Source organism: Ovis aries, chromosome 13 (assembly GCF_016772045.2).
Source record: "Ovis aries strain OAR_USU_Benz2616 breed Rambouillet chromosome 13, ARS-UI_Ramb_v3.0, whole genome shotgun sequence".
NCBI lineage: Eukaryota > Metazoa > Chordata > Mammalia > Artiodactyla > Bovidae > Ovis > Ovis aries.
Genome location: NC_056066.1, coordinates 60,738,421 through 60,878,987, shown reverse-complemented (window position 1 = coordinate 60,878,987; position 140,567 = coordinate 60,738,421). Strand labels below are relative to the sequence as shown.

Below are 140,567 nucleotides of genomic sequence, written 5' to 3'. Positions count from 1 at the left end.
CTCTTTACTCCTCTTCACTTTCTGCCATAAGGGTGGTGTCATTTGCATAGTAATTTATTAATCTAAGCAAAGTTTACCACCTGCGTAGTTCAACATCTTCAGTTATGTCCAAACCACTCCTGCTGCTAGCAAAAGGACAAAACAATGGATTCAAAACATTCCATCAGAAATTTCTATAGCTCTTATTCCCTTAGTCTCTGATTGGCCATGTTTATGCCAGTCCTGCCCACAGGCCAGGGCTCCTGTCTGCTCCATGTCTGTATCCCCAGCATCTTTCATGATAAGTGACTAAAAGATGAATCCCTCATGCCAGACAGAAACTGGTGCGAAGGCAGCTGCCTTTCTCAGATAAAAACTAAATGGATGAGGACTTCCCTGGTGGTTCCCTAGTCCGCTGAGGCTAGGACTTTTGTGCTCCCAATGTGGGGGTGGGGGGGCTGGGGAGAGCATTCAATCCCTGGTCAGGATCTAGATCCCACATGCTGCAGCTGAAGATCCCGCATGTTGCAGCAAAGACCGGGCACAGTCAATTAGAATAAATAAATAAAAATAAATATTTTAAAAAATCATATGGTAATTCCCTGGTGGTTCAGTGGCAAAGAATCTGCCTGCCAGTGCAGGAGACACAGGATCGAGCCCTGATCAGAAAGATCCCACATGCCGAGGAGCAACTAAGCCTGTGCACAACAACTCCTAAGCCTTGTGAGCCGAAACTCCTGAGCCCACACAGCCTAGAGTCTGTGCTCTGCAACAAGAGAAGCCACTGACACTAAGAAACCCACTCACTGCAACTAGAGAGTAGCCCCCGCTTGCCGCAAGTAGAGAAAAGCTCCCGTAGCAACTAAGACCCAACACAGTCCAAAATAAATAAATAAATAAATAAGATTATTTTAAAATGTAGATGTTCAAGGCTCCCCATACTCTGCCCCCTACATATTCCTTCAGCTCCATCCCTTCCTGCATTCCCCCAGATTTGTCTCTTCAGAAGAGGAAGCAGAGACTCCAGGGCTCCAGGTGAGTCTTCTCCTTCCCTGTCTCCCCTTGTCCATTTCTTCCTTCTCCTCTAACTGGCTTCTTTTATTCCTTCTTCCAAGCCATGGTGCTCAGTAGCACAGGGCATTTGCCCATGCTTTTCTCTGCCTAAAATGCTGATCCACCACCACTTCCACCTAGTTTACACCTAGTCATCTTTCATATTGTAACCAAACAGGATCCCATGAGGCCTTCCCAGAACAGACGCCTGCCTGTGTCCTCCACCTTCCTTTTTTCTGTGGAACGACTTTAGTCAAAGAGTAAATTTAATCAGAAAAGTGAGAAAATGCAGAAAGAAAAGTCAAGCAAGACAAAATAATAATACTTTATCCATTCAACAAAGTCAAGGACTCCAGATAATATTCTGATCCATGTCCTTCAAGCTGTTTTGTGGATACTGAAACACCCATCAAGTGGAAGAAGTTAACTCTGTGCTACCCATAAGCATGTAGACCCCAGACGGGCTGGCACTGGAAGGTTGATGACGCTTCCTCCCAATTACCTCACCACCAACCAATCAGAACAATGTCCACGAGTACTCCTCACTGTCCCCTTCAGGGCAGGTCAGTCTTGAGAGCAAAAAAAAATTTGCTCTCTCTCACTGTGGCCCCCCTTTGCCTAGAAAAGCAATAAAACTATTTCTTCCTAATTCTCCCAAAACTTTGTCTCTGAGGTTTAATCCGGCACCAGTATACAGGGGCTGAATTTTGGCAACAATATCTCAACATGAAGACATTTCTTCAGGGAAGCCCACCCTGACTTCTGTAGATTAGGCCAGTCCAAGTATCAATACCACCTACCTCCCCTTCTTAGCACTCATTTGTTCTGTAATTGACTAGGGTGACAATTACAGACTTTCAGATTCTTGAGGACTGGAACTCATAACACTGGAGTGAGGTCTCATTCACTCTGCCCCCGAGCCTGCATGTAGTGGACGCACAGTAAGTCTTTGCTGATTGAATGAATATTGTCCCAGCTGCCCTGCTGAGTCCCTCCGTCCGCATCCAGGGTGTCCGCGGAGGTGTGCTGCTCAGATGGCTCTCAAGAGAACCTGCTATGAGGAGGGTAGGTATATCATCTCTGGCTGCCACACTTTCAGAGCTCCTGAGTGTTCCTGCCACAGCCAGAGTCCCCCAGGCTGCTCCTAGCCAAGGACTGAGCACAGGGGGGCTCTAGGGATGGGTCCATTTTTCCCAATACAAGACTCCTCCTTTTTGGCTCTAAAACTCCCTATTGGCCTGGTCAAGACTTTCTCAAAGATGCTGTGCCAGTTATCAATGTATTGTCTCTCCACCTCAAACTCACCCCTCAGTGCCTGCTCTAAGACAATGAGCATTGTCCCCTGTACAGTGAGATGCTGGACTTTGCCAGCAGAGGGTGCTGAAGGGGACAAACCAAGAAGAAAGGAGGCTTCTCGTCTTGGTTCTGGAGTGTGTGTGTGTGTGTGTGCGTGTGTGTGTGTGTGTGTGTGTTCCTATATAATCTGCTTTGTGCCCCAAGACCAAGCCTCTCCCTCAGCACACACCTTCTTAGAATATTCCAGGTCATTCTGCTCCAGTCACTGTGGCCCCCTTGATGTTCCACAGACAAACTAAAATCCTGTCTCAAGATCTTTTCACTTGCTGTTTTGTTTTCTCATTTGCCACCTCGTCTAAGAAGCTCCACCTACCACCCTCCAAAGCCCTTTTAGCTCTGCCCCTTTATTCTGCTCTGTTTTATTCCCTCATAGCACTGACTACAGCGTAACATGCTGTGTACTGTACTGACTTATTGCCTTTTCTGTCTCCCCCACCACGTGCGCACACTCGCGCGCACACACACACACACACACACACACACACAAGAAACGCCTCCTTCAGGAGGCCAGAGACTATGTGTGGTTCACTGTTGCATCCCCAGGGCCTGGATTAGTCCCTGGCACACAGCAGATACCCAGTAAGTATTTGCTAATTGACAGAGCAAAGGAGTGTCTTTACCTCTGCTCAAGCCATTCCCTCCACCTGGAATGCCTTCCCTCTCCCTCCTGCCATTCCGAATCCCACCTATCACGAAAGGCTCAACCCCAACCCCTTCTCCTCTGGAAAGCCCTCCCTGATAAGTGAGGTCCTGGCAAGTGGCTTATTGCCCCTCACTTACTGTCCTGCCTAATCTTAGGTATAATGTAGGCTTTATGGCAGGTAGAGGCTGTGGTGGAGACTAAAGGCAGATGAGAGCCACCAGCTTTATTGGGGTTAAAGGAGGGGAGGGGCCTCCATAGGCTCTGGATGATGGTGGAGCTGCAGGGGGAGCCACCGGGATTCCATGTCACTTCTTCCACTCCTTCCTCTCATAGTCCCACCGGGAGGCCAGGCCTTGCACGGGGTTGCCCTTCATGTCCAGGGTGCGCTGGAGCTGCTGGGCCTTCCACTCATCCGTCAGGGTGATGGGTTTCTTAGGGAACACTGCAGGGAAGGAAACAGGTAGGAACGGGGGCATATGGGACCCTGCCAAGCCCACCCTCTCCCCCTGAGTCAGGGTGTCCAGGCATGGGGTGGAGATGCCCTGCACTGAGGACCCCTCTCCACTCTCTCCATTCCCTACTAGACTCCCCACTAAAGCTGCACTCCAGGTTCTGTCCCCAGCTTCGTCTTGGACTCACTGGGGGAACTGGGCGAGGTCCTTCCCCTTTCTCAGGCTCAGTTTCCTCATCTACTCTGGGACCTAAGGATAGGAGGAGCACTGGCTTAAAGTCTTTTTGGTTCCAAATCTCAGTTCCACCATTCCCTTACTGTGTTACCCTGAACAAGTCACTTCATCTCTGAGCCCCAGTTTCCTAACCTGTTGAAAACAGATCCTGTCCACTAGGCTTGTGAGACTGAATTTGTTAGTATTTATACTGCAATTAGCAGAATGCAGGACAGATATTAAACTCCTAATATATGATAGCTACCATAGCTTCCCTGGTAGCTCAGTTGGTAAAGAATCTGCCTGTAGTACAGGAGACCTAGATTCTATACCTGGGTCAGGAAGATCCCCTGGAGAAGGAAATGGCAACCCACTCCAGTATTCTTGCCTGGAGAATCCCACAGACAGAGGAACCTGGCAGGCCACAGTCCATGGGGTTGCAAGAATCTGACACAACATAGCAACTAAACCACCACCACCATAGTTATAATTACTGAGTTTGTTCCAACTTATTGGGAAGCTTCCAGGATGAGATAGTTTCTTTTGCTTCCTCTCAGGAAGAAGAAGATGAGAGCAGCTAGTTTTATTGGAGTTAAGTAAGGGGGAAGCATAAGAAACCATCTTCTATATTGTTTAAGCTCTTGAATATTGGAGACTCTTTGTTACAGCAGCTGAAGCAATATGTTGAAGAGTTCATGGCCAATAACAGCAATCAGTAACAACACCATTCATAACTGTGTGCCTGGCACTAGCCTACAGCTCTCTCATTAAATCTTCACAAGAACCCTGAGATGTAGGCACTATTATTCCCATTTTACAGATGAGGGAGTTAAGACCCAGAGAGGTAGAGTCTCTACATTCCAACCCAGGCAGCCATGGTCTGCCCTTCACCCTACATCAGTCTGGAGGACTTTTCAAAAACTCTTCAGATGAGTACTAGCTTAGTTCACTTATCAAAACTTGGCTGATGGTTGTGACCACAAGGGCATGGCTGAGGACACTGGCTGGGTGAGGCACTGCCACTCACCATAGACCCGCTGCCACCAAATCAGCAGACCTGTGAATCCACAGAAGAAAAAGACACAGCCCATCACTGTCTTCCACTCGTTGGAACGACGGTTCATCTCCGCGAAGGTCTCATGGAACTGGAGCCGGTACACTGGAGGCAGGTGGGCGGGGGGCAGGCGGGAGGCTTCAGATACATCCAATTCTTGGGCCAACTCTTGGCCTCAGGGACCTCCAGCCACCCCCTCCCTGCAGCAGAAGCTGTCCATTCAGCAAATTCCTACTGAGCATCTACTGTGTGCAAAGCACAGCTGATGATGAGGCTCGAGGCTCCTGGGGGCACTATTGGCAGGCAGCACTTGGTGTCACACATCCTTCCTGCTTCCCAGTGCCAGACTCCTGCTCTCCCATCCAACTCACCTGCCTCTTTCTGCTCCATCCCCCCAACACCACTCAGTGAAGCCCAGGACTCTCCATGCTCTCCAGCTCCTGTATCCTTCCCCATGCTGTTCCCACTGCCTGGCAGCCCCTGCCCCTCACCATCCAAGGCCAGCTGAAACAACTCTTCTTGGGAAAGCCTACCAGGATTGCATCTCACTCTCTCCTTTGGGTTCTCACAGCCCCATGAACACACTTCACCCAGCAGCATATCCTCTATTACAGCTTTCTGGGTTTGCATTGGTTCCCCCACTGGACTGGGAGCACCCTAAGGGCAGGAACCCGCCCCATGATTCACTTCTGTGTCCCCAGCATCACCTAGCATCAGGCTGTGCTCAAACAGTCGTGTGAATTAAAAACTGAATGAACAAAGGAATGAATTTCACCACTCAGGTATGCGTTTGAGTATTTGGGTGAGTGGGTTCTTGCTATCTTGGCCAGGGTTTCTCCCTACGGCTGATCCCTAACAGGCCAGGCCCTTCTTTGCAAAATCACCCCCATCCCCACCCTGAGACCTACGGGCCACCTTCTCGGCGTGGCTCAGCTGGGTCCAGCTGCCCTTCTCCTTCTCCTTGAGGGCCCGCTGCTCCGCGTTGAGTTCCATGCAGAAGGGCTCGTCGGGCATGGGGTAGGAGCGCTGGGCATGGTAGTTAGTGTAGGGGGGCATCTTCTCCTTGCCATGTGCTGTGGGCACAGGGAGGAGCTGAGATGAAGCTGCCCCTGAGACATCCCAGCACCAACCGAAAGATTAATAAAGAGGGTAGCACTTATTGCCAGAGAAGGCAATGGCAACCCACTCCAGTACTCTTGCCTGGAAAATCCATGGGCTGAGGAGCCTGGTAGGCTGCAGTCCATGGGGTCGCTAAGAGTCGGACAGGACTGAGCGACTTCACTTTCACTTTTCACTTTCATGCATTGGAGAAGGAAATGGCAACCCACTCCAGCGTTCTTGCCTGGAGATTCCCAGGGATGGCGGAACCTGATGGGCTGCCGTCTATGGGGTCACACAGAGTCGGACACGACTGAAGCGACTTAGCAGCAGCACTTATTGAGCACTTAAACTGTGTGCCAGGAACCATGCTAAGGCCTTTGGGGGAGTTGACTCATTGGCTTGGCATGGCTCTGAGAGAGTGATATTATTCTCCTCTTAGAGGAAGACTGAGTGACTTCCCTTCCCCTTTTCACTTTCATGCATTGGAGAAGGAAATGGCAACTCACTCCAGTGTTCTTGCCTGGAGAATCCCAGGGACGGGGGAGCCTGGGGGGCTGTGGTCTATGGGATCACACAGAGTCGGACATGACTGAAGCGACTTAGCAGCAGCAGCAGCAGCAGAGGAAGAAACTGAGTAGCTAAGGGACTTACTGAAGTTCACAGAGCAAGAGGGAGCTGGGCCAGGGCGGCAGTTCAGCCCCTCTGGCTCCAGCCCTGTGTCCTCTGGGAAGATCTGCAGTGGGGATGGCACATCAGGCCAGGCAGCGGGCGGGGGAAGACTCAGAGCGAGGAACCTGGGATGGCAGTTGGGAAACTGCTCCGCAAACTGGAAAGCACTAGGCCTGTGCCCGAAATGAGTGGTCACCGGCATGGCTTTGGAGTCATGAGACCCCAGGTCCACCCTGCCTCAGCTCCGACAAGCCCTCTTTACCTCACTGTGTTCCACGTCTTCACCTGGAAAGTGGGGATAGTAAGCGATCCTATCTCACACTGTTGTGGAAGCTTCAAGATAATGCCCGGGGCCTGACACACATAAGTTACACTGATAGAGGTTGGTTTCACGTCTCACTTCCATGCCTGGAAGCTCTCCCTGATCGCCTAGCCCTCAAGGGCTCCGTGTGAGTGTCCAAACAAGGCTAGGCCCTAGAAGAGTCTCAGTAAAGCTTCTTCTGTTTACTGTCACCTGGGATGCCCTCCAGGAGGGCATTGGTACCACCTTGCCCGGAGAGCGTGGGAACTGCTTTGGGAAAAAGAGTCCTGGCTCTGGGACCATTTGTTCATCTGAGAAAGGGAGATAATGCACAGTGTCCACTTCACGTGGCTGCTATGAAATCCGAATGTGTTAATCTGTGCAAAACATTGATCCCAGCTCAGGGCACACAGTAAGGGCTCAATAAATGTTATCTGTTATCATTCTCCAGAGGATCAAGAAGACCCGTCTATCTGGCTCAAGTCTCCCCTTATTTAGGCCTCTTTCTTCCAACTGGCTTGGACACAAAGGTCTGGAAGGTTCTGTCAGCACCCTCTGCCTCCGGACACAAAGGCCTTAGGAACCTGAGGTACAGGCATCAGGCCCTGAGAACACTTCGAGGGAAGGGGCTGCTGTCTATTTCCTGGATGAACACGGCCCCCCACCAAGGACCAGGATTATGTGAAATGGTTCAGGACAGGCCCAGAGCAGCATGGAAAGGACTGGGAGCAGCCTGCAGACAGGACCCCTGCCCCAAGCCTCGGAGCTAGGCAAGGGAGGGCATGTCCACGTCTTACCGGTACTTCCTGGGGTGTGGATCCCTCGAATTCCAAGGCCCCCTTTCCTCAGGGTCAAGCTCCAGGCAGCTCTGAAGGACATCTGGGGCGTGGTTTGGGGTGAGTCCTGCCCTCACATTGCCCTCTGCCCTTCCCCTCAGGACCCAGACAAGAGACACAGGGTTTACACAGGTGTGGTGACTGGGAAGGGCATGGTCTCCAGGATATCAAGGTCATCTCCAGCCCCTGCCCCCTTCTAAGTTTGTATGATGGGTAGATGGGGCTTCTAGACATTTGGAGCCCCCTCCTGGGGCCTCAGTTTGCCATCTGAGAAGTGGGACAAGGCCTAATTCTTAAGTCAGGGCCTGAACAGTTTGGATCTGGGAGCCTCAATTCTAGTCCCAGCCTCAGCTCACAGTGGGTGGCTAGCTTAGACAAGCTCTCTCAGCTGTTTGCCCCCCAGAGGAAACAGGGTGGGAGTCCAGGTCAGGAGGGAGCAGTTCCTGGGATAACTGTCTTGCTTACAGGGCCATCTGCCAAGGTCTCCTGCAGATGGTTTGCCCTCCCCCTCTCCCCTCCCGCCGCCGTAATTGGTTGCCTACGTGCCTGGAAAGACTGCTCTGCTGGACCTGGTGGGAGACAGGGACAGGCGAGCCCAACCCCCCCATCCCCAGGGAAAATCAGGATTTGGCAACCTGGGGCGGCGGGGGGGCAGGGGGCAAGGAGGCTGTGAGGAGGAGATTCAGAGGGGGATAAAGACCAAACTGGGTCAGAGGTAGGAAGAGGGGGCACACATCTGGGGAGCAGAAGAGAGTATCCCACTTCTGGAAACTGAAAGGACCCCTACATCTAGAGAGAGAAGGGCACCCAATAATTAGATAGAGGGTAGGGTGTACCATATGTGGAAAGTGGACAGACACCCCACATCTGGAAAGGAAAGGGTCCCCATCAGTGAAAAGTGGGTGACAGAGCCCCACCTGTGGGGAGAGAGAAGGAGTAATCTACCTTTGAGGAAAGAGGCAGTGTCCCATATGTGGACAGAGGAAAATTCCCCTCACCCTTGAGCTGCCAGTAGCCCCCAGCCCCCAGATCCTCCTCCAGAGCAGTGACCCCACAGGTCCTGACGGGGTTTTGAAAGCCAGAGTCCCAGCCGCATCCCCCACTGGCCCGTGTCTGGGCAGCTGGGGCTCCCCCCAGCCACTCACTCACCTTGAGGCTTGGAGGGAGCCAGAACACGACCCAGGTCTGCAGAGCAAGTAACAGAGAACAGGCTGCAGAGGGATTGGACTGCTGGCGCCTGCCTGGGGCCCGCCCTGCAGCCTTCCCCAGGGCCGCCCCTGCGTGGGAACGTCCTGCCTGTGAGCGCCCAGCCCGCGTCCCTGGGGGCTCCCACCCACAGCCTGGGGAGAGGGATTGCACAGTGATACTGACACCATGCATCAATTTCCCTGCCCATCGGGGTCTGGCCTCTGGAGACCACCAGCTGATAGAGCCCTGGGTCCAGGCAGCTGTGTGTCCTGGACTGGCCCAGCCCTCTGAGCCTGGTTGTCCCAGGAGCTGGATCTTCCTGCCTTCGCCCTTCTGCTCACCGCTGTTTCTTCTACCTGGAATATTCTCGGAGGGCTTTGGAAGACCCAAGTCTTGCCAGCTTTCCAGGGCAGACCCAATGCTCCCTGCTGCAGGAAGCTACAAGCATTTAGAATTTGGGGATGGCCTGTGGTATACCACCTGGCACTCATGCCCCCAATCACAATGATAGGTAAAAATGCCTCCCTCTGGGGTTCAGCTCTTAGCTGTGTGACCTTTAACAAATGGCTAAACCTCCCTGAGTCTCTTTGTATAAAGATTAAATACGTCAATAGAAAAGCATCAGGCACATTTATTCCAGGACTGTTTATTAAGACCTGTTAGAGCTGGCATTATTGTCTATTGTTTAAAAGCGTGAGGATTTAGAGATAAACAAAACTGAACACAGTCCTTGCCATTATAGGGCTTACGATCTAGTTCCAAGTAGAGAGAGGCCTGGGCAAAGACCCAAAGGCAGAAAAACACAGATGTGTTCATAGAATAGAGAGAGATCATCTTGGTCAGATTGTAATGGGCAAAGGAGAAAGTTGGAGAGAGACTGGAACACCAAGCAGGGCTTTGGAAGTCATGGTGTGGATCTCAAATTTTATTTTAAAGACAGGAGGCCAACAAAGATAAAAAGGGGAGGGAGTGATGTGGTTATTGGAGCAGAAAATGAGTTCAGTAAATGTGGCTTGGGATTGTTAGAATACTGATGCTGGACTGATGGGTGAAGGCTGTGAGTCCCTTCTGTGGCCTGGGACCAGAGCTTTCTAGGTGTCCAAGCTCTGGTCCAGTGAGGTGTGCAGAGGACCCACCCATCCATCAGGGTTCCTGTAGCCCAGTGAAAGCACAGAGACCCACTCTATCCACTGCCTGGAAGAAGGGGCTTACTGCTCCAGAGGCAGATGAGCCTTGAAGAGAGAGACCCTACAGTGGGCAGGGTGCAGGCCCCCTCCATTCTGGGAGGTGAGCAGGCAGTGTGGGAGTCTCCCGGATGTCTAACAGCCCCTGGCGCCCAGGATTGGCCCTGCTTACTCCTGGACACTGCTGCTCCCCCTTCCCCATGATCAAGGGGATTCCAGAGTTGAGAGAACCCCAAGAGGACCACCTCACCTCTTGGATGCTGTCCAGGATGTCCTGAAGAGTAAGCCTAAGGACAGAAGAAGAGGGAAGACCTGCCTTCAGGCAGCCTGGGGAGGATACAGTTGGAGTCTCATCAGAACTTTCCAGGCTGGTTGCACTGGAGTGAGTGGCTGCTGTGTGAGTGGCAGCTCTATTGCTGCCTCAATGGCGACCAAGCAGCGCCATTTCTGAGCCTCAGTTATCCCAGAGCTCACAAGCCTCCCAAGAGAAGTCATCTGGAGAACGTGACCCTCTGTTTTCCTCTACCATCTCCCACTCCTGCCTCTGTGGGAACTCCGGTCTCCAGATGTGGGATAACGTTGTGACAAAGAACATCTGTTTGGGAAGCTGGCCCCAGGGCTGAGGGTGATGGGGTGATGGCAGGCTCCAGGCGGCTCAAGGTTGACATAGGGCAGCAGGACCGTCTTGGGGGTGATGCCCAGCAGTGTCTCAAGGCCTGGAACCTGGGAATAGTCAGACTCTTCCATAAAACAGATCTCTCAGAGGTGTCAGGGCCAGGGAGTAGGAGTCTTCCCTGGGAACCTTGGTAGGCACAAGGCGGGCTCCAGGTAGAGTATTACAACCCACTCAAGGCAAGGGGTCCTCTATGTAAATACAGGCTGAGATTTCAGAAACAGCTGGAATGGGAGGTGAGAGGCCCTGCGACTACAACCCTCCCTGGGGGAGCCCATATTACAGAAAGAAACAGCTGTCACTCACTTGATCAGGTTCAGGGAGCCCCTGAGATTCTGCCCAGACACAAAGACCTGAGCCACGATCTCAGCATTCCCCTCGCCCAATTCAGACTTCATGCAGGACCACCTTCATTCTCCCAGCCCGGAGGAGATACCGAGAAAGCACCCGAAGGTGAAAATAAGAGCTGTTGTGTTGGACAAAGCGTCGCGGACTCGTATTCCCAGCCTCATAGTAGCTCCTGGAGCCGTTTGAACATAGGGAGCCTGAGACGGGAAAGGGCGTGGGACGAGGCCAAGGACTGAGCGGGAGATGGCGGGTAGCCGGAGCCTGAGAGTAGGAGTGGACAGCGTTTATCCTTAGGGGCGGGGACTGCGAAGGGGGCCACGGTGGGGCCGGGGAAGAGCAGGGGCGGAGGCACTAGGTGGGTGGGGCCAGCTGGGTGGAGGGAGGGGCCAGCGAACAGAGAGGCGTGGTCACGACAAAGAGCCTATCCCTAGCCTTCTCTCCAGCTGGAATGCCTGCTAACGCGCCAACTCCCAGCAGACACTGTAATTCAGGAACACTGAGGCCTTCAGGGCCCCGGGCGGCTCCAGGCAGCAGCTCAGGCCCGGAGATCGTCGATCGAAGACCTGGAGATACACCAGGAAGCAGTTCAGACAGACAGCGCTTCTGCAACTGTAGACAGACGGACCGGGTCAGAACCAACGCGGAACCAGGGCTACCACGGGGACAATCGCTAGTGGCGGGTTCCCTGGCCCTAGGAACGCCCTAGGCTGGATTTCATTGGGACCGGTGGCTTGGAAGATGGAAACCTCCTTCCGGCAGGTCTGATGTCTCTGCACCACACCTGGGGCATGAAATGCACGAAGCCCTATATGTTCAGCCGGAAGAGCAATTCCTCTCAGAGTTGCAGGGAAGATGTTTGAGGCAGACCCCAAGGGACCATGAGGTTGCCACTCATGGCCCCTTGGCCCCACCCACAAGCGGCCTTTATACCAGGTCCCGCCACCTGTCTTGTCACTCACACTACTCACCTACGCCCGTCGTCTCCTCCCTCATTCCCCGTCCTGGAGCTGCCAGTCATCCTTCCCTGGTCCCTCGGGCAGTCTTCGTGCCCGCTCTTCTGCACTCTACCTCGTAGGCTAGCATTCCACCATCTTCAGCCCCGTCCCAGCCGCGTCATTTATCCCTGGCGGTGCCCGGCTCGCCTAGCTTAGCCCGCCCGCCGACCCCGCCCCTACCCTGAGGCTCGTCCTCAGTCGCTCAGCCCGGGCCAGCCCCTTGCCCAGTCCGTCATTCTGGCACTGCCTTCCCAAGGCTCGATAAACCCTCGCCCTGGCTCCTGCCTTGTTCTTTCGGTCATTTGTGGCACCGCCCCCTCCCTAGCCCTGCCCTCACTGCAGTCTCCGCAGCACGCGAAAGTCACGCCCCTACCCTGTCAGTCACTAAAACCCCGCCCCTCGATGCCCCGCCTCCTCCCCCTAGATCCGCCCCAGAGGCCCTGCCTGCTCTGCCACTCCCCTCCGGTGCGCGCCCGCTCCCACCTCGCGCTGACTGTCCCGCAGGCCCGCTCCGTTGATCCCCGGGGCCCCGCCCCCTCCAGCCTGCTCAGGTCCTTCCCCCAACCAGGTGGTCCTTGAGGTGCAAGCTGGAGACTCCACGTTGCAGGCGATCGCAGAAGCAGAGTAGGCGAAGGCGTTCCCCTATCCGGGCACCAAGGCCCTCACACTCTGACCGCAGGAAGGGCACCCGAACTCGCCTTGGGCCAGGAGATGGGGCGCGGGGGTGGGGTTTGGTCAGAACTTGCTGCATTGGAATCCTGGGGCCTAGGGTCCTGAGTCCTTATCACCACCACCTGTGAGCTGAGCAGGTGTATACAAACGACATGCAAAGGGCCCCGTGGTTAATATTAGGGGCAGTGAAACTGAGTGCTTGGGAGGCCCACTTCTGGGCTTCTAGTCCCAGATCCATCCCCTGCTGGTTTCAGCCCCTCTTCTTGACTGTCTCATGGCCTTGGTTTCCACATTTCTGTAACGCCAATCACACCTAAGCTCTGCTTGGGGACCAGGAGGGTAAATGCGATGGTCTAAGTGCGAGCTTCTCTGAGAGGCACCCATGGCAGTGACAAATATAAACAGCATGCTAAAAAGCAGACATTACTTTGCCAACAAAGGTCCGTCTAGTCAAAGCTATGGTTTTTCCAGTGGTCGTGTATGGATGTGAGACTTGGACTGTGAAGAAAGCTGAGAGCCGAAGAATTGATGCTTTTGAACTGTGGTGTTGGAGAAGACTCTTGAGGGTCCCTTGGACTGCAAGGAGATCAAACCAGTCAATCCTAAAGGAAACCAGTCCTGAATATTCTTTGAAAGGACTGATGCTGAAGCTGAAATGCCAATAACTTAGGCCACTTGATGTGAAGAACTGACTCACTGGAAAAGATCCTGATGAAAGGATTGAAGGCAGGAAAGATTGAAGGCAGGAAGAGAAAGGGACGACAGAGGACGAGATGGTTGGATGGCGTCACCAACTCGATGGACATGATGAGTTTAAGCAAGCTCTGGGAGTTGGTGATAGACAGGGAAGCCTGGCAAGCTGCAGTCCATGGGGTCACAAAGAGTCAGACATGACTGAGTGACCGAACTGAACGGAAAGCGAGGCTTCTCTGAGAGGCACCATGGCTGTGACATATAAGCCAAGCTCTGGATGGAGCTATGGGCACTGTGGACATTGCCTTGAGGTCCAGCCCAGTGCTCTGCTCTGACCACCAGAGAACAGTCCAACTTGGCAAAGGGCTGCAGCAGTGGGATCCTGGTGGTGCAGGGCATCAAATCAACTCCAGGGTAGGCATTGGTCCCTTCAGATCCCAGTGGATATGGGATCCACACTAAAGTTAACGTGGGCTCCACACTAACATGGAATGGTCTTCAGCTTCTGTTCCTGATCTTCCAGGGCCAAACGGAGGGTGCACAGGGCAGGGCATAAGGGCCCCTGGCCATGTCCTGAACTCAAACTCACCAGTCTCATGGTCATGGGAATAGGCCCCCTTATGTGGCCTGGCCTTTGTGGGGACAGCCTCTTGGCATCCTTTAGCCTCCATTACCACCCACTGGCCTTCCAGTAATCTCCTTAACCTGATATTTAAGGTTCCCTCTGCCAACCTCCACAAATGGAGCCTCCTCACCAACTTCTCTTCCTCTCCCTTCACACTCCGGGCAGGCTGGCCTTCAGTTCTTGGAACGCACTCCACTCTGGCCCACGGCAGGGCTTTTGTAACTGCACCTCCCTCTGCCGAAATGCTCCTCTCAAGAACAAGACTCATTTATTCCCACTTGCATATTTCCACGCGAGAAGGCCTTACTGGAGCAACACATCCCACTTCTCACCTGCAGACTTAGGCTATGGTCTACAAACAAGCGTCTTGATTATTGTGGCTTTAACAGTATCGCCAATACCATATGCTCTCTTTACAGTGTGACCTGGACCCTCTTGTCATCAAATGGTGGCATCTGTGTCCCCATTCCCTGAAGCTGAATGCACCTTTTTGACAGCCTTAAACATAAGACATGGTAAAAGTGATGCTGTGTGACTTCCAAAGCTGGATCATAAGATGTCAGGGACTCTCTCAGGATACTCTGTCTTAAAACCTAGCCACCATGCCATGAGGAAGCCAAATTAACCCACGTGGAGAGAACACATGGAGAAGTCATATGTCGGTGGTCTGACTGCAGCCCAGCTGAGGTGCCAGCCTACAGCCTTCCAGCTATGTACATCTTCAGACAATCCCAGTCCCCAGCCACCAAAGTCCCCTTCAGCCATTGCGTCTTCCCAGCTAAGGTCCCAGACATTATGGGACACCTCTGCTGTGACCTTTCTGAATTCCTGACCCACAGAATCCATTAACATCAGACAGCTGTTTTGCACACTGTTTTCAGGTGGCTTGTCATGCAACAGTAGTAACTGGAACCGTAACCAAATGTTATTTGGAATCAATATTTGCTGTTCAGTCACTAAGTTGTGTCTGACTCTTTGGGACCCCATGGACTGTAGCGCACCAGGCTCCTCTGTCCATGAGATTTCCCAGGCAAGAATACTGGAGTAGATTGCCATTCCCTTCTCCAGGGGATCTTCCAGACCCAGGGATCGAACCCAGGTCTCCTGCATTGCAGGCAGATTCTTTAACTGTGTGAGCGACCATGGTTTCTTGAATCTGTAAATTTAAGTTTTTCACCAAATTTGAGAAATTTTAAGGCATCGTTACAATTTTTTTTGCATCTTTAAGGGTACAGAAATGACATGCATATTAAATCTTTTGATATTTCCCCACATGTCCGTAAGTCTGTTCAGTTTTTAAAATATTCTCTCCTCTTTAGATTGGACCACTTCTGTTGATCTAGCTTCAGGTTTACTGAGTCTTTCCTTTGTCACTTCCCTTTACTATTGAGACTATCTTGTGCATTTTTAAGATCTGAGATATTGTATTTCTTACGTTCTAAAATTGTCATTTGGTCATTTGACCCTTTGGGGTTTTTTTTAGTATAGTTCAATGACTGATTTGAAAATCATTTTGTTAGAGTATAATTGACATACAAAAAGTTACAGATATTTAATGTATACGATTTGATGAGTTTGAGTCAGGAAGATCCCCTGGAGAAGGAAATGGCAACCCACTCCATTACTCTTGCCTGGAGAATCCCATGGAGGGAGGAGCCTGGTAAGCTACAGTCCATGGGGTCACAAAGAGTCGGACACGACTGAGCGACTTCACTTTTCACTTTTATGCACCCTTGAAACCTTCACCACAGTATTCAAGGCCATAAATTTATCCATCACCTCCAAAAGTTTCCTCCTGCCCCCCCCCCCCCCCCATATTGATTTCCTCATTGTGGTAAGAGTGATTAACATAAGATCTACCCTTTCAGCAAGTTTTTAAGTATACAAAACAATACTAACTACAGGTCCTGGGCTGCACAGCTCTCCAGAACTTGCTGGTCTTGTGTTGTGGAGGCTTTGTACCTTTTGACCAACACTGTCTGTTTTTCGGTCTTTTAAGATGTTTTTTATTTCTCTGCTGAGACGGTCTGTTTTCCCGTTCATTCTAAAGTATCCATTTTCCCCTCACAGTGTACTCTTATAATAGCTGCTTTGAAGTCTCTGTCTGACAATCCCAACATCTGGGTCTTTTCATGGTTGGAATCTACTGATTGTCTTTTGCTTTGAGAATTGGTTGGATGTGCCTTACTTTGTATTGTATCCTGGACATTTTCAGTATTATCTTATGAGACTCTAGATACTGGTAAAAGCCTCTGGAATTTTTTTTTTTTTGTAGTATGCAAAATTGGATCGGTTCAGACTGCATGTTCTTTGTCACCTTCTACTGGCAGTGATTCTAATATGTTTTACTTTCAAAGCTTGCCTATGTGGTTTGGCTCTGCCTGATGTGAAGGTTAGCCTGGGACTTGGGCAGTGGTTTACATGGTGTCAATACTCAAAAGGTTTTCTCTCTCTTCTTCGGGTGTTTTGCACATAGGCTCAGCTTGGGGTTGAGCCCAGGACTTGTGCTGGTTCAACATAGAATTGGAGGATTTCCTTTATCCAGTCTCTCGTCACCAGGATTATATGTACATTCTCTGGCTCCACAGGCCTGTTTTTCTGGTCCTCTGGTCAGAAATAGGAAGTTCTCTCAGAATTCTAACCACCAGCACTGTCATACAATTCCTCACCACTGAGCTTACCCTTGGAGCAAAGCATCAAAACACCAAAAGACAAGAAAAAAAAAAAGAAGAAGAAGAAGAAGATTTGCCCCACACTAGTTACACTCAGGGGTTCTTTTCCAAGTTCTTTTCTCCCGAGGGTGGGTTTTCTCAGACTTTTCTCTCAAAGGCATTGGAACTGTAAGCAGACTGGGGCTGCCCTGCAGCAGGGCTAGTTGAGAGCAATGATTAAACAAAAACAATAACAAGGAGTTTCATTACACCCTCCAGCTTCCGGAGGTCCATTTTTCCTCTTCTCTGTGGGAGCGTGTGCTGCCTGTATCAGATGTGCGGTTTCCTGATTTAAATTATCCTGGGTCTAAGCAAGAAGATACAGGAAAAAAGTTCACGAGGAAGGTTATTCTTCGGATTGTGACTTTTCACTCCAGTCTGCTCTCTTTTATTTACTTTACCATGTTCTGCTAAGCAGTTGCTTTTTAAAAAATGTGTCCAGAGTTTTTAGTTGTAACCAGTGGGAGAGATGGGCTGTAGGAGGCGTATTTTAGCTTAGCCTTCATTCTCCCGCTTTATTTTAAGGTGTTTTTTTCCCCTTCCTTTTGAGGTGACTTTAGACTTAGAGAAGTTGCAAAAATAGTACAGAGTTCCCTTATGTCCTTCTCCCAGCTTTCCCTTTTGTCAGCGTCTTACACAATGACAGAACCTTATCAGAACGAAGAAACTAACCTCGGTTCATTACTATTAACTAAAGTTATAACAACAGAAGTCATGTAAGTTTCATCCGTTTGGCTATTAATACCCTTTTCCCGTCCTGGAGTTCAGTGCAGGAAGGATCCCATTCAGTTGTCATGTCCCCTTAGTCCCCTCCGTGATCTGTGACAGTTCCTTCTTCCTTCCATCTCTTCTCTGGTCTTAACACATCTGAAGAGTACTAGCCGGCTTGTCTGAGGTTTCCTCATGATCATATGGAGGTTATGCATTTTGAGGGGGAAACACCAGAGAACTGATGTATGCTTTCCTCTGTGCCCTGCCCTCCCCCAGGACTTCGTGAGGTTGATATGTTTAACTGGTAATGTTACCTTGATCACCTGTCTAGGGTAGTATCTGTTGGATTGATACTAAAATTCATATTTTACTCTTTGTAATGGTTAAATACATTAAGGGAGATACTCTGAAACTGTGAAAATATCCCGTTTCTGCTTAAAGTTTGACCCATTAAATTTAGCGTCCTTCAGTGGATCATTAGGGCTCCCTGGCGGCTCAGATGGTAAAGAATCTGCTTACCTTTACAGTCAGTACTTTAAGAAATTATAGTCATGGGACTTCCCTGATGGTACAGTGGTTTAAAATCTGCCTTGTAATGCAGGAGACATAGGTTCGATCCCTGGTCGGGGAACTAAGATCCCACATGCTGTGGGGCAACTAAGCCCATACGCCATCACAACTACTAAGCCGGTATGTCACAACTAAGACCTGACTCAGCTAAACAAATAAATATTTAAAACAAAAAAAGAAATTATAGTCATGATGATGACGGTGATGAATTGGATCCCAGAAGAGTACTTGCCAGTCATGTACCTGGAACCCGTTTTTCCTCTTGGAATCTCAGCTTTCTTCTTCATAAAGTGAGATGATTATGAATCTGACCTCACTGGATTGTGGAGGCGTTGAAATGAGATCCTGCCAGCAAAATACCCAGCTGAGGTATCTTGGGATGGGGCTGACATCAGAGGACTGAACTGTGGGAGAGAGGGCTGTGAGTGCTCCTTGGGAGACAACAATATGGAGCAAGGAGGTGCTCTGCAGGCACGGGGCGGGAATGATCCTAAGAGAAATTCCTGGAATTGTCTGTGGTCAATAAGCAGTTGAGGGTACTTGTTTCTGGAGGTCAGGTAGACAGCCTGAGGAGAGTTCCCAAACTGGACCAATTTCGGGAGGAGGTGACTTCAGATGAAAGAGGCTTGGAAGATATTTTGGAAGGAACTTATGCAAAGTCCAGAGGCTGGACCAGAGAAGAGAGGTCAAGGTGGGTGAGCACTTAATGGAGAGGCCCTGATGCCCTAGTGGGCTTTGGTGACCAAAGCAACTCTCAGTACCCGCTTCCAGAGCTAGGAAGTGGGCTGCCAGGGGATGGCAGGAGCTTGGGTACCCCCTTCCCAATGCCAAGATATCCGTAGGATTGTCCTCAAAACCCCAGCTGGCACGGTGAATGGAGCTCGAGCTGAGTGTACTGTGCATACATCTATTCGTCCATGCTGTCATTTATTCAACAAGTATTTATTGAGCCCCACTGTTCGCCAGGCTTTGTGCTGGATGATGGTCACACAGCAGAGAACAAAGCAGCCCTTGGAACACCCATCCTAGAGAAAGGAGACACAGTAAGCAAGGAAACAAGCACACAAGATTGCTTTGGTTTTATATTGTTTGGTAACAAATACTCCAAAACTTTGTGACTTAAAAACAATAGCCATTTGCTTACCTCTCACAGATTCTGTGGATCAGGAATTAAGCCAGGACTTGGCTGGGCAACTGGGCAATTCCTCTGCTCCCTGTGGCATCATCAGTAGTCACTCAGTGGGACTCAGCTGACCGACAGATTAGGCCAGAGGGTCCAAGACAGCTTCACACAGACCTGAAAGACTGGACAGCTGAGCTCAGCCAGAGGTGTCTTCAGGAGTACCTGTGCACGGCCTTGCCAGCTGGACAGTCTCACGGCAGGCTTACCTGGCAGCAGCTCCCTCCAGAGTGAGCGCGCCAGGAGAACCAGACAGAACCTGGCCTTTCATGATACAGCCGCTGAAGTCATGTAGCATGACTTCCTATAAAATGTTGGTCGAAACAGCCACAGAATCCCATCTGGAGTCACAGGGAGGGAACAGAGACCCACCTTTCGATGGAAGGAATAACAGTGACCATTAAAAAATATATATATGCCACAAGGATACGTTGTTCTCAGTGCAACGAGTCCAGAGAGGTTCAGCAACTTTCCCCAAGGACAGTTACGGATATGAACAGTGCTAAGAAGGAAACAAAAAACACGGTGAAAGGCAGAGAATGAAAGGAGACGGTGGGAAACCAGGACCTACTGTATAGCAGAGGGAACTATATTCAATATCCTGTGATAAACCATAATGGAAAAGAATATTTTAAAATGAATGTATATATGTGTGTGACTCAGCCACTTTGCTGTACAACTGATATTGGCACAACTTTGTAAATCGACTATACTTCAATTAAAAAAAAAAAAAAAGGAGATGGTGGAAATTCCCTGGCAGTCCGATGATTAGGATGCTGTACTTTCACTGCCAAGGGCCCGGCGGGTTCAATCTCTGGTCAGGGAACAAAGATCCTGTAAGTGGAGGGGCCAAAAAACAGAAAGAAAGGAAGGAGGTGGTATGGTCAGGGAAGAAACATCCTCTGAGGGGACGCTGGGCTGAGACCTGAGTAACAAGAAGGCTTACTTCCGGGGCACAGAATTGCAGGCAGCAGGCACAGCGCATGCAAAGGCCTCCTAGATGGGGAAGATAACTGGAAGCTTACCAAAGTGACAGGAAGACCGTGAGGCGAGTGCAGGTGAGTAGCAGGGTGGACGCAGACAGGAGCCAGGCCTCACTGTGCCTTACGAGCCGTGGTACAGGGTTAGGATCTTATTTTAAGAGCAACTGGAAGGCTCAGGAGACTTTAAAGCAGGGAAGTAATGTGTTCTGCCTGCATTTTAGAACGACGTCTCTGGCTGCCACGTGGAGAATGGGGCTGGAGTCCGGGGGACAATGCTAGAAACAGGGAAACCAATGAAGAGGTTACTGCAATGTCCAGGTGAGAGAGGATGGAAACCAGCGGGGTGGGCAGAAATGCAGGGACTGGAGATACATTCAGGGGTTAGAATTGGCAGTGCTTGGACACGGAGTAAATGCGTATGTGTGTGTGTGTATCTGTGGAACAGTTTTCAAGCAGTGTCCTTGTTTCTACTTTGTCCAGAATTCTAAAACCAGGCCAGAGGACAATTTTAAAGATAAACGAGTTTTGCTAATCCTCAAAATGGGAAGGAAATATGTTCTCCTCGCCCACGCCCCAAATTACTTCCTAAGTTGTGATCTTAGCCTGAGAGACCAAGGTTGGGGACTCTGGGCAAGTCATTTAAGGTCTCTGGGCTTTCCTTTTCTTATCTCTTACAGTAAGTGTGCTGGATTAAGGGATAAGTAAGGGACCTCCAGGTTTGGATTCCTCTATTTAATCAGAATAGACTCCAGTCCAACCTAGTAGCGTTTAAACTACGTGCCCTGTGATGCAGCCATCTCACTGCTTCACACACAGCTTCTCTGGGAGACGTGCACAAGGGCACTCAGAACAGTTCTGCTGATAACAGCAAAAACCATGAAACAACCCAAGGTCCCTCAGTAGGGGACTGGGTACATAAATCACATTACAGAATACTATATGTGGCGAGAAATGAGTGACCTAAGACCACACGTCAGTATGGATGGCTCTAATGAAATTTATGTTACATGCGAAAAGCAAGTGTAGAAAACTGCACCTAGTATGATTCCATGTATTTATTTTTTAGTGTGATTCTATTTATATAAAATGCAAATGATTAAATAACGCAAAGTTCTGAATAGTGATAACATCTTGCAAGGAGAGTGGGGATTCTAGTCAGAAGGGCACGGAAAGATTTAACATTCTATTTCTTAAGCAGGGTGGCTGGTACCTAAGTGTTTACTGTTGTCTTTAAACTGTATGCATTCGTGATATGTACCCTTTTGTGTGTAAAATACATTTTACAATTTTTTTTTAAGGACAAGAATTTGCCTAAAATCTCCTCCTCTTGTGGATGAGGTCATGAGGCTTGGAGGGGGCTGTCATACAGCAAACGAAGATGAGAGAATAGGGGAAAGAGTAGCTAAGCCCCCTATCAGAGCAAGAGCTAAGGGTGGTGACTTTTTTGATTCTCGCCTGCTGTATACACATATACAGACATACAGTCACATACCAGATACAGAAATAACTCTTCCAAGACACTCAGGGTCTTCCCTGGTGGCTCAGAAAGTAAAGAATCTGCCTGTGATACAGGAGAACCACGTTGGATCCCTGGGTCGGGAAGATTCCCTGAAGAAGGAAATGGCAACCCACTCCAGTATTCTTGCCCGGAGAATCCTATGGACAGAGGAGCCCGGTGGGCTACAGCCCATGGGGTCTCAAAGAGTCGGACACAGCTGAGAGAGACTTTTAAGACACTCACAGCCCTGGGTGCAGTTCCCAGACAATCCACTAGAGGTCGCAAAGGCACCAGCCTTCGCCGCCCTCAGGAATAAGGCCTGATTTCTCACGGGCACTAGCGTAGTTCCAAATCTCCCGGAAGGGAGCGCCAGTGGTCCGAGGAAGGCTGGAGATCGGCAGGGCGCCCAGGTTTGCTGTGCACAGAGTGAACTCAGCTGCACTGGAGCGCACTGATCCACAAAGCTCTTCCCTGCCGCTCAGAGCTGGGAGGGTCTCATGTTGAAAAAAACGAACAGCTGAGTAGATAAGATTCTGCACCCCTTCCAGCAGCCCTACCTTCAAGCTTGAATCCTATACAGGGGAGACTAAGTGTCACGGGGTCTAGATTTTTGCAATCTAGGCACATCTTGCACATTTTACAAAAGTAGTGGCTCAGACTGTAAAGAGTCTACCAGCTATGCAAGAGACCTGGGTTCAATCCCTGGGTCAGGAAGATCCCTGGAGAAGGGAGAATGGCTACCCACTCCAGTATTCTCACCTGGAAAACTCCATGAACAGAGAAGCCTGGACAGAGAAGTCCATAGGGTGTCAAGAGTCTGAAACAACTGAGCAACTAATACTTAAAACTTTTTCACACACACACACACACACACACACACACACACACACACCACCTCATTGCTAGAGCTCTTTGATTTGAAGTTTAAGCTTCAATTTTTTCAGGGTAAATCCACCTCTGATTATGCTTATGCATATTTATTTACTGTCTGTCTTCTTCTACTAGGAATGTATGTTTCAAGAGGGCACAGATTTTTATTTAAATTCTTAGCTTATGCAACCTGCTCGTAGCATATGTAGAAATTTTGTAACTACAGTTGACCCTTTGAACAATGCATAGGTTAGGGACACCGACCCTATGTAGTGAAAACTTGCATAAAATTTATAGTCAGGCCATCTTAGCCTGGGTTCTGTATCCATGCTTCTGCATCAGTAGTTTCAGCCAACCCCACATCCATGTGGTCCTATGTGTGTGTGTGTGTGTGTGTGTGTGCTCAGTTGGGTCCGACTCTTCACCACCCCATGCACTATAGCCCACCAGGCTCCTCTGTCCATAGGATTTCTCAGGCAAGAATGCTGAAGTGGGTTGCCATGCTCTCGTCCAGGGGATCTTCCCGACCCAGGGATCAAACCTTCTTCTCCTGCATTGGCAGGCATGATTATTTACCATTAGCGCCACCTGGGAAACCCAGTCCTATAGTATTTACTATTGAAAAACATCCGCTTATAAGTGAACCCCAGTGCAGTTCAAACCCATGTTGTTCAAGAGCCAACTGTGTTTGCTGAAAGAACTAGTTAGGGCTGGTACAGTTTTCCAGGTAGGGATGACTGAGGCCTGGCCTGGGTGGGGCTTAAGGAGCAGATGGGCCAAGGATGATGTCAGTGAAACCTCAGAACAGTGGCTGTGATGACCCATTTTAAAGCTAAGGATGCTGAGGTCCAGGGAGGTGGCAAGTGTCCGTGAGAGGTGGCACTGGGCCTAGAATCTGAGTCTGCCTTCCCTTGCCTGCTCTTGGCCTGCAGCCACCACCCTCCCCATCAGCTAGTCCTTGCACAAGGCTCTGATGCAACTCTGTAAGGCCCATGGTGCCTCTCTTGGGGGCATCACTGGGAAACCGATTTTGCAAGAGTTGGGTCAGGAAGCACCAGTCAGGGTGGGTCCCGGGGAGATAAGAACGGACCACCCCCTTGTGTGCCTCCAGGCCTTTTGATTTCCTCTCTTCCCTTCCCTTCCCTTTCCCGGAAAGCAGAGCCCGGACCCTGGCCGGGCCATGACTCACCTCCTTTCCCTCTGGCAGCCAGGCTGGGCTCCCAGGCCTGCCTGTCATTGGAAAGCCTTGCAGCCTGTGACCTGGACAGTGGGGAGCCCTCCCTGGGTGCAGTCCCTGGGCCTCAGTAAGTGTAGCTGGTATGAAGAAAGGTTTCACCCTTGAGTCTTAGTCTCAGGAGGGAATGGGGTGGGGGAAAGGGGCTCCAGGAGCACTCTGAGGTCTGGGTGACTCAGATTGGCAGGTGTAAGGTTGGTGTTTGCCCATGAAGTCCCCTTGCCCCTTGTGGAGAGGGGCTTGTGCACCCAGGGGTCAGAGCCTAGTGATCCCTCAGCCACAAGGCGTCCCTCAAGCAGATGTATCCACAGTTCAGTTGGTCTCTACCTGCTTCAAGACCCGCTGTGCCACCTGACCTCTCAGAGCCAGGTCACCTGGGACCTGGCCTAGGACCTCTTAGAGGACAATAGAGCCTGGGTGGGTTCTATCTTTCTAGGCTCTTGTTAAGATTTTTTAAAATTAAGAAAAATGTAAGTTACAAAAATTGGGATATACATCATGCCTTGCATTTTTCCAGTTTACGCATTTAAAACAAGCATACATAATGACCTGGTGTGATTTAAATTGGAAATAAGACGAAAAAGCTAAATTGGACCTCTTGTGGGAAAGTGTAGCCCCTCATAACGTTAGTTTCCAGAAAGTTTAAGTCAGAGTTCCCACGTGGCCTTGTGTGGGTTACTTCACCTCTCCAAGGTCTCCCTTTTCTTATCTGAAAAGTAGGACTACCAGTGGGTTTACACACCTAACGGGCTCATGAGCCAATCCCCTTGGTGAGGGCAAACCCTTTACACCAGTACATAACCTAGAGTCTACATGGAGCCAGTCTTGGTGCCAAGCTTCCCATTTGCAGCCCTTCAATGGATCTCTGAGGCTGAGGTTCTGGAGCCCATTTCCCAGATGAGAAAGTGGAGGCTAAGACAGGCAAAGCCTCCAGGGAAGGGCCTCCCTTCCCAGCCTGGGAAGCCTCCAGGCTGCTTCAGAGGCTGTGTTCTATCAGCCTACCTACTAAAACGTTTATCTTCCCATTATTGTGCTGCTGTCGTTGCTATTATTAAAATGAGCATATGATAGCACTGCCCCCATACAGCTGTGAGTAGGATTAACCAAATTAATTTTAAGAGTTTAGTATAGTACCCAGCACATAATAAGCGTTCTAGAAGTGTCTGTTAAAGAAAAAAAAAAATCCTTTAGGTCTTGGGGCCCACAGTCTTGGAGAGACAAGGTCCAGCGTGCAAGGAACTTTGTCCCGGTTTTTCTCTGCGGCTTTCCCCCCACCCAGCTCCTGCCGCGCCCGGTCCAACACAGTTAAGGAGTTAATGATTTCCCAAGCGGCGGCCCAAAAGGAGCAGGGTCTTGTGTGCAGCACACACGCACGCACACACGTGCACACACACCCTCTAGCTCTCACAACCCCCCACCCCGCGGCGGCCGCGTTCCCCCCTCGCCCCCTCCCCGCGCGGGGCCCGAGCCTCTTATGCAAGCCGCCGGCGCCCGCCCGTTCCCAGGCCCGGCTGCAGCTGCGGGCGGAGGGGCAGGGCGGGGGCGGCGCGCTGTTTGTCTAGCGCGGCCGTGCCAAAGGCGGCGGGCCCCAGACAGCCAGGCGCCTCCGTACACCTGGGGATGCTCAGGTTAAATAGCTCCGCATTCCTCGGGCCCAGCTGATGGAAACGCTCCCAGGCCGCCGCCGAGCCGGCCTCCAGATGGGCTGGGCCTGGGCCAAAGGGGAAAAGAGGGAAACGTGGAAGCCAGAGTGTGCCTGCACGGGGGAGGAGGTGGCCCGCCTACCCCCGGCTCGGCACAGCCCCTTCCTCCCCTGGAAAAGGGCCCTGCCGTGAGGGGGTACTCGTGGGGACACGCCCACGGCCCAGTGGGTGGGCGGCTGGGAGGGGGGCACGAGGGAGGGAGTGCACACGTGTGACTCTGAGGACACTCCAAGGACGTACAGGCGACAATTAATAATGATAATTTATAGCCATCAAACACTGCGTGCTAAATGCTCTATTTCATTTATTCTCTACAGCAGTTCTGTGAAGTTGATGCTGTCAAACAGCAGCCCGTGGTGAGCTGGGTGGGCAGTAGCAAAGCAAACGATTTGCCTCCAAATACTGTTCCCTTTGCTAAAGTCTAGAATGTGCTCGGGGAGGAGGTGGTACCTGGCTTAGTGTTAGTGCTCAGTCTCCATGGTTGTTGTTATTCTCAATCCTGCTGTTAACTCCACAAGGATCCACAAAATCCTTTCTGTAAACGGCTGAGCGTACAGTCAGGCTCATGGTGCTAGGTGCTATTTATTTTATTGGCAAAATATATTAACAGTCCTTGCCCTCTCTGGGGCAGGTTCTTTGCCCTTTCTGGGGCTCAGTTTCTCTGTGTAATACCTGGCAGCTGCCTGGTAGGGGTACTGACTGTTGGTGTTCCCACGGGTCTAACAATTGCCCTGAAACTTGGTGCTTAAACTTCTGAGGAAGCGTTTGCCTATGAAAAGCTACCCCTCACCGCTATCCCCAGATCAGCAGAGACCCAGGAATGCCAGCCAATCTACAGAACACATTTAGACACCCAGTGCGGTTCTCAGTCCCCAGACACTCACACCCAAGCCGGATCCAGGCAGAGGTGCCACCATGCATTTCAGCAGAGCCCACAAGCCCAAACAGCTGGAGTTGGCTCACTTATCTGCAGAACACATGCGCTCACATTTGCCCTTCTGCACACATCCCCACGTGTATCTTCATCCACACCCCCAGGTCCGCACACCAACAGATGACCCAGCCCCACAGGGTAACTACCAGTTCAATCATGTCACACAGGCCCAGACACTCGTGCACTCCCCCATGAGTACAAACCCACACACATGTCCAGGCAGATAGGTCCTTGCCAACGACACCATTTTCCGGCTCAGGAGCTGTGAACTTACTCGCCCACTCCTCCTCATAGCCCACACAGGAGCCCTGGGCTGCTGGCAAAGCCTGGCCAGGGTGAGGGGGCAGAGTCCAGACCCAAGAGCAGGTGGCCCAGCAGCTGTGACTGGTCTGGTCCTGCCAACTTGCTCACCCACTTGGACAAAGCTGAAGCCCTGGGGCAGCCTGCTGGGATCCAGGGTTTGGTGGCCCAGGGGGGAGGCGTCTCCTTCTGGGGAATGGGGCAAGTTGGAAGTCTTGTCCCCGACAAGCTGAGGTTCTCACTATCCCCATTTAAGCCAACATGCAGGTCCAGTGACCTGGTTCTCCCAAGTAACCGACTTGTTGATACTCTTCAACCCAAGAGGGGGCCTTGGCAGATTGATCTGCATTTGACAACCTCCCCAGGTGACCCAGATGGCCCCAGGACCACTTTGAGAAACCTTAAAAGTCTGAAGGATTTAATTTTATGACACTGGGGAGAGGGGGAAATGGCCAGGGATGGGGCGGGGTGGGGGGGGGGAATAGATTTTAAAGACACCGGAAACACTCATTTCAGGTCGGTAAAAGCGACCGTCCAGATGTGGCCTTCCCGTCCCCTCCCCCAGCAGCAGCTGTGAAAAGGGTCAGGGGTCACCGCCAGCCCAGGTCCCTCCCATCAATCCAAGAAGTCACTGCAGCTTTATCACCATCTAAAGTATTTGTTTAATAACAACAACCAAAAAAGAAAACAACACCCCACAGAACTATTGTAAAACAATATTCTCAGTCGGTGATCATTGTAATATACAATACAAAGCAATTAATTTCCTCAGAAATCTGAGAAGCACCAAACGTGACCATTTTTTAAATGTCCGCTTTTCAAAAAATAGAAACACACGAGGGGGGACTCCCCCAAGTCTCTGGTGGCTGGTGGGTGAGAGTCAGCCTGCCCTGTCAGTCCCCCAGACCCGGGCTGGATCCTGCAAGCGCCCCGGTGGCCGCCGATCGGTCTTGTTCCTCCCCAGCTCCGGCGAGGCGCCTGGAAGGACCGGAGAGCACTTATTCTTCTCGCCCCCTGGAGGGCTGGGGTCTGCCGGCTCCCAAGGGCGACGCTTCAGCGACACAAGATACGATCGTCCGCTGGAACACACGCCGCCTGTGAAAAGATAAGAGTTGTTTTTTTTAACGATCGCATCCTTGAGCACCTAGGTGCCCGAAAGGATGGGGCGCATATAGGGTCAAGCACTCCCTCCCGCTCTGAGCCTCAAGTGTCCCCTTCCGTAGAAGAAAAGTGATCTCCTACTCCAACTCGGACCTCACCTCTGCTGCCAGGGCGCCGATTTCGCCATTGAGAGTGCTGAGCGGAGCCCGGGCGGGGAGCCCCCGGCCCCCGGGGGTCCCGACGCGGGATTCCGAGTTGAGCTCCAACTCCAGATCCCAGATGTAGTCGATGACGTGCTGGAGGATCTCCACCCTGCTCACCTTGCGGTTCTGGGGCAGGGTGGGCACCAGCTCCTTGAGGCGCGAGTAGCAGCCGTTCATGTCGTAGAGTAGCACGTTGACCGGCTGCTCCTCCAGCAGGGACGGCAGGCGCGCCCCGGGGCCGCCCGCGCAGCGCGAGATGGCCACGCTCTGCTCGGACAGGCAGCGCACCACCTCGCCCGCGCCGCCCGCCGTCTTGCCGGCCTTCAGCGCGCAGCTGGGGCCCGCGGCGGCCGCGGCGCTGCCACTGGCGACCTTCATGATGCCGGCTTCGGGAGAAAACGAAGCGGACGGAGGAGGAAGAGGACGCCGGTAGTGGGGAAAAAGTCGCGGACGCAAAGAAGCCTGCAGTGCAAAAGCGCAACTCAAGCACCCCAACCCGACTTTTATAAAGATGCCGCGCGCCTCCCCGCCCCTTCCTTAGGGGGCGGGCTCAGATGTTCAAAAACAGCCAATGGAAGGCTTAAAGGCGTGGCCTGGAGGGCTTCTGGGTCCTGCCTCCTGCTCCCCTAGAGAGAGCACCCTCACCCGCGTGGAAAAGCAACTTGAGTCGCAGGAACAGAGAGAGTGGGAGGCGGGGGAATAAGATAGCTAGTGGAGGCGAGGGCTGCCCAGAAGGCGAAACCGGTTATTACTGATCACGAAAAGATTCCAAGAATCAGTTTTTTCAGGGATATGTTCTCATTTCTCCAGCCCCATTTTACAGATGAGCGAAACTGAGGTCCCGATGGAGAAGCAGCCTGGGCTTCTGGACCCTATTGGAAGATTACCTTTGAGACTCTGATCTTCCCAATATTTGAGCTGATATTTAAACTGGCCCTCTACACTCTGTCCACCCCCGGGAGGCGGGGGGCGTTCTCCTTTCCCAATTCCCAGAGAACGCTGCTGGTGACTATTCCTGGGACCGGGCAGGCTTACCCAGGCACCTCAGGATGGGAGCAATTAATTCTGGAAAAACTTCCTTCACTACTGGAGGCTTGGGCCCCTGGGACCTGAGCAAGAAAAAGGCACCCAGAGTGGGCTGTCTTCCCTGATTTCTCCCCTGAATTTGCAGCCCCAAATCTGCATCATTAAGTAATTAAATTTTTTTTTCTCCCTTTTTGGCTTTTTTCCCCCAAAGACCGCTGGGATCAGGGTCTCCCTCCCACGGCGCGGCAGCTGCGGAGCTCTCGTCGTCCCCCCCCCCCCCCCCCCCCCAACCCCCCACTCCCGGGGCTGCTCTGTGTCAGCGTCTGAACAAGCTGCTCAGACCGTTAGACGCCAGGCCCGTGACGTCACCCATTCATAAAACCCGGACGGGCTGTCAGGCTGGCGCCGTGAGGGCGGTCGCCATGGAGACGGCAAACCGGGCCTCAGCGCTCCCTAGCTACCCCCAGCCCGGCCAGTCACCTGCAGACCTCGAGTGGGAAACCTGGGGATACGCTCGTCGCGGGCGCGGTCGCTGAGCAAGGGTCACCTTACCTCCCGGCCCCACACGTGGGAATCTCTCCACCAGGCCCACAGCTCGGGCTGCTTGAGAGGTTTCTTCACCGCCCCCCTCCCCAACTCTCTAGTTCCCGGCTCCCGCCTGGGGAAAGACCTCGGATTCCAACTTTGCTGCTGGGTGAATTTAGCTGAGTAACCCTCTCGGCCTTCTCTGAGCCCTAATGTCTGCCTGGTATTTCGGTAATGATAAAGGTGATGAATTATTCCGTTCGTAAGTATAATATTCCCTTCCAGCCAGGCACTGTGTGAAGAGTTTGCTTTATCAAACTTACCCGATCCCGGCATCTTTATGTTGTTGTTGCTAAGTCGTGTCGGACTCTCTGTGACCCGACTCTCTGTCGGACTCTCTCATGAGCTGTAGCCCGCTAGGCTCCTCTGCCCATGGGGTTTCTCAGGCAAGAATACTGGAGTGGATTGCCATTTCCTTCTCCAGGGGATCTTCCCCATCCAGGGATGGAACTGGGGTCTCCTGCATAGCAGGCAGATTCTTTATGGCTGAGCTACCAGAGACAACTTTGGTTTCTTTATACAAAGAAGGAAACTGAGGCTCAAAAAGCTTCCCAGGAGCCTGAGCTGTTGTAATGGCTGCATTTTGATAACAAGGGCACTTGATTGCCATGCAGTGCCTTCCTGCCAGGGTAGGCAGTCAGCCTCAAGAACCCTGAGTAGGCTAGATGAGGGGAAACTGAGGCTTAGAATAGGCCCCCTAAGTCACACAGCGTTAGCCAGGCTAAAATTCTGTGCTCACAAAGTAGAGGATGATGTTATGGCCCCTTCTCCCCCTGCAATTAATTCACTAAGTATCAGCAAGTTTCCTCTTTCCACTGTTTTGGGGGGAGGGGCCGATAAACCGGCCCCCTGCCTCCACATCTGGAAACCGGGAAAACTGATCGCCGAGACCAGCTTCAAAGGAGAGAGATCACTAATTAATTAACCGGACTCCTCCATCCATCCCCTTAACACCCGACCACCACCACCACCACCACCAAACTCTCCCAACTCCCTGGGTCTTGTTTGTGTGTGTGTTCTCAGTGATTCAGTCCTATCCGACTGTTAGTGACCCCATGGACTGTAGCCCTCTGTCCATGGGGTTTTCCGGGCAAAAATACTGGACCTGGTTGCCATTCCTATTCCAGGGCATCTTCCTGACCCAGGGATCAAACTGTGTCTCCTGCATTGGCAGGCAGATTCTTTATCACTGTGCCACCTGGAACCCCCTCTAATGATTGGAGAGAACATTTTGCTGTGCAAAAGAATTGCTAAAGAATTGGAAGGACCAACCAGAGGAAATTAAAATATTTATTCATTCAGTTCAATTCAGTTCAGGTCAGTCGCTCAGTCGTGTCTGGCTCTTTGCGACCCTATGAATCGCAGCACACCAGACCTCCCCGTCCACCACCGAGTCCAGGAGTTTACCCAAACTCATGTGCATCGAGTCAGTGATGCCATCCAGCCATCTCATCCTCTATCATCCCCTTCTCCTCTGGCCCCTATCCCTCCCAGCATCAGAGTCTTTCCCAATGAATCAACTCTTCTAATGAGGTGGCCAAAGTATTGGAGTTTCAGCTTCAGCATTAGTCCTTCCAATGAACACCCAGGACTGATCTCCTTTAGGATGGACTGGTTGGATCTCCTTGCTGTCCAAGGGACTCTCAAGAGTTTTCTCCAACACCACAGTTCAAAACCATCAATTCTTCGGAGCTCAGCTTTCTTCACAGTCCAACTCTCACATCCATACCTGACCACTGGAAAAACCATAGCCTTGACTAGACGGACATTTGTTGGCAAAGTAATGTCTCTGCTTTTTAATATACTGTCTAGGTTGGTCACTCCTTTCCTTTCAAGGAGTAAGTGTCTTTTAATTTCATGGCTGCAATCACCATCTGCAGTGATTTTGGAGCCCCCAGAAATAAAGTCTGACACTGTTTCCACTATTTCCCTATCTATTTCCCATGAAGTGATGGGATCGGATGCCATGATCTTGGTTTTCTGAATGTTGAGCTTTAAGCCAGCTTTTTCACTCTCTCTTGCACTTTCATCAAGAGGCTTTTAGTTCCTCTTCACTTTATGCCATAAGAGTGGTGTCATCTGCATATCTGAGGTTATCCAGCTTGTGCTTCTTCCACCCCAGCATATCTCATGATATACTCTGTATATAAGTTAAATAAGCAGGGTGACAATATACAGACTTGACGTACTCCTTTTCCTATTTGGAACCAGTCAGTTGTTCCATGTCCAGTTCTAACTGTTGCTTCCTGACCTGCATATAGGTTTCTCAAGAGGCAGGTCAGGTGGTCTGGTATTCCCATCCCTTTCAGAATTTTCCACAGTTTATTGTGATCCACACAGTCAAAGGCTTTGGCATAGTCAATAAAGCAGAAATAGATATTTTTCTAGAACTCTCTCGCTTTTTCCATGATCCAGCGGATGTTGGCAATTTGATCTCTGGTTCCTCTGCCTTTTCTAAAACCAGCTTGAATATCAGGAAGTTCACGGTTCACATATTGCTGAAGCCTGGCTTGGAGAATTTTGAGCATTACTTTACTAGCATGTGAGATGAGTGCAATTGTGCAGTGGTTTGAGCATTCTTTGGCATTGCCTTTCTTTGGGATTGGAATGAAAACTGACCTTTTTCAGTCCTGTGGCCACTGCTGAGTTTTCCAAATTTGCTTGCATATTGAGCACAGCACTTTCACAGCATCATCTTTCAGGATCTGAAATAGCTCCACTAGAATTCCATCACCTCCACTAGCTTTGTTCTTAGTGATGCTTTCTAAGGCCCACTTGACTTCGCATTCCAGGATGTCTGGCTCTAGGTGAGTGATCATACCATCGTGATTATCTGGGTTGTGAAGATCTTTTTGTATAGTTCTTCTGTGTATTCTTGCCACCTCTTCTTAATATCTTCTGTTTTTGTTAGGTCCATACCATTTCTGTCCTTTATCGAGCCCATCTTTGCATGAAATGTTCCCTTGGTATCTCTAATTTTCTTGAAGAGGTCTCTAGTCTTTCCCATTCTGTTGTTTTCCTCTATTTCTTTGCATTGATCTCTGAGGAAGGCTTTCTTATCTCTCCTTGCTATTCTTTGGAACTCTGCATTCAGATGCTTATATCTTTCCTTTTCTCCTTTGCTTTTTGCTTCCCTTCTTTTCACAGCTATTTGTAAGGCCTCCTCAGAAAGCCATTTTGCTTTTTTTGCATTTCTTTTCCATGTCGGACTCTTGCGACCTCATGGACTGTAACTCACCAGGCTCCTCAGTCCATGGAATTTTCCAGGCAAGAATACTGGAGTGGGTTGCCATTTCCTTCTCCAGGAAATCTTCCTGACCCAGGGATTGAACCCAGGTCTCCTGCGTTGCAAGCAGATGCTTTACCATCTGAGCCACAGAGTATGGTCTTGATCCCTGTCTTCTGTACAATGTCACGAACCTCTGTCCATAGTTCATCTGGCACTCTGTCTATCAGATCTAGTCCCTTAAATCTATTTCTCACTTCCACTGTATAATCATAAGGGATTTGATTTAGGTCATACCTGAATGGTCTAGTGGTTTTCCCTATTTTCTTCAATTTAAGTCTGAATTTGGCAATAAGGTGTTCATGATCTGAGCCACAGTCAGCTCCCGGTCTTGCTTTTGCTGACTGTGTAGAGTTTCTCCATCTTTGGCTGCAAAGAATTTATTCATTATCTGCTGCTGCTGCTGCTGCTGCTGCTAAGTCGCTTCAGTCGTGTCTGACTCTGTGCAACCCCATAGACAGCAGCCCACCAGGCTCCTCTGTCCCTGGGATTCTCCAGGCAAGAACATTGGAGTGGGTTGCCGTTTCCTTCTCCAATGCATGAAAGTGAAAATTGAAGGTGAAGTTGCTCAGCCGTGTCAGACTAGTAGTGACCCCATGGACTGCAGCCTACCAGGCTCCTCTGTCCATGGGATTTTCCAGGCAAGAGTACTAGTGTTTATTAATTGATCCAGCAATTCCACTTGCTGGAATCAATTCCAAAGAAACCTACACACAGGGGCACAAAGGATGTCTGTTCAACATGTTTCACTGAGGTGCTACTTGCAAGGGGGGAAGTTGAAACAATGTAAATGTCCATCAACATGATATAAATTATGAATGAGACATGAACGCAGTGACCTGGCTGTGCAGCAGGTGGGAAGTGTGGCTCTGAGACATTTCTGGATCCTACTGTTGTTGGAAAAAGCTAGTTTTAGACCAGGGGTCAAGGCAAGACCTCTTACTGGTCTCAAGTGCGTGTGGATTTGGAAATGAATTTAAAACAAGAGAGAAAATTATGCTATAGAAAAAAAATTCAAACACAACATTGTGTGATTTCTTTTACATGAAGAATAGAATAGAATAGGCACAGTTAATCTAGAGGAAAGAAATCAGAATGATGGTTGCCTCTGGGAGTGGAAAGTGAGAGTTGCCAGGAATTTAGGGAATCTTTCTAGAGGAATGGAATTGGTCCATGTCATGCAGGTTACAGGTGTAGGTTACACAGTGTATGAGTTAGTCAAAATACTTTAAATTATATACTTTAGTGCATTTCATTGTATTTAAACTCCACCTCAATAAAAAAATATAAGAAAGTTAAAAAAATACTAAGACAGACACTAAAATTATTAAGATTACCTGAGAAGGGATGACCAACGTATATAGCATATTGAAAAGCAGAGACATTACTTTGCCAACTAAGGTCCATCTAGTCAAGGCTATGGTTTTTCCAGTGGTCATGTATAGAGGTGAGAGTTGTACTGTGAAGAAAGTTGAGCGCCGAAGAATTGATGGTTTTGAACTGTGGTGTTGGAGAAGACTCTTGAAAGTCCCTTGGACTGCAAGGAGATCCAACCAGTCCCTTCTGAAGGAGATCAGCCCTGGGATTTCTTTGGAAGGAATGATGCTAAAGCTGAAACTCCAGTAGTTTGGCCACCTAATGCAAAGAGTTGACTCATTGGGAAAGACTCTGATGCTGGGAGGGATTGAGGGTAGGAGGAAAAGGGGACGACAGAGGATGACATGGCTGGATGGCATCACTGACTCGATGGACGTGAGTCTGAGTGAACTCCGGGAGTTGGTGATGGACAGGGAGGCCTGGTGTGCTGCGATTCATGGGATCACAAAGAGTCGGAGACGACTGAGCGACTGAACTGAACTGAGCTGAGAAGGGAAGGGAGGCAATATGAAATCAAAATTTCACTGTAATCTTCACAGAGATATTTCATCCTTTTTTGATTAAAAAACAACAACAATGTTTTTTGCTTGTTGTTTGTTTGTGGTGTAGCACTCGGTTCGTGGGATCTTAGTTCCCCAGCCAGGGCTTGATCCTGCGCCCTTGGCAGTAAAAGTGCAAGTCTTGACCACTGGACCTTCAAGGAATTCCCTAAAACAGTGTTGTTGAAGTATAACTGACATACCCAAACTGCAAATATTTAAAGTGTCCAATCTGATAAGGTCTGACATACATATAAACCCATGCATCATCACCATGTTTAGGAAAATTATATGCTTCATCACCCCTAAAAGTTTTAATCTGCTGCTTGAAATCCCTCCCTCCTGCCTCTTCCACCCAGTGCCCAAGCACTCTACAGATCAGTTTGCATTTTCTAGAATTTTATATACCCAAGGACAGTATATAATGTACACAGTATATACTCTAATTTATTAAAGCGTTTTCAGCCTAGTTTTTTTAACTTGGCATAATTATTTTGAGGATGTTTATTACTTCTTATTGCTGAGTAGTAAGTAGGCTGTGGCTATACCAACTGTTCCCCTGTTGATGAGCATTTGAGTTGTTTACAGGTCTTTGGGTTTGGCTGCTTCTAGTCTTAGTTGCGGCAGACGGGAATCTTTGATGGGTTTTTGTTGTATCAATGCGGTTGTGGACTCTGTAGCTGTGCGAGGGTTCAGTCCTTGTGGCGAGCTGCTGGCCTAGTTGCTCTGAGGCATGTAGGATCTTAGTTCCCTAACCAGGGATCCAACCTGTGTCCCCTGCATTGCAAGGCGGATTCTTAACCACTGGACCATCAGGGAAGTCCCTGTTTACAGTTTTTGGTTAGTACAAATCAAGTGGCCATGAACTCTTATATACATGTATTTCTATGAATCTATGCTTTCATTTCTTCTAGGTAGACACTTAGTAGTGGAATGACTGGGTTACATAGTAGATATTTATTTAACTTCATAAGAAACTGCTGGGAATTCCTTGGCATTCCAGTGATTAGGACTCCGCAATTTTACTGCTGAGGGCATGAGTTCAGTCCCTGGTCACGGAACTAAGACCCCGCAAGCCTTGCAGCCAAAAAAAGAAAAGACACTGCTAAACTCTTTTCCACACTGGCTGCATCATTTTACATTCCCATCAGTATCCCATTCCATCCATTTTCCTCCACATCTTCTTTAACAGTTGTATGCTTGTCTATAAGAATGGCTAATAAAAGCTGAAAGCCATTCCAAAAAATGAGTTGTGGTGTCTCACTGTGGTATTAATTTGTATTTTCCTAATGACTAAAGATATTGAGCATCTTTTCATGTGCCTATATGCTATCCATATATCTCCTTTGATGAAGATATTCATTTATTTCGCTCATATAAATTATTTTTAGGTAATTGTAGATTTACATGCAATTGTGAGAAATAACAGAGACACCTTATATCCTTTACCCAGTTTCCCCAATGGGACACTTGCCTACCTACAGTACAATATCACAACAAGATTTTACCTGATTTCTGGTGAGATTCAGATTTTAACTGATTTACATGCACTGGCAGCCATGAAATTAAAAGATGTTTGCTCCTTGGAAGAAACACTATGACCAACCTAGATAGCATATTAAAAGCAGAGATATTACTTTGCCAACAAAAGTCCGTCTAGTCAAAGCTATGGTTTTTCCAGTAGTCATGTGTGGATGTGAGAGGTGGACCATAAAGAAAGCCTAGCACTGAAGAATTGATACTTTTGAACTGTGGTGCTAGAGAAGACTCTTGAGAGTCCCTTGGACTGCAAGGAGATCCAACCAGTCAGTCCTGAATATTCACTGGAAAGACTGATGCTGAAGCTGAAACTCCAATACTTTGTCCACCTGATGCGAAGAGCTGACTCTGAAAAGACCCTGATGCTGGGAAAGATTGAGGGAAGGAGGAGAAGGAGATAACAGAGGATGAGACTGTTGGATGACATCACTGACTCAATGGACATGAGTTTGAGTAAGCTCTGGGAGTTGCTGATGGACAGGCAAGCCTGGAGTACTGCAGTCCATGGGGTCACAAAGAGTTGAACACAGTGGAGCGACTGGACTGAACATGCACTAATGTATGTGTATTTAGTTCTGTGCATTTTTATTACACGTGTAGACTTGTGTGACCATCACCAGAGTGAATACACAGAGCAGTTCCATCATAAGGCTCCCTCATGCCACCCTTTCATCTTTTGTCCGTTTCTTTTAATTTGGTTGTTTGTTTTCATATTGTAGACTTTTGAGACTTCTTCATAAGTTTTGAACACAGATTGTTTGTCAGATAAATGATTTATGAATGCTTTCTCCAGTGTGTGTCTAGGTTTTTTATCCTCTTAATAATGTTTTTGGAAGAGCAGAAGTTTTAAATTTGATGTTCAATTTATCAATTTTTTATTTTATGAGTCATGCGTTTTTGTCATATTTTTAAAAAAATCTCTGCCTAACCCAAGATCACAAAGCCTTTCTCTTCTGTTTTCCCAGAAGTTTTATCGCTTTAGGTCTATGTATCCATTACAGTAGGCATTTCTTATATATGGTTTCCCTGGTGGCACAGATGGTAAAGAAACTGCCTGCAGTGTGAGAGACCTGGGTTGGATCCCTGGGTTGGGAAGATCCCCTGGAGAAGGTAATGTCAACCCACTTCAGTATTCTTGCCTGGAGAATTCCATGGACAGAGGAGCCTGTCAGCCTACAATCCATAGGGTCGCAAAGAGTTGGCCAAGGCAATGGTATCCCACTCCAGCACTCTTGCCTGGAAAATCCCATGGATGGAGGGGCCTGGTGGGTTGCAGTCCATGGGGTTGCTAAGAGTCGGGCTCGACTGAGCAACTTCACTTTCACTTTTCACTTTCATGCATTGGAGAAGGAAATGGCAACTCACTCCAGTGTTTTTGCCTGGAGAATCCCAGGGACGGCAGAGCCTGGTGGGTTGCCGTCTATGGGGTCGCACAGAGTCAGACACGACTGAAGCGACTTAGCAGCAGCAGCAAGTGATTATCACTTTCACATAAATGATTTTTTTTGGCTGGGGTGGGTCTTCCTTGTGGCATGTGGGCTTAGTTGCCTCATGGCATATAGGACCTTAGTTCCTTGACCAGGGATTGAACCCACATCCCCTGCATTGGAAGGTGGATTCTAAACCACTGGACCACTGGGGAAGTCCCCTTGAATATATTTTTAAACAGAAGTGTATTCATGTGCTACTTTATGTAAGGGAAAAAGCCAACTCCAAATGTTTAGTATATCTCCCTCTGACCTGACTGCTGATTAGGACGAGGTAGAATCTCAAAGATCCTTTGCAGACAAACAGAGGGGAGAGAGAAAGTCAAGAGACCGTTATGACTCCCAGTAGTTAAGTGTACCTCGCATTCACGAGCGTCCACCTCCTGCCAGGTCCTGTGTTAGCTGTATGGAGACTATATTATGCAAATTGCCTGCTATGTGCATTAGCCACTCAAAGAAAGGATGAGTCCTATTTTGGAGGAAATCAGGGAGGCTTCCTAAAGGAGGTGACTTATCCTCTAGACACTTTATGAGGGAAAAGCACAAGGAGATAAGGCCTGAATGAAGACGTGTAAGGGGCCTATAGAGGTCTGATCATTTGAGAAGAGACAGTTGGCTACAGAATAGTGTAAAGGGCCAGGGCTTGGGGTCCAACAGTTCAAGATTTAAATCCTTGTTATACTGTGTGACCCGGACCAAGACATTTCACCTCTCTGAGCCTTTGCTTCCTCATTGGAAAAATGATAGAAGTTCCTAACTCCTTAGGCTATTTCTAGGAGTCACTGAGATTAAGCTTTGCAAAGCTCCTACTGTGGTCTTGGCACAGAGCAGACGCTCACTATACAGTAGACAGTAATAGCATCTTTTCAAGTCTAGGCCTGGCTCTCGGAACCGTTTGGCTGCAATTATGCTCCCAATTTTTTTATTTTAATTTTTTAATGTTTTGGCCATGCTAAAGGGCATGTGGGATCTTAGTTCCCTGACCAGGGATTGAACCCATGCCTCCTGCATTAGAAGTGTGGAATCTTAACTGCTGGACCAGCAGGGAAGATCTAGCTCCCAGCGGTTTTTAGTGAACTCTGGAAGGTGGGCTTTCAGATCCCATGAAATGTTCCCTTCACTGTGCTCCCTTCAAAACTTGCCAATTGAAATAATGACACTCCCCTATACACACACCTAAGCCTGTGGGGGCAAGAAAATCTGGCTTCATTTCACTCCAGAAAATTTTCAGTACTTCCAGACTTTGGTTTTTATCTCCAGCATTTTTAAGGTCTGACAAGGAGTTGGAATAAAGACTGCTTGTTTATATCTTTGCCAAATGGGCATTTTTTTTTTTTTTGTCCTTCTCCTTGGTAGTGTCAATTAAGGGAGTATTTGCCTCCTAACCCCACTACCAAACCAGCTCAGGAAAACAGACCCAGACCACTCTTTTGGCCAGAAAGTTTGGAGGACTCATTAAATGACCCCCCAACAGTCCCACCCCAGGGTTCCACTACTAGTCTTTCAGTTCATTTCAGTTGCTCCCAATGTCTGACTCTTTGAGACTCCATGGACTGCAGCATGCCAGGCTTTCCTGTCCATCACCAATTCCTGAAGCTTGCTCAAACTCATGTCCATCAAGTCGGTGATGCCATCCAACCATCTCATCCTCTATTGTCCCCTTCTCTTCCTGACTTCAATCTTTCCCAGAACTGGGGTCTTTTCAAATAAGTCAGTTCTTAGCATCAAGTGGCCAAAGTATTGGAGGTTCAGCTTCAACAACAGTCCTTCCAATGAATATTTAGGACTGATTTCCTTTAAGATTGACTGGTTGGATCTCCTTGCAGTCCAAGAGACTCTCAAGAGTCTTCTCCAGCACCACAGTTCAAAAGCATCAATTCTTCAGTGCCCAGGGATGGTGGGCTGCCATCTGTGGGGTTGCACAGAGTCGTTCACGACTGAAGCGGTTATGGCCCAACTCTCACTTCCATACATGACTACTGGAAAAAACCATAGATTAGACTAGATGGACTTTTGTTAGCAAAGTAATGTCTCTGCTTTTTAATATGCTGTCTAGGTTGGTCATGGCTTTTCTTCCAAAGAGCAAGTGTCTTTTAATTTCATGGCTGCAGTCACGATCTGCAGTGCTTTTGGAGCCCCCCAAATATGATCTGTCACTAGTCCTTCAGAAAGCCTTTACACACACCTCTGAGTTTCACAGCTGCTCTCTGGGACTGGCAGCAGCTGTGTGGATATAGTACTCCATTTCACAGATGGGAATACTGGAGCCCAGAGAGGAGAAGAGCCCAGCCCTTCACACCTTCAAATCTTGGCTCTTCCATTGATAAACTGTGCCTCCAGTTTCCTCAAGTGTAAACTGGACCTAACCCTTATTTGTCTCTGGAGCGATTATGAGAATGAAACAAGCTAGTCCAGGAAGTGATGAATGACAAGGTCTTTCGTTATTGTCTCTGTCACCACGGCTCCTTTTGTGCCTTTACTATCCTTCCTCTGGCTTCCGGGGCTCAAGGCAACGGCTCCCATTTCTTAAGTGCTCACTCTGGGTCAGGCCTGGTTCCAAGTTTAACTTAAGATAGGGAGCTCAGGAGGGCAGGGACCACAGCTGTCAACATCACCGCTGTAACCCAAAGCAGAGTGCAGTGCCTGGCACACAGGAGGCACCCAATGAGTATTTGTTGACGAGAGAAAAACAACTCATGATTGAGGTGGTAATACTATGTCCCCTTTACAGCTGAGGTCACTGGGGCCCAGAGAAGTTGAGTGCTTTGGATCACACAGCTGGGATGTGGCATTGAAACTAAGTGGTTTGGTTCCTAAAAGAGTGGCTGTGAGGGACTGAGGGGCTTGTGTGCGTGTGTGTCTACACTGCATGCATGTCTACACTGCAGGGTAACTCCTTACGGATTTGTGTACATGTCCGGCACATTCCCCACTGCCCCTCCCAGGAGTCTTGGCCTTGTAGGCTCCGGGGCGGGCCTGCCTGGGCCACGTGACCCACTCTGGCCCTGGCCCGGCAGCTGTTCCCCAGATGTGCCCGCAGCGCAGTCTTCCAGCCGCCAGGCCGGCGCCTCTGGGCTGGGGCTGCCGGAGCTGCGGGGGAGAGACCTTTGGCTCTGGTTGTCCCTGCACCCCCCCCACCGCCCCCGTAATGGGAGACTGCAAGCGTCCCCTGCACACTCTACCCCCAGAACTGTGTGCTCAGCCAACACTCCTCTCTGCCCATCATGCTGAGAAGAGAATCCAAGCTCCTCCCGGCCCGCAGCCCCTGACAGCACCACCAGCCCCACCAACCGCATCTCTTGCCCTTCCCTTTGTCTCACCAGCCCCAGGGCCTCCTTTACTATCTAGTGTGGTCCTGCCTCAGGGCCTTTGCCTTTGCTGTTCCCTCTCACTTGAAGGCCCATCTAGATCTTTTAAGACTGCTCATTCGTCAAGTCTCAGGTCAGAAGTCTCGTCTTGAGAGACCTTAAAACCTTCCTGGGCTATTCACTCTCTTTCCTGTTCTGATCTTCATCATTCATAGAACTTAGTACCATCTGAAATGATCATTGTTTTCTTGGTAATTGTCCATCTTCTCCACACCCTTTCCAGGCTGTGAGCTCCTTCAGTCACTGCTGTGTCCCTAGAGCTGAGCACAGGGCCTGACCCAGAGAGGGCAAGCGACTTGCTCAAGGTCACACAGCATAGTGCTTAGAATAGAGTAATATTTAGAGTAATATCTGTCAAATGAATGGTTACCTTATGGTCCTCAGTTACCATGTGTGCAAAATGGAGACAAAAGTTGAACTTAGTCCACAAGGTTATGACATGTCAGTTGGAAAGCATTCAGAAATGGGAGCCAGAACAGTTTTGTGTCTTTCCAGGGTCCTCAAGTTTTCAACCCTGCAAACCAGCAAAAGGCTGTGGATGGGTGCATGAGGGTGTGAGGACTTCCAGCTATCTGTCCTTAATAGCTGCGGAAACCTCTGCCAGGTCCCTCTCCCATTCTGGACCTGTTTCCACATCTATAAATGAGGCCTGTTGCCACTCATCCATCCTAGAGGTGTTGTGCTGGACTCCTGGGTCATGTTGGAGAGTACAGGGGTCCAGGCTTGAGTCCACCTTTTGCTTTTCATCCTGTTTTCCAAAGAGGCCCCAGAACAATGAACAGGCAGCTGGAGCCTTCCAGTCTGGGCACCTCCCTGGGTCCCCTGCAGTTGAGGAGTGAGGTGGGGCCTTCCTGTGGCCTGACAAAGGATCACTGCTGCTCTGGAGTCTTAGGACCAAAGGGAGGGGCCGAGTCAAGTCCCAGAGACCTCCCATGTTAGGTCACTTAGCACAGGCCAAACCTGCAGAGCTGCACAAGTACACTGCTCCACACACACTGAAGGACATACTTATATGACAAACACAGCACATGTGTGCAAACTGACACCATGACTGACGAATTGACTGACAGCAACACCTCAACACACAACCAACAGAGCAACCTGCCAAATGCACAACACAGTACCACATGATAAGAACAACCAGCACGCTGGCCTCAGAGCACACAACCAAAACCCAAATTTGTACAACCAACACATCAGTAAGCACACAGAGACCGAGGAGGCAACACAGTGAAACACCCAACTGTCACACCTAACAGAACCACATCAAAGCAACATACTACAACAGCACCCTCAACAGCACAACCCAGACATACACCCTACACTGCAACACACATTCACCAAGCACAGCAGACACTTACACCCAGATCAGTATTGCTCACATCAAGATGCTGACACACAGCTCCCACAGTGCCCACATCTTACGAAACCAAGTGCAAATCCACAAGCCGGCTTCCCCAGGCACTGATTCCCCGCAGGGGTACATGCCCAAGCAGCACCACCTTCACCTGTTCGAAGACCCCATACTGCCTCCCACCACTCCTAAAGTCTTTTTTTTTATTTGGCTGCACCAGGTCTCAGTTGAGGCATGTGCGATCTTTAGCTGCAGCACGCAGGATCTTTTTAGTTGTGGCATGTGAACTCTCAGTTGTGGCGGCTCGTGGGACCTAGTTCCCTGATCGAAACTGGGCCCCCTGCCTTGGGAGCATGGAGTCTTAACCGCTGGACCACCAGGGAAGTCCCTCAAAGCCTTTTAAATTGTATTTATTTATTTATTTGGCTGCACCGGTTGGCTTGAGGGATCTTAATTCCCCAAACAGGGGTTGAACCTGCGTCCTTGGCAGTGAAAGCGTGGAGTCCTAAACACTGGAAAGAAGGTGTTAATCGCTCAGTCGTGTCCAACTCTTTGCAACCCCATGGACTGTAGTCTGCCAGACTGCTCTGTTCATGGACTTCTCCAGGCAAGAATACTGGAGTGGGTTGCCTTCCCTTCTCCAGAGGATCTTTCTGACCCAGGGATCGAACCCAGGTCTCCTGCATTGCAGGCAGATTCTTTACCATCTGAGCCACCAAGAAGTGAAGTGGACTGCCAGGGGAATTCCCCCATAGTCTTTTTAGATGTAGATACCTCCCCCAACAGGACTTGCCAGGTAGCTCAGCAATGCAGATTCAGTCTCTGGGTTGGGAAGATCTCTTGGAGCAAAGCATGGCAACCCACTCCAGTATTCTTGCCTGGAGAATCCCATTGACAGAGGAGCCTGAGGGGTTACAGTCCATTGGGTTGCAAAGAGTCAGACATGACTGAAGCCACTGAGCATGCAGGCATCTCCTGCAACACACACATATACACACAGACACTTCAGTATTGTGCATAAGCCCTGAGGACACACAAGCACTCAACCGTGCCCACCCAGTGCCCAGGAATTCATGCCTCAGAATGTAGAACTGGGCTCTGCCAAGGGCAGATGCATGAGAGCTGGTCTGATCCTGTCAGCCATAGAAGCTGATGCCACCAGCCAGGGATGCCCCAAGTCAGGGGCAGAACTTGCAGATACCACCACTCCTGCTGCAAGGCCCAGGCCCACCGAGGTGGAAGGAGGGAGACTGGGCAAGGGCCTTCTGGTGCCAGGCTTTATAAGTTCCCCCTGTGCTCACTGGGGCTGCACTGGTGGCCCCAGAGCTCCCCTTCCCGGAAGCAGAAATCCCCGCTCCTGCCTGGTGCCTAGCAGAGGGCCTTCCCTTGACTCACCTTCCCGGTACACCTGGTGCCCCCTCCTACCCTGGGGCCCGGAACCCGGAAACGGCTGAGGGTGTGTCTCTCAGGGCCTGCCCAGGTGCCTCCCCACCCCAAAAGCCTGAAGCAGTTCCACCCTCTCCACTCACCCCAACCCTAAGTACCCTCCAACTGCACCCTTGCCTCAGGTCATGGGTGGGGCTATACAGCTCAAATACTGTGACTCAGGTCAATCTCTCAGGTCTTTTAAAAAGTCTCATTAGCAAAAGCAGAACTGTTCTGGTTAAAAAGAAGTTGACATCTCAGAAACACTTAAGGGCGAAAGGGGCCCTTTTCCTAGGTGAAAAGAGGTCTGGATTCATATCTTTGTCTACTTCTTATAAGCTATGAGTCTGTAGGTCACTTCGTTTTTTTCTGTGTCTGTTTCCCCATCTGTGAAACTGGGTAAGGAGGAGTTCCCCTCTCTTGAGGATTCAGTGAGTTAAGTCACATAAAGAGCTTAAAACAGTGCCTAGCAAAGTTGGCATTCAGTAGACACTAGTTATCATTATTCTCACCGACTCAATGGACATGAATTTGAGCAAACTCCAGGAGATAGTGGAGGACAGAGGAGCTTGGTGTGCTGCAGTCCATGGAGTCGCATGAAATGCCAACCACTCATTCTGTAATTGGCACACACCAACTCTAGGCACAGCATTGAAAGAACAAGGTGCAAGTTGATGCCATCAGGGAGCCAGGTGATTGGTTCCTGGCTGCTGTGTCCACATGCTGGGGACCCAGATGCCACCAATAAGTTAACTACTGCCCTTTCAAAGGGGGCACTTTGGAGAGGAATGAACCTTCCAGGAGTGCTCTCGGTAGCACTTGCAGGGTTCTCGCAGCCTGCTTAATGGCCCTGCAAACCTGATCCCTGCCTGGGGATCAGGTAGACACCCCCCAGTTCCCAGGGCTGTGAAGGGGAAGCACAAAGTGCTGTAGAAGGCATGGCCTGGGAGATACCCCAGTCAACTAAGGGAGATCAGGGAGGACTTCTTGTAGGAAGAGGTAATATGCCAGCTGAGATGGAAAAAAGTGAGGAAGAGTGAGGCAGAAAGCTCCTGAGCCTGAATATCTGTACATCTGGGATGTACACAGGAGACAACTGCCACATCACATTGCAAAAACTTCAAAGTCTGATAATGTAAATTGGTGAGGGTGTGGGAAAACAAAAATCCTCAACCGCTGCTGGTATGTAAACTGGTACGATCACTTGAGAGCTCAGTTTGGCAATACTGAGTAAAAGTGAACATGGGAACTCCCTATGACCCAGCAGTTCACTCCCACGGACATACCCTGAAAATCCTGCCCTCGAGATGACAAAGGCATGGGGCAGGAACACAGCAGCTATGCCGACAACAGAGCAGATTGAAAACTACCCACCCGCTCAACAGGAGAACAGGGAAATGAAATAATGGTGGCATGGTGGTTGTTGTTCAATTGCTAAGTCGTGTCAGACTGTTTGCAACCCTATGGACTGCAGCACACCAGGCTTGTCTGTCCTCCACTATTTCCTGGAGTTTGCTCAAATTCATTCCCATTGAGTGCAGTGGTAGACATTCGTAAATAGGATTGAGCTAGACCTGTATGTATTCTGCTGGATACCTGCGAAAATATGATGCTGCTTAGGGGTAAATGCAGAAGGATTTGTTTTTTAACTGTAAATTTTAAAAGCCACAAACAACATTAATAGATTTCTGTGTATTAGAAGTATAAGAGGGCTCCCCTGGTGGTCGAGTGGTTAAGAATCCACCTGCCAGTGCAGGGGACCCGGATTTGATCCCTGGTTCAGGAAGATCCCACAGGCCTTGGAGTAACTAAACTCTGCACTGCAACTACCGAAGCCTCCACGTCTAAAGCCTGTGCTCCACGGCAAGAGAAGCCATTGTAATGGGAAGCCCAGCAGGGCAAGGAAAGAGTAGCCCCCGCTTGTGGCAACCAGAGAAAGCCCAGTTACAGGGCAGCCAGAAGACCCAGAGCAGCCAAAAATAATAAATCTTTAAAAAATCTACATGGCCTGGAAGAAACACCGCCACTTTGTGATGTTACCTGGGAAGTGGAGAGGGTGGCAAGTAGTCTCGGAGAAAAGGGCAGACGCACTGACTACAGGAGAAAGCTAGCAGCATCTGTAAAGTTTTATTCTTTAAAGACTATGGGAGGGGGAATTCCCTGGCGTCCAGTGGTTAGGACTCCAGGTTTTCACTGGAGGGGCCGCGGGTTGCATCCCAGGTCAGATCTTGCAAGCCGCGGAATGGAGGAGGGAAAAAAACCCCAGCAAACTGCTGGGTTGTTAGCTCCGGGTGGTGGGAATAAGGTACTGGGAACACAAATCGCTGTATTTCTCCGTCATTTCTACACCGCACTAAGTAAAACGTTAGGCAAGCAAGAAGGCAAAAAGGCATTTCCAGGCAGAAGGAACAGTCCAGTTAAAGGTTGGGGGCTGGAGGTGAAGAGTTGCGCGGGGGACCCCGGGCGTCCAGGGTTGGCGGGAGGTCAGCAAGGGAGCGCTTTGCAAAGAGGCAGAGCGCCGGAGCGCCCTTCATCTCCGCAGCCCCGGCAGTGACTTCGGGGTGAGCGTGAGGGGAGAGGCGCCGCACCCCAGCTTTTGTTGGGGCGCGCACCTGCCTGAAAGAGGGCGACCCGCCCCTCGGGGCCGCCTGAAGGCAGGACCCGCCGCGCCGGGCAGATGGGCCGCCCGCTTCCTGCGCTTGCCCCGTGGGAACCGACCCGGCGGGCGGGGGCGGGGGCGCCGGGAGCCGCGCACAGATGGGCGGGGGCCGCGGGCGGCGGCAGATGGGTGCGAGGCCGGCCTGGGCCCGGAGACAAAGGCTAAGGGCAGATGTTCGCGGCCAGATGTTCGCAGGAGAGGGGGGCTACTCTGGGAAAAACCGACTTGCCTTTCCGCCGCCCTCCCCCCAAGGTGGCTCCAGGCGGGCGGTGGGCGAAGTGAAGCTGGTGTAGCCACCGGCAAGGGCAGCTGGGAAGCGGGGAGCCCACGACAGGGTCTAAGGGGCTCTCTGGTGGAAGCATTTTACCCTAGCTTCCCCCCACCCCCACCCCTAAAGTTCCATCTTCTTTCTGCAAAGTACCGGTAAGACAGCTCAGGAATCTGGGCTGAACTTCTCTCCTCTATGTGACCTCCTTCCCCAGGCCTCCGGTATTAGGGGGCGAGGTGTCAGCACATACCCCTGTCTGCATCACCGCACCTCCACCGTCGTCATCATGAAGAAGGGAAGTGAAAGTCGCTCAGTCGCAGACGGATTCTTGACGAACTGAGCTATCAGGGAAGCTATCAGGCCTAACGAAAATACCCCATGGACTATACAGTCCATGGAATTCTCCAGGCCAGAATACTGGAGTGGGTAGTGGTTCCCTTCTTCAGGGGATCTTCCCAACCCAGGGATCGAACTCATATCTCCCGCATTGCAGGTGGATTCTTTCCCAGCTGAGCCACAAGGGAAGCCCAAGGATACTGGAGTGGGTAGCCTATCCCTTCTCCAGTGGATCTTCCCGACCCATGGATCCAACAGGGTCTCCTGCATTGCAGGCAGATTCGTTACCAACTGAGCTATCAGGGAAGCCTCGTCATCCTAGCGGCAGCAATGCTGGCTGACATTTATTAAACACATCATTCAGTTCAGTTCAGTTCAGTTGCTCAGTTATGTCCGACTCTTTGTGACTCCATAGACTGCAGCATGCCAGGCTTCTCTGTCCATCACCAACTCCTGGAGCTTGTTCAAACTCATGTCAATCGAGTAGGTGATGCCATCTAACCATCTCATCCTCTGTCGCCCCCTTCTCCTCCTGCCTTCAATCTTTCCCAGCATCAAGGCCTTTCCAAATGAGTCAGTTCTTCTCATCACGTGGCCAAAGTATTGAAATTTCAGCTTCAGCATCAGTCCTTCCAATGAATATTCAGGACTGATTTCATTTAGGATTGACTGGTTGGATCTCCTTGCAGTCCAAGGGACTCTCAAGAGTCTTCTCCAACACCACAGTTCAAAAGCATCAGTTCTTCAGTGCTCAGCTTTCTTATAGTCCAACTCTCACATCCATACATGACCACCGGAAAAACCATATCCTTGACTAGATGGACCTTTGTTGGTAGAGTAATGTCTCTGCTTTTTAATATGCTGTCTAGGTTAGTCATAGCTTTTCTTCCAAGGAGCAGGCATCTTTTAATTTCATAGCGTCAGTCACCATCTTCAGTGATTTTGGAACCCCCCAAAATAAAGTCTGTCACTGTTGTCATTGTTTCCCCATCTATTTGCCCTGAAGTGATGGGACTGGATGCCATGATCTTAGTTTTCTGAATGTTGAGTTTTAAGCCAACTTTTTCACTCTCCTCTTTCATTTTCATCAAGAGAGTCTTTAGTTCTTCACTTTCTGCCATAACGGTGGTGTCGTCTGTGTATTTAAGGTTGTTGATATTTGTCCCAGCAATCTTGATTCCAGCTTGTGCTTCATCCAGCCTGGCATTTTGCATGAAGTACTCTGTATATAAGTTTAATAAGCAGGGTGACAATATACAGCCTTGATGCACTCCTTTCCTGATTTGGAACCAATATGTTGTTCCATGTCCAGTTTTAACCGTTGCTTCTTGACCTGCATACAGATTTCTCAGGGGCTCATTAATTCTCACAGCCGCTCTGAGTAGAAATGCTCTAACCATCAACTCCGGTTGAGGGATGAAGAACACAGAGGTCCTGAATGGCTGGTGACTTAGTGAATGTCAAAGAAGAATTTAGCAAGGCTAGGGTTCAAGTCTGGGTTCCCCTAAGCCTATGGGTTCTCATGTATGCCTCCTTTACCCTCCTATGTGCTAAGTGCTTTACCAACCTCATTTCTTCATGTAATCAACAATATTTGTGAAGCGCCTACTGCACCTCTGGCTCTGGGCCCACACTGGGATATCAGAGTGAACAGAACAGAGGGAAGTCACTATCCTGTGGAGTTTATATTTAGGGGAGAAGGGCACACAGAGCAGGGTACGTGCAGTATCCATTATCTCTTCTGGTGATAAATATTATGGAGGAAATAAGTCAGGAAAGGGTAGGGGGGTTAGGGAGGGTCAGGGTTAGGATAGGTTGCAATCTCAGGGACTGGCAAAAGTCTTCTCTGGGAAGGTGGGTAGCTCAGTAAAGAACTTGTTCTCACACTTCCTTCAGCTACTAGGGACAAAACATTCCAGGCAGAAGTCAAAATCAGTGCAAAGGTCCCGAGGCAGAAAGGTGCCTGGTATATTCAAGAGGCTAATGTGACTCTGGCCGAGTGAACAAGGAGAAGGGTGCTAGAAGGTGAAGGTCATGGAGATATGGGGGCAGAGGCATGGCTGGATCTCAGAGGCCGCAGTGAAGAGTTTGGGGCAAGATCCTGGGATGGTTTTGAGCAGAGGAGGATGCTGGTCTGACTCCTTGAGCAGAATCTCAAGGACTCTGACCCAGCTGCTGTAAGGTTCCTATCCCTGTTCTACAGGGTGGACCCTGCTTGTCTCCAGCCTTGTGTTTCTCTGTTTGGATGACAGCAGTTGGTTTAGATCAGAGTGTCTTAATTTGAGGCGCCTAGATGGGTTTCATTGTTGGGTAAATTTACTGTACTTTTTTGTGGGGAAAAGATCCACAGCTTTTAACACATTGCCAAAGGGATCTGTGAGGAATATAAAGTGTTCATTGCTGTCTTGTTCATAAGATCACCCAACTGGAAACAATTTAAATATCCATCAAAAGGAGAATAGCTAAATGCATTGTGAAATACTATGAGGCTCTGGGAAATCATGAGACAGCACTTGCACTTTCAGGAATGTATACTAAGGACAAACTCAATGTGTCAAATGAGGTATGTCCACGAAGAAGAGTCAACTGGAGAAAAACCCATTTGTCCATCACTAGGGGATTGAATCGGAGAAGGCAATGGCAACCCATTCCAGTACTCTTGCCTGGAAAATCCCATGTGCGGAGGAGCCTGGTAAGCTGCAGTCCATGCGGTCGCTAAGAGTTGGACATGACTGAGCGACTTCACTTTCACTTTTCACTTTCATGCATTGGAGAAGGAAATGGCAACCCACTCCAGTGTTCTTGGCTGGAGAATCCCAGGGATGGGAGAGCCTGGTGGGCTTCCGTCTCTGGGGTCGCACAGAGTCAGACACGACTGAAGCGACTTAGCAGCAGCAGCAGCAGCAGCAGCAGAGGATTGAATAAAGACCCTTCTCTCCATGTAACAGAATACATACATGCAGCTGTGAAAGCTGCCTTTATCCTGGAATACTAAGGTCTCCTAGTACTTTGTTAAGTGGAAAAACAAAACAAGTTGTAAGGTAGTATGCAAAGACTGCCACTACTTTTGTTTAAAAAGAAAGAAAAACAAAATATTCATATTTGCATGTAACTCACTAGGAAACTGCCTCTGGGGTGAAAAGAGAGATGTTTCTACTTTTTAAATTGTGTACCATAAGGATGTATTACCTATTTAAAAATGAAATAAAATTAAAATGTAAAAGGGGAAGACTTTCCTGGCAGTCCAGTGGTTAAGACTGTGCTTCCACCGTAGGGGGCATGGGTTTGATCCCTAGTCAGGGAACTAAGATCCAACATTCTGAACAGTGTGGCAAAAAAAAAAAAAAAACAAAAACAAACAAACAAAAAAAACCACACAAAAAAACATGTAAAAGGGAAAGGTTTGGACCCATAAAAGATTAAGGGAGAGTGCTTTGTATCTGGGGCTTCCTCCCCATCTGAGATTGTGTGTTATATGGTTAGGAGACATCTGTGAACAACCTGAGAAACTCAGCTGGACCTGTGATGGGACCTGAGACTCACTCAGAGTCATGGCCACCTGGAGCTGGGACCCAGGGCTTGGAGGTGGGAAATACCCTGTCAGTGGGCTGAGGGCTCCAAGATAGGAGCATTTATAGAATTTACTTTTTTTTTTTAAAACAACTGTGAAAGTGTTGATCACTCAGTCATGGCTGACTCTTTGTGAGCCCATGGACTGTACTGGTAGCCCACCAGGCTCCTCTGTCCGTGGAATTCTCCAAGCAAGTATATTGGAGTGGATTGGCATTCCCTTCTCTAGGGGATCTTCCCAATTGGAGAAGGCACTGGCAACCCACTCCAGTACTCTTGCCTGGAAACTCCCATGGACGGAGGAGCCTGGTGGGCTGCAGTCCATGGGGTTGCTAAGAATCAGACACGACTGAGCGACTTCCCTTTCCCTTTCCCTCCAGGGGATCTTCCCAACCCAGGGATCGAACTGGGGTCTCCTGCATTACAGGCAGACTCTTCACTATTTGAGCCATCAAGAAAGCTTTATTTAACAGCTTTATTGAGATATAATTCACATATCATACAATTCACCCATTTATGGTATATAACTTGGGGCTTCCCTTGTGGCTCAGTGGTAAAGAATCTGCCTGCCAAGGCAGGAGACAAGGATTCGATCCCTGATCTGGGAAGATCCCACATGGTGTGGAGAAACTAAGCCCGTGTGCCACAACTATTGACTCCGTGCTTTAGAGTCTGGGAGCCACAATTACTGAGCCCGTGTGCCCCTACTACTGAAATCTGGGTGCCCCAGAGCCCATGCTCTGCAACAACAGAAGTCAAGGCATGAGAAGCCCAAGTGAGCACCACAGCTAGATAGTAGACCCCACTCTCCACAACTAGAGAAAAGCAATGAAGAATGCAGCAACAAAGACCCATCGCAGCCTAAAACAAATAAAGTAAAATTACAGTGTGTAACTCGATGGTTTTTAGTATATCATAGAGTTGTGCAGTGATCACCACAATTAATTTTATAACATCTTCATTATCCCCAAAGAAATCTATTGGCAAGTCACTTTCCATTCCCCCCACTACCTCTCAGACCCTGGCAGCCACTAATCCACCTTCTGTCTCTATAGATTTACCTGTCCTGGTTATTTCCTATCAATGGAATCATACATATGCGGTCTTCTGTGACTGGTCTCTTTTATGCAGCATAATGTTTTCAGGGTTTCCCTAGAATATACTTTTAAATGCCCAGAGAGGGACTTTCCTGATGGTCCAGTGGTGAAGACTCCAGGCTTCCACTGCACGGGCCATGGGTTCGATCCCTCATGTTGCTCAGCACAGCCAAAGATAAATAAATAAAATAAAATGCCCAGTTACTCCAGCAGACTGTATAGGGGATGTCTCTGGGGTTGGGATGTGGGATCAGGTCTCTGACTCAGGTTGAAAGTGGTCCTTCCTCTTTCTCTGACATGTACTTCTACATGATTTGTTTTTTCATAATAATGTATTTCTTGTATTAAGGCTGGTCAAAATGATAGTTCATTGGAAGGACTGATGCTGAAGCTGAAGCTTCAATACTTTGGTTGGGATGTGAAGAGTCAACTCATTGGATGCTGGTAAAGACTAAATGCAAAAAGAGAAGGGGTTGGCAGAGGATGAAATGGTTAGATAGCATCACTGACTTGAATGTGAACAAATTGTGGGAGAGTGGATGATGGGAGAGCCTGGCATACTGCAGTCTGTGAGGTCACAAAGAGTTGGACACAATGTAGGGGCTGAACAACAAAAATGATATTTAGGTGGTGCAAAAGTAATTGCAGTTATGGACAATGAATTTTAAATCATTATAACTAGGCTCGAACACATCTTTATTAATCAAAACAGGAAACTTTACAATCAACACATTTTTGCCAACTAGAAATAAGTTTGCTTATTCCCGTAGCATAAAAATCAATGTTTCAGAATTTTACGAACTCTTGGGAAGCATTTTCTGCATCCTGCTGGTTGTGGAGGTGTTTTTCCTGCAAAAAGTTGTCAAGATGCTTGAAGAAGTAGTAGTCGGTTGGCCAAGGTCAGGTGAATATGGTGGGTGACGCAAAACTTCATAGCCCAATTTCTTCAACTTTTGGTTGTGCAACCTTTGGTCGGATGTTGTCATGGAGAAGAACTGGGCCCTTTCTGTTGACAGATACCAGCTGCAGTTTTTGGTGATTTCATTGATTTGCTGAGCATACTTCTCAGATATAATGGTTTCACCAGGATTCAGGATTCAGAAAGCTGCAGTGGATCAGACCAGCAGCAGGCCACCAGTGACCATGACCTTTTTTTGGTGCAAGTTTGGCTTTGGGAAGTGCTTTGGAGCTTCTTCTCAGTCCAGCCACTGAGCTGGTCATTGCTGGTTGTTGTATGCAGTTCATTTTTCATTGCAGGTCACAATCCCAATTGAGAAATGGTTTGCTGTTGTTGCATAGAATAAGAAAAGATGATACTTCAAAATGATGATTATTTTGATTTGCAGTCAGCTCATGAGGCACCCACTTACCAAGCCTTTTCACCTTTCCAATTTACTTTAAATGCCGAACAACTGTAGAATGGTTGAGTTCTTTGGCAACTTTGGGTGTAGTTATAAGAGGATCAGCTTCAATGACTGTTCTCAATTGGTTGTTGTCACCTTTCGATGGCCAGCCACTGCACTCCTCACCTTCAAGCCTCTCATCTCCTTTGCAAAACTTCTTGAATCACCATTGCACTGTGCATTCCTGGGCCAGATGTATTGTTGATGTTGCCAATTGTCTCTGCTGCTTTTACGACCCATTTTGTACTCAAATAAGAAAATTGCTCGAATTTGCTTTTTGTCAAAAATAATTTCCATAGTCTAAAATAAATAAAAACAAACAGTAATTGTTAGCAAAAAACAAAGTGAGAAATGTGTATTAAGATGATGTATAACATAACCATGTTTACTGAAAATGTATTCCAATAGCAAATGGAAAATTTCAATAATGCAAAAACTGCAATTTTGTTTGCACCAATCTAAATAATAGAGAAGTTGGACAGACATACAGTTCAACTTAAGCAAAATAAAGTCATCTTTAATTCTGTCCTTCTACCTGTAAATACATAGAGACATTCCTTCTGAATGTTTAAGGAAGTGAGGACGGGATCTGGGCAGGGTACGGGAGAGGCAGTTTCTGCACTGGGGAGCAGTAACTGGGGGGTGGGAAGGAGGTGCTGTGGTCCAGGGATTTCTAAGATTCTGCTTACAGAGGCAGTGATTTTTATTTTCTGTTACTTGCTCTGAATACCCTCCTCCTCCTTGCCCCAGCCTCTATTACCACAAGGTGGAATTATGCATTTATTTGAGGAAATCATTTATTCATGAGCATTTTGTAGTAGATGCTCAAGAGAAAGTAAAAGAATGAAACTGACTCCATGACCCAGAATATAAAGCTGCGCGTTTTGTTTCTCAGTTATGTCACTCATGCAAGCCTCAGTTATTAAACACCTACTGTGTGCCAGGCTCTGACCAAGTCCTGGGGAGACATAGATGAATAATATTTAGGTCTCCCACCCTTCCTAGCTTCCCTAGGGACTTTCATGTGGCCTTTGCCAGGATTACTACCTAAGTCAATAATTGTGATGATAATGATGATGGTGATGATCTAAAGTAGTGGTTATGATTTTAGGCTCTGGGGTGAGGCAAACTCGATAGATGGCTCTGTGGCTTTGGGAACTGTGGTGCTCCTGGCATGAAGCCCATCCTCCTGGGCCTCAGTGTCCTCTTCTATAAATGGATCTTAGCTGTTCTACCCGCAGGATTGCGATGCACTGTGACAGTAGGGCAATATGCTTCATCTCGCCTGGTCCCATGTAAAGTGGTAGTGATCACTGAGCGTTTATCATTGACCCCACTCCCCACCTGCCTGCATTTCACTTCACACCATTCCCAATGGAATCCTTCCAGCCACACTGTGACTTGAGTAGCACCACCTCCATTTTGCAGATGAGGTAACTGAAGATGCAGTTAGCTCAGGGGGTGATGAGGATGTGAGTTCTCTCACTGTCTGACTCCCAGGTCCAGGGCCCAGCGGACTAGGGGCTGGGAGCAAGAGGCTGTTCTCCACTCTCTCCCACACTTCCCTGGGAAAATCCAACAGGTGGTGGGGCCTCTGCACTGGGGACCATTGTGCAGGGGCCTGGGAGGGTCGGAGGGCCCAGTGTGTGTCTGGGAGAAGATGGATGCCTTCATTACCATGTGAATCCTGGGAAACTGCCTCCCTGGCTGGGTGGTGGGTGGGCGTGGGCCGCGGGGGGTGGGTGGGGGGAGCTGGGTGTTCTCAGGCCTGGACCACACAGTGACTGGGAAGGGAGTCCTTATGGAATCCTGAGGGACCCATTAAGAAAACAGATAATGGGATTTCCCCTCTTGTTTAACTTCTTATTTTAGGACATCTCCATCCTGTGAGGCTTAAAAGAGACACAGATTGAACACAAAATGTTGTTTTTAAGGAAGGACGAAAACCTCCCCCCCTCCCAGTTGCAACTTTCCCACTGATTGTGCGGCATATTTGGGTCTCAACACTTAGAGTTGGAGCCTTTCACAAAGTGCACACAGGTCAGCATCTCCATGGGGGCATTTCCCAGCGCCGTTCCCTGAATAGTTCTTTCATTCATGGAAAATATGTCCTGGGGGAATCCAGGGTGATTAGCAAATATTAATAGTTGCTGAGCAAATTAGGAGAAGCAGGTTTTAGACTTAAAAATCAAGGTGTTGTCAATGTTTTTTAAAACATTTTAAATTGAAGGATAATTACAATATTGTGTTGGTCTCTGTCATGCATCAATATGGATCAGCCATAGGTGTACATATGTTCCCCAAAGTGTTGTCAGATTGATTGGAGCAGAAAAGACTGGTCAGCGTTTGGACAGAAGGTCAGTAGTAGAGAGGGAATAAGGTAATCAGAATCACAATGGTATCCAGTGACCTGGGTCCCCATTTTACAGATGAGGAAGCGAAGGCTTCAGAGGGACCCAGGCGGAGGGGTGCACAGACCATAGCAGGAAACCTGGAGCGCACGCGGACTCACACGCACGTGCAGAGCAAGTGGAGCGCACAGGCTCACCAGCTTGAAACAGCAGGGCCTCTCCCCGAGCCCTTCGCACTGCAAATGCTGCCGCAGTTGCATGGAATCGCTCTTTCTCTCACACACACACCAGTGCAGGCACAGGCTCACAAGTGTTCTCACAAACACACACTCTTGAAAACGGGCAAGATACATCCAGATGTGTAAGCACGACTTCACCACCGCCACGTAGAAATACATCTGCAACCCTGCCCCGCGTAAGGTTTCCGTGCCCTCACGCTTATACAAACCCCAAACTCATACAGATTCCACAAGAAAACACATTCTTTCTCTTTCTCACATGTGTAGTTGCACAGAGAACCTCTAAGGCAGGAAGGGGCCCGGACCCTCCCCTGGACTCTGCACCATGGCAGCTAGCTCTGCAGCCTTGAGCCCAGGCTTTTTCTACTCCCCCCACCCCCACCACCTACCACGTTTGACACATGTCTCCACCTCCTCTCCCCTCCCCACTCCAGGGTCCCCAGGGTACTGGGGGGCAACTCAGGTCTTAGCAGCAAGAGAGGTGTCTACTTTCGGGGCACAGACATGTGGAGAGGCCCTGAATGCAGCGCCCAGGGGCTCAGCCTTCTCTGTGTCCCCTCTGCCATCACCCTCCCCGAAGGCTTAGTCCCAGGAGGGCAAGGGGCCAGGCCCCACCACTGCTTTGCACAGGGCAGGGTGCCCTGGGGAGGAAGGGCCCATTACAGACCCCGGAGGGGCTCATCCGCCTCACAGGGATCTGCCTTCACATGCAGATGGCCTGTTTGTCTCACCTGGTCCGCCTTAAAATGACAAAGAGGTTGGAGGCTGTCTGGGTATTACAGGAGATGACACCTGACCAAAATGAGAAGAGGAAGGTTGTTAACTATGGTAACACAATAGATATCAAAATTGTTTGCACTGTAGATACGATTTGTGTTAAAAAATACATACTACAAAAAATCTCAAATTTACGTTTAGCTGTTAACAGTAATCTCTGGGTGGCAGGAAAATGCTGGTTTATTTTCTCATTTTTTAACATATATGCTAATTTTCTACAAAGCATGGAGGTAACTTCTGGATAATAAAAGTTTTTAAAATTAAATTAATGTTTTTGAATTGTGGCATTGGAGAAGACTCTTGAGGGTCCCTTGGACAGCAAGGAAATTCAACCAGTCCATCCTAAAGGAAATCAGTTCTAAATATTCATTGGAAGGAGTTATGCTGAAGCTGAAACTCCAATACTTCAGCCACATGATGCAAAGAACTGACTCATTAGAAAAGACCCTGATGTTAGGAAAGATTGAAGGTGGGAGGAGGAGGGGATGACAGAGGATGAGATGGTTGGATGGCATCACCGATTTGATGGACATGAGTTTGAGTAAACTCTGGGTGTTGGTGATGGACAGAGAAGCCTGGCGTGCTGCAGTCCATGGGGTCACAAAGAGTTGGATACGACTGAGCGACTGAATTGAACTGATCTATTTGTTTCCTTTATTTTTGGTCGTGCTGGATCTTCGTTGCTGCACGCTGGCTCTTCTCTAGCTGAGGTGAGTGGAGGCTCTTCTCCAGTTGCAGTGTGCGGGCTTCTCATTACAATGGCTTCCTTGTTGCCCAGCATAGGCTCCTGGGTGTGTGGGCTTCAGTAGTTGTGAGGCACAGCTTCAATAGTTGCGGCACACGGGCTTAGTTGCTCCACGGCATGTGGTAATGTCTCCTGCATTGGCAGGTGGATTCTTTATCATGGAGCCACCAGGGAAGCCCAATAAAAGGTTTTTAAAAATGAATACTGAATGACATGAAAAATGACAAGGGAGTGGTGTCCTCACATGAGTTCAAGGGTCTTTTTAAAAAAAAAAATTGTGTATTTATTTGTCTGTGCTGGGTCTTAGTTGCAGAATGTGGAATCTTTACTTGCAGTATGCAAACTCTTAGTTGCACCATATGGGATCTAGTTCCCTGACCAGGGATGGAACCCAGGCCCCTGCATTGGAAGCTTGGAGTCTTAGCCACTGGACCACCAGGGAAGTACTGAGTTCAAGGCTCTTGATTGCTGTGTGGGCAGCTTCCTTCTCTGTGCCTTTATTTCCTCATCCCTATGATGGAATGAGCACATGGAGGATGTGAACACTTGGGATGGTGCTTGGCACACAAGAAGTGCTCAATAATGGCAGCTGCTGTTCTTCTTCTTCCAGGAAGGTTTCTGTTAACACTTCCCAGTACAGATTTGATGCCACCTGGCTGTCTACAAGGGTGGGTGTGCACAAGTTCCCTAGGCTGGTTCACGTACAGGTTCACCAGCATGTAGGTTTGCCCATGCACTTACGTGTCCCTTGAGCACTGAAGTCCATACATTGCGGGAGGACACTGCTCACCTATGGGGCATCAGGGACAAGCACTGTGCTTGCAAACAAGATCACAGGTCCTTTGCTTCTGATTGCTGGGGTGGAGGAAATGCTGTTTCAGTTTTCTACCCCAGCACGCTCATCCCTTGGTTCCTTTCAGCTCAAAGCTGCTGGGAATTTAGGCTTCTTCCTGGCATTGGCCTAGACTCAGGGCTCTTTTAGGGGTCTTAGGACATTTGTAAGGTTGGGAGTACTATGGGCTGAACAACCTCCAAGGAAGAAGTTGGTAAGAAGTGTTGGGACATGTGGGTTCATGGTCCTGCCATGCTGATGAGGAATATCGGTATGATGTCCACCTTCTGGATTGCTTTGAGTTCTTAAATCTTTCTTATTCATCTGTCCCCATGGCCCTTGTCCTTTTATTACTCATAGCATTATCATTACTGTCCTAGAGCCCCACCCCTGGCTTCCACGCCTTCCCCGATCTAATGTTTAGAAAGGAATATGTCACCCCCCTGCTCAGAACACTTCCTTGGCTCCCACTGCCTCCATGGCCTTGTGGGATCTGCTAACCTTTCCTTATACCTCAGTCTTTCCCACTCTGCTGGCCTCTTCCCTCTCCTCGGACTAGGATCTCTCCTGGAAACAGCAATGAAAGCTAAATGAGCTTCCTTTCCTCCATTTTGTTTCTAATGTGGAGTCTAAGAGATTTGCGTTCAAATCTCATCTTGCCATTTCCCAGCTCCCTTGTGACTAAGAAAGGTTTCAGACCCTTTCTGAGTTTTAGGGGCTTCCTTTGCCAGATGGAAATAGCCGATATTTCTCTCTTTTTTTTTGCTGGGGATGGATTTAGTTTTACTTTCAGTTCTATTTAGTTTTGAAAAACTCTAAGATTTGGAAAAAGATTACAAGCCACCCAGATCTTCGTATCTTTCTTGCCCTCAAATTTCCTCAAATTACTATCTCTTTTTACACATCTTAAAGACTCTTCCATAAATATCATCTATTGAAGACCTGCTGTATGCTTTCCATGGATTATTTCACTTAAATCCTCACAGCCACTTGTGGGCAGACTGAGGCTCAGAGACCAGAGCCTCACGGTTGGTAAGCAGTAGATCCGAGGCAATGTGTGTCCATTTATGAAGTGCTTTCTATGTGCCCTAGGATTGTCCCAGAGCTGGGACATTCAACGAGTCATTCAAGAAATACTGAGTGCCACTCTTCAGGTCACTAGGCTGGGGGCTAGGTTACTCCGGTGGGGAGGAGGGCAGAGGCTCAGCCTTCCCAGTTTATCTCAATGGAGACAGCCTGTCGCTGTTGCCCCCTTTGTCTGAGTGAGAAAACCAAGGAACAGACGCGAAAGAAACAGACCTGAGGTCATACAGTGGTAAGAAAAGAGCTGGGATAAGCAGACTTTACTATTGGGGAAACTGGGGCACGCAGAGGGAAACAGACTTGCCTAAGGAAACACAGCAGGAAGCAGAGCCGGGATTCCCAGGCTCACAAGGTCTCGGCCTTCCCGGCACCTCCCCTCGGGGGCGGGGCCATCGTGGGCCACGCCCCGCCACTCGCGCCCGCCTTCCTGGCAGCCCTGGCGGCTGTTTCCTGCCCGCGTAGCTGGGCGGGCGGGCGGCCGGCCCATCTGGCGGCCCCCACGGGGAGGCGGCCCAGACTCGCTGGAGCCAGGCGCCGGCCTGGGCCCCCATGCCCGCCTGGAGAGCCCAGGTGTGGCCGCGGCGGGGGTGGGGGTGGTGCCTTCCTTCCCGCTCGGCCCTTCCTGACGCACCCGGGCAGGATGCTGCCTCCTCCCCAACCTCAGCCTCCCACGACCTGGCCTGGAACGGGGAGGGAACGCTAGCGGTGGGAGAGCGGGCTGGGCAGGGAGCAGCAGGCCCCGCCTCTGGTCTCCACTCCTTAGGAGACCTCGGGCAAGTCTGGCCCTTTTTTTTGGCGTGGGTGGGAGGGGAGTAGAGAGCACTCCGTTTTCCAATTTGTGCGAGAACGGCTCAACTCTGACCGGATCGCCCAGGATCCTACCTTACCACTCAGGGTCCGACCCCAGACAGCATTGTGGGAGCGGGAGGCACCTCTTCTGCCTGAGGATCGTGACATGATCATTGACTTGACATCCATTCGTTCAGCCATTTAAAGTCTGTCTGCCTGATCACGTCAGCTGGGAAGCCCGCGGTTGACCTGTGTTCCCTGCCGTGCCCAGCGGCTTGACCTGTGCCCAACTCATACCTGGTGCTGAAGCCCCAAAAGGGCATGTCAAGGCTTTACCCCCTCCCCCCCAAACTGGAGCCACCTCTCCAAATTGGAGCTTACTTTTTACAGCTGAGCAAACAGGACAGTGGGCAGCCAGCCCTGCTGTCGATGCTGACCCTCTTCTCCAGCGCCACTCCAATACAGGGAACCCAGAATTGAGCATCTTGATTTATGTCCGCAGCACCTGCAGTGAACATCCCCCAAACCAGGCATCCTCGGTTCAAATCCCTCTGGGGCCCTTAATGTCTCTCTGCTTCAATTTCCTTTATCTGTAAAAATGATGGCACCTCCCTCACAGGGGTGTTATAAACATTACATGAATATTTCTAAAATAGGTTATCATAATGCCAGACACGTTAAATACAGATGAAATAGTGTACTGGAGCTCTCCGCAGGCCTGGCCTCCCTCCTCCCCTACAGTAGCCCCCTCCCACTCAACCGTAGTCAGGGGAGAGGGAGGCCACTGAAAAGGACACTAACACATCAGGGGCGAACTTGGGGGTTTTGGAGCCGTTTCCCAAGAATCCACTCCCACCCCGGGGTGAGGCTGGCAGTAGGCCCACCCGGGGCCCTGCCCAGCCACCCACCCCCACCTCTCCAGCGTGCAGACCCGATCCGTGCCCGGCCTGGTGCCATTTTTCCATGGGACTCTGGCTGTGGTGGTTCACATCTGGAGTCTAGACTCGGAGGCTCTGCAGGCCGGGCCTACCGCCCGGGCTGGGCCACCACTGCCCGCTGTTTGCTCAGCTGAAGCTGGTTAATTGGAATTAGAGTGGCCTCTGCGGTGCCGGCTGGCCGGGCGGGCCCTGGATGGCCGCTGCCGAGGTCTGTGGAGCATCTGGCGGGGCCGGGATGGTCATTAGGTGGCAGGCGCCCGGCGCCACTGCCACCTCAGCCTCCGCCGGGGGCCGGCGGTGACTCACTGAGGGCTTTGTAGGCTACGGACCACAGAACCCACTGTGCTGTGCGCCTCGGCTGCCTGCCCCATCTGCCGCCCTCAGAGAGGCCTTGTTCCAGGACCACACGGCCTCCCCTCTGGGGGCGGCTGCAGGCAGCCGAGATCCGAGAAGCCCCTGAAAGGGACCCTCTTGGCTGGGGGAAGCTTTTGAAATTTCCCATCCTTCCTTTCCAGAAAGCCCAGAGAAGTTGGTAGTGACTCAGGCCCAGGGGTCTGCAGAGGAGTTGCAAAGTCCTTAGGAACTCTGGAATTTGATTCAGATTGCTCAAGGTCAAATCCCTGTCTAGGGGCAGGTAAGCTGCCTCAGTTCTCTCACTTGTACATGGGGCTAATATTACAGATGAAGAGTATGAGAATTTAGTAAATCCTGTATTGAGGTGCTTGGTACATGCAGCAGCTCCCATTACCTGCTCCCACTTGTTCTTTAGCTCCAAACTGGGAAGCACTGTCTTTCAGCCTTTAAACCTGGAAGCTTAGGCAGTGACTTCTGGGCTGTTGAAAGTCTGAGTCTCAGGCCAGTGGCCACCCTCCTCGACCTTAGTTTCTCCATCCAGTGACCCCATACCAGGCAGGTAAATGAAGGCTGTGCCTACCCCTTGCCTGGTCCACTGGGGGTTCTCCTTCAGGCCAGGGCTGCTGTCTTTGGCAAACTGGAGAAACCCTGGCTCTGGGATCTCTAGTTCTCAGGCCTGGATGGCCTCCCAGAAGCCCCCTCCCCAGCTTCTCCAGGGGTGCTGGGGATGGCTCCAAGAATCAGGATCCTTCTGGCTTTGCAGCAGTAGTTTTGGGAAGAACCCCAGGAACGGGCAGAAGAGGAGTGGTGGGTCCTCCATGTCTAGGGTGATCTAGAGTCCCAGTGCTCCGCAGCTGAAGCCATGTGAATGCTGAAACCATGCAGGATGGCTTCTGCCAGCCTGGGAATAAAATCCACTCTTTCCTGGGGCCCACGTGGCCCTGCTGCTTCCCTGGCTTCATAGATAATGGCCCTTTTGCTGAGTCAGGCCAGCCTTTTGGTACCACAGCCTCTTCCCCACAGACCTTTCCTCCAGAAGGTGATGCAGGCAGTACCTGTCTGACACCGTCGCTGCCCCCAAGTACTGGGAGGAGCGTGGCAGGAGAACTGGATGGCTGGGGACAGGGCTCGAGGGCCCCCTCTGCTGGTCAGAGGGCATCTGGGGGTGCTAAGCTGGCACACTAGCCACACACTGGGTGGGCATCCAGGAGTAGGCATCCAGGATGGAGGGGCCGGAAGGTCAGGGCCTCACTGCAGGTTGTGACAGTCCACCGTCCCCAGGAAGGGGCTTACATGAAAGTCTCTGGGTGGGAGGGTGAGAAGTAGTAAACCCACTCTAAGGTATTGGGTGAGAACTTTCTCGAAGTGCAGTGGCCTGCCCAGGCAATGGGATGAGTTTTTAATGTGAGGCAAAGTCAGTCCACAATACAAAAGTCTAAAAATCAGACCCACTTTTCCCACCTGGCACCCAGGGGTTGGGGGGGTGGGGACAGTTGGGGGCTTCCTTTACAGGCAGGAGATGGGGAGGAGCAGAGGAGGGCCGGAGAAGGGGGAGAGGGAACCAGGCCCCGGAGGCCCCACTGGAGGGAGCCTGCTGCCCCTGCCCCTCTCTGGGAGCTGGCTGCCCCAGCGGCAGGGCCGCGCTGTGCAGGCCAGTGTGCGGCCAGCCCGCCCGGGGGCCTGGCCCTTGCAGGGTCGACACCAGCTCCGTCACTTCTCCTTCTTCTCCAGCCCCTTTGATGCGGCGGCCTCTGTTCCCTCTCTGGTTTCTGTCACTGCTGCTGGGTCCTTAGGATTTGACTCCTCATAACTGGCCAGAAAAACAAGACAGAGCAAGGATGGCACACTTAGAGGAGGGAAGGGCAGAATCTTTGTGCCCACCTCCCACCATCGCAGGAAAACCCTGGGCACACATATCCTTGGCCCAGCACCTTCCAGGACTTGGCCTGGCCCCGCCGTGCGCCCTTCTCAGACTGGCTGCTGGTTCCACTTTCTCTGTGCCTGGTAGTGCCAAGAGGTGGCAAGGGCAGCGGCAAATGGAGGAGAGGTTGGGCTTGTGCAGACCCATTTTAAGCTTCTTGGACCTTCCACTGGGGAAAGAGTGGGGAAAATAGGGGCAGCCAGGATGAGGCTACAGGACGAATGGCTGCCTCCTAGGGCACATAACAGGAGTCAAAAAGCTCAGCCCCAGGGGCGCAGGCGGGCGGGCAGGGGGGCTGCTCTACTGAGAAGTGGCAAGGTGCCACTCTCGCAGGCAGACACCCTGGCTTAGCTGTTCCTTTGGGCTCCATTCACTGAGCAAGTGAGTTCATGCCAAAGATAATGCTCACATTTCCTCACCGCATCAACCCCGTGAGGCAGGTATGTGCCCACTTTTATTTGAACAAAGAGAGGTTCCGAAAGGGGAAAGTGAAGGTTATACGCTTGCCCCAGGTTATATATATACAGAGTGGTAACAGTGTCCACGGCTGTGTGACCAGGGCTGCTGACCCCCACTCTCAGGTGAGCCCCACAGGACTGGTGAGGCCGCTGGGGTTCTGGGGCCCTGCTCCCCCGCCCCTCGGCTGGGCACTGTGGCTGCCTGGTGGTGGTGGAGCTGCCTCTTGCTGCCTGCCCCAGCCATGCTCCCTGCCCCGTACACTGGAGCGGGGGTGTCTGCCCTACCTTGGGCCCCGGGGCAGTGGGGGGAAGTGGGCAGGTAGGCACCCGCTGGGTTTTACATGGCGCTGGGATTCTGCGGGCGCCGGCGGCGAGGGCCAGCTAGCTTCTGCTGCATGGAGTCCGCCAGGCTGGCTGGGGAGCCCGAGACTGTGGGGAAGTGGGTGAGCCTCGGGGTGTGAGGCAGGATTTCCGCTGAGGACTCGTAGCTGTGTGAGAGACAGACAGAGACAGAAAAAAAGAGATGGAGAGGAAAAGACTAAGGAGGACAGAGATTTCTCTTCCAGGGAGCAGGGGGCAGAAGTGGGTCTTACTTTATCTATCTCTGCACTTTCGAACTCTGTGGAAAGAAGCCGGTGTTACTTGGAGGATAAAAAAGAAAAGATGCACCTATATAGGAATACACTCTGCAAAAGAATAAGGATGCCCTAGATGTTTATGTATGTGTCCTAGGTGGCGCTAGTGGTAAGAACCTGCCTGCCAATGCAGGAGACGTGGGTTCCCGGTTGGGAAGATCCCTGGAGAAGGGAACGGCAACCCACTCCAGCATTCTTGCCTGGAGAGTCCCATGGTCAGAGAAGCCTGGAGGGCTACAGTCCACGGGGTCGCACAGTGTCGGACACGACTGAGCGACTGAGCACACACGCAGATGTTCTGCTGTTGTGGAAACATCTCTCAGACACACCCTTGTGCGAAAAATCAGGACGCAGAATGCTCCAAGAATGCCACCACCTGCGTGAGAATGTGTACACACATACGTGCTTTCAGGTGCAGAGATCTCTCTGCATGTCCAGGGACGGGGTTGGCTTCGTGGGTGGCTGGGGTATGAGGGGGTTGGTTGTCCCTCTCCTGATATGGAATTTTGAACCACGTGAATGTGTTATCATTTAAAAAGTAAATGACTAAAAAAAGGAAGAGTGCCACTAAAGGGAAAAGTAAAACCAAAGATAAGGTGGAGAATTAGGGAGAGAGATGGGCAGAAGAGAAGAGAGACTATTTGCTTTTTCACCTCAATCTAAAAACCTCCTGGGAGGTGGGGGGCAGAAAGGGGGGGCACCCATGTGGGCAAACTTTTACAGAAACCAAGCACCAAGTGGGTGAAGGCGGGCACCCTCTGTCCTGGCTAGGGAGGTCACCCCAAGTAGGCGCCGGGGGCTGAGACTAGCTGAGAGCTGAGGGTGAGGGTAGGGACTGAGCTCAGGGCTCAGGTCCCATTCCTGCCCCCAGATCTGCCCCCTGGCTCACCCCCGGCCTTTCCTCAGAGTCCACAGGGCTTTGCCAGGTCAGGAGCCCTGGGCAGGCAGGTTGGGAGCCTGGGGCTCTGAGGCAGGACAGGGAGGGCAAGAGCAGGTACGGGGGAGGGTTGAGTCACAGGCTCCCCTACAGGCAGCCAGGTGCACAGAAAGCTCTGGCAGGCACTCGAGGGACAACCTGGAGGCCAGGCAGGTGGAGCTGGTGGAAGGTCCCCGAGTGGGCAGCTTCAGCTGCAGCTGGCAGCTATTTCTGGGTCCCTGGCGGGTGGGGCTAGTGCTGCTGGGGTGTAGACACCTGTCGGAGTCACGCAGGCCTGGGGGTCAGGGTGGGGCTGATCACGGGTGTGGCAGGTGTGCGGACGGCCACAGAGAAGGGGTATGTGTGTGACTAAGACGGAGAGAAAGCAGCCGGCTCTGGGTTACAGCCACAGCGGCAACTGGACATAGACTGACGCTGGAGTTCTAACTGAGCATTTCCATCACACTAGAGTCCCCTGTATCACTCACGTGTGGACACTGAGGCCGGGGGCGGGAAAGACCTGCCTGAAGTCATATGGCGGCAGGGTTGAGATGGGAACCCAGGGCTCCTGACAGTGGGGCGGCCTGCGGTGGGGAGTCTACACCAGCCAGTCCCCTTTCATGACTCAGGTGGCATCTGGTGTGGGGGCTGCCTTGAAAGCCCCAAGGCTGTTCCCACCCCTGGCTACTGGCCCACGGAAGGGTTCTGCTGGTGCCCACGGGCACCCACGTGCTGGTGCAAAGGGCAAGGCTGGTTGCGTGAACAGTGTTCCCTGGAGGCACGTACCCACAGCCCCCACAGGCTCCGCCAACTGCCTGCAGTGCTAGGCAGACCCCTGCTCTGCGGCCCTCTTACCTGAACATTTCGGTCACTTCTCCCTTGGCCAGTGCCACCAGGACAGGAAAGCCGATACATGCAGGGACCAGGTACAGGAGGGCAGGCTGTGAGAGGACAAAGGCTGGTGAGGCAATGCTGGGCAGGGCACCTGCTCAGGGCCGGGCCCATCACCCCAACTCTCCTCTGGGTGTGACTGAGGGACAGGTTCACGAACCGAGTCCGTGGCTGTGCCTGCACTGGGGCTCCTGACTTCCCTGGGAGAAGCAGCAAGCCCAAAGAAACTCAAGTACGCAGGGCTTTCAGGGTGCCCTGGAGTCTGGCTGGCAGCATCCCAACTGCCCAGGACACCAGGTTCCTGGTGAGTTGGTCCTACTCCCAGAGATCCTGACTGCCTAGATCTGGGGTGGGAAGTCTGCACTTTTAACGACACTCTAGGAGATGCTGTTATAATGACAACGATGATGACATAGCTGCTATGGATGGAGCACCTGCTGTGTCCTGGGATCAAGGTCACCCAGCTGGTCAGGCCCAGAGCCTGTGAGGAGACTCCTGGTGAAGCTGGGTTTGGAGGACAGGACAATTACACCGGCCGGCACTGTTCCAGAGAACCTCCTCTGTGCCCTGAACACAGGCTCTGGCGAGTACTTCAGCCCACCTCCATACCATGACCGTCCTCCTTGTGTACAAATGGAAGGCTCATGCTTTGGGAGTGGGGAGTGGGCAGCTCAGGCCCTGGAGAGCCCAAGTGGTGAACTGGGGGTTGAACTTGGGTACCCCCAGACTCCAAGCCATTCTGCTGCTTACAGTGTCTGAAAGCTGGACCTCACCCCACTGCTCAGCCCTCCACGGCCCCTACTGCTCCCAGTGCTTGACGTCCCCAGGAGATGTGACCTGTCTCCCTCTCCAGCCTCACCCGCCCTGCCCTGCCCTGGCCACGTTGGTCTCGTTTCGGTCCTCTTTGTCACCTGCAGCCACAGGATCACGGCACGTGCCGTTTCTAGGATGTTCTTCCCGACTGTGCCTACTTTCCTTCTCCTTCAGACTTCAGCTCAGCAGTCACTTCTGTGGCCCGCATTGAGTCAGGCCCTCTTGCTGCACTCTCAGGACCCCCTGCAATTCTTCACGGCATTCTCCAGCAACTTGGAATGAAACATCCCTGGGCCGTTACAGGCTGGAGATTCTCTCCTGTTAGGCTGTTAACTCTGCGAGGGCAGGCCCCACAGCTGTCTTGTTCACTGCTGTCTTCCTAGTACTCAGAAGAGGGCCTGGTGAATACTAAGCCAATGGCTCCCTCACAAAATTCAGAGGGTGTCCTGGAGATGACTTGGGTGAGGGTGAAGGAGACATCGTTCCTAAAGCAAAGCCTCATTCCTAAAGCCAAGCCAGCCCCTGGCTAGAGGAGAGGGCTCCAAAGTCCCCAGAGGCTGGCCATCAGACCATTTTCAGACTCTTGCCATAGATGGGCTGTGAACTATCCCACTTCACACAGATTATCCTTGAACCTAATTACACCCTGAGCATTTGGATCTGAGTTTTACAGGTGATGCTACTGAGGTTCATCAGAGGGAAATGACCTGCCTGCAGTCACACAGGGTGTGTAAGTGGCTGAGTTGGGATTTAAACTCAGGCAGCTGAGCTTCCTCCCCTGCATCAAGTCTTTGCTATGAGATCGGCTTTGGGCCAGGAACGGCAGAAAGCACAAAAGCCTGCATCAGGACAAAAGAGGGGCAGCCAAAGCAGTACTCAGGGAAAAGTTTGTAACTCTAAATGCACTTATGAGAAAGACTAGAAATAAACAATGCAAGTTTTCAAACCAGGAATCCCCAAAGGAGGAGGAAAAGAATGAAGGCAAAGCAAAACTTAATGAAATAAAACAAACTTAATAAAATTTAATTTCTGAAAAGTAGAACACTTAAGAGATGATGAAATTGAGGATCAGAGGAGGAAAAAGGATCTGCCCTAAATCACACAGTTGGTCAGGATACAGACACGGATTCCCTGTCACCAAGTCTGTGTCTTTTCTTCATCAAGGCCAGGCTGGGCAAAATAGAGGGCTTCCTGGGCGGAAGCTGGGTAGATGTTTGGCCCCACCAAGGTCTGCCTCACCTAAGAGCCAACAGCAATTAAGGTGCTCCTTTGGGAAGAAGTGTTTGCTTAGTATCAGAGGGATACAAACCTAGTCTTTTCCTTCCTCTCAAGGCACCAGGGAACCTCTCCAAAGAAAGTCAGTGCTAAGGAGAGGATGGGATGTACAGCCTGGGACAGCGAGCTGGGGGTCAGGACTCCTGGGTCTCCATCGGGCCTCGGCTTCGCTCTGTGACCACAGATAGGCCGTTTTCCTGTCTGGGCTTCCCTCTCCGTCTGTACAGTGAGGGCACCTGATCATCATTAAGGACCTTTCTTGGAGGTTGCTAGTCCTGGCTTGGAGTACATTTTTGATAGAGGTTAAAAAACACATAGGCAGAGGTGACCCCCTCCCTAGGGAACTGCTGGCATAGGGACTGCCTATGTCTTGGTGAGGGAGGAGGAGCTCAAAGAACAGGTTCCCCTTGGGTCCAGATCTCACCTCAAAGATTTTCAGGGAGATACCCATGCGGATGATCAGGGAGAATAGGTGGGCTGCTGCTAGGCAGTAGGGTCAGCTTGTGGTCAGGAGTCTAGGGCTCCAGCCAAGGCCCAGCTTGACTTGCTGTGTCACGTAGGGAAGGCTCCTTTTTTCTCACGTAGAGGACCACCTCTCTCACCTCTGCCCCCAGCCTGTGTGAGAGCTCCCAATGGAGCCTTCTCTGAGTCTAAGGCAGAAGGCAAGCCTGCCATCTGGTGGCCACCTAGGGGATAGCTCTGGGCTTGGAATCTGCTGGGGCTGACAGCTGAAGACACCTCCCAAGAGGAGGCCCAAGTGCAAGGCCCTTCCTTGCCAAGTGCATGTCCCTCGCAGCTTGCACAGCTCCTGAGGTCATCTGGAGCAGATGTGAATGAGAAGGGCTTCCTCACTGGTTCTTGGTTTCGCTACTGATAAGGACTTTCTGTATAGTGTATACACTTTCTGTATAGTGTTAGTATCAATTTCAGTGTCTGTAAGGACTCAATGAGTTAATGAGCGAAAGGGTTTAGCACAGTGCCTGGCAAACTAACAGACTAACTGGGTCAGCAGCTTTTGTGATTAACTCAAAGGTGGCTTCTCTGTGGCCGGTGCCCAGGGAAGGGAGAAAGGGAGGAGGAGTGGGGGAGGATGGAGGGAGCACAGCAATACCAATTGGGTCAGACGTAGCTCTGAGCACTTCACTTACATTAACTCATTTCACCCTCAAACAACCCCAAGGTGGCTACTATTATTTATCCTCATTTTCTGCTTTCATGAATCAATGAGGAATCCTAAGTGTAACTTCAGACAGTAGAGCCTGAATTCCCACCAGGGCTCTCTTAGATTCCATTCCACACGGCCTTTCCCATGGCTAGGGGTTCATAATCTGGGCTTGTTCTTCATGTGACACAGGTTTGAATCCTGGCTCCCATCACACTTTCCACAGAGCACCTGAACTGCAGTTCCTCATCTGTTCACAGAACCCTCACGAAGCATACCAAGCAGAGCCTGGCACAAAGGAAGTGCTCTGATTTCCAGCAGAGAGCAGCCCTGTCTGCCGGCTTTCCCCTCCCCGACTCCTCTTCAAGCCACAGTGACAGCTCCCAGCCTGGTCCACTTGGCAGCTCAGCACCCATCTAGGAGAAGGCAGAGCCTGGCTGGCTTGGGGAGTGATGGAAGGGAGATCCTGACATCCTATCACTTGCCTGGGGGGCAGGCAATGGGCTGAGACCGCAACAAACACCCACCCGATTCCGTTCTTCTGTCTGCCACCACTACCGAGGCTGAGAAGCCACAGCTGGGGCCATGCAACACTGATCTGGCCCAGATGTGGGCAAAAATCTGCTGAGAGGGCTCTGAGAAAGGTTTTGCCTTCCTTGAAGGTCACAGGCTCGGCTGGCAGCCTTCCTCCTCCCCCTCCTCACCACTAGCGTGCATGTGCTACCTGAAGCCGGCTGTCATCTTGCACCAGCTATGGGTGAAAGCCCAAGAGAATCACAGACACGGCTGCTCTGCACCACTGGGTCGCCTGCACGTGTGACACGGGAGTCCTGGTCACCTGCAGTGAAAGCATGCCCTGAACACCGAGGACAGTCACGCTCACCTGGGCATGCTTGAAGATGTGCATGATGAAAATGGTGAGGCCCAGGCCGAAGATGTAGGCTGCAAAGCTGGTGTAGAAGTAGGTGTGGGTGTTCTTCTTCAAGCTTCAGCGACAGCATGGGGAGAGAGAGAGGAGGAAGGTGAGACACGAGCACTGCAGAGCCACATGCCCTCTTAGGAGAGGAGCTGGGGAGACCCCGGGATCCGTGTGGGGCTGAGGTGATGGGCTGGGGGGTGTCGAGATGGGCGTGCACTCTGGTTCTGCCCCATCTAAGCATCTCTGGACCAATCACTTTCCTTCTCTCAGCCTCAGCTTAATCATCTGCAAAACAGGAATGCCAAGCGCCATCTCCCTGATGGCTGCTGAAGTATCAAATGCTATAACCGAGAACAGTGGCTATAAAGCTCAGGTCAGCATAAAAATCACCTGGACAGCATGTTAAAAAATAAAGAGCTGTGTGGGAGTTTTGTGGCGGCCTAGCGGTTAGGATTCCAGGCTTTCAATGCCATGGCCTGGGTTTAACCCCTGGTCAAGGAACTGAGATCTCACAAGCTGAGCAGCATGGTCCAAAAAAAAAAAAAACCAAAAAAAAACCCAACACCAAAAAATCCCCCAAAACAGAACAGAGTGCTAGGCCTAGTTCCCAGGGAGTCTAATCTAATAGGTATGGGGATCTGCATTTTGGTATTTGTGTGTATGTGTGTGCTTTATATTTTATCTTTATTTTTGGCTTTTTAAAAATGTGTAGTTGATTTATAATATCATGTTAGTTTCAGGTGTGTAACACTGTGATTCAGATATACATATATTCTTTATTCTCTTATAAGTGATTACAAAGTATTAAGTACAGTTCCTTGTGCTAAAGAGTAGATCCTTGCTGGTTTGGGGCTCATGTTTTGAGGAACACAGATACAGAAACTGTAAAGCTAAGTTCTTACTTTTAAGTGCAGTGGAGCTAATAGTTCAGGAACCCATCATGGATACTAAAAAGATGCTGATTACAAGGATAAAATGCCAGTGGCTTCCTGGGCAATTCACCTAAGATCAGCTTCAGAAGAACTGACCCACAAGCATCCTGGCATTACCATCACTTGACGCCCTTTCACAATGCCAGCTCAGGACCTTTGTGTGTGTCTAGCAGCATCTGTGGAATGAAGGGGGACTGACTCCTTTCCCTTTGCCCTGGCGGCTTCTGAGCTGGGAGCCACAGTCCACTGAGAACAGTCCTGCTGTGCAGCCTGGAGTACAAGAGACTCCCTTTGGGAACGGTGCACAGATTCTGCAACAAGCTCCCAAGGACCTGTAGGACAAGGATTCTTCCTTGGAGGGTGCTGCCAGCTGAACCTGGTTCTCTAGCAAATGGCCTGGAGACTCCTATAGGTTTCTCTTTGTATCACCTCTGAAAACCTAGCCGTGGAGCAGCCAGCACAGATGTGTTTCTCCTTAGAGACCGGCCAGGTCTCTTCCAAAGGCTCCCCAGTGGCCCCACCCAAACCACCCCGAGCGATGTGAGCGGAGGAAAGCTCAGATCTGCATGAAGCCTGGATTTCCATGATGCTGGCAATGGGCTTCTCACTACCACTTTCAACATTATTACTGTTTTTGCAACTACTGGACTTAAGGAGATTAAGAAATAGTCCATAAACCAGCTCAAAATTAAGCATATACACACAGAAAGCCCTCCTCTAGGAAGACAGCGCCACCTGCTGGGGGCAGGCCCAGCTTTGCCCAGGTGCCGTCACCCACCTGAAAAGGTGCGACCTTTTCTGAGTTTCAAGTGGTGGCTCAGCTTGGCCCCCTTCCCTCTCCCTTGTGCTACAAGGGACTGAAGAATGTCTGAGTAAGGAGAGGGTGGGTAGCAGTGAGAGCAGCTGGGATACGGTGACCTGACCCGTGGCTGATGAGTCGGTGGCAATGAGGACTGCACCTGCTGCTGGATGTCCCAGGAGCCACCAAGGCCAGTTGGTCTCAGCATTCCCTCCACACTGTCCCCGTCAGCCCCAGGCAGGAGCGACCACCAACTTCAGGATGAGAACCTTGCCTGGAAAGGTCAGTTTCCTTGCCAAGACCACTCAGTGAGAAAGCACTATGGGTGCCACCAGGACCTTCTGGGATTCCATCTCAGCCTATGAGTCAAACCTTCCCCACCCTCTCCAGGCTCTCTGGGCACTTAGAACCTCAGAATGTACAATGCAGATAAAATCAGAACTGTTCTGGCTGCTGTTGGGTGGAGGGTCTGTGACCTGAGTTACCCTCTTTGGGCTCCTCCAAACTGAGGAACCCCACAGAACCTCCTGCCTGGGTGGGGGAGGGCCTCACTTGTGGAACTTGAGGACTAGGGTTCCTAAGTGGCTTACCTGATGTCGAAACGCAGCAACAAGGCAATGAAGATTCCTGTGGGGAGAAAACCAGGGTTAGATGGAGATAGGGAAGAAGCATACAACTGACAACTGGGTCCCCAGCCTGCTGTTCTCAGCCACAGAGCAATTATTGGGGACACAGTGTGGCTGAGACTGCCAACTCTCAGCAGAAATCCTGTTTCTCTACCTTCAGTCCACCTGGAACAATGGGGGACCCTCACTGGAAGAGGACTAAGTGGCAGAACTGTTCCAGGTAGACTGCTCTGGCCTGGGACCACACTGACGGGCACTTCACAGCACCATCTGTTGTACCACCCTGGGTGCAACCGAACATTTACAGGAGGCCTAAGCACTAGGTGCTGTAGGCAATACAGTGGGGAGCAAAACCTGGGGGCGGGGCATGCTGATCAAACATTAACAAAGACCAGTGCGAGACTGTAACTGTGAAAGGGTGCTCCTGTGTCATGGGAAGGTCTATCATGGGATGAGACCCAGGCTGGGGGTGGTGGCTGGGGAGGAAAGAGGGCCTTTTTGAGAAAGTGACACTTGCCAGGGAGAGGGAAGAGCATGTGCAAAGGTCTTGAGGAAACAGAGCTCAGGAGGTGTGGCAGGACAGGCTGCAGCCCAGAGTAGGAGATGCTGGGGGCTGGATCTGCAATGCAGGGCCCCGTGGGGGAGAGGAGTTGGGTCTTTATTCTAGGAGTAAGGGGACACTTCTGGAAGTGTTCCAAGTGGGAGAATAACATAAAAGATTTTGAAAAAGACCCCTGTGGCAGTTGATTGGTTGGTGGGAGAGCACAGAAGCAGACACTAGGAGGCTCTGCAGGAGCTCAGGTGGGGACAGTGAACTCTGTCCACCCACTGCACTCCTATTTGCATTCTGAAATCTGGCCTAGTCATCCCCAGAAACCTGAGTCCCTGAGACACAGCCACCCAGTCTAGCCTCTGTATGTTGCCCACACACGGCCATCCCTGTGTCTCTCCCTGACTTGTCTTTGGGCTCAGACACAGCAGGGCTGAACCTCATTTGGTTGAGAGCAAGCTCTTAGGAACCAAACATTCTATGTTGATGAGAAGCACTGACTGGCAACATGTGATTCATTTCAAAGAAAAAAATGATTTAGTCCCCAGCGAAGACTACAGCTGGGAGCTGGTGGGTGGTGAGAACAGACAAATGCTGCCTTTCTGGAAACAAAACTAGGAATTTGGTGGCCCCTGGCAGCTGAATTCTATAACTACTCTTCAACTAATCCATGGGTCAGAGCTCCCAAGAGCTTCTTCTACTCATAATACTGCATTTGATCCTTAAAATAACACCCCGCAACCTATTCTTCCTTCAAGATTATCCCTGAGGCTCTGAGAGGATGCAATAACTCATACCAACTGTGACTGTTGGAAGACTTCCGGTACACACAGGGATTTGTGGATATGCAGAGATGTCCTGTGCAGGCCTGGAGCCCAGAACCACCCAACAAGGACACTTGGGGAAGTCTGTGGGTGCCTGGGACAGACCACGCTCTGAAGGGCCAACCAAATGCATTTCTTCATCTCTGATGGGGCTTCTTCCCTGCCTCCCAGCACCACAAGCTATGGGAACACCTGGATTCAAGACCATGACCTCTTAGGCAAGTCTCTCTTAACCTCAGTTTCTTCATCAGCAAAATGGAAATACTCTCTACCTCATCGGGCTGCTAAAGGTAGCAAAGATAATATATGAAAAAACAATGAGCATACTGCTTGGCAAACAACAGGTGCTTGACAAATGATGGCTCTGGGATTATGATCTTACTATTGTTGTTACTGTCATAAAAGCAGTTTTGACAATGTCACCTTTCTTTGCAGTCAGATAGACCTGGTCTGTGGAGAAGGCAATGGCACCCCACTCCAGTACTCTTGCCTGGAAAATCCCATGGACAGGGGGAGCCTGGTGGGCTGCAGTCCATGGGGTCGCTAAGAGATGGACACGACTGAGCAACTTCATTTTCACTTTTCACTTTCATGCATTGGAGAAGGAAATGGCAACCCACTCCAGTATTCTTGCCTGGAGAATCCCAGGGACGGGGGAGCCTGGTGGCCCGCCATCGATGGGGTCGCAGAGAGTCGGACACGACTGAAGCGACTTAGCAGCAGCAGCAGCAGCAGCAGACTTGGTCTAAGTCCTGGCCCTCTTGCTGGCTAGTGTGTGAATTTATGTTAAGTCCCTTCACTTCTGAGCCTCAGGTTGCTCACTGCTATGAGAGAGAAAGCCTCTGCTTCACCACCACACGTACCACAAAAGGAAATTGTCACACAGAAGTGCCTGTACACTCCTGCTCACTAGCAGGATGGCTATTACTTCCTACACTGGAAAACAAACTGGCTTTTAATTTGTTCCAAGCTTTCTTCTTTTAAGCAAACACCAGGAGTGCTTCTAACCCTCTGACTCTGAGCCTCTGTGACTAGGGAGTAAGAAAGCCCTTTGGGTGTGCAGCACCCCTGTCACCGGGCCTAGGTCTTGTAGGCACACGGCATCCAAGTCTCAGCCATTTCAGCTGCCCTGAGAGAGGCAGCTCAACTTTGCCCAGAGTTTCCTGACCGGCAGTTTGGGCTGCAGGCCCGCAGGATGTGTGCCCATGCTCGGGCCCATACACAGGCGCACCTGTGCCCATATCCACAGGCGTCCTGACCAGCCCCCACACACACACAGTGGACTCAGAGGCCAGGCTGTGTGGTCAGGCAGGTGCAGGCCACTGGTCCCTCTGCTAAAACAGCAGACACAGGAGCACAGCTATGCAGCCCGTGTCCACACACAGGGCGTGCTCTCCCTGGTGTCCTCCCCGCACTGGGGAGAGGGGGGCCAAGGAGACTGGCAGTTCTAGCACACCTGTGTCGCCTGTAAACGCTGGGAAGGGTGTGTGTACGCGCAGTGTGAGGGGGTCAGTTTCCTTTAAGACTGCCATTGAATGTGCTTATATTTCAATCTGTCATATACATTTATTTCTACAGCTCTTGAGTAATGTCTGTTCACCCAGCCAAGCTCCATGAAGGCAGTCCTGCTCACCAGCATCCCTCCGAGGTCCAGCCCATATTGGTGCTCCGTGTGTGCTGAGGTGGACCCCCTTCACCAAACCCTGGGCAGGTGGTGATGGGGGAATCGCACAGCCTAACCCCTCCTTCTTCCCTCTCCTGGTGAGAAAGGCTGTGTTTCCTTCTCCATGGAATCCCTCTCCACCCCCTGCACTTTGGCCCCTGCCCTGGCCCCGTCACCTGGAATGACGATGTCTCCGAGTCCCAGCATGGCAAAGTTGTCCGCTTCCAGGCCCTTCTCCAGCAGGTCCTGGGGAAACACCACTGGAGGGGGAGGCAGGGATGTGAGGAGTTGGTGAGAGCCCAGCTCATGCACTCCTAGCCTCCACCTCTGGTGTATGGCACTTACACACCTGCATTGCTGGGTGGGAGGACGGGAATGGGGAGTCGAGAGGATGGTGACGGGCTCAAGGGCGGTGTGTCCATCTGGAATCACAGCTAGTTAGAGCAGGAAGAATCTAGAATTATCTAGGCTCAAGGTTTAATGCCTTTACTGAGCTGTAACTCACATGTCTTACAACTTCAATGCCTCTTAATAGCCAGAACTCTTTGGTTAAGTGGGACTGACCCCAAAGCCTAGCATATAAAAGATGAAAGAGCCCACATGGTGCTGGCATCTAACAGGCTTTCCATCTCACCACAGGAGGTGTGGACAGACCCTTGTTCTGAAGAAGGAAGAGCTTGGGCTACAGGCTTTCTGTATCTGTTGATGATGAGGAGGCTACCTACCTACAAATCCCTTACATACAGCCCCTTACTCAGAAATCCTGCTGGCCAACTTGTTTGGATAAATACAGATTGAGGAAAATGCCTCCCTGTATGTCCAGCTATGGCAAGGGGCAGCTGTAACTGGATTTCATCCAGACAGCCTTGGAGCAGAAGTTCACCAGTTATATGTGGGCTTCAGGGTCAGACTGTGTTGGTCTGAATTCTGGCTCTGCTGTGTGACTGTGCACAGTTCACTTAACTACTCTGGGCCTTAATTGTCTCACCTGTAAAATGGGTATAACCACCGAACTGACCCCATAGTGCTGTGGTGAAGATTAGGTTATTTGAACACACTGTTAACCTTAACTGTTACGTCTTTACTAACCGAGTCCTGCTTCTGTGTGAGGCTGCCCTCCCAGGTGATGAATCAAGCGTGGTATAAGGCTAAGACAGTCAGGACAATCTGGTCTCCGAATTCCTGACTTCCCTTCAGCCATAGGTGGTCATGTGACCCAGCTCTGGCCAATGGCATATAAACAGAGGTAAGATGGGTGGGTTCTGGCCAATATTGTGCTTCCCTAATGAATCGTACAGAGGTCCTTCCCTGTCCACTTTTTCCTGCCTTGAATACACAGTCATAGTGATTTACAGCTCTCCTTGTCTGACCCTCCTAAATCTGCTGTCATTCAATCCTGAGTGGCAGATCTGGAAACCAGGGCCCACAGAGGTGAAGTCTCCCCACTCAGGCCACAGAGCCAGTACATATCAGATCTGGGATTCAAATCCAGGCTTTCTGACTTCACTAACTGTCCACTTAACCACTCTGCTAGACTACTCCTAGCAGTAGAGGGCAACAAGCTTTCTCCCCAAGACAAAACCCCCAATTCCAAACACCAGAAACCAGAGGGGACTGTCATTTCCCTGTCCAGAGTCTTCCAATGGCGCATTCACTGCCCACTGGGCAGCAGCCGGGCTCCCTGCATGCCATCCTCAGCTTCTGGCCTCTTTTTTGCTGCTCCCCTAAAGTCATCATGCTCCCTCTCAGATTTTCTGCTCCCTCCATGCATTCTTCTGCTTGCAGCCCTGGCCTGAAGCTGTTCTCTCTTTCAAATGCCCCTACTGCCATTCATGCTTGCTAAATGCATATTCATTCTTTGGGACTCAGGAAAGCTTTCCTGACCTGCTGGCTGGGTTCATCCATCACAGCATGTGAAGCATAGTTGCTCTTCTGGCTTGGCCAGCATCTGTTCTCTTGGTCTGCACGACTGCCCTCACCTTACACCCTTGGTTCTGGGAGGCTGCCAACTCAAAACACTGCCCCCAAGCACTGGAGAAGGCGGTGACCCTGTCCTCTGTACCACCCCCAATGGGAGAGCCTAGTTCCTGGGCCCGGAGAGGCCCCATCCAAGCCAAAGCTGGGAGGAACTTTCCTCTGGGGTCACTGAGCCGTGACCCTGTGTAGCATCTAGGAGCAGCCGTGTGACTGTGAGCCTCTCTCTGGCTCACAGAGAGGACCCATGTGCAGCTGCGGAGTCAGACCACGAAGAGCGCAGCTGTTGCTCGGCTCTCGGGGCTGGCTCCACCCTGACTGCCCAACAGGATCCCCCTTCCTCCTTTCATCATGTCTGACGGATTCCATCCTCCTCTTTGGGTCTCGCGATGCCAGGGAGTGATTCTTGATTAGTCTAAGGCTTAAACCTCAAGCTCATCATGCTTTTTCTCATCCCCCTCTGATGAGGAACAATGAACTTGGGCCTGTGACCCAATTCTAGACTGTGAAATATGAGAGAGGCTGCAGGGAGATTCAGGGAAAAACATCCCTCTCTGATGAAACGGAGACATAAAGTTCCCCTTCTTTGCCCCTGAACATGCTGAGAATGGTGGGGTGGAGGGCTGACGTGACCCTGGCTCTTGGCGATGCCACTGATGATCATAAACCCAGCTCTAGGTGCTCCGCCACAGGGCTTGTTGCCATGTGAAATGACAACATTTCCAGAGGTCTGTAGGTGAGGTTTCTAATATTTATAACAATGGATACACTGAAATCACAACCAGGGAAGTGTGAGAGGAGTGGGGCAGACACCACCTGCTGGTTATGCGTTACAGGGATCCAGGGAGGGGGCTCCAGGTCTGGACGTGGGAGTGTCCTCCTCTGGAGGCCCCTGCCTGCCCTGCCATGGGCTGTTTTAGACACCGCTCTCTATGACCAGGTGGCCAGAGGATGGCTGTGTGGGAACACAGCCGACAAATCAAAGAGGAGAAGGAAAGCAGGCCCTAGACACCAGGGAACCTGGAGAAGGAACAGCTGAGGGAGGGTATTAACTGAATCAGGGACCACGCGGGAATGGCCGCCAGGGCGGGGCAGACGGGCTCCCGCGGGGGGCGGTCACTTACACTTTATTGGCGCCTCAAAGGACTTCGCCACTGTCACCATCACATTGGTGCCAAATACCTAGAAGGAGAAAAGAGGAGTCTGGAGGGAAGTGCGGGCAGGTGGGAAGCAGTGGCTGTGCTTGGCTTCTCAACGAGGGGCTGCCTGCGACGGGCGGGAGAGGGACAGGGAGCCAAGAAGGGTTCCAGAGCAGATGTAAAGTTGAGATGAGGCGGCCACCGACATGGCCAAATGGACACTTCCTGGAGCTGCTTGTCTGGGCAGCAGAGAGGGGCAATTCCAAGGAGTTAGGAGAGGATCCCTGAGGCCCTGGCTGGGCATCCTGTCAGGTCAGGGCTCTGTCCTTCCTGAGAGAGGAAGTCCTCCAGCACCACTCATTCAGGGGTGCCTCTCAGCACGAGGGTGGCAGGTCCCTTAGCCCAGCACAGTCTCTGTCCTCATGGTCAGTGTCTTGCTTGACAGTGTCCACTCATCTGCTTTAACCACCCCTGCCTCAGCTGTTCTGAGCCTCAACTCGCTTGCTGGAGAGACATGGGATAAGCAATCCCCTGCTGGGCTCACTGTGAGGGAGAGGATGGCTGGCAGGCACAGGGCAAAGAAAGGTGAGCTCTAGGCAAGCGGGGATGGGACTCTGCTCTGTCATCTACTTCACAGTTGAGGGCACTGCCCCAGAAAGGACCTGATCTGGGGCCTTACCTGCAGGTCAAGGTGGCTGCCCTCCACTGGACCTCCTGCACATCCCTGCCCAACTCACCCAGAAGATGTCGTAGATGAAGAGCCCGCCCAGCAGGATGCAGCCGGTGCTGACGTTGTTCAGGTGCAGGAGTTCTACCCCGTTAAGGGAGAAGGCCAGGCCGAAGAGGTTGTTGGCAATCCAGTGCTGGGGGAAGGGGAGAGTGAGGCCACCTCACTGGTCACCACCTTGCGCCTCCAGTGCTCCACCACCCCTCGCAATTGCATAGGCCCTGGCTACTCACCTTCCTCAGCAGGTACCAGACGCCAACGATGCTGCTCAGGCCCAGGCACACCAGGTCCTTGGTGTCAAACTCATAATTGATGATCTCTGGGCAGAGAGGCCGGGTAAGTCCACTCCCCGGGGCGGGGCTGCCCCTCCCACCTGTCAGCCCCTGGACGGAGGAGGGCATGGCTGTGGGCTCCATCAGAGACCCACAGGCTGGGGGTGCTCACTGGAGCCCTCCCCAACCCCAGACTCTCCAATTTCCTAGAGGAGGGAATGGAGGCCCAGAGGGAACCCAGACCTGATGCGGGGTCAGTGGGAGGTGGTCCATGGTGCTGGAAGCCCATGCTCTGCACTAGCAGCTGGGCAACCAGCTGGGGAGGCGGCTCCCTCTCTGAGTTTTAGTTTCCTCATCTGTAACAAGGGGATCACAGGGCTTCCCTGGTGGTCCAGGGGTTAAGACTCCACCCTTCCACTGCAGGGGGCATGGGCTTGATCCCTGGTTGGGGAAGTTCCACATGCCAAGAGGTGCAACCAAAAAAATAAACACAAAACAAAAAAATGGGGATCACAGCACCTCCCTGATAGAATGCCATGGGGAGCAAGTGAGGTGGTCCTTACAAAGCACTCAGCACAGAGCCTGCATACAGTGGGTGCTCAACCAATGCTGCCTGCACTGAGCCCAAGGCCCTTTGCAAGGTCCCAGTTCATTCAGGAATCTTTCTACTCTGCCACCAAAGGAGTCAAGAAGGTTGCTGGGAGCCCTGTGTCACCAGTAGAGGAGGGAGCAGGTGAGAGAGGGAGGCCCGGAGAAGCAGCAGGTGGGAGGCCCTGACTGAGGCTGCTCTGCTGGGGAGCCTGCGGCAGACATCCTGATGTTATCCTCATCCTAATGAGGAGGCTCAGAGAGGTGGTGGAGCCTGCCCAGGGTCACAGAGCGCAGGCTTTCCTTTCAGATTCCAGACTGTAGCAGACTGCCGGTTGGCCCCAATTGTTTGTTCTCCCCTCTGTGGTAACAATACCCTGATGATTTTCAACTGGAAACGAGGCCAACTAGCTCTCAGCCACATTTTCCAGCTTCCCCTGTAGCCAAACGGGCCTGTGGAAAGGCCTCTCTGTCCTTTGGGACAGCCTGCGAAGCGATGGTGTGCTACCCTGGACCCACTGACCTGAGCGTGGCAGAGCACAAGACAGGTGAAACCCCCACGGTCACTGACCGGGCACAGACACCTGCAGATGCACAAAGGAATCATATAAAACCGCTGCTCTGCAGGGACGAGGCAGAACGTGCTGGGCACATCCACAAGTGTGACATTCACAAGCTCAGACTTGTACACGAGAGAGAAATACCTTCCATCTGTCCAAGCTGTTGATAATCCTGTTACAGCAGTCGAACCCACACCCTAGCTAACTCACAGGACCCAGGCTTTCCCCAATTCCCTGTGGCTTTCATTTTTTTCAAAAGCCATGGAACCTCCTTTTCAAATCTTAGCTAGGGAAGTAATCACACTAAAAACAGACATGATAAAAATAGCTTCAGGAGCCAACTGTTTACCGTTTACTGAGCCAGGCGCTGTGCTGAATGCTTTCCACTCATCACTTACTCACAGTCCTAACAACAAGCTTATAAGGGAGGTACTACGTTATGATGCTCATTTTACAGATGAAAAAACAAAGCAAAACCAAAAAAGCCCAACAAACCACTCAAAGCTCACAGAGGTAACAGTGAGCACCCAGTGGCAGAGTGGGGATGTCATCCCAGAGCCCACCTTGCCCATCACTTGCTGTACCAGGGAGTCCCAGTATTGGAGAGACAAAGGGGAGGAGAGGGGAGTGGGAAGACACCCAAGGTACGGCCAAGGCAGGGGACGGCGGCAGCACTGACCTTCCTTGTTCTCCCCAGAGCCCTGTGTGAACAGCAGCTGGTATTGTCGGTTTGGGAAGTTGGCTGGAAAACACTTATTCATGAAAGGGCTGAAAGGAAAGACAAAGCAGGTTGGCAAACAGAGCCCCTGTGGGGGTCCCACAACCCCAGACATCTGTTTACAAGCTGTTACCTCCCAACAACGTCACAGCTGCTCTGAGAGGTAGGTGTTATTGTGCCCATTGTAGAGATGTGAAAACAGAGGCCCTCAGAGGGCAAGTGACTGCCCAGGGCTACATGGGAAGTCAGTATCTTGAGCTGAGACCTGAATCTAGGTCTTTATGATTCCGGCTTCCATGCAGCCTCTTAGTTATTATCCAAGAACCACAAAAGACGCAGACTTTCACCTAAAACAGTTTTTAGGAGAGCAATGGATTCCAAAATCTGGTTTATCCACAATCTATATGAGAGTCCCCTGTCAAGAATGCATATTCTGGCTTAAGCCCGCATAGGGTAAGTCCTCACTCTTCAAGGAGACCCTCTGAGTCTAGGCAGACAGCAGAGCTGAAGTAAGGGGCAGACTAGTAGCCCAGTGAGATCTGACTCTTTAGAGTGAGAATGCCTAGGTCCATATTGCTGAGGAAGCTGGAAGGCCAGCAGCTGAAAGGGGCCCATTAGCCGCAAACGGCCCCAGATAAACCACATCCTCCTTGCCAGCTCCCTGCCCAGCCAGAGGCAGTGGACCCAGACTGGTCCACAGTAAAGCCATGTGCACAAACTGTGGGCAGACTCATAAGGGAAATGAGATGCGCAGCCCCTTCTCCTGGCTCAAGGCAAAGAGGCAGATGGTGAGGTGGCGTGAGTTTTGCTGTTGACTCTAGAAGCAAAAAGGTAAACCCTCTATCCCAATTTCTCAGAATTGTTTATTTCAAGCGCAATCCAGGTGTGTGCAATGTGACAAATCAAAGCTGCAGTGTTCCTTTGCGTTCTGAGGCTACTGGAGACTTCCCATTAAAATGGCTATCTAATTACTCTTTCACAGGTAGCCTCTTGTGTGTGTGCTTGGAACTCAGTGACTCTTTGCGACCCTTTGGACTGTTGCCCCAGGCTCCTCTGTCCATGGGATTTTTCAGGCAAGAATACTGGAGTGGGTTGCCACTTCCTTCTCCAGGGGATCTTCCTGACTCAGGGGTCGAACCCCTCCCCCCCAAAAAACCCTTGTAAGTGTCTGAAACTACTTTAATATGTTTTTTAAACCCTGCAAAAATCTAGCACACTTTAGCAGTTAGCAGACCTGAAGCAAGCCTGAGTTGACTAGTATTCTTCTTGAGGGGATTGTTTTGACCATTTCCTTTAATTATTAGTTTTCCAGAACACTTAGAGATGCTGGCAAGCAGCAATTCCTTCTAGATGATTCCTTAACTATTATATAAACTGTGCCAACACAGATAAAATGGAAACAGTATAAGCTAAGTTACTGTCACCTCTAATTCGAGTAATAACCATGGTGTCAGCTTCGTAATACAAATAAAAGGAATTAAACATGGGAAGAAAAAAGAATGCATATTCCTTGATTCCCTTCCAGATCTATTAAGTCAGATGACCTGATGGTCACCCCACTCCATGATGTGACAGGCCTGGGATTTTTACAAACTCGGCTGGACTTGATGAGTGAGATGAATCACAGCCCCTTGGGCGAGAGCGGGCTCACATTCACTCCTTCCACGGGGCCTATTTGTGGCTCAGGATGGGCTTGGCCTCGTCTCTGGAAGCATTCTGATTACTCAGCATGGTCTACTTCCTGGCCTGGCAGGGAGCAGAGACTTTCTTTTCTGGATCGCCTTTGGAGCACGAACAGAAAACCAGGGCTTTTGGCTCAGCCTGGGTGTGGATACTAAGCAGTATCATGGAGCAGACACAAACCAGGGTGGCCCAGCCCTGACACCTGCTCTGCCACGTGAGGCCCTAGCCTTACTTTAGTGGATCAGTCTCTCTGCTGAATGTGGGGATAATACCACCTGATTCAAAGAGCTGCTGTGAAAGTAGGGGAGAAGGAGAGGGAGAAGTTTAGCCCAGCGCTAGATCCTCAACAGGGGTCATAAATACTCAATGTCTATCATCGCAGGTGGTTGAACTTGAAAGCATTCAGCAATACCAGATCAGACTGATGACTGATGAAGCAGGCAAATTCACAATGGTGCTCCCAGCTAAAGGAAAATGTACCCAGGCCAAGGGGTACCCAGGGCACAGGGTACCCAGGGCACAGAGGTAAAGGCAGGGAAAAGGGAGCTCTCTAAGGTCCCGGAGCGTGGAGGAAGAAAATGTGGATTAAGAACTATCTCTGGGCCTTAGTTTCCACTCGACACACAGCCAATCCCTCCCCGTCTACAGAGCTATGGGATGAATGACGACAAGGCTTTGTGATTATGTAGAGATGACTGATACAAGATGCAACTGGGAGTGGGTTTCCACAAACAGGCTCTGAGCAGGTGGGAGGCAGCAGCTGGGAGGGATGAGGCTGGAAGCCACTCTCAGCTCAGTTTGCTGAATCACGTCTCAGGACCATGAAGCCAGAGGGTGTGTGCAGAGGTAGAGAGAAGGCCTGAGGTGCTAAGCCCTTCACTCCAGCCTGGTGTGCACCTTAGGAGCCCGACAAGCAGAGGGCAAGGGGTTGACAGCATGGACTCTGGAGCCAGGTTTCCTGGATTCAAATCCTGGCCCTGCCATTGAGCTGTGTGACCTTGGCAAAGTTACTTAACTGTTCCCTGCAACTGTCTCCTCATTTGGAACACTGTAACAATACCTTTCTCACTGGATCATTAAGAGGATTAGATGAACGCCTGGCACCCTATAAGCTTAACTGCAGCTTCAACTCCAAGTATGAAGTCTCTAGACAAATGTCTTTGTTATCCCAAGAAGAGGGGCTGCTGGATAATACGGGGCAAGAGACAAGCAACCTGGCTGGTGTGAGCCTGCCTTATGGGCAGGGGTCGTGAGAGGCAGCTGGTAAATGCTTGCTGAACACCTCTGAATGCAGGTTTTTGTAGCAGGCGGAGACTCACTCCTTCCAGCCCTTGATGGCTCACTTCAAGCCTAAAGGTCACTGCTTTCTGCTGGGAAACCACATCCTGCTGCCCTTCTCCCCTGGGGGTGAAAGCAAAGGGCAAATTGGTGTGTGGCCTCTCCCTCCTGGGGTTGCACATCGTGGTCTTAGGGACCTTATCCTCTAAAGGTCAGCTAGGTGGGATATGAGCTCAGAGGTGGTAAAAATAAGCTGCCCGGTTCCCTTGGCAGGAAGGGTACTGGCACAGGCTTGAGTCTTGGTGGCTATAGAGAGTGAAGGCAGGCTGTGGGCCCTCACTTTGCTGTAACACTTCAGGCTGTGGTTTCTTCCCTGGGAGGCTCACGGCAGCTGGGGAAGTGGAAGGAATCCCATAAACGCCGCAGCCTGGACTCCCTGGCTTGGGGCTCAGCCCCCACAGCCTCTCAGCAGACAAACCCCTTCTCTGCCTGTCCTCAGGAAACCACAGACCCATCGGAGAGCGCGTGCCCAGGCCCCATCTTTAAGCTCTCTCTTCTCCTTCATTTTTCCCCAAACTACAAAAAATACCTGGCTGCACAGTTAGACCTGTGCTCAAAACCACTCTGCTCCTGAAGGCTGTGACGCTCTCTGAGCCTCAGTTTTCCTGCCTTGATCCTGCAGTTCTTGTTTGGATCCTGAGGAAGGTCTGACTACGTTTGGGGATACATACAAACAACTAACCAAAATTTTAACAATACTGTAGACTTCTAGGAGAAAATACTTAAGAAAATTCCATTTGATCAAAGGAAGGTAAATTTAATTCTTAGATCAATTATCTAAATAGCACAATTAAATTATGCTCTCCCCCTTTTCTGCTAAAATTATTTTTATCTGATTCAGTTCTTTTCCCTGTACATTTTATAGTAAGGCTTTCTTTCATCCCATTCATCCCAGTTTTTCAGTCCGTATCAATTTCTTTTTCAGAGGATAGCTTGGACCCCAAATGGTGAGTATCCCTTATGCCCATGGCCAATCATCATTTTCACAAGGTCTCATCTTCCCAAGTCACACTGTGTGCTCTAAACCGTCTCAAGATAATGACAGTCACTGACAATTTTACCACGTGCAGTTTTAGTGGCTTCGGTTCTATTTTCTGCTGATAATTTCTATCAATAAAAATTATGAACTGGTTCAAAGATAGACAATTCTTTCTTGGTTAAGCCATGAGAAATTTTGGACAATGTTTCTCAGTTACTGTCCTAAAAGGAAAAAAGAAAGATCTCGGGTGTCAAAATGACAAAGGTTCAAAATATCCTGCTGGGCAGGTGGCTGGTGATCTCTCTTGCAGGACTGTTGAGATACAGTGAAATAATCAACTCCTTAGCACCTGGTCAAACAAAATATATTTGGTTCTTTCATGCTAAGGCAGTGGTTGGGCTGTGGTAAGGACTCTTGCAGATGCTGAGGGGGGTGGGATGCGCTAGAACTGGGGGGCTCCTAACCAGCATGGGATTCCCTGGTAGGTCAGCTGGTAAAGAATCCGCCTGCAATCCAGCAGACCCTGGTCCGATTCCTGGGTTGGGAAGATCTCCTGAAGAAGGGATAGGCTACCCACTCCAGTATTCTTAGGCTTCCCTGGTACTCAGACAGTAAAGAATCCACCTGCAACACGGGATCAAACCCAGGTCAGTCAGATCCCCTGGAGGAAGGCATAGCAACCCACTCCAGCATTCTGTCCTGGAGAATCCCCATGGACAGAGAAGCCTGGTGGGCTACAGTCCAGGGGTCGCAGAGTTGGACACAACTGAGTTACTGGCACAACCAGCATGGGAAATGACCTCTCTCACCTGGCCCACCAGGAGAGGAGAGGTCTGTCCACTGGGGAAGGGTGACGAGGTCTGCCACTATCTTGCTGGGCTCGTCAGCCAGGATCTCCAGGACTGGGGGGCTGGGGTGTGGCCCTAGAGCATGGCCTTGTGGGTGAAGCTGGGTGAAGTGGAAGACAACACTGACTTGGCCCCATGTGGCTGTGTGAACTCGAGCCAGCTGCTCTCACTCTCGGTGGGCTCTGGACACACCCCTCGCTCTGGGCATGGCACAGACATGCTCACTTGAACCTTCCCACGCCCCTCCAAGGAGGTACTCCCTGTATCTCCATTTTACAGGTGAAGAAACTGATGCTCAGAGAGCTTGGGTAACTTGAGCCTTGGTTCCAGGTCTGACTGCCTCTTGGGCCCACATTCTTGACTCCCAGGTCCTGCCTCGAGGAACCAGGCCAAACTCCGCCCACTCCCAGGGCTTCCCTGAGGATCCCGCTCTTCCTCTCTGACTGCACCTACAATGCGCACAGACCTTCTGGCTCCTGGCCCGGCCTCTCCCTCATACACCCTCTTCCAGGTTCCGACCTTTCGGAGCTGAGTTCAAGTTGCGTTCCCGCCTTCCGGGAACTTCTCCTGGTCTGCTGACCACCTCAGGCTGAAACCTCAGCCTGAGGATGTACCTCTTCAAGGGGCCAGATGAAGCAGGTTGGGGTCCTTTGCAGTCACAGCCAGGGGATGGGCTGGGGACCCCACTCCCATTGGGTACGCAGCCCCACCTGAGGCCTCCTGGTTTAGTTCCTTCATCCCCACTGAACTGACACAGCACGTGACGATCTGAACAGGGTGGCAGTGAAACGAGGATGGGCTCTGTGGCCACAGAAACTTAGATTTGAATCTTTGCTCTGCTGCTTATCAGCTGTGTCATCCTAGCAAATTTCTTAACCTCTCTGAGCTTCAGTTTCTGAATGTGTCATAGGATTAAAAGCAACAGATTACAATGATAACAACAATGGCTAACAGCTACTGAACACTCGAAAAGCTACTGAAAAGTTTCTACGTGACCAGTGAGAAAGGTATGATCATTTTCCTTCACATTCAGGTGAGGAAATTGAGGACAGAGAGATTAAGTAACCTGCCCAAAGTCACAGGGCTATTAAGTGGCAGAGTCTGGATTCCAAGTCAGGTAGTCAAATTCCGGAGCCTGTGCTCCTAACTTCTCTCAATACTCCCTTGCTCTTACGAGCTGAGACCACAAGTAAGAAGCCAGCTTAGCGCGCAGCAGCCACGACACCCAGCAGGTGGCACCGGCATAACTCATCTCAGTACTGTGACAACTACCACGACATTACTGTTCACAGATAATTTCCCTAACAACCGTGGTGACAAACACCCACCAGACAGTCTTATCCTTCCTTGGAAAGAAACCGTGGCCCAGAGAGGCTCCGGTTCTCGTGCAGGGTTACCCATGCTATAACACGGGGAAAAATTTCCTTGGGTTTTTACAGCCAGGATTCAAACCTGGCTCTGAATGATGCCAAAGGTCATGTTCTCATCCGAGACCCTGTACTGGCTCTTGAGAAAGCTGCTTCATAGGTCGCAGAGATGCCTTCTGACCTGATGGTGTGGGACAGGGCCAGGATTCCCAGCACGAAGAAATACATGGACAGCAAGAGGTTGATGTACTCCTGGGAGAATATCTGAGGCAGAGATACAAAGAGAAACAGGACATCAGGGTTGTTGGAGGCTTTGAGGAAACCAGACTCCCCGCTTTTCTTCTGGAGATGGCCTCCCCACTCTGGAGTTGGGGAACAGTGTTAGGAAGAATCTCAGATGGTACTGGGATGGGGGGCTTTCAGTTTCTATGGCAACAGGAAAAAGGGAAGGACCCTCAAGCCCTCAGATATGCCTCCCCAAGTGGTCACCAAGAGTTGGACACAACTGAGTGACTGAACTGAACTGACTATAGGAGCCTGCAGGTGTGCCCTTGGTGGCTCTACTTGGAGACAGGCAATGGGGTGTGTGTGTGTGTGGCAGTCACAGGGGAGGGGAGCCTGATGTTCGAAGTCCCAAGAGCCATCTGAACCCCAGAACAAACTCTTCCCAGCTTCCTCTCTCTGCTCAAAAGCTGAGGGAGCCTGTGGGTGGCCACCCAGTTACGAGTCACCTGCGCCCTGCTCACTGTGCACCCTCCTGGGCCACCTCTCCCACAGTGATGCCTGAAGCTCTGATGGCAGGCCCTGACAGCTGCTCCGGGGTCTTATTTTGGGTGAACCTGAGGAACGTTCTCTCTCACAGGGCTCCAGAGGCAGTGGCCACATGTTAACTCTGGACTTTGGAAAGGCTCCACAGTCACAGAATCGTATTGTCTTTTGTTATTGTGAGGCCCTCTTACTGGGGGGAAAATAATGTGCTGTGGGGTGGGACACGGGGCCACTGATGACTCTCAAACAAGGCTGTTCTTGGATCTGTCTAAACGCCTGTCTGATCACCTTGCTCCCCTGCTTAACACCTCTCAGCAGGTTCCCTGCTTGAGCTTCCCTACTCAAGTCCGCATCCTCTCCTTGGCTCCTCGTGTCCTCGTAGTGGCCACCGCAGGCCTCTTTGGCTGCAGCTCGTGCCGTGTTTATCTACTGACTGCTAGACTGGTGTCTGTCTCTACCACTTAACAAGCTTGGTGTGCTACGTTCCCACCCGTGGGCGGCCCGCACACATGCCCCTCTGTCTGGGAAGCTCTCTTCTCCTCACTTGGGCTTCTGAGCAGCTTTCCTTGACATGATCTTCATTAATTCAGCTCATGTTTACCGTCTGCTACGTGCCATACGCCGTGCTCAGCATTGGAAGAGGCAGAAAAGTCCCTGCTCTCACGGAGTTCAGGCACCAGAGAGGGAGAATCTCAAGAGATGAACGTGCAACACACCGTCAGCTGGAGATGGGTGCTGAGAAAAGCACCGCAGTGTAAGCAGAGTGGGGGGGAATGTCATTCATGGCCCAGGAAAGCCTCCGACACTTCACCTAGGAGTAGACCCGAAGGCAGTACGGGAGTGGCTGTGAGGATGTCTGGGGGAAGAGCCCTGGAGGCGGTGGGAAGCGTCCTGAAGGGGCTCGTGTTCCCGTGTGCAGGGAACAGTGAGGGTCTGCAGGCCTGGAGCTGAGGGAGGAAGCAGAGCGTCCGGAGACGAGGCTGGGACGGCAGGAGGGAGACGGAAGCTGCAGAGCCATGAAAAAGGCTTTAGATTCGTCTGGGTAAGACACGCTGGTGTTGCAGGGCTGAGGGCAAGGCTGTGACCTGGTCTGATGGCCTGAGAGGATCCCTCTGCAGCTGTGGGGAAGGCACACCCCACAGGGCAGAAGTCCCAGGTGACAGCCCAGCGAAGCGGGCACTGCACGTGGGAGGATGGAGGACGTGACGAGAGGGGGGTCAGACTCCAGCTGTCTGAGCCAGAGAAGCAGGACGCGCCCAGGGCTGCAGGCTGCGGGGGGGAGGGCGTGTCTAGGGTTCTCGGCTGAGCAGCAAGGCAGGTAAGGGGCTGCTGTCTGAGGTGGGGGCTTGGGCAGGGGCAGGTCCTTCCGTGCTGTTCTGGTGCTACAGGCCTCGACTCCACAGCGCTGCCTAGGACTCTCACTGCATGTTTATCTACTGACTGCCAGACTGGTGTCTGTCTGCACCACTTAACAAGCTCCTGGAGGGCAGGGGTGGGCCCGCTGTTTTCCCCACTGCAGTGCCCAGCACCCAGCACAGCACCCGGCGTGTGAGTTCTCAACAGAAACTCGTAGACTGACATCAGTGGCCACAGGGTGAGCGCTCCCACCCGCACAGGCGTGTGGACCGAGTTAACTCGCAAGGATGTGCTCCCCCACCACAGTTCTCTTTCAACACAGGCCTCGGGGAAAAATTTCCCTCTGGCCATGTCTTTGAGCTTCTGGTCAGCTTGACTGTGTGGCCTACGAATTGTGCGCCAATTCTGAACTTGTGCTTCAGCTGCTAGAAGTCAGGGCTATACCCATGTCAGGGGCACTTCTGGCATGAGTATAAGTCTGCAGAGTCTAGAGCACAGGGTCGGGGTAGGGTCCTCGCCCAAAGCTTCCTCGCTTTCTACTATTTTATTCTTTTTTCTCCTTTACCCCAATTTCTTCCTTTATTTTCCTTATACTATTGGATTTAAGCTGCCTCAAAACAATCAGGTTTAAATGAGGTATGATAAGGTAAATTTTATGATCCTGAGAAGTGCAACAAACTCTGGTGCCCTAAGCAGGAGAGGAGGAAAGGGGCCGAGTGAGAAAGTGAGAGCCACTGCTACACAAGCCACATCCAGTGGTCAGTCTGGAGTTTGGGAAGAAACTGGTGCCTGTGATATCCAGGCAGCTGCCTTTCAGAAATCACAACATGACACTCTGGTGACGTGGTGGGGATGGACACTGTGTCCTCTGGCACAAGGCAGGCTGGGGCTTACCTGCCTGGAGAGGAGGACAAGCTGAGCAATAGGTGTTCGGAGCCTTAAATAAAAATGTTCACACCCTCTGCTGCCAGAAATTCCTTTCTGGGGAATCTAGCCTAAGGAGAGAATCCAAAATACTGAACATATTGGGATGGTCCTGAGGCAAAGGCCTGGGTGTGTATTCCTAGCACTTAGTACAGTAGAGACTTGAGAATTTTGCCAAAAGCCAAGTTGGATGCACCGCGCTCACGTACACAGAGCCACGGAGAGATCGCAAGAGTAGAGGGGAGAGGGAAAGGGATCCAGTGCTACGTATGGGGACGAGACTCTCACCAAAGACACACAGACACACTCAGACCATATGCTTTAGAAAAAGACACACATCCAACGACACAAATGCATGAGGGCAGGTGCGTCTGGTGAAGGGAAATGAAGGTGGAAAATGGAGATGGGTGTCAGGGGTGAAGAAAACAAGGAGGGCAGCCTGGTGTGGCTGATGGCGGTGTGCTGTGCACCAAAGCAAGTGAGAAATCCACCTCTTCTCCTGAGGTCCAGGAAAAAAGGAAAAGAAAAAATAGTGAACACCTAATGTTACCTGATGCCTTCTTACTGACAAGAGTAAAAATCAGAACTACGTTATCTGTGTGAAGTGAGGGCGATGCTGTCAGTCAGCCGTGGTGTTATCTGCTTGGAAGGGATATTCTGAAATCATTAAAAGGGGTGGTTCTGATCCAGTAATGAGGAAGCGATGGAACTGGAAACAGGCATTGTTTTTGACTCATCCACAGACTGGGAAAAGTAAAGGATTTTGATGCTGCTCGATGTAGGTGGGAGTACAGGGAAGTCAGCACACTTGTAACTGCTGGAGGGCACATAAACTGGTAAAATCAGAAGGATGTGGCACAATCTGTTCTGATTACCACGTGGAGATGCTGTCTGAGCTGGTAGCCCTACTGCAGATACACCTGACAACACGTGACTGTGCTGAGAGGTGCCCACGACGATGCCCACAGACGGCTACAGTGCTGGGACTTCCCACCGCCGGATGCCCCTCAGGGTGCATCCGTGAAACAGAACCATAAGCAGCTGTTACAGAGAACGAGGCAGAGCTGACGGTGCTCATACAAAAATATCTCCCTGATAAGAACTGTATGTTTGATATATATATTTTATATATATATATATATAGCTGTTTGAAAATTTTTACATAAATGTGGACCTATGCATAACAGAATAACTCACAAGAAACTACGCTGGGGAGAGTATTATGGTTTATTTACATCTCCTCTTAGATTGAAAAGAAAATATTTTTAAACTACATACATGTATTTTTATTTTATTTTTTTGCGTACATGTATTTTTAAAATGTAAATGAAGAGTGACCCTTAAGGAAGGACTTTCGTCGTGGTCCAGTGGTTAGGACTTTGCACTTCCACTGCAGGGAGCACAGGTTCAATCCCTGGTCAGGGAACTAAGACCATGCACAGGCCATGAAGGGTGGCAAAGAAAAAAGAAGTCCTTGAAAATGTTTCAATGACCAGGAAAAAAGTGCTTGTACTGTGTTATTTTTAAAAAAAAGTTATAAAATGACTATAATTACGTTGAAAACATGCTTATGAAAAGTCTGAAAGGAGATGCCAAGGTGTTAATGGTGATGACCTGTGTGTTTTTCTCCTCTGTTTTCTGCATAAATTACTTTCGTCATCAGAAAACAGTACATGTTAGACTAAGATAAAAAGTTTGCGAGTCTGCAGTACATGAGAAAATGCTTATGATGCTTTCAATGTGAAGTGAGGGAAGCAGCTACAGGACTGAACACGCCACGTGGTCACAGCTACAGAGGAACCATGCACGGGAGCAGCAGAGGAAGGACACACCTCCAAAGGGGCTCTGTGACTGTCTCTGGCAGGGGGGTTTTGGATGGCTGCTGTTTTCCCCTTTTTACTTTTCTGTGTTTTCCAGGTTTTCAACACTGAGCCTGTATAACTTTTATTGGGAAAATAAACCTCGATAAATTAAAAAAAAAAGAAAAGCAATTAGTATGATAGAGGTATGTCTGAGACACAGCTATACCCCACCCCAACATGGAGAGTACAAAAACAGAAACCAAAACAGAACAGAACAGAAAGCTCCACGGAGAAGGGAAATAAAGTCTGGTGGGAAGGAGCCCCCCGACATCACAGCAGGGAAGTGGGTCGAGGGGTGAATTGTTATTACTTTTCTGCTCTTTATTTTCTATAAATGAACATGCATGTCTCCTGTGATGGGAAAAACAGAACAAAATAAAATAAAGTTATTTAAACCAAATGACACACCAGGTGACAAAGGACTTACTTTGAAAAACAGGTAGAGTCCCAAGAGCGTGCAGCTGGCGATGATGGGGAACCGGGCGGCGTCCCGGCTGGTGATGGTCTCGGGCATGTCCGAGGCGTTCTAGATGAAAGGAAGGCCGTGCTGAGAGAAGGGAGTGGTTCTGGCCTGCAAGGGTTGGACGCTGGTGGGAACTTGGTGCCACGACAGCTCATTCATCTCCCTGCTTTCTGCCTGGTCACTGAGGTGCCTCAGGGGTCCCCATGTTTTCCTGACTCAAGGCTTTGCTAGTGCTGTTCCCTCTGCCAGGGCTACCGTCTATCCACCCTGGGGCAGGATGCTCTGATCCCACCACTGACTTGCCATTGAAGAGACTGGGACCCCGACAGGGACAGTCCTGGGAGGACCCAGTGCATGTGTGGCAGAGGCAGCGGGCACCTAACAACTGGAAGAGAACACACTGGACCCTGGCGACAGGACAGCAGCCCTCAGCCGCATGAGGGCTGCTTCCAGTCTCCCTACAGATTAGCTGAGGCATAAAGACAGCCAGTCTTTTATCCAGCAGGTAGTGAATATTCTAAGTGGAAACAGACCAACCACAAAACAAAACTAACAATGGCTAAAACTGAGCATTGGGAAGACAACAACTGCAAGGAGAAGCAAATCTTGACAAAACTCAAACTCAAGAAGCGTGACTGGGAAAATGAATCTGGTCAGAGTACAAGCCACAGTTAAACTCACAATGGCAGACACAATAGCTAGCAGCAATGGGATCTGGGTATAGAGCTGACAAAGGATAAATACTTACATGAAACAACTGAATGCAAGCAAAATCAGTTCAGTACTATTAAAATGGGAAAAAATGGAACTAACAGTACTGCACAGAAAGTTAAATTAGCTCCATGGAATTCATGGCAAAAAGACTTCCTAATGAAAATCCATATTGGTGTAATTCTGGTTGTTGTTTAGTCATTAAGGCGTGTTTGACTCTTTGCAGCCCCATGAACTGTAGCCCACCAGGCTCCTCTGACATGGGATTTTCCAGGCAAGAATACTGGAGTAGGTTGCCATTTCCTTCTCCAATAATTCTGTTTAAATTTATATTAAAAACCATTTAAAATATAAATCTAAAAGTCAAAAGCTTTCAGGACCACTTCTATGCTCACAGTCCACAAGGACCCAGCGACCGTCACGGCACGACGATGCACCTAGAGTGACTGCTCTAACAATGGCTTGCTGGGTGACTCAGGCAGATCGTGTGCTCTCTGAGCCTCAGTTCACTTATCTGTCAAACCGAACGGCAATATCTATAGCTTTCCCTGGTGGCTCAGACCGTAAAGCATCTGCCTGCAATGTGAGACATCCAGGTTCGATCCCTAGGTTGGGAAGATCCCCTGGAGAAGGAAATGGCAACCCACTCCAGTACTCTTGCCTTGGAAATTCCATGGATGGAGGAGCCTGGTGGGCTACAGTCCATGGGGTCACAAAGAGTCAGACATGACTGAGCAACTTCACTTAAAAGGGCCAAGAGGCTTAAATCAAATGAGATGTCAAAGAGCCTGGCAAACTGTAAAGTACTGTGGCTGTCTAAGGAGCTGTGATTATCAGGGAGGGGCAAGTGGGGAGGCCCTAAGCCAAACCCCAAAATAGGCATGGCTGCATTATAGCCCTGTAGCCTAGGCAGGGCTGAGGGAGATCCTTCCCTCTGGAAGGACCAGGTAGCTGTGTGAGTCACTCTCTGGCAGCTCCACTAGGAGCAGATGAGCAATTATGACATAGAGAGGCAGGCCCATCTTCCTTCCTTCCTCCCAGTCCTTGATTTCTGCATTTGGCAGCACTGTGTGGTACTGCTAAATTGCTTCAGTCGTGTCTGACTCTGTGCGACCCCACAGATGGCAGCCCACCAGGCTCCCCCGTCCCTGGGATTCTCCAGGCAAGAATACTGGAGTGGGTTGCCATTTCCTTCTCCAATGCATGAAAGAGAAAAGTGAAAGTGAAGTCGCTCAGTCGTGTCCAACTCTTTAGTGACCCCATGGACTGCAGCCTACCAGGCTTCTCCATCCATGGATTTTCCAGGCAATAGTACTGGAGTGGGGTGCCACTGCCTTCTCCGACTGTGTGGTAGGGAGTGGGCAAATTCATGGCCCTCTCAGTGGACCTCCATAGAGTGACTGTATTTCCTGTGTAGCAGCAGGGTGGGCACAAAACTAAATGAGCTCCCGACCTTAAAGTGTTCACAGGCAGGTAGGCCAAGACCTTGACGTGTAAACAGAATATCCCCGAGTAGCGTGACCCGTGGTAGAACTGCCGCGATACGTGGCACGAGTACCCCGTGGTGGAGGGAGGGCTCTGACGTCAGCGGGCCCAGCCCCACTGCCAGCTCTGCTTCTTCCCAGCGGCGGGACCTTGGGCAAGTCATTTTCTTTCTCAGATCCTCAATTTCCTCAGCTGTAAAATGGGTTGCCAGGATTCAGTGATTTTTGCATTGGAAGTACTTAGTGTTGTGGCTTGCGTTTCCCACAAGTTGTACAAACTATCATGATTATGTACAAGGGAGTCAAGTGAAAGTGGACAGGATACTACTTCGAGGAAGCAGGGAGTGTCAGAGGTGGTTAGAGCAGATATTACTTAAGCAAAGCTGTGAAGGCCAAGCACAGGGTCTGGTATGCAGCAGGAGCCAGATAAATGCTGACTGAGTTGAGGAGTCTGCTTTGCGTACAAGGAAGGGAAGCATTTACAGGCAGAGGGACCTGCAGATGCAGGGCACGTGGTGTGAAAGGACCCACAGCCTCTGGCATCACCTGCAAACCAGCATCCCTGCTCATTTCCACACATTCACTTCAATTCAGCCCAGGATTCTGGGTGGGAATAGGCTCAGTATCATTTGATGGCAAACCAGGCTGGACAGATGCTCCACCACACAGTCAAATCTGGTCTTCTGTGTGTGACTGTTAGAAACACCCCATGTGCAATGTTGAGTCAGCACAGAAGACTTGAAATCTGACTGACCAGGACAGTAACACGGACAACATTTACTGAGGGCTTTCTAGGTGCCACGCATTCTAGGTGCTTTACATGATTTCATCCTCACAATAACCCCAGGCAGCAGGGACTTTTATACCTCCATTTTACAGATAAGGAAACCGAGGCTCAGAGAGATGATGTAACTCGCTTTAAGGTCACACAGCTGGCCAAGAGGCAGAGCCAGAAGGTATGCTGAGGCAGTCTGGTTCCACAGTCCAAATTCTTGGCTATCACCCCCTAGAAGTCCTCTGCCTTTCCTATCTGGAAATTTCTGCTGGAAAGTTATGTCAAAATGCTCAGGGGGCCTGTGACCTTTCTGAGGAACAGAATCCTGGCAGCAACAGAATCTCTGTAGTTACAAAAATACTAGAAGTTGGCCAGATTCTCCACAGATTCAATTTAGATTTTTAAACTAGATGTTCGTATGCAAATGCAATGGCTCCTGGGGTGGGTTTGAGTGGCTGGGAGCTGACACAAACAGCAGAAATAAATTCAGCTTCCAGTGACACTCTGGATGCTTGGTTATCAGGGCGGAAGCAAGAGCAGCAAAGGAAGAAGGATGCCAACTTCGCTGAAGTCGTTGGCTCTGCTGGAGCTCTGGGAGTTCTGCTTCCCGGCCATGCCCTACAAAGGATCTGGGACTCATGGGCCATTCTGGCGCCCCCGGTCTCCTCTCCTCACTGTGTGTGCCTTTCCCAAACTACACCCACCCCAGGCCTTCACCCTCCACTGCAGGCTCCATGAGCACCACCTCACCAGCCCCCTTCCCGCCTGCCCCCTCCTCTATCAGGAGCTCTTTCTGAAGGACCTGATCGCATCGCACAACAGCTCAGAAACCTCTGGTAATGGGCTACCAAGCAACCATTAAATGAGAGTCAAGGTCACTGCTGGCGGGAGTATCAACTGGTACCACCTCTGCCCTAGACAATTTGATGAAAGCCATCTAAATTAAACATGCACAGAGCCTCTGACCCAGCTAATCGATTTCAAGGAATTTATCCTACAAATACACAGAGCAACGTGAAGTAACAAATGTATAATGAGATTAATTTCAGCATGGCTTATGACAGCAGAAGACTGACACAAACTGACTGACCAGTGGAGGACTCCAAATCAGGCGTCCTCACACTTGAGCACGTCAGAACTGGCAGTAGGGCCTGTGAACAGACATGTGTTTCTAACAAGTTTCCAGGTGATGCTGATGCTGCTGGTACAGGGATCACACTTTGAGAATCACGGCTGTGGGTACAGGGGGACACCATACAGCTATCAAAGAACAGAGCTTCTCCATGCGTACTGCTGTGTTAGATCTGAAGCATGTAAGTGGTGGAGACAGCAAGGTGCAAACAAGAGTGTGTCTACAACGAAATGCGGGCTTCCCCAGTAACAAATCTGCGTGGAACGTAGGAGACGCACCAGGAGCCATGGGTTCGATCCCCAGGTTGGGAAGATTCCCTGGAAAAGGAAATGGCAACCCACTCCAATATTCTTGCCTGGAAAATCCAATGGACAGAGAAGCCTGGTGGGCCACAGTCCACTGGGCCTCAAAGAGTCAGACACCACTGAGCGACTAAACTACAGAACGAACAAAGTGCAACAGTTATAGAGCAAAGGTGGGGGAAGCGTGTGCTTATTTACTTGCAAAGGCACATACACCTCTTGATGGATACCCAAGAAAGAGGCAGTAGAGGATGCCCCTGGGGAGGGAAACTGGGCAGCTGGGCTGGGAGGGAGACTTTGCTCAGTCCTTCTGGAATTCTATACCATGGGTGTGTGTAACCTACCCTCCCCACCATAAAACAAGATAGGTCTACATGTACTGACACAGGAGAATGACCAAGACATACTGCTGCATTGGAAAAAAAAAAAAAAAAGAAGAATCAGGTTTCAGAGCAGTATGTACTGCAAAATCCCATTTTTATAAAAATAAACTTACATACGTATACACACACGGGCACGTACATGTCTGTATACACGCAGAAAAAGGTGGGAAAGGATGAGCACCAAACAGCTACCAGGGTCACTTCCAAGGAAGTGGTATGGGGCGGGGATTTCCTTCATGCTTCTGTGTTGCCTGAACTTTTACAAACACAAAACATGTAGTGGCTATGAAGATTGGCTGCTGCGCTGCCTTCGGGATTCCGTACCTCAGAAAGGCTGCAGGTTCCTGGAGCATCTTGTTACCTCACCCCAGCACCTGTGCTGGACTCGCATCAAACTGCTCACCGCCTCCCAGAACACACCTGTGGTCCCACATCTCCCTCTCCTGCCCCGCCTGCTGAGTTCTTGCCCACCCTGGCAAAGATCACGGCAGCCTCCTTGAGCATGCGGCTGGTCACACAGCTATCTCTCGTTGGGGACTGAGTTCTGTGAGGGCAAGGCTTGGCCTCTTCATCTGGCACTCCTGGTAGCCAGCCAGGGCCTGGCACAAACCAGGAGACCAGTCCAGCTGGCTGGGGGGCTCCTCTGAGTTACCAGCCAAAGGCCTTTGAATCGATCTGACGAGTAGCTGTCCCTTTTGGCAACACAGGTCTCAGACAGGGACAGGCATTGCTCTCGCATGGCTCCGCCCACGGCTACTTCCTCCCAGCACACTCCTGGACGCTTCACCTTCTCCTCCCATGATTTCACAACTCACTCTGTCTGTCACGGACAACTTGGCTCCAGGGAGAATTTTGTCCTCACATGCCCTCTCTCAGCTGGCTGTGGGGGTCCAACACTAGTGGGAAATCAAAATTCCTCGGCCCCCAAGCTAACTTTTCTCCCCTTGCCAAATGATCACAGAAACATGACTCAGGGCAGAAAATGGGAGTCATTTAGCCTCTCCTCTCCCCAGGCCAAAATGCCACTTGTATGATGCAGGCAACTGCATCCAGGAGAGAGCCCAGGAGTAGGAACAGCTGGTTCTGCCCCTAACTGGCAGAGAAATCATTTCTTTGCTTCCCAGTTTCTCTATACAATGGTGATAATAAAACTGGCTCTGCCTGCCTCAGTCAGTACCTGGGAGAACCAGAGTGAAGGCTTGTAAGCTTTAGGATACCCTGGTGGTTGGAGGCTACTAATGGTCAAGCTGTTTGCAACTCCATACAGTTTTCCAGTCCCCTTGTCTCTCAGGAGATGCTGGGGAGAGGTATTTAGATCTAAAGCTCTCTCCCATTCTTACCCTCTGCTCCAGCCACTCCAGACCTCCCACCAACTCCTAAACTGCCGTGTGCAGCTACTTCCCTAGTTTCCTTTGCTTCGAATGTCTTCTGGCTGAAATTCAACCTCTACATGAAGGCTCGAGTCCACCTCCAGCACAAAGCTGCCCTGCCCAGCCCCAGGCGTGCTCAATCTTCTCCCTAAACCCTGCAGCACTACTTGTATTACAGTCTCAGATCTAGTTATTCCCCGCTCATCCAGACACCTAAACTCCTTGGTGATAGGGCTCTGACCCACTCATCTTTGCAGCATCCCTCTGTCCTGGACAACAGTGGAGGTTCAGGAAATTCTGTTGTTTGGAAGATGTTTTCTAAAGAGATTAGTAATCCATGTGTAGAAGGTGCTATGGAGAATTACTCAAGTTTGGGGAGCCCCTCACATCAAGTGCCTAGCTCATTCCATGCTGCCCTTCAGTTCCTTTGTCCTGATCTATTTCAGAACTTCTCCCTGCACCAAGTGTTTGCGTGTATGGCACAACAGGGAGGCTACCTGAACACTGCTTAAAAGAGGCAGAACAGTAAGGCAGATGGGGCCATCTAAGCCATGCCTGACCAATCCCCTCTGCATCTGAGCTAGAGGGAACCAGCAGAAAGTTCTCCGATCTTGGGAAAGAAAGGTGGCAGGCCCCAGCCACTGCTCAAGTTGGGTAATGTTTCGAGAACCTGGGTTTGAGCAGTTTCAAAAGCGGCAGCTGTTTTGTGGATCTGCCCTCCTTGGGTAAGAGAGCTTCCGCTAAGGTTCAACTTCAGGTTTGGGTGGGGGAGGAGCAGCAGGGAGCGGCAGATCAGGAACTGGTGGAGGACGACTGACAGGCCTACAGGAAGCGAGAAGCCATTGGTGCAAAAGGCTAGAGAGAGCTTCCTATAGAGAGGGAGGGTGGGAGGAAGGAAGTCTGGAGGTGGAAAGCCCTGGGATCCTCTTAGGTATACAACAGGACAGATGTTGAAGACCAGGGATGGAGCCTGGCCCAGTCTTACAAGAGAGGCCAACGGCAGCTCACTAACTCAGCTGAGTTACTCCAATTTGGTGGAAGGACTGTCTTAAGGGGCATGAAGAGAGGAGCTACTCTGAGGTAGGGTCAGGGTCTGGGGTGGGAACAGGGTTAGGAATAGGGTCTGGGCTCAGGCTAGGATAGGTCCAAGCTTGAGTGTTATGCAAGGAAGAGGAAACCAGCAGACTTGGGGTCTATGGTTAAAATAGAGAGGCACCAAAGTGCCAAGTTTTGAGGAGCTGGCTGGCTGACTGGAACTGGTTCCAGAAAGTGATACAAAAAAACTGGGGCCTGAGCTAGCGGTTCTAGGAGTTAATATTTCTGTGTTACTTTTTTTGTTTTTGAGGTGGGGCAAGGGCCTGATCTGTACTCTGTGGGTCACAGATCCCAGCCAGACAGGTGTGAGAGCCTAGGGATGAAACTGGGTTCCAGAACTTACCCGGGGAGGGGGGTACGGTGAGGAAGAAGAGACTGTACCATTCAGATGTGAGGACCAGCGCCCCAGCAGGTGCAGAGGGATGCTGACCCAGAGCCTGGGATGCGGCGAGTGTCCCAGGTGGAATGTGCAGCGACAGCCGAGGGTGAAGGTGGTCTGGCCGGGACCAGCAGGCTCAAAACAGTGCTCGAATTATAGTGTGAGGGTCTGCTAACAGTGCTTCCAGCACGACGCACAGAGGGAGGGACGCGTCAAGGTGCGAACGGGGATGGAAGCCAGTCCCTATTTGAGGAAGGGGTCAGTTCGGGCACCTGGTTCGCGGATGGGTGCCCACATCCTAAGGCACCTAAGGTCAGCCCCGGGATGTGGACCTGGGGTGGGGAAGCAGTGGTGGGCGATATTGGCAAGGGTCAGTGTCCTGACAGAGGAGGTGTCTGTCCCGTCTAGGGCGGGGGTAGGGGGAGGGTCCGTGTCAGCCGTGTCAGGGTGGGAGGTGGACAGCGGCCGGTTTTGCCGCGGACCCTACCTTGCCGCGGGCACAGCGCACGGAACGCAGGGCGCCGAAGAAGATGGGCAGTAGCGCCATGAGCAAGAGGCTGCCGTAGGCCAGCGCGATGCCTTCTGGCGTGGAAGGGGGTCGCGTCGTGCCGTTGGTTGAGCCGCCTGCCTCGGCGCTGCCGTTATGCGGGTCGCTGACGGCCGAGTCCATGGCGAAGCTGCGCTCGGAGTCCGACTCCAGCTCCGGCCGCTGCAGCGGAGACGCAGAGAGAAAGATCCGGCGCTGTGGGGAAAGCCACGTTCTCCTAAAGAAACAGGAAGTGACGTGCCTCCCTCGCCGGCCCGCGCCGCGCACGCGTGCGCGTTCATGTCTCCACGCCCGCGCGCCCTCTAGCGGAGGCGGAGGGCCAGGAGGCCTGTTGCTAAGCAACATGCTGGTGGTAGGGAAAGGAGCTCTGGACCACTGCAGGGGGCATCCACTCCGAGGGAGACCTGAGGACCCTATTCCCCATTCCCACTCAATCTCCTTAATCCCGGGATGTCCAAGTCCCCGAAATTCCTAATAAGAAAGTGAAGAGGAACTAAAAAGCCTCTTGATAAAAGTGAAAGAGGAGAGTGAAAAAGTTGGCTTAAAGCTCAGCATTCAGAAAACGAAGATCATGGTATCTGGTCCCATCACTTCATGGGAAATAGATGGGGAAACAGTGGAAACAGTGTCAGACTTTATTTGTTTGGGCTCCAAAATCACTGCAGATGGTGACTGCAGCCATGAAATTAAAAGATGCTCACTCCTTGGAAGAAAAGTTATGACCAACCTAGATTGCATATTCAAAAGCAGAGACATTACTTTGCCAACAAAGGTCCGTCTAGTCAAAGGCTATGGTTTTTGCAGTGGTCATGTATGGACGTGAGAGTTGGACTGTGAAGAAAGTTGAGCGCCGAAGAATTGATGGTTTTGAACTGTGGTGTTGGAGAAGACTCTTGAGAGTCCCTTGGACAGCAAGGAGATCCAACCAGTCCATTCTGAAGGAGATCAGCCCTGGGATTTCTTTGGAGGGAATGATGCTAAAGCTGAAACTCCAGTACTTTGGCCACCTCATGCAGAGCTGACTCATTGGAAAAGACTCTCATGCTGGGAGGGATTGGGGGTAGGAGGAGAAGGGGGCGACAGAGGATGAGATGGCTGGATGGCATTACGGACTTGATGGACGTGAGTCTGAGTGAACTCTGGGAGTTGGTGATGGACAGGGAGGCCTGGTGTGCTGCGATTCATGGGGTCGCAAAGAGTTGGACACGACTGAGCGACTGAACTGAACTGAACAATTTGTTTACACATGCATGCATTCATCCAATATTTAATCATCCCCTCATTCCTTAAACACTGAGTATCCCATTATATTACAGGCACTGTCCTAGGCTCTGGAGACACAGAAGGGAACAAAATAGGCAAAAGTCAGTCCCTGCTCTCATGAAGCTTGCATTTTTAGTGTGATGGGAGGGGGTGTTGGGAGGACAAGAAATAAAATGAATAAAAATAAAACAAAATCGATATAACTGTGTAGTTATATGTTACATAGCATGTTAAGATGGAGAAGGAAATGGCAACCCACTCTAGTGTTCTTGCCTGGAGAATCCCAGGGACGGTGGAGCCTGATGAGCTGCCGTCTATGGGGTCGCACAGAGTCGGACACGACAGAAGCGACTTAGCAGCAGCAGCATGTTAAGAGCGATTGATAATTTAGAGAGACCTCTCTCTTTAGGAATCTAGTGAATATTTGTATATGGCTTGGGCCAGAGTGGTTCTAGCCGGTTCCAGGGGACAAAGGTCAGGAGGCTGGCTTTGCTGATGGCCAGGCCTGTGGGGGTCCCAGTGTCAAGTGTGTTCAGGGGTGAGGAGAGGGTGTGGGGAGGAGTGACTTGGGCTTGGGTGCATGCCTGGACTGTCTGGGGTTCCTGGCTCTGCTTCTGATGCCCTAGTTAAGCACTGGAGAAAGTAGATAAACTGAAGAAAACTGAAGAAATAAACTGAAGAAATCTGTACCCTGCAGGCACCAAGCACTGGAGAAACTCTGGACCAAGCAGTGGGAAAAGAGCATGCTCTCCAGGAACCCAGGAAGTGAGCCAACCTCGAGCCAGGAAGGGAAGATCTATTCTCCTCCAGTATTCCTCTAGTACATTCTACTGAAAAGACTTAACATATGTCAGCTGGGAAGGGAGAAATATCGACAGGGTCCAGCTCCATTATCACAGAGCTGGCAAAAATAGTAGATTTAGAGCAGTAAGTTGATTAGTGATACAGATAGCGTAAAAATCACACAGCCTGGGTCAAAGCTGGACAGGTGGTGAGGTGGGGTTGGAGTATAGGGTTCATAGTGAGAGGAGACAAAGGCAAGGAGTCAGATTTAAAAAACTGAATAATAGAGTTGTTTGCCTAATTAGTGCCTAACTAGTACAGTACACTGTACTAGTAACTTTAAGAGTGTTTTGTTTGATCTCAGTAACACTGCTGAGATACTATTAGTCCTATTTTGCAGATGATAAAGCAGGCTCACAGAGGTAAACTAGCCAGCCAGGTCACACAGTTCAGCAGAGGAAGAGGAGAGACTTGAAGTCTGGTCTGTAGGGCCCCAAAGTCTCTGATTTTTCTAATATTTCAGCTACAAAGAAGGCTAAGGAGTTTTTCCCAGAGTGACTTAGTTCTGGGCAGATGGTGTACAGTTTCAGGCTCTGTTTTTCAGAAGCTGGACATGACCTGAGTGGATGGGTGAAGGCAGTGTGCCTGATGAATTCATCCATTAATAATTCAGGCCACAGGATTTGCCTAGCAGCTGGGCCTCATGGCTCCAGGCTCTTCATCTGAGAGCGTACAATTGGAAATCAGAGACACTCTCGCTTCGTGCTAGGCTGAGCACTTGATTTAGTTTGGCCCGGGGCAGATCTGGCCATCTACCTTTACGCTCGTGGGAGACTGTGAATATGACCCAGGGAACTGAGGGGTCAACTCAAGTTCAGAAAGCTCCTGTCAAGGCTTCTGAAGGGTTGGATTTCTGGCTTGGAGCTAGCCTGTCTTGATAGTCTCTGGAGACAGGGATAAGACAATCTTGAGGAGAGGGGTGGTGCCCTGAGGCTTTATCTGCTGGAACCTCCTGTATGGTGTTACTTTCCCAGAGGAGATCTGAGCCAAGGTCAAGAACAGAGCCTGTCTAGTTACCCTGGAATAGGTAAATTACCAAACACTTGCTCCAAAGAAAGATGTAGATCCTACTCCCTTCCCTTTCACTTATTACTGTGTTTGGTCACTGTGAACGGATTTCAGGTTTTCCAGGTTTTTTCTCATACATGCTCTCTCTCTCTCACACACACACACTTGCACACACTATTATATGCTTAAATAATTTTGAAAATACTAAGCAAGGATCATTATTGGATGCTAAGCTGTGGGAGAAAGGTTTTTAAGGCATAAGATAGTCACACAATAACAGATGACTTGTTATTTATAAAAGGAAAAACTTGCCTTTATAGTGGAGTGATCTGCTGGACACTCCCTTATCCAAATGATCAAACTTAGCCATTACCGGATGGGATGGGACAAAAGGACTTAGATGTGATGCAATGTGGGGGACACATCACCCGAGCAGTCTTCTTGCCAAACACGTTTTATCTGTAGCTACTGATGAGGAAACATCAGGAAAAATCTGAAGATGTCAGACTGTGGCACATTCAGAAGTCTTTAAAAATGCCAGTACTGTAAAAGAAAAAAGAATCACAGTGTAGATGAACAGAGGCCGAAGAGAGGTAAAAAGCAAATGTGATGTATCCTCCTTGATTGGACCTGGGATCACAGCATTTTCAAGAAGGCTGTAAAGATAATTTTCAGACGCTTGGGGAAACTGGAATGTGGATTGTTTGGGTGTGATAATGGTATTGTGGTTCAGTCGGACCTTGCTGATCAGGGTGTGATTCCTGGACTAGCAGCATCGGCTGGAAGCTATAAGAAATGCAGACTCTCAGGCTCCACCAGATCTACTAGATCTCCAGGTGAGCCAAACGCACATTTTGTGTGACAAACGCTGGTGTAGGAGATCTCTTGTATTTGTAGGAGGTATATTCCTGCATCAGGAGTCCAGGTGATCCGGTCCTCTTGATCCTGGAGAGAACAGGCAGGAAAACAGTGTAACTCTGTGTAAATGTTTACTGTTATATTATCTGCTGAGGTCACAGGACCTTTAAATATATGTGCTCAATAAATATTTGTACGCGAATGAATGAGTATATTGTTCCCTCCACCTAACCTACTTTATCTTTCCCCTCAACCCTGCTTAACCCCTGTGCATCCCTCAAAGCTTGAGTCACATGTGATTTCCTCAGAGAACCTCAGGGAACTCCTGTTACTTCTAGCAGCACAGAGCCAGCAGTAAGTGCCACCGGAGTTTTACTAAGATAACAGAAACAGGGAGAAGCATTTTCTGTGCCCCTATACCTCCTTACAGTAAGGCCGGAATCCTCATTTGCGAAGATCTTCTTGGAGGCCCAAACTGCTCATGTGGCTGTTTTCAGTTCTATTATCCTAGAGAAGTTCTCACCTAGCTCTATTAGGGAACTTGTCTGAGAATTTTCCTGCAGTGTTTTTTTTTTTTTTTTTTCATTTGTTTGTTTTTCTTTTTTCCCCTGGCAGTAGCAGGAAGTTAGAGTGAGCCCAGGTATGCGCCCCTGGGGAACAAATAGACAAAATGTGCTGGGCGTATACCATGGGATACTAGACAGCAACAAGAAGCAAGGAACCAGGTACCTGCTCGGTTAGCTCATGTCCTGGTTTGGGCAGGACAGGCATGGTTTCTGCCCTTTGCCATTGCTTATTATTATTATTTTAAAAATTCTTATTTATTTGGCCTCACCCGGTGTTAGTTATGGCACACAGGATCTTTGATCTTCGTTGTGGCATGCTCTTAGTGGAATCCAGTTCCCTCACCAGGGATCGAACCTAGGCCAGTGCATTGGAAGCATCGAGTCTTAGCCACTGGACCACAAGGAATTCCCTGATTGTTATTATTATTATTAATTTATTTTTAATTGAAGGATAATTGCTTTACAGAATTTTGTTGTCTTCTGTCAAACCTCAACATGAATCAGCCATAGGTGTACATATGTCCCCTCCTTCTTGAACCTCCCTGATTATTATCATTTAAAGAAAATATTTACTTATTCGGCTGTGCCAGGTCTTAATTGCGGCATATAGACTCTTCAGTTGTAGCATGCTGACTCTTAGTTGCAGCATGTGGGATCTAGTTCCGCAACCAGGGGTTGAACCCAGACCTCCTGCATGGGGGGCCCAGAGTCTTAGCCACTGGACCATCAGCGAAGTACCTGGCTGATTATTAATATAAATAGAACCCCTTGCATTCTCAAGTGTATACTAGTTTGGATGATAATGTGCGGTCACTCTCATAGGTCAGAGGGCCTAAGATGAGAATTCTTGTTTTAGTGCCTTTGGTGGGGAGTGTCCTTAGGAGGAAGGGAAGAAAGGAAGGCAGGAGAGAAGGCAGGAGGCTGGGTTTGCCAAGGGAAAGACAGTGCTGTTCCGACAGCAGCGAGGCAGGGTGATGTGGTTGGTGAGGGCTAGAAGACCAGCCAGATGCACTTTAGGCAAAGGTAGGAATGTATGGGTTCTAGAACTCCTAGAAAGAGGTGAAAAACCAACCCCTGGCTGGGACAGGCAGGGGCAGAACTGGGCTTCAGTTACCCACTTAATACTGGGATGTCTGTATTGTCAGGATCTTTTCTTGGCTTTTCGCTGCACAGTGTCTTGATTTGCTTCCCTAGCAAACCTGTGCATGACAATGGCTTGAGTTAAAATGCTGTGTTTGCCTCAGGAACCTGGAGGCTCTCTTGACTCAGTGTGGTCAGGGTGTCCAGCTGTACTGACACAAGTCCTCTTTTTTGGGGGGTGGGTGGATGAAGCTTCTATTACATGGTCTGAGTCTGGGGTCAGTGAGGATTTACATAATCTCAGGCCATACCATAGGATGTTGGAATGATGGAATGTTAGTTATAGAATGTTAGCACTGCACTGTACTCAGGTAAAAATGTTATCATCTTGGTATTGGTATTTTTCCTGGGGAGGGAACTGTATGGGAAGAAAAGGCTTCCCAGGTGATGCCAGCAGTAAAGAACCCGACTGCCAATGCAGGAGACATAAAGACGTGGGTTCAATCCCTGGGTCAGGAAGATCCCCTGGAGGAGGGCATGGCAACCCGCTCCAGCATTCTTGCCTGGAGAATCCCATGGACAGAGGAGCCTGGCAGGCTGCAGTCCATGGAGTTGCAGACAGACAGACATGACTGAAGCGACTTAGCATGCATACACGCATGGGAAGAGAACCTTGACAATCTGCTTGAGAGAATGTGAGACCCCAAGAACCCCCTCTGGCAGGTGCCAAAGAAACAGAGATGGCAAATATGCTTTGCATTAGAAATGATCAGGTTTTTGTGGGAAGAAAACAAGACAGACAGAAATGAAAGGGAGGGTGGATGAAGGAGAGGGGCCAGTGAGATGGCGAGGCTGGGACACCATGTGGAGAGAGGGGATACATGCCAGTTGTGGGCGTGCACGTGCATTTGTAAGGCTTTGATGTGAGCATCTCTTTTCTCCTGAATCTTCATACAGTTTTCCATGCCTGCAGTATGCCCTGGGTGGATGGGGCTGTGTGTACATCGGGGATTTCCCTATTGGTTCAACATTGAATGGCATGGGGGGCTGGTGGCTCAGCTGGTAAAGAATCTGCCTGCAGTGCGGGAGACCTGGATTTGATCCCTGGGTTGGGAAGATTCCCTGGTGAAGTGAACGTCCACCCACTCTAGTAGTTTGGCCTGGAGAATGCCATGGACTCTATAGTCCATAGGGTTACATAGAGTCAGACATGGCTTTCACTTTACTTGAATGGCATGGGGAAATATACACTGAGGAGAAAGGATTTTGGAGTCATAATACACCATGAGCACTCTGCCTGCTGAGTAGGAAATGGATTGGCCAGGACAAGAATGAAAGTGAACAAAGAGACCAAAGAAGAGATGGTGGTGGATTTGGCTAGGGTGTGGCTGATGGAGATGGAGAGAAGTGGACGTGATTAGATATAAGGACATTCCTGATCTAGGACTTTATTTAGAAAATAGGATCAACAGGACTCCCTGGTGGGGATTGAGGGCGAGCTACTGGATGATAGAGATTCTGTTAACTCAAAGGGGGAAGATTGGATGCCAGCCAGATACCCTCTCTTTTACTTGAGAACTGTGCTGCTTCAGGAGGCAGCTGCTCCCCTTGTGGTAGTCCACTCCTCTGCCAGCAGAGGGCAGCCGAGGCCAGTTTACAGATTGGGCCCCGGGTGAAAAGGGGATGTCCAAAGCAGGCCTGGCTATGGGAAGGCCATTGCCTGGCTGATGTAAAAACAGCAGGTCTGCTCTGAGGCTTAAATCCAAACTTTGATTTTGAGGCCGATTCAGATGCAGAAATCTGGGCTGTCCATGTCCAAGGCAGCTGGCCAATCCAGGACACATCACCTCTTCCAGGCTATTTTAACAACTTCCTTATTTGTCTCCTGAAGTCACCTGTACATCACGCCTCTTTGCTTGAGACCCTTCAGTGTCTCCCAAATGCCCTTGAAATGACCTTATGCTCCTCACTTTCTCTGAGGCCCTGCTTGTACTGCCCCTGCCAGCTTGTCCAACTCGTCTGTGACTGCTCTCCTCTTTTGCATTAAGCTCTTTTCTGCCTCAGGCTATTTGCTTAAGCTTCTCCCCTTGCCAGATCTTCTCTCTCCCTGATTCCTTCTCATGGATTTCAGCTTACATCACCTTCCCTGACCACTTTCCTATTCTTTCTCAGCTATTTAAAAGAAAAAAAATCCACACAGCACATCGCCCTTCCATGTGTACTGTGCTATCTACCAGGATAACCTGATGTGTTAATCTCTTGGAGGCTTCCTTGGTGGCTCAAATGGTAAAGAATCTGCCTGCAATGTAGGAGACCCGGTTTTGATCCCTGGGTCAGGACGATCCCCTGGAGAAGGGAATGGCAACCCACTCCAGCCTGAAGTGGGTTGCCTGAAGAATCCCATAAACAGAAGAGCTTGGTGAGCTGCAGTCCATGGCATTGCACAGAGTCGGACATGACTGAGTGACTAGCACTCTCAAGGGAGGCTGGGTCATAGGAGTCACAGCAGAAGTTGCCTCCAAGACTCTTTCCTTTCTGGCTTCATTTTCCACGTGTTTAAACACCATAGAGCAGATACTGCGAACTGCATTTCAGTGGAAACAGTGTCAGACTTTATTTGTTTGGGCTCCAAAATCACTGCAGATGGTGACTGCAGCCATGAAATTAAAAGACACTTACTCCTTGGAAGAAAAGTTATGACCAACCTAGATTGCATATTCAAAAGCAGAGATATTACTTTGCCAACTAAGGTCCATCTAGCCAAGGCTATGGTTTTTCCAGTGGTCATATATGGATGTGAGAGTTGGACTGTGAAGAAAACTGAGCATGGAAGAATTGATGGTTTTGAACTGTGGTGTTGGAGAAGACTCTTGTGAGTCCCTTAAACTGCAAGGAGATCCAACCAGTCCATTCTGAAGGAGATCAGCCCTGGGATTTCTTTGGAAGGAATGATGCTAAAGCTGAAACTCCAGTACTTTGGCCACCTCATGCGAAGAGTTGACTCACTGGAAAAGACTCTGATGCTGGGAGGGATTGGAGGCAGGAGGAGAAGGGGACGACAGAGGATGAGATGGCTGGATGGCATCACTGACTCGATGGATGTGAGTCTGAGTGAACTCTGGGAGTTGGTGATGGACAGGGAGGCCTGGTGTGCTGTGATTCATGGGGTCGCAAAGAGTCGGACACGACTGAGCAACTAAACTGAACTGAACCCTGCTCCCAGATGTGTTCTGTATGACCTTCACCAAGGTCTAACAACTGTGTTCATTCAGTTGCCAAAGTGAAAAAATAGAGCAATTTCAAAATAAAAATTTGGGTATTTGGCTTTTCTTGAGTATTTAGAAGATCTGGCAGGCTCAGCCCTGCATTTTCATGCGATGGGCACTAATAGTTACTGAGTACCTACTAATGTCACTGTTCAAAGTGCTTTCTCATTTGAGATTGCTGTACAGGAGGTATGAGTAGTATTCTTTCTCCTGGTTAGGAAAACAGGCACAGAGTGGTTAAGTGACTTGCCTAAAAACCCACAGACAGCAGCAGCAGAATTTGAACCTAGGCGACACAGCTCTAGAATGTGGACTCCTAACCACCAGGCAACACTGCCTTTTGGCAGTTTGGTGAGCTGAACTGTGTTGCCTTCTTTAGGTGGGACATGTGCTCTCTGATCACCAAGTCTCACACTTTTTTTTTGGTTGCCTGTTTGGTCCCTGGAGTCTTAAAGACTTTATAAACCTTTGGTGTAGAGAGGGTGCTCATTTCTTTGGAGGTCAAGGATGGGGGAGAGCAAGGAGCTCTCGGAGGTTGTGAAGTGAAGGAAGGTCAGTGGAGGCTGGGATCAGGGGATCCTCCCCATTCTTGGCAGGGCCACAAGAGGTGGCCAGACTGTGGGGATTAATGGACAGTGTGCTGCTGAGAGGCTGGACCAAGCCCTAGTGATCCCAGCCTCCATCAAGACTCCCAGTCCCTCCTTGGCTTGGAAGCAGGGGCTGCTGGACCTCAGGTGCTTGGGTACTGTACTTAGAAGTGATCCAGTGCCAGGGAGAGACACCTCGCTTCCCTCCTTGTCCCCTGGCAGGAAGCAGCCTCTGGTAAAGATGAAGATTGAATTTCCTTTCAATCCAGAGGATTAGGGAATAGGAGTAGAATTTAATTTGGTTTTTGAGAAAACAGGGAAATGAATATTTCTTACCCACTTGAGTTTGGGGGTTAAGATTGACATCTGATGCAGTGATTTATAATTATTATTATTTTTTGGTGGAGCACAGCACGCAGGGTCTTAGCTCCCCAACTAGGGATTGAACATGTGCCTCCTAAAGTGGAAGCCTGGAGTCTTAACCACAGGATCACCAGGGAGGTCCTTGCAATTATTTTTAAAGTTTCCATTTTGTGAAGTTTTTGGCTTTCAGCCTGTTTCCCCCATTAGACTGTGAGCCCCTTGAGGGCAGAATAATATACTGTGCTTACCGGGGTTCACACTGTACATCTACTGTCTAGAGGGTGCCAGGCACGTAGTAAAAGAAAAAGTGTTAGCACACAGTGGAAAGTGTCAGTTGCTCAGCTGTGTTGTACTCCTTGCAACCCCATGTACTGTAGCCCATCAGGCTCCTCTGTCCATAGAATCCTCTATGCAAGAATACTGAAGTCGGTTGCCATTTCCTTCTCCAGGGGATTTTCCTGACCCAGGGATTGAACCTGGGTCTCCTGCATTGCAGGCATATTCTTTACCATCTGAGGCACCAGGGAAGCCTAGCACAAAGCAGATGGTCAGTAATCTTAACATGCATTTACGGAGCACTTGTTTTCATTCATTGTGGTTAACACTTACATGTATGTATTAACTGACTTGTTTGAGCTTCACACCACCTATCTATGCGCAGGCATCTTCACACAAGTGGAATCTGAAATACAGAGAAGCCAAAGAATTCACCCAGGGTCACACAGCTTGGCTGGGTCTAACAGACATTCATTGAATCATTGGATGAGTGACTCCCTGGCATGCACCTTGCTCTCTTTGCCTCCAGGCTGTCCCTCATCTCACATAGTAGTATCCACAATATTGGAATTAAGTGGGTCAGACCCTGGAAGGGGACTGTCTCAGAGCCTTCAGTGAGTGCCTGAGGCCCACGGGCCAATGTCTTCACCCCTGGGGCTAATGAGACTGATCCTTTTTAATCACCTTTGACCCCTCCCGTAGTCTCCTCTCTTCATTCCCAGCTTTACACCCTGCACTTCCACAAGTGAACTACTCAGGTTCCTAGATTCTTTCCAGCTCCCTGCTTTTGCTCAAGCTCTTCCCTATATGGGGACCATCCTTCCAAACCAGAGGTTGGAAGAGATAAATAATGAGATTCCATTATTCTGGAAGATGCTAACAGGAAGGTGGGCCAGTTCTTTAAACCACACCACCCCGTTTCTGGGGATACTCCAATGCCAGCTTGTATCTGGTCTCCAGCCACCTTATGATGGTGATGGTGATGGAGGTGCTTATAGCACACTACCTGCTCATCCCCATCTCTCTGGCGGGATACAAAGTCCCAGAGAAGAGAAGGAGCCTGATAAAAGCAAAACAGGAGAGCAGATTCAGAGTGGGGCTAGAATGCAGGTTGCTGGCCTCTCAGGCCAGAGTTCTTTCCACAATGAGGCAGCTCTGTCTGGCATCACAGACGGTCTGACCACCCAGAGAGAGCACCTCGATTGATTCTGAGCTAACAGTGCCTGAAGTTCCGCCACTGGAGATCTTTTCCGCTGGGGTGCTTAGGGTGTTGAAGGCTTTTCAGCCTTCAGGGAGCCCCAGCTAATGATGAAAGCCCCTGCGAGGAGTCCTCCACTAAGCTCATGTCAGCCAGTTCCCAGGAAGATGAGTAGCTGACAGGCAGCCAAGGGTGAGATGCCGTGGGAAGGAGATCTTGACTGAGAGCAGGAGGAATATGGGAAGCACGATGGCAGACATAAAAACGGGGGCGGGGTGGGGGTGTCAGCCACAGAAAGGGCGGGGCAGCTGTGACCTTGGGCTCCGGACTCAGGAAACTTGGCTTCACCAGTAACTTGCTCTGTGATGCTGGACAAGTTTCGTTCCTACGCGGAGCTCTGATCTAGGTCAGTGCTGTGGAACAAACTTGCTTCAGGGTTTATCTTAGGGCTCTTGGTGTCAGGAAGCTGGGGCTCTGGGTGGTGATTGCCATGACAACTATCTCTGAGGCGATGGTGACCAAGGAGACTGTTGCCAAGTCTATGATTACCAGGTACAAGAACCAAGTGATTGGCTCTCAGTTCCGTCTTGTGACAGGTTGCTCCCTGTCACCTCCTACCATCACCTGCTAAAGTTTAGTGTTTGTGGGGCCAGACAAGTAGACCCAGGGATTTGTCAGGAGTCACCCATTGTGTTCTAGCGCCCTTGCTTATGCTGACAGGCTGTGTGACCTTGGGCAAGTCTCTGCTTTTCTCTTGGCCTTAGTTTCCTCATCTGGAAAATGAAGGATTTGCATAAGGCCCTTTCATCTCTAAATTTCTATCAGTTTGCTTTTAAACAAGAGAAAAAGTGCAAGTGAAAGTCGCTCAGTCACGTCTGACTCTTTGAAACCCCATGGACTTAACAGTCCATAGGATTCTCCAGGTCAGAATACTGGAGTGGGTAGCCTTTCCCTCCTCCAGGGGATCTTTCCAACCCAGGGATCAAACCCAGGTCTCCTGCATTGCAGGAGGATCCTTTACCAGCTGAGCCGCAAGGGAAGCCCAAGCAAGGGGGTCATTTCCAGGAATGATATGAAAAGTGTTAACTGTGATGACTGCCACTCACTAATGTATCCACACATTATGGGTAGGTACTAAGTCTTCAGTGGCTGTAAGTGGGGAGGTCTGTGTGGTTCCAGGGGAGGGTCTGGGGTGGCCATTACTTGGGGGGTATCTGGGGGCATTCGAGGCACGGGTTCTTAACAGCTAATAGCAATGTATCTAATTTTTTTTGACAACCAATATGACCATACTTTGCATCCTGGCTGAACACCAGCCCCAGTCATATCTATAATGGTGGAATTGCAGGCGTTGTGAGCAGCAAAGAGAGATTTTCCAGGCAAAGAGGCCACACTGGTGAAACCAATGACTCTCAAGCCCAGCCCTGGTCAACATCTCTGAGAATAGGATCAGTCCCTCTTCCTGGCCATGGCACCTCCCTGAGTCAGCTGTGCACAGTCCCCAGAGACTCGGGTTTGCCAGTGTCTCAGTTTCAGGATGGCTGATGCCCAAATAGGCGGGCAGGGCACAGCAGGAGCTGGCAGAGCAGGAGAGCCCAAGGAGGAAGCAGGGAGCTCGGGGGACGCCTGCTCCTCCTCTCCCGAGAGACCAAGCCTTGGGCCGATGCCAGACCCTTGGCCTCCTGGATCTGGTCCCCTCCCCTCTGCTTTCACCTCCTTGCCTCTCCCAGCAGGACTTTGCAAACAGCCTCTCCGGATGGGGGTGGACACGGCTGCTGCCTCCTCCCTGCGCACTTTCCATTCCCAGCCCTGAGCCTCGGCCAGGGTTCCTCAGGAAAATTGGCTGAAAGAGACATTTTCCATGCTCTTGACTCCTCTGCTGGGTGGCTGTCCCTGCCTCCACTCTCTTGTCTCTTCTGCAGCTGGTCACCCAGACCCAGCAGGAGGGGAAATACTTGGTCAACGGGTCGCTGCTCACTCACAATTTAATTTTATATGTTATTTTATCTCCCTGGACCTCAGTTTCCTATTCAGTGAGATGAGCTTGCTACCCTGGGAAGCAGGTTTGGGAGTCGGACATTGTTGATTTAATCTTCAGCTCTGCAGGTTCCTAACTGGGTGACTTCAGACAAGATACTTGGTCTCTTGGAGCCTCGGTTTTCCTCACCTGTAAGATGGTATTGTCTCTTACTGTTGTGAAGATGAATGAAACAGCTCTGGTAACTAGAAGAAAGAACACCCTCTCTACTCCAGGCAGAAAAGTATGAAGCGTGGAGTAGCCCTGGCTAAGATTTCACTCCAGGACTTGGAAGCTGCAGTTTCAAAGCTTTACTGGGATTTTGGGCAGTGAATAGGCACAATTGTTGAAATATTGCTCAACTTTGGAAGAATCAGAGAAATGCAAGTAAACAGTGAGACACCTTTTCTCCCAAACTTCTTTCACCCTGTGCCTGAGAGAATATGTGTGTGTGTGTGTGTGTGTGTGTGTGTGTGTGTGTGTGTGTGGTGTGTAGTGTCTTTGTTTGTGTGTGCTTCCTCATACCAACAAGCAATTCTTGGACACCTTGCTGGTATCAATTCTGACACCATCTACCCAGAGATAGCATCCAATCATGCAGGCAAAAGGGCTCAGTGCCAACAGACCGTCCTCCATTCTGGATGCCAATTGCCAGTCTGGGTTGTTACCTGTACTTCTGGCTGACTGGCTATAAATCAGAGGTTCCCACGATCCCCTTGGGTTTGGTGAATGGCTCACAGAACTCAGGAAACCCTTTTACTCACTAGATTACTGATATATTACAAAAGATATTAAAGGACATGGAATCAACATAGGGTGAGGTCCTTGGAGTGTGCCATGGAGACACGTGGAAATGGTCTGGTTTCCCCAAACTGGAAGCTCGCTGAATGCCCTCTGTTGGGTTTTCACCTGGGCATGATAGATTAACCCATTGGCCATTGGTGACTGATTCAACCTTCAACCCCTTACCCCTCCCTGGAAATCATAGGGTGGAAACAAAAGTTCCATCCCTTTATTCAGGGTTGGTTCCCCTGGCAACCAAGCCCCATCCTTAGATGCTTTCCAAAAGTCATCTTCATGAACATGTTGTGGTGACATAGGGTTTATGAATAACAAGAAACTCACTTCATCTTTATAGTTCTGAAGCTAGTTTTCAAGAAACGAGGACAAGAGACCAAATATTATAACAAAACATTTTCCCATTGCTCTTATCACTTATCCCAAGAGTTTTGGGATCTGTGAGGCAAGAACAGTGGATGAAGACCCAATATATATGAAGAATATATTTTGGTTGTCTGAATGACTAAATATATATTTTCTATAAATTACATTGTAGCAACTGGCAAAATTTAAGTGTGGGGAATTGAGCACTGTTGATATGAATATAAATAAAAAGACCTCTCTTGGAGGGCAAGCTGGCAGTCAGTCAAAATGTAAATGTACATGCCCTCTGACTTAGTGAATGTGGATTGGGTAATTTCTCCTCTAAGTGCAAGAATATTTACTGCCACACTATCAGTTACATTAACCTAAATTCACTCACTTTTGATTGGTAAGATACGTACTTCCATATGGTAGAATATTTTGCAGCAATGAAAGAGAATAAGTGAAAGAAAAATGGACGGACCAAAAGGAGAAAAAGGCCCATCACAATCATACTAGACGATTTCAACACTACTTTCTCACAAATTGATAAAACAAGTAGACATAAAATCACTGAGTATATAGAAGACTTGAACAGCATGTTCAATCACTTAGACCGAATTGACATTTTAAGAAGACTACACCCAACAATGGCAGAGTGCATATTATTTTCACGTACACATGGAACATGAATCATGATAGACCCTATATATAAAACAAATCTAACATTCTCAGTTGGATTAAATTAGAAATCAACAACCAAAAGGCATATAAAAACCTTTCAAATACTTAGAAATTAATATATTTCTGCATAACCTATGGGAAGAAGAAATCACAGAGAAAAGGGACAATATTTTGAACTGAATGATAATAAAAACACAACATACTACAATTTGTAGGATGCATCTAGAGCACTGCTTAGAGGAAAATTTATAGTTGATAGCTTTTTTTTTTCAATATAGCTTTATGTGGTTATATTATAAAAGAAGAAAGGTCCCCCCAAATAATCTAAGTTCCTATGTTAAGAAGCTAGAAAAAGAAGAACTAAATAAATCTCCAGATAATAGGGTTCACCTATATGTACTGGCATGGCTAGGAGGGCAGGATAAATTAAGTGAAAAAAGCAAATTATAAGCACTTCCCTGGTGGTCCAGTGGCTAAAACTCTGCACTTCCAATGCCAGGGGCCTGGATTCGATCCCTGGTCAGGGAACTAGATCCCACAAGCCATAACCAAGTTCCCATACTGCAACTCACGCCACAGCTAAAGATCCTGCACTAAAGATCCCGAGCGCTGCAACTAAGACCTGGTGCAGCCAAACAAATAAATATGAAAAATAGAAGCAGACTAAACATAATATGTATAGTATCAGGGGAGAAATATCAATAACCTCATACATCCCTGGAGAAGGAAATGGCAACCCACTCCAGTATTCTTGCCTGGAGAACCCCATGGATAGAGGAGCCTGGTGGGCAAAGAGTCAGACACGACCGTGTGACTAAACATATGCTGATGACTCCACCCTTACAGCAGAAACTGAAGAGGAACTAAAGAGCCTCTTGATGAAGGTGAAAGAAGAGAGTGCAAAAGCTGGCTTAAGACTCAACATTCACAAAACTAAGATCATGGCATCCGGTCCCATCACTTCATGGCAAACAGATGGGGAAACAATGGAAACAGTGACAGACTTTATTTTCTTGGGCTCCAAAATCATAGCAGATGGTGATTGCGATCACGAAATTAAAAGACACTTGTTCCTTGGAAGAAAAGCTATGACAAACCTAGACAGTGTATTAAAAGCAGAGACATTACTTTGCTGACAAAGGTCCGTATAGTCAAAGCTATGATTTTTTCAGCAGTCATGTATGGATGTGAGAGTTAGACCGTAAAGAACGCTGAATGCCGAAGAATGGATTTTGAACTGTGGTGTTGGAGAAGATTCTTGAGAGTCCCTTGGACTGCAAGGAGATCAAACACGTCAATCCTAAAGGAAATCAATCCTGAATATTCACTGGAAGGACTGATGCTGAAGCTGAAGCTCCAATACTTTGGCCACCTGATGTGAATAGCTGACTCATTAGAAAAGATGCTGGGACAGATTGAAGGGAGGAGAAGGGGATGACAGAGGACAAGATGGTTAAATGGCATCGCTGACTAAATGGACATGAGTTTGAGCAAGCTCTGGGAGATGGAGAAGGACAGGGAAGCCTGGCGTGCTACAGTCCATGGGGTCGCAAAGAGTCAGACACAACTGAGCGACTGAACAACGACAATAATATCAAGGCAGCAATAGCTTGCTGCTCCTTGCTGTCCCTTCTTTCTTTAAAACTAGAATCCCTGATATTCCTTGATTCTGAGCTGGTATATGGCTATTCAGAAATAAAGTATCCTAGACTTCTTTGCAATTAAGTATGGTGATGTGACTAAGCTCTGGTCAATGGGATATAAGCAAAAGTGATATGAACATTTTCTGAGAGGTAGTGTTTTTTTTTTGAGCTCCTAACTACTTCTTGTTGGCTGAAACGTGGATGTGACTACTGCAGCTTGGGCAGTATAATGGATCGAAGATGGTGGAGTCCCAAGATAGAAGGAGCCATGCCAGCCTTAGACTGTCTGCTTCTGGATTTCTTTTCCATGAGAGAGACACATACTTCTATCTTGTTTCCATCACTGCTATTTTGGATTTCATCTCTTCCAACTTTTCAGTTCCTTGTAGCTTTCATCCCTATGCAACTAAACACATATAACTATGGGCCCATTAATGTGGGGAAAAACAGCAAACAAACCTATATATGTGTGCTAGATGGTTGATTTTTGACTTCGACACAGAAATCCCCAAGGTAATCTGCTTCAACACTGAAGATGTATTACCTTATGTAACAGTAAGTCCAGAGGTGGGACAGCTTTATAGTTGGCTCATTCAGTGGCTCAACTTCATCACCAAGGACTCAGGGGCTTTCTATCTTTCAGCTTTGCCACCTTCTGACTAGATCCCATCATAACTGCAAGATGGGATCAAGTTCTGGGAAACATGTTCATACACTTCAATGACCAGAAGAAATAGGACTTCCCTTTTTTGCTGCAACTCTTTTGTTTGCTTGCTTGCTTTTCCATCTCTTTTTCAAAGGCAAAGAAACTTCTTCTAGAACCCTCCAAGTTTGTAGGTCCATCTTTAATTTAAACTAATTAATTAATTAAGCTGTGTTGTGGGGCTATTAGTTCCCTGACCAGGGATTGAACCTGGGCCCTTGGCAATGTGAATGCTGAGTCCTAAACACTGGACCACTAGGGAATTACCAGGATTTGTTCTTGATTCCAAGGTGGAAAAGGAGAACAGAGCAAAATGTGACTCTTGACAGTGTGGAAGAAAAGAAATATGGCCAAATGTCTGCTACAATGTATATCTAAGTGGGCTGAAAAATCAGGATGGATACACCTCAAACTGCTAACAGTGGGTACTTTTGGAAAGAGGAGTGGGATGGGGGGAGAACGAAAGGAGTTATGTTGAAAGTACTAAAATTGTTATCCAACAAACCTGACCCACTTCTCTGTTGCTTGCAAAAGGGATGACTCACTGGCTCAAGCCGGGTGTGGTGATCTCATGCCTTTTTGACTGATAGTTGCTTTCTCAAAGTCCCTTGCCGTTAGTGATAGCCATGAGACTCAGTCTTGTGAGTGAAGATACAAAAGGAAACTGTCAAGGGAATAATTTCCTCCTTAATAAAAAGAAAACCTCTTTCTGTCCTTTCCCCTTCCATTCTTGCTTGAAATACTGGTGTGAGGATGTGATGCTTGGAGTTGTGGCAGCCACGTTGCAACCATGAAGGAAATGCCTAGAGGTTTATGGAGATGCAGACCCAGTGTCCTGATATGATAAGGTGGATGAATCAACCTTGGAATTGCTTATTTCTGGACATCCTATAAGAAAATATCCTTATAAGGATTTGTATCATGTGCAATTGAGGGCAGCTTAACAGATAAATGCATTTTTACATTTACCATATCTTTTATGTGGTTCTGATTTATCTTTATAATTAAAACGTATTATTTACGTAATTCAAAGTTCAGTTTAAAAAATGTACCACTTGGCATTGGGCACCTTTGGAATCCCAATAAGTCTGAAGAGGCACTCTTGAACAAAAAGAACAAACTGTTCTTTATAATTAAGTACTAGCTTCATGGTATGAGGGGTGACCTTGCAGACTGGGGGGTGGCTTAAAATACATTTCTCTATCACTATTTGGGTTTAGACCAGAGGTTGCAAACTCTCAGCCTCTGGTCAGAATCCTACTGGGGGACATGTTTTACTTTTCCTGTCTAGGGTCTAAAAAAAATTGGAATTAGCAGTAATTATTTAGGAATTGGGATACTTCACATAAATATCTGGCTTGCTGCCTTTGTTAGAAAAATTGAATTATCTGGCAACATTGGGTTCACATCCTAATAGGACTAATAGGAATCTTAGTTCTGTCTCTGTCTTTAGGCAAGGCAGGACTTCAGTTTGCCACAGAACTTGATGTTTCCTAACGCTGTTACCCAATTGACTTCACTGATTTATATTCTCTGCTTCTGTGAACACTTGCATTAGTGACCCTTTTAGGTTTTGGAGTCACTGTGCACATGTGTGTACATACACATGTGTATATAAGATTCAACTGTTTCCTAGACAACAGACTGTGAGAAAAGGCATGGAAACTTATTCACATAGGTGGGCAGACCTTAAACAGGCCTAAGTTTGGAGTGGTCACATTTACTGCGGACTGTTTTGTAAGACTAGAAGCAGTAAAAAAGAGCCAAGAGCACCCTTGACTGCCCTGCTGGGACACCTGGGGTCTTAAGTGAAAGTTGCTCAGTCATATCGGACTCTTTGCAACCCCATGGGCTGTAGCCCACAAGGCTCCTCTGTCCATAGGGATTCTCCAGGCAAGAGTACTGGAGTAGTTTGCCATGCCCTCCTCTAGGAGATCTTCCAAACCCAGGTCTCCCACATTGCAGGCAGATTCTTTACTGTCTGAGCCATCAGGGAAGCCCAAGAATACTTGTATGGGTAGCCTATCCTTTCGCCAAGGGATCTTCCAGACCCAGGACTCGAACCCAGGTCTCCAGCATTGCAAGCAGATTCTTTACCGTCTGAGCTACCAGGGAAGCCCAATAACTGGGATCTTAATCCAACCCCAATAACTCAGACTTCTGAAGATTACTGCTGAGGGAGGGGGATAATTCTGAGGCAAGGCTTACATCTGTCAGTAGGGAGTAGGGTTTTCAGAAAGGTGAATGGAGATTTCCTCAGGGTAGGCTTGAAATAGCTGGTGCTTTTGGAGAGAAGCATGGGCTTGAAAACGGAAGGCAGGCTCAGACTCTGGGGACAGTGTCCTGTGCCCCTGATATCCCACTAGGAAGGAACCCTTTTACCTTAGGGCCTTCTCTGTGTATTCATTAGAACAAGACTGAGTTTGTGTGCTGGGGGAGAGTAAAAACCTAGCCAGTCTTCCTACAGCCTCCACTTTATCCTGCCATGGGTTGGCTGCCCCCTCCCCTCAAATGTCCATGTCCTAGTCTTTGGAACCTGTGAATATGTTACACAGCAGAAGGAAATTGAGATCACAGATAGAATTTCAGGTTGCTTATCATCTGACTTTAAACTAGGAAGATTATTCAGGATTGTCGGGGTGGGCTCGGGGTAATCACAAAGGTGGAAGTGTGAGGCAGAAGAGAGAACCAGAGAGATGGCAGCATGAGATGGACTTGGCTCCACGATGCTGGCTTTGAAGATGGAGCAAGGGGTCACGAGCCAAAGAAAGCGGATGACTTCTAGCGCTGAGAAAGGCAAGGAAACAAAGTCTTCTCTAGAACCTCCAGAAAGTAATGCAGCACTGCAGACACCTTGGTTTTAGCCCAGCAAGGCTCAAGTTGGACTTTGATTCCATGGAACTATAATAGGGCTTCCCAGTTAGCTCAGCTGGTAAAGAATCCTTCGGCAATGCAGAATGGGTTCGATCCCTAGGTTGGGAAAATCCCTTAGAGGAGGGGATGGCAACCCACTTCAGTATTCTTGCCTGGAGAATCCCCATGGACAGAGGAGTCTGGCCGGCTATAGTCCATGGGATCACCGAGTTGGACATGGCTGAGCAACTAAACATCCACATAAGATAATAAGTTTGTGCTGTTTTAAACCATTAAGTTTGTGGTAATCTGTTACAGCACCAACAGATAACAGAAGCACCAGGCCACCGGGAGAGGCCACGTATAGGTGAGACTCCACTTTACTGCCAGGATCAACCTCCTCCAACGTGAATGATTCCAGCTCCAGACGTGTGAGATCATTCTAGTCACTCCGGTCTTTGTGAGTTTCCCAGCTGAGGTCTCAGAGAAGAGCTGTACCCACTTTGCTCTGCCCAAATTCCTGACTCACAAAATCTATGAGTATAATAAAACGATTGTTTTTATGCCACTAACATTTGGCTGGTTTGTTATGCAGCATAGAAGCTAGAAGAGCGATCCATCTTAGCCTTGAACTTGAATCAGGTGGAACTGGGGAAAATGACACACACTGCTGAACCCAGAGCTCCCATCCCATCGTTAATATTATTTTTCACTAAATCCTGAGCTGAACAGAAGGAAACAGGGCCGAAATTGAAACTGAACTTGTATATTTCTTCAAGCTGTTCCACTAGAATATTCAAATATTCTTGAGACAGAATTCTGAGAAAGAATTCTATCCTAACCCCTTCACTCCATATATTTTGATTTGCCTAAGGTTACCCAGTCATGGCACAGCTGAGAGATTCTTAATCTTTAAAAAGAATTGAAAAAAACACAACAACACAGCAGCCAGTTGTGTCTTAACCCTCCTTAACTTCCTTCAGAGCACACACTCTTGTCAAAGTTTGAATAAAGAAAGGATTGAACTGTGCCTGTGAGATCCCACCATCCAAAAATGAGGGAGTTCCAGCCTGAACCTGATTCCTTCCTTGGGGGTCCCTGAGTGGAAGCTCCATGCCCTTGGCTGAGAAGCTGGAACTTTCCATCCAGGCCAGGATCAAATACGGATCCTCAGTATTTGAGCAGCCAGGCTGGGGTGTGTTGGGATCCAGGTGGCCTTCATCTCATCTGAATCAGGCCAGCGCAGTTTGTGGCCCTCCCTAAAGCAAAGGAGGGGTGGAGACTCTGAGGAGACTTGGGGCCCCTGGGGAGACATTCATCTTTCCAGAGCTTTATCACTTTTTCCATAACAGTACCCTCCCTTCAAGGTGGAAAGTCCCAGCTGGCGGCTAAGGATACTCTCAATGTGCTTTTGTTCTTCACCCTGCTCCCAGCCAAGGCAGCAGGGTGCTGGGCAGACACCAGCTGCGCTGAACCTTCTGCACCATCGAACAGCACCATACAGATGGCCCCTCACAGCAAGGGACTAGACGGCCTTGATTCCATCTTGGCTCTGCTATTTGCTAACTGTTCAACCCTGGCAGGGTTTGAACCTCTCTGCTATAGTTTCTCCATCTGAAAACTGGAGAAACTATGATATGACCCGTTTTGAGGATTTAATATATGAAAAGCACTTAGCACAGTACCTGATACATGATAAGAGTGAAGAAACTGTTTTCTGTTATTATTACGTAACCTTGGGCAATTCTCCTTTCTCTGGGCCTCCGTTTCCCCATATGTACAATGAAGATGGCAGTTCCTACCTGCCTCTTGACAACTTATCTGGTTGTGAATCCTGACTACCCTTTCTTGCCGTGTGGCTTTGGACAAATTTCTTCGGTTCTCTTAGCCTCAGTGTGCTCATCTGTTATGTTACTTAATGATAACTATTAAGTAGATGGTGATGATGAAATGAGAAAATGTGTACCAAATATGGAACATGGGGCCTACTACATAGAAAGAGCTAAAACAAAGTTAGCTTTGGGGTTTTTTTTTTTTTTGGTTTGTTTTTATGTCTGAGAAAGAACTCTCTAAACTGTCATAGGCCATGTCCCTGGGAGGAATATTGTGGCTTTCTGGCATGCTTTCCCAGCCATGCCTTATTCACAGACTCTTAGAATCCGAGAGATTGGGATTGGAAGGGCCCCTTTACAGATTGGTTAATAAATCGATTCAGCAAATATTTACTACTATGAGTAGTAATCTCCTGTGATGACACAGGTTTTTTCCCGAAGGTTTTAAGATATGATAGCAAGAACCAGCTTTTGCTGAATCTTCCTAGACACAGGAACTGTTATAAATCCTTCACACATCGTAAGTCATTTAATCCTCCAATCAATCCTGAGGGAAGGAACTGGCACGGATCTCATTTTTGGATGGGAAAACTAAGGCACAGAGAGATGGAGGGGGCAGGGGCTGAACACCAAACCCCTGGTTTAGGGTCCATGCCCTCCACCACTGTGTTGTCTTGCTGTGTTGGCTGCATACCCAACCTTGTATGCAGTCTGCAACTGTTTCTTTCATTTTCCCTCCACTTCCTCCCCCTAATCCTGGTCTCAACAATTTTCTCCACAATCTAAGTAGCTTCCTCTTGCTTTCTGGCCCTCAAATGTCCCCATCTGTGAACTGAGAGAATGGGATTATTTTCATGACCACCCTGATTTTTAGTGCCTTATCAGTTTGTAATTATTTTAAACGTATACTTGCTTTCTAGTGCGTTCCAGGGAGTAACACCCTAGTCCTTCTGTTCACCACTGTCTCCCTAGAATCTGGCACTCTGCCCTGTACTTAGTAGGCCCTCAATTAATAACTGTTGATGAAGAAAAGAAGGAATCGTGGTGACTGTGCCCAGGTTTTCCCAAACCAGCTCCTGTGCTCTCTCCCGGCCCTCTTCTTTTCTCAGTCTGTGGGGCCTCCTCCTTCCCTCCCTCCTTCCCACCTCCCAGGGCCGGCTTGGGCCCTCCATCCGGCCTGCATTTTCCGGGTTTGATATCATTTTTCCACTCTCCCGCCTGCTGCCGGCTGTCTCTGCCAACTTTCCACAAGGATAGCCCCTCCCCCATGACCACAGGCCTCCAGAGACCGCTTGGGGTGGGGAAGACCCTCCTCCTTTTCGCTTCCCCAGGCTGAGGTTGGGACAGGAAAGTTTGCCATCACTGCCCACCAGCAAGATTGGGGTGGGGGCAGGTCATAGCTGGAGGACATGGTGGCTCGCCTCCCTGTGCTTTGGTGTCCTGGCAGCAGGGACTTGGCCCACGTGTGGGGCTGAGGCATCTGAGCAGGCAGCTGGACGGGGGCAGGGGTGTCAGGCATCAGGGACACAATGGTCCAAACCGTTTGCATCTTGTTCTTCTCTCAAAGTAGTGTGACACCACTTCCCCTTAGGCTGGAAACTCCTGACCTGACCCCAAAGGCCCATCCCCAGCCAGACTGGATGCCTCATTCCCTCCTACTTCTCACACAGACGTAGGAGAAGGCTGGGCTCTGGGGTCTGGTCCTTACTCTCACTGGCTGGGTGGCTCTGGGGCACTCACTTCCCTCTCTGGGCTTCAATTGCCACAGCTGCAAAAATGAGTGAGTTGGATTACATTGCAGGTCCATCCTGCGGATTAACGGATTGAATTTCATGGAGTCCACTCACCCCCTTTATACTGTATGCAAAACTGTGTTTGAAAGTCTATTTCCTGAGAGTCTATAGTTTTTTTGTCACATTCTCCAAGAGAATGGTGGGAGATATGAGGGACAAGGAAGCCTGGCATGCTGCAGTCTATGGCGGTCACAAAGAGTTGAACGTGATTTAGTGACTGAACACCATCACCATCAAGAGAACTATGGATAAGCTGGGCCCAGCCTTATAGTCTCACAAGCCTGGACTGAATTCTGGCAACTTCACTTAGAGCAGCTGTGTGATCTGCAGCATAAGCCTCCACTGTTTGTTCCTCTGTTTTCTAACTAAACATGGGTTGTGAAGATTAATTGTTGTGACAGCTTAGAATCCAGTCAGCTCCCAACAAACACCAGCTATTATATTGCTAGGGTGCAGGCTAAAATTCCTTTCAGAGAATATTTTGTGGATTTAAACTAAAAAATAGATTAATGAGAAAATAGGTTATTACACTGAACTGTGGGTGTTTGTGCTCTCCTAGGTCTCCCTCAGAGTTGTGGGGCAGGGGCTGTGCCCAGCAGTTCCGGGAGCAGCCTGAATATACAATTTCTCCAGTGATCTTACTGACTAACCCTGACACCCAGAAAGTGAAAGTTAGTCGCTCAGTCCTGTCCAACTTGTTGGGTTACCATGGGTGGAAATCTCCAGGCAAGAAAACTGGAGTGAGTTGCCATTCCCCTCTCCAGGGGATCTTCCTGACCCAAGGATCGAACCCGAGTCTCCTGCATTGCAAGCAGATTCTGGGCCACCAGGGAAGCCCCTACCCTGACACCCAGGTCAGCAGGCTAACCCAATCTGCAGCCCTGTGTACATGGGCAAGCAGGACATGGAGACACCTGGACGAGCCCCCAAAGAAGAGGTCTGGGCACTCAGACAGGAGATCCTTTTCGTCTGGTTTATTGTGGGGGCATTTCTGAGGGTTGGCCAGAGCCCAAGGACAAAAGAGTTTTTGCCTTTTTTTTTTTTTTTTTTTACAAAAAGAAACCACTGCATAAAAAAACCAATTTAGGCTTTGGCCCCGTAGTCTGTCCATCACTTCCCTAGAGCAGAGAGGTCTGTGAAGCTGCGGCTGGGGTGATGCTCTGTCCCTTGGGGCAGCGGGCGGCCAAGACCCACGATACACACTCTAACCACCAAGACTCTGCCCCTCGGTGGTGCTAGTGGAGCCTAGGACGCACCCCAATGTCTCGTCACCCCTTGGAGGGCGGGTGGGCGGCCTCAGAGCACGGCCAGGTTGTGGCAGGACTTGGAGCGGGCCTTGAGAGCCCGGCGGCGTGCGCTACGGGCTGTCAAGCGAGCCAGGAAGCGTCGAGCACGCTGCCCTAGGCTCGCCCTTCGTCTGGGTGCGGGTGGCTCCCCGGCTGCGCAGTCCCGGCGGCGCAAGCGCAGTTGGCGCACCACGCCTTCGAAGAGCTCCGCTACGTTGTGCTGCAGCGTGGCTGACGTCTCGATGAACTTGCAGTCGAACACCACAGCGCAGGCGCGGCCCTCTGAGGGGCGGGGTCAGATAAGCCGGGATAGAGCCACAACCGGAAAAAGGAGATAAAGGTAGCAGAAGGTGTGGTCAGTTTCTACTGGGAAGCACAGTTTTCCTTTCCCCATACCTCGTGCTCCCTGCCAGGGGACTCAGACGTAAATCTGGCTTTGAGGAGTTAGTTCACAGGCTAGTGATTGATACTAGTGGCAGAAATGAGGCTGGGAAGACAGGGAGGTTGGGAGCAGTTAGGTCCCAAAGAAGAGTCTTGAATGCCAGGGAAGGAGTCTAATCTGTGCATCAGAATTATCTGGGGGAGCTTGTTAAAATGCAAGATTGCTGAACCCAGCCACGGAGATTCTGATTCTGTAGGTGAGGCTTGGAACCTGCAATTTAACACAATCTCCCAGGGGGCATGTTGCAGAAGTTTGGGATGTCTGGTTATAAAGCATATGGTCTTCCAACTGCAGGATGCCACTGGACTGGATGTAGGGCCCTGGGGTCTAGTCCTCAGTGGCTAGTGACCTTGTGGAACTGGCTTCCCTGCTCAGGTCTCAGTTTCCATAGTTTTTAGATTTTGTCCTATGAGTAGGGCCATTTTAAGATCTGTATCTTGGGATTTTTCCAAGGTGACACAGGGAATTATGGCAGCATTTGCCCCCCGATCTGTCTAAAGTATAAACCTCATTCCCATCCTACTAGTTAGATCATCCCAGCCCTTCCTCAGCCAGAGTCTCAGCACCTTGAGAAAGACCTGTATCTGTCTCACCTGATACATCAGTCATATTAAAATATTCTCCATTCCACTTTAAATACAATTTAAATATAACTTTAAACATTTTGGTTTGCAGTTGCTGGCTACCAAATATTATGTTTTATAGACAAAGCTCTGTGAAATTTGAATTTATAATTTTCTAACTATTTTGGAGCCAATAATTGTCTTTTTCAGGTCTCAGATATAAGTCCCTGAAAAGCTTATAGGCAATGGGCCTGTCATGCCTGGTAAATTGTGTCTTTGACTAAGGGCACTGGGGCACATAGGGGAATTTTTAGGCAGAGAAGCGACAAAGTCTGCTCTAGTTCTGGAGAACTCTGGCAGCTGGTGAGGAGAACCCATGGAATGGGGACAGAGAAGTGTAAGGGTTGGCCCAGGCTAAAGTGGAGATGCCAGGATGGGGCAGAGGCTGTGGGCATGGCAGGGGGAGGAAATGTGGGGTTAAGGGAAGTGGACTTGACAGGATTTGGGGACTGGTTAGAAGGAGTGAGAGAGGAGGCAAAAATGGTTTGTAGCTTTCAGGTTTAGGCAAATAGATGTAGGATGGAGGTGGCTAGGGGGGTGGGATGGAGGTGTGGGGTGGAGCACGAGTTACTGAGAGGAAGAGCAACTGGAGGAGACACAGTGACAGTGGGGCTGAGAGAAAGGCGGAGAAGGAGGGTGGAGGGCTCACCTTCCACGGAGACTTCTCGGCAGCGTGCCAGATCTGCCTTGTTGCCCACCAGGATGATGGGCACGTGGTTTGCCTGATGTGTGCGCCGCAGCTGGATGCGGAGCTCAGAGGCACTCTCAAAGCTGCCCCTGTCTGCGATGGAGTACACGATGACGTAGGCACTGCCCACCTGTAGGCACGACTCCTGGCTCCAGGTTTCATCCTGCAGGGCAGGGAATCAGAGGGTACTGAGGCCCTAGCTGAGAAAGGTCTAATGGGTGGGATGGGGCTAAGGTTTATACTTGGGACAGATTGGGGGGCAAATTCTGCCATAATTTCCTGAGTCACCTGGGGAAACCACCAATCCTTTCTGAGCTGCAGTTTCTCTGCTTGAAAAATCTGGCTAATGGCACTACTTTGCTCCATTCTCTCATTCATTGATTCCTTCTACAGGCGGGACAGAGGGGCTTCCCTGGTAGCTCAGCTGGTAAAGAATCTGCCTGAAATGCAGGAGACCCCGGTTTGATTCCTGGGTCAGGAAGATCTGCTGGAGAAGGGATAGGCTACCCACTCCAGTATTCTTGGGATTCCCTGGTGGCTCAGATGGTAAAGAATCTGCCTGCAATGCGGGAGACCTGGGCTCGATCTCTCAGTTGAGAAGATCCCCTGGAGAAGGGAAAGGCTACCCACTCCAGTATTCTGGCCTGGAGAATTCCATGGACAGAGGAGCCTGGCTACAGTCCATGGGGTCACAAAGAGTAGGACACAACTGAGCGACTTTCACACACACATAGGCAGAACATTGGAGACAAAAGATCTATTTGGTTCCTGTTCCTTCTAAAGAGCATTCTGGCTTTGCCTGTTCAGCTCTTTTGTCTGGTTTGAGGAGGGTCTGGTCTTGCTGGACAGTTCTTTTGACCTTTTGCAGTCCAGAGTTAAGAGAGAAAGGAAGGGAGAGAAGTGAGGACAGAAGGCTGTCTTCTGGGGAGGACTTTTCTGGATAGTCTTGGAGAGTTGGAGGAGCAATGGTGGGTGTGAGGAAAGGAGGTGGGTGAGAGGCAAGGGGCATTTTAAAAGTGAAGTCCTTTCAAGACAAGGAAAGGGAAGAACTGAAATAATTTTGATATTCTGTTTTGGATGATGGTCTTTTGACAGGGACAGCACTCAGACTGAACCACCTGGGTACGAGCTTTCTAAGTGTTTAATAAGGCACAGTTCCTGCCCTCCAAAAGCTCATGGTCAAGAAGGGATGCTATGGAAATGGAGATATAATGCAGTGTGATAAGTACCATTAAGAAAGGCATAGGCAAGTGGCTGTAAGAACCATGGGGCTTGAGGCAGGGGTAGACCACAAGAACTCAACTGGGCAGAGTGTGAGAGGACTTCCAAGTAGACTGGTAAGTGGGGTTAGAAAGGATGAGCAGGCTGAGCAGGAGAGAAGACGGCGGGCAAGAGTGGGAGATGCAGAGTGTGGTGGAAGCCTTGTTTGTTAGGGGGCGAAAAAGCCAGGAAAGTTTTCTGATAACTAAATAAGGTAGATAAGTAGGGAGGCCTTGGTATCCATTATTGTCAAAGGGGTAAGTTCTCAATAGTCATACTGATCCTTCCCAGATAACTCTGAACTGAGTCAGACAGATGTGGGTTCTCATTCTTGGTTCTTAGCTTTGACTATGGACAGGTTCCTTTCTCTCTCTGAGTCTGTTTTTTCATCTGTATAATGAGAGGGCAGGTCATGACCATTCATTCATTCATTGCACATATTTATTTATGAAGGATTTGCTATGTGTTAGGATCACAAAAGCTGGTTGGTACATGGATTGGTAGGTACGAACCCCTTGAGGGTTGATTAAAAATGTAGATTCAGAACTCCACTTTTATAGGTTCTATTTCATTAGGTCTGGGGTAAGACTTGAGACTCTGATTTTTAATACCCTTCAGGTGACCCTGATGGACAGCAAGGCTAAAGTACTACTGGTTGAACCAACAGCCCTCCAAATCCTGTCAGATTTTGCCTCTCTGACATAAAAAAAATCATCTAGCTCAAGGATGGAAAGAATGGATGCTTATTTCAATAAGGCTGCTGCTGCATGGACCCTCTTTGGGAAATGCCTTCACAGACACTGGCCAGGGAATCTGCAGGGAAACCAAGGGTCAGACGAGAAGAAAACACTTTCTTAGGCCACACAACAGTTGGGCAATTTCTGCCACCTAGTCCAATATTCTTCCTACTCTGTCTCCCAAATGGGACGCTCAGTCTGATCACTCTTAAGTCCCTAGACTCTGCCCCATAGGATTCTCAACTGTATCCAAAAAGTGGACCCTCTCCAGACCCCAGTCTGTGAGCTGCATGAGGCCAGAGGACACGTCTGCTTTATTCACTCCTAGGTCTCCAGTGTCCTGGTCCATGGTATGTATCCACCAATGTTTCTTTCTTTCTCCCTTCTTCCCTCCCTCTCTTACTCTTCCCTCTTTCCTTCCCTCTCTCTATTCTTTATTTAATAAATAGCTTGGGGTATGAATCAGTCACTGGATCCCCAAGGCTTTCCACTGGGGCAGAAGTATGTGGGACCCTGAAGGCTGCCGCCACCTGAATGACCCCAAGGGTGGCCATGTGCAGTGGGGCTGCAGGGACCTAAGATCAGACCCTGGGGTGGGCCTTGCACACCTGGCCCTCCCCTTGCCTTGGTTGAGGTGTGGACCAACCAGTATTTCTTAATGAACAAGTCAAGGAGTAAACCTTGGATGGAGGTTTAGAAGGTAATGCTCCCAGTGGGGACAGAAAGGGGCAGTCCTAGTGCATAAGAGTGCAAACTTGGATTTCCCTGGTGGTCCAGTGGTTAAGAATCCACCTGCTAATGCAGGGGGCACAGGTTGGATCCCTAATCTGGGAAGATCCCACAGGCCGAAGGGCAGCTGAGCCTGTGTGCTATAGCTACTGAAGCCCTTGCATCTAGAGCCTGTGCTCCACAACAAGAGAAGCCACCACAATAAGAGGCCCACTCACTGCAGTGAAGAGTAGTCCCATTTGCTGTAACTAGAGAAAGCCATTGCACAGTCAGAACAAATAAATAAACAAATATTTTTAAAAAGAGTGCAAACTTTGGGGTTTTATAGGTCTGAGTTTGAATCCTACTTGCTATCCGAGAACTTTGGACATGTTACTTAACCTCTCTGAGCTTTTAATTTCCTCATCAATAGAATAAGAATCAGAAGTACACTCACTCAAGTTTTTGTCTCGACTGAATATCATAATATATATGTCTAGTGCCTAGCACTTGGGGCTGACACTCAGGAAGAGGGTGCTCCATCAGTGTCAGTTGCTCTTAAGAGAATCATCATCATTCTTAGGGTGTTCATTTGCACCTGGGTTTCCTTTTATGCTGATGAAAAGGAATTGGTCCATAGCTCCTTCATCCCTAAATTTGGGCCTATCACTGGAGCTGTCAGCCATTCTTGTCAATGACCCAACACTGTCCCTCTAAAGCCCCACTCTGTGTTAGGGGAGGGGCCTACCCCTTAGAGAGATGGGATCCAGGTGATTTTTGGATCCTTCTCTTTGGTTAGTTGTATTTCTTCAGGGTTCTACAGTGAGCACACCTGTATAGCAAGAAGAAAAGAACTCCAGCAAGTTAAAAAAAGCATGGGGACATGTCCTTGCCTGATGCTCTCTTCCTGCTTTGCAGTGGGCTAGCGAGGGACATCCTTGGTGTCCTTTTTTTCACTAGCTACCAAGTTATGATTAATAAGAATCATCTTTATTGCCAATTCTTCACTCGTGTTCACCAACTTTTTTCATGCTCCAAACTGTGCTTACCTCTGTGAAACTGCATAAGAATGTTTAAAAAAAAAACTAGCTGGTAAGGAAGACAGGAATGATCCACCCATTTATCAGGTGAGAAAACTGAAGCTCAGAGAGGGTAAGCCAATTGCAGAAAGCCTATATGTAAGACAAAGGAATGGTGGTGTGGGGGGGTGTTCCCTCCTCTGTGCAATGTGAGTGGGTGAAGTGGGATGAGGGTGCTCAGAAGTGGGATGAGGGTGAGCAGAAGGTTTGCAGGGGTAGAAGCACATCCTGGGATGCTATCAGGAGGGGATGAATAGACTGGGAAAAGAGGGTCAGGGTCATTAGGTTCTTCTGGCTTCAGTTGGAAAGGCTGCTGAGGAGCTGTGGGTTTGGGTACCACCCACGGCTCCATGAGGAGCTGAGGATGGGCCCTGTCCTGTCCCTGCTCTGTGGTGTCCTATGAGAAGACAGGAGTCTGGTACTAGCCTCAGCACTGCTGCTGTGCTTAGTTGCTCAGTCGTGTCGGACTCTGTGCAACCCCAGGCCCTGTAGCCTGCCAGGCTCCTCTGTCCATGGGATTCTCCCAGGCAAGAATACTGGAGTGGGTTGCCGTATCTTCAGATCTTCCTCAGCACCCCTCCCCCCAAATCCTGCCTGCTGTGCCATACCAGCTTCTCAGCCTCCCAGGTGTCCATGACCAGCAGCGTGGTGTCCTCTCCATCCACTGTGAGTGTCCTCTCGTACACATCTTCTGCAAAAGAAGAAAGCCGGTTTCAGGGAGGAGACGCAGGCCTGGGGAAGGGTGTAGCCCTTCCTAACCCCTCTTTTGGGTCACATCGCGCCCTCCACTTCTCCTTGAAGTGTTCACTATACTTGTTTGACGTCTGTTCCTCCTGATGGGTCAACAAGCGCCAGGAGGAGTCCTGGCTCCCCAGCTCCCAGCACAGTGCCCGGCACACAGTTGGTGCTGAGAAAGCTTTTGTTGGTTGGTTTGACTGAACGGATGTGGAGCCGTGGGGTTAAAGTGGGGCTGGGAATTCTCCCAGTCCTGCTCTGTCCCTGGCTTAGCGTGTGCTTCAAGAAGGTCACGTCACCCTCTCTAGACCTCCGTCTCCCCATCTGTTGTACATACCGGTGTACATGTATAGACCTTTCACATAGGTTTTCACTCTGCGCGACCGAGGCTGGAGAAAGAGCCTGGTCAGAATATCTCCACCTCATCTCTGCCTCCCCTCCCCCTGCCCACTCCACACACACACTTATGCTGGGTCCTTTCCACCAGCCCTGAAGGGACCCATCTTCATTTCCTCTGTCCTGTCCCTGATCCCCATCATCCTGGGACCCCCAGCCCTCTCAGTTCACTGAGCCTCTTGGGAATAGAGGAACCCAGGGCCCCAAACTTAGAATCTGGGAGTTTCCATTTCGGGCAGGATTTCAGTTTGGCTGCAGGTCATGGTGGACATGGACTGTGGGGCTGGTAGGGTCTGAGAATTGGGAGAAAGTCCACTGTTTCTTTATAACTGGGACTTGTGGAACTCAGAATTGTTTCCTTTATGACAGGAAAATGAAGCATACACTTCTCGTCCGTGAGAAATTAGCTAACTTCTCAGCCGCTATTCAAGGAATTCCCCCTCCTATATATCTTTGTGCAGGTTATGCCCTGCACAGCTCTAGGGGGCCTCATTCACTTCAAAGCCTGGGGGAATGACGCCCCTTAGGGTTGAGCAGGGCAGGAGCCATACAAAGGTCCTTGGCAGCCGTATGTCCCAGATGACAGGGATTTGACTCCTTCGACCACAGCCCAGCCCAGCCCACAGGGTCCCTACCTCCCAGCTGTTCGTGGAGGTCCCTCTCTTGCTTCCCTGCAAAGAGACTGGCCAGACTGGTCTTCCCGACACCAGGATCTCCAAGCAGGACCACGCGATAGAGGGCCTCCCAAGAGCTTTCAGAGTCGCTGGATTCAGAGGACCAGCCGTTGGGGGCAGGTGAAGGTTGCCGGGTGGGGGCGTTGAGGGAGACTGACTGGCCCAGTCGGGGATGCTGGGACTGTGTAGAAGGTGCTGTGCCCAGAAGGCCAGGCTGGTGGCCCCGGGCGGACAGGGGCAGTGGAGTGCTGGCTCGGCGACGCAGGGGGGTCTTTGCTTCTTGCTGAGTATTTAGGGTCATCCTTGGGAAGGGGGGTTTCCTTCCTTCCTTCCTTCCTTCTGCAAGAAGTGGGAGTGGGTGGTGAGCCAGGTGAGGTGCTCTGAGCCCCTTCTGTAGAGTCCTGATGAACCGCTGCTGAGGCTTCCTCCAGAGCCCTCTCTTGTTCAGATGGGAGGAGGTGGCACCTCAGATCCTCCAGATGGGGGCTTTCTGGCTTCAGGCCCGGAGTGAACTTGGGTCAGGCCAGGAGGGGTGAGCATGTGTGAACACACACATGCATACACACCCAGAGGTCACTTTCTATGCTTTGAGGAAGACCCACTCCCCCCAGACACACAGAAGGGCAGAAGGCAGAAGGGCAGCAGGGAGACAGGATGTCCACACAAGCATGCGCACAGAGCTGCCCCCCTGCATTCAGAACAGGAGACTCATGTGCATGAAAGACACCTGAATTGCCCCCTCCTCCGCTTCCCCAAGGTTGGATTGGGGTTGGAGAGTACAAGGAGGGTTGAGAGCCCCTTGGCTGGGGGCGGGGGTGGGGTGGGGAATTCACTTCTGCTGCATCCCAGGAGAGCTGAGGAAGAGGCCCGGGAGGACAAATCCGTACTGCCAAAGGCTGGGGGTCGGGGTGTGGGGGTTTCCCTCCGGCTGAAACCCGAGAGCCCCGGTGCCATGGGAACAGCGTGTCCGGCCCGCCCCCTCCGTGAAAAATTCAGGAGCGACTGGCACGACGGCCTCCAGCTGCTGTAGGAGGGCGGGGCTCAGAGGCAGCGAGACCCCAGGTCTGGTGACAAGAAGGGGTCCCGGAGGGGAGAGGGGTGGGTGGAGAGGAGACCCACAGAGCCCAGGAGGGCATAGCATTCCCAGAGTCCGAGCTTCCCCAGTCCCGAGGGTCCTGGGTGCGAGTCCCTAGATCCCTGGAGGGTTCCCAGGCTATCCAGCTCTCCCGACCCCAGACCCGGGGACCTTCACCCCGAGGGGGCGGGTTCGAGGGCCCCCTCCTCCCAGCTTGCGCGACAGAACCCTTCCGCCCTCCTCCACCACCCTCCCCCCACCAAAACAGACGTCTAAGAAAACTCCGCTCCAACTCGACTAAGTTGGTGGCGGGCTGCGTGGGCCTTTACCTTGGAGTGGGGAGGGATCCAGGGGCCTCGGCGGCCGCAGCTGCCCGGTGCTCCAGGCTGTACCACTGCCTCGCCGCGCAGCCCCTCGGCCGGGTCCCGCCCAGCCGCCCGGGCCGGGGAGGAGCCGCGACCCCGCCCCGTCCAGCCCCGCCCCATTAGGGCAGCCCCGGGGTCTCCGCCCCAAGGCTTTGGCTGCTGAATGAGTTTTTGCAGAACTCTGCTGACCCATCGCTTTAAGTTCTTTGCCAGGGAGAGGGGAATAAGAGAGTGGAAGGACACAGGTCCCAGATTCCTGATCCTGGATCCGCTTTGCATCCACATCTATCCACTCCAGCAATGGGGCGACCACCTCTTTGTTGTTGTTCAGTTGTTAAGTCATGCAGGCCTCTTTGGCGTGCTACTCATGGACTGTAGCACGCCAGGCTCCCCTGTCCCTCACTATCTCCCAGAGTTTGCTCAAATTCATGTCCAGTCTGATGATGCTATCTAACCAGCTCATACTCTGCCGCCCCCTTCTCCTTTTGCGTTCAGTCTTTTCCAGCATCAGAGTCTTTTTCCTATGAGTCCACTCTTCATATCAGGTGACCAAAGTATTGGAGCTTCAGCTTCAGCATCAGTCCTTCCAGTGAGTAATCAGGTTGATTTCCTTTAGGCTTGACTGTTTGATCTCCTTGCAGTCCAAGGGACTCTCATGAGTCTTCTCCAGGGCTTCCCTGATGACTCAGTAGTAAAGCATCTGCCTGCCAAGGCAGGAGACTCGGGTTTGATCCCTGATCTGGGAAGATCCCACATGGTGTGGAGCAGCTAAGCCCATGCACCATAACTGCTGAGTCAGCATGCTAGAGCTCGCAAGCCACTGACTCCTGATGCTCTCCTGCCCTAGAGCTCATACTCTGGAACAAGAGAAGCCACCACAGTGAGAAGCCTGTGCACCGCAACTGGAGAGTAGCCCCTGCCCACTGCAACTAGAGAAAAGCGCTTGCAGCAACTAAGACAAAGCACAGCCAAAAAAAAGTCTTCTCCAATACCACAATTCAAATGCATCAATTCTTCAGCTCAGCCTTCATTATGGTCCAACTCTCACATCCATACATGGCTACTGGAAAACCCATAGCTTTGGCTATATGGTCGTTTAGCTTTCACAAAAACCCCTTGGGAAACTTGTTAAATATTCCGATTCCTGGTCCCGCCATGCAAGAAAGACAGATTCAGCAGTCCTGTAGAGAGGTTTGAACATCTGTATTTTAAACAGATGGCTAACTGAAGCTGATGCAGAGTTCATAGACCCCACTTTGAGTAACTGCTTTGGACAGAGAATTAATTTTGGAAGGGGGTTTGGGGGGCGAAGGGAGCCCAGGAATTCTGCCCTGCAGTGTTCTGAATGTCTTGTTTTGATCATTCATTCATTCAATAAATTCTAAAGTAAGCACCCCTTATGCAGCTAGGGCTGTCCTGTGCCTGGAAGAATGACTGTCCCCTACTTGATGAATATTTACTGAACCTTGTTAAAAAAAAGTATTTATTTATTTTTGGTTTTGCTGGGTCCTTGTTGCTGTACATGGGCTTTCTCTAGTGTGGACAGTGGGGCAACTCTAGTTGCAGTGGCTTCTCTTGTAGAGCATGGGCTCTAGATTCCCAGGCTTCAGGAGTCACAGCTTGAGGACTTTAGAGCTCCGGCTCAGTAGTTGAGATGCAGCTCAGACTTAGTTGCTCTGCGGCATGTGGAATCTTCCTAGACCAGCGATCTAACCTGTGTTGCCTGCATTGGCAGGCGGATTGCTAATCATTGGTCCACCAGGGAAGTCCTTACTGAACTCTTGTGCTGTGCCTAGCATAGATAATCACGTTGCCTAGATTATTAGCTCATTTAATCCTGATACCACACTACAAGGATTAACATAGTGTGGCTTGCCTGAGCCTGGCACTCAGATCTCTGTGTACTGTCCCTTTCTATCGTGCTCCTCCCCATCCCCTCCAGTTTCCTAGGCCTGTAGGAGGAGAAAAGTGACATTGTGAACTTCATATAGAAGAGAAGTTGGCTGTAGGAAACTTGTGGTTTGGCCATCCACGGGTCTTTGAGCAGGGTGCTTCCTTTTAGGTCATGATGGACTGGGGTAGGTATGCTTGTGGACCCCATATGGACCAGGCTGTGCCTGTAGGTAGGCCTCATTGTCATGGCTGAGGGGGTCCAGGTGTCCAGCTCAAGGCAGCCACTGTAACAGCCTGGCAGACGTGCTCAGTCCCTGCAGGGCTTTGGGCAGATGCTGAGCCCTCCTGCCCCCCACGTCTGGTTTCCTTCTGTGGTTTGGCCCTCTAAACTTCCATCTGCTACCTCCAAGATGGACTGTGAGTGGTGCAGCATTGTTTGGGAGTGACACGACTTTTAAAACATTTATTTATTTATTTGGCTGTGCCAGGTCTTAGTTGCGGCCTGCAGAATCTTCCATCTTCATTCCTTGTGCCATTCGGGATCTTTAGTTGGGTCCAAATGCTAAAGATCCCGAATGGCACGAGGAATGACAGTGTTCTGGCTGGAGAATTCCATGGACTGTATAGTCAGTCCATGGGGTCGCAAAATCGGACACAACTGAGCAACTTACACTCCCTGGCCAGGGATTTTTTTTTTTTTTTAATTGGAGTCAAACTCATTTATTTATTTTTAATTGGAGGATAATTGCCATACAATGTTGTATTGGTTTCTGTCATACAACAACATGAATCAGTCATAATTATATATATGCCCTCCCTCCTGAACCTCCCTCCCACCCCTAACCTAGGTCATCACAGAGCACCAGGCTGGGTTCCCTGTGTTATATAGCAACTCCCCACTAGCTATCTATTTACACAGAGCAGTGTATATATGTCAATGCTACTTTCTCAGTTCGTCCCATCCTTTGCTTCCCCTACTGTGTCCACAACTGACCAGGGATTGAACCTGGGCCCCTTGCAATGGGAGTTCGGAGTGTTAGCCACTAGACCACTAGTGAGACTAGACCAGTGGGAGTGAGACAACTTTCAGTCCCATCTCTGCAACTCTATTGCTGTACGCCTTAGGCAAGTCACTTCCCTTCTTTGGGTTTCAGTTTCTTTATTCAAGGGCTTCCCTGATAGCTCAGTTGGTAAAGAATCCGCCTGCAATGCAGGAGACCCCAGTTCGATTCCTGAGTCAGGAAGATTCACTGGAGTAGGGGATAGGCTACCTACTCCAGTATTCTTGGGCTTCCCTTGTGGCTCAGCTGGTAAAGAATCTGCTTGCAATGAGGGAGACCTGGGTTCAATTCCTGGGTTGGGAAGAACTCCTGGAGAAGGGAACATCTACCCACTCCAGTATTCTGACCTGGAGAATTCCACGGACTGTATAGTCTATGGGATCAGAAAGAGTCAGATATGACTGAGCAACTTTCACTTTTTTATTCAAAACTACAGTCCAAACAGGTTACACTGTTGCTACAAAACTTACAGTCGTCTACCAAACGAAAGCCTGAACTTGGCATTCAAGGCTCATTGTGCTGTGGCTCCAGTCCTCTGCAGCGCCATTTCTAGTCTTTCCGAACAAACCCTTTGCTCTAGGTAATACTCTTTTAGCCACATTCTGTTCCTTCAGACTGGAATACCCTTCCCTCTACTCATCTTTCAAGATGTAACTCAGGTGCCTAGGTACCAGACACTGTTATGAGCTTTGTACATGTATTATCTCAGTGGTCCTCAAGCTTTAGTGGTGCATGAATTCACCTGGAAGATTTGTTGAACCGTAGCTTGCTGGGATTCACCCCCAGAACTTTTGATTCACTGCATTTGGGTTGATCTTGAGACTTTGCAGTTCTAACAAGCTCTGGGTATTGCCCCACCTCTCAGGTGGGGAAGCTGTCCAGGTTCTGACCCCAGGACATGGCTTCAAGACATTCTGTCCCCAGCTTCAGAACTCAGCAACCTGCAGATGGTATGGTTGACCAGTTCCCCACAGAACTGGCTAAGATCCAGCCACATCCCTGGGCCCACAAGGCCTCAGACTCCCACTTAGGTCTCCTGCTACCCACACCCCTGCCTTGATCTGCAGCCCAATAAAGGCTGATCCCTGGGCAGCAAGACCCCGCGTGCTTGGTTCCTCTTCTCTTGTGCTCTCCCCAGTGGTTCCCTGCCCCCTCCAGAGCCCTGTGGCCATGACACAGCTGCTTCTGCTTCTTATGGCTCTCCTGGTCCTGGGTCATGTGCCGACAGGTAACATCACCTCTGTGTGTGTGTGTGTGTGTGTGTGTGTGTGTGTGTGTGTGTGTGTAGAGAAACGAAGGACAGATTCTCAGCTGCTGGGGGATAGAGGAGGCCTAGATCAGTGTTTAAGTTCGGGCCTCACCACTGACTTTGCTGGGCAGTTTAGAGTGAGTTGCTAAATCAGCCTGCACTTCAGTTTCCTCAGTTTAAAAATGGGATTCACTCAACAAATATTCATTATGAAAATATTTACTGTGTGCCAGGCACTATTACAATTTCTGGGAATCAAGCAGTGAAAGCAAACAAGGTTCTTGCATTCATGGAGCTGATATTTTAGTCAGTAGAGACAGAAAATAACCAAATAAACATACAATATGTTAGGTAAAGATAAGTACTATGAAGAATAAAAAGCCAGACAAGGGGCTAGTGTATCAGGTGCATGGGGAGAGTGATGGAAGAGCTGATGGGGTGGTGAGAAAGGGCTCTGATCCTTTTTTTTTTTTTTAAATGCTTTTATTTTGGAACATTTCAAGTTTACACAAAAGCAGAGAGAGTAGTACAATGAACAAGGCAAGTTAAAAATCTGTTTATTATGGAAAAATTTAAACTTATACAAAAATAGAAAATAATGTAGTGTTTTTAAAAGAACCTTTTTATTTTTAGAAATTTTCAAGCATAAACCAAAAAATAGTATAAAAACTCACATGTATCTATCACCCAACTTCAACAGTTATCAACTTGAACCAGTGCTGTTTTGTTATT

The 140,567-nt window shown here is 49.9% G+C and overlaps 5 protein-coding genes and 1 long non-coding RNA gene across 18 annotated transcripts in view; 1 reads left to right on the top strand and 5 right to left on the bottom strand.

Annotated features, from left to right (window-relative positions):
• Nucleotides 1-3,233: 3,233 nt before the first annotated feature.
• On the bottom strand, nucleotides 3,234-12,173 carry LOC101102327 (cytochrome c oxidase subunit 4 isoform 2, mitochondrial). Of its 6 annotated transcripts, XM_042229978.2 has the most exons (8): nucleotides 12,019-12,173; nucleotides 11,009-11,659; nucleotides 10,280-10,316; nucleotides 8,807-8,842; nucleotides 7,619-7,700; nucleotides 5,659-5,823; nucleotides 4,724-4,855; nucleotides 3,234-3,473 (listed from the first exon to the last, which is right to left on the bottom strand). In XM_042229978.2, exons 2-8 carry the CDS (start codon nucleotides 11,098-11,100, stop codon nucleotides 3,337-3,339), a joined length of 681 nt encoding a protein of 226 aa, XP_042085912.1. In that variant the 5' UTR covers nucleotides 11,101-11,659; nucleotides 12,019-12,173; the 3' UTR covers nucleotides 3,234-3,336. The 6 variants fall into 6 exon arrangements, with proteins under 6 accessions (XP_042085912.1, XP_060252998.1, XP_042085911.1 ...); XM_060397015.1 differs by lacking the exon at nucleotides 11,009-11,659; XM_042229977.2 differs by having other exon boundaries at nucleotides 8,807-11,659.
• Nucleotides 12,174-27,367: 15,194 nt separating this feature from the next.
• Nucleotides 27,368-28,512, bottom strand: ID1 (inhibitor of DNA binding 1). The gene is made up of 2 exons (XM_027977050.2): nucleotides 27,989-28,512; nucleotides 27,368-27,824 (listed from the first exon to the last, which is right to left on the bottom strand). Exons 1-2 carry the CDS (start codon nucleotides 28,409-28,411, stop codon nucleotides 27,783-27,785), a joined length of 465 nt encoding a protein of 154 aa, XP_027832851.1. The 5' UTR covers nucleotides 28,412-28,512; the 3' UTR covers nucleotides 27,368-27,782.
• Nucleotides 28,513-52,628: 24,116 nt separating this feature from the next.
• Nucleotides 52,629-60,382, bottom strand: LOC121816195 (uncharacterized). The gene is made up of 3 exons (XR_006055674.2): nucleotides 60,262-60,382; nucleotides 56,674-56,734; nucleotides 52,629-53,652 (listed from the first exon to the last, which is right to left on the bottom strand). It is a non-coding gene; the product is annotated as an uncharacterized LOC121816195 (long non-coding RNA).
• Nucleotides 60,383-62,826: 2,444 nt separating this feature from the next.
• Nucleotides 62,827-101,807, bottom strand: HM13 (histocompatibility minor 13). 7 transcript variants are annotated; one of them, XM_027977049.2, is made up of 13 exons: nucleotides 101,529-101,807; nucleotides 93,375-93,473; nucleotides 88,219-88,301; nucleotides 81,784-81,872; nucleotides 79,918-80,003; nucleotides 79,695-79,820; nucleotides 78,943-79,000; nucleotides 76,021-76,104; nucleotides 72,772-72,808; nucleotides 70,415-70,517; nucleotides 66,246-66,331; nucleotides 64,181-64,327; nucleotides 62,827-63,270 (listed from the first exon to the last, which is right to left on the bottom strand). In XM_027977049.2, exons 1-13 carry the CDS (start codon nucleotides 101,709-101,711, stop codon nucleotides 63,171-63,173), a joined length of 1,281 nt encoding a protein of 426 aa, XP_027832850.1. In that variant the 5' UTR covers nucleotides 101,712-101,807; the 3' UTR covers nucleotides 62,827-63,170. The 7 variants fall into 7 exon arrangements, 3 of the variants coding, with proteins under 3 accessions (XP_027832850.1, XP_027832848.1, XP_027832849.1); XR_003591258.3 differs by having other exon boundaries at nucleotides 63,156-63,270; nucleotides 64,125-64,327; nucleotides 79,918-80,057; XR_003591259.3 differs by having other exon boundaries at nucleotides 63,156-63,270; nucleotides 64,125-64,327.
• Nucleotides 101,808-126,523: 24,716 nt separating this feature from the next.
• Nucleotides 126,524-135,668, bottom strand: REM1 (RRAD and GEM like GTPase 1). 2 transcript variants are annotated; one of them, XM_012188065.4, is made up of 5 exons: nucleotides 135,597-135,668; nucleotides 134,154-134,531; nucleotides 132,996-133,078; nucleotides 128,565-128,766; nucleotides 126,524-127,132 (listed from the first exon to the last, which is right to left on the bottom strand). In XM_012188065.4, the coding sequence occupies exons 2-5, from the start codon at nucleotides 134,491-134,493 to the stop codon at nucleotides 126,861-126,863; spliced, it is 897 nt and encodes a 298-aa protein (XP_012043455.1). In that variant the 5' UTR covers nucleotides 134,494-134,531; nucleotides 135,597-135,668; the 3' UTR covers nucleotides 126,524-126,860.
• A 3,744-nt stretch (nucleotides 135,669-139,412) lies between these two features.
• The window catches only part of DEFB124 (defensin beta 124), a 3,187-nt gene continuing 2,032 nt past the window's right edge, over nucleotides 139,413-140,567 (top strand). Inside the window, exon 1 of the mRNA XM_027976444.3 lies at nucleotides 139,413-139,814. Within this exon, the coding sequence (XP_027832245.1) occupies nucleotides 139,757-139,814 (58 nt within the window). The 5' untranslated portion in view covers nucleotides 139,413-139,756. The remainder of the gene's footprint in view (nucleotides 139,815-140,567) is intronic.

Excerpts from the sequence above, each read along its gene's own strand:
- LOC101102327 (XM_060397014.1), bottom strand. The coding sequence starts at position 9,037 with ATGCATGGTGTCAGTATCACTGTGCAATCCCTCTCCCCAGGCTGTGGG. Across the intron at positions 5,824-7,618 it reads CCACACCCCAGGAAGTACCG|CACATGGCAAGGAGAAGATG; the intron begins GTAAGACGTGGA and ends CTGTGCCCACAG. Across the intron at positions 4,856-5,658 it reads CCACGCCGAGAAGGTGGCCC|TGTACCGGCTCCAGTTCCAT; the intron begins GTAGGTCTCAGG and ends ACCTGCCTCCAG.
- ID1 (XM_027977050.2), bottom strand. The coding sequence starts at position 28,411 with ATGAAGGTCGCCAGTGGCAGCGCCGCGGCCGCCGCGGGCCCCAGCTGC. Across the intron at positions 27,825-27,988 it reads TCGGCGCCCTGGCAGCAGAG|GCGGCGTGTGTTCCAGCGGA; the intron begins GTGAGGTCCGAG and ends ATCTTTTCACAG.
- HM13 (XM_027977049.2), bottom strand. The coding sequence starts at position 101,711 with ATGGACTCGGCCGTCAGCGACCCGCATAACGGCAGCGCCGAGGCAGGC. Across the intron at positions 79,001-79,694 it reads TCATCTACGACATCTTCTGG|GTATTTGGCACCAATGTGAT; the intron begins GTGAGTTGGGCA and ends TTCTCCTTCTAG. Across the intron at positions 64,328-66,245 it reads GAAGTGACCGAAATGTTCAG|CTACGAGTCCTCAGCGGAAA; the intron begins GTAAGAGGGCCG and ends TCTCTCACACAG.
- REM1 (XM_012188065.4), bottom strand. The coding sequence starts at position 134,493 with ATGACCCTAAATACTCAGCAAGAAGCAAAGACCCCCCTGCGTCGCCGA. Across the intron at positions 128,767-132,995 it reads CCTGGGAGGCTGAGAAGCTG|GATGAAACCTGGAGCCAGGA; the intron begins GTATGGCACAGC and ends CCTGCCCTGCAG. Across the intron at positions 127,133-128,564 it reads CCGAGAAGTCTCCGTGGAAG|AGGGCCGCGCCTGCGCTGTG; the intron begins GTGAGCCCTCCA and ends CCCGCCCCTCAG.